At 42.4% G+C, this 139,614-nt stretch overlaps 2 protein-coding genes across 2 annotated transcripts; both read right to left on the bottom strand.

Moving 5' to 3' along the window:
• Positions 1–27,776: 27,776 nt before the first annotated feature.
• On the bottom strand, positions 27,777–33,258 carry msh5 (mutS homolog 5). Its single transcript, XM_055635076.1, has one exon. It carries the CDS (start codon positions 33,051–33,053, stop codon positions 30,633–30,635), a length of 2,421 nt encoding a protein of 806 aa, XP_055491051.1. The 5' UTR covers positions 33,054–33,258; the 3' UTR covers positions 27,777–30,632.
• Positions 33,259–37,381: 4,123 nt separating this feature from the next.
• zmp:0000000760 (collagen alpha-1(XXII) chain) lies at positions 37,382–108,673 on the bottom strand. The gene is made up of 28 exons (XM_055635075.1): positions 107,910–108,673; positions 100,778–100,878; positions 87,320–88,282; positions 85,321–85,444; positions 81,728–82,121; positions 80,414–80,491; positions 79,728–79,823; positions 78,205–78,258; positions 72,606–72,659; positions 72,472–72,525; positions 72,306–72,359; positions 72,171–72,224; positions 69,361–69,414; positions 60,622–60,675; positions 60,464–60,517; positions 55,664–55,708; positions 55,517–55,570; positions 55,364–55,417; positions 55,226–55,279; positions 54,879–54,950; positions 54,737–54,772; positions 53,669–53,713; positions 53,545–53,577; positions 52,007–52,153; positions 49,186–49,362; positions 42,290–42,380; positions 39,025–39,102; positions 37,382–38,222 (listed from the first exon to the last, which is right to left on the bottom strand). The coding sequence occupies exons 2-28, from the start codon at positions 100,851–100,853 to the stop codon at positions 38,080–38,082; spliced, it is 3,192 nt and encodes a 1,063-aa protein (XP_055491050.1). The 5' UTR covers positions 100,854–100,878; positions 107,910–108,673; the 3' UTR covers positions 37,382–38,079.
• Between the last annotated feature and the right edge of the window lie 30,941 nt (positions 108,674–139,614).

The raw sequence follows: 139,614 nt of genomic DNA, 5'->3' as shown, positions 1-139,614 counted from the left end.
TCATAAAACTATATTGAAGAACAAAGCACTGGTAAATATTTATGTATTGGACATTCGCAATATTTAAAACCTGATGAAATAGAAATGATGGGCAATGTGACATTCTAAGATATTAGAAGTTTAAATAACTTGTTTTATTTTTAATGTTAATAGGGATACAATTAATAATTAATTGAATAATCAGTGAGAACATTTATGAAAATTACTTAGCCATTAAATACTTGACATTTGACCTTCATAGGTATACTTATAGATTTTTATTTTCCTGATTAGGTAATTTTCAGTGCCAAAATGCTCATCTACCGTCAAGATAATAATCTAACTTCAATCAGATTTCTGCAAAATTAATAAATTATTGGGATTGTCTGCCTGATCAGCTTATAATTAACTTTTACAGCAATAATTCAAATATTATTAATGCATCAAATTACCCAAAGTTCCCAAATGCTTCCAATCATTAATAGTAATTTACAGATTCAGAACATATATTCATTTGAACACCAAGTAACTTTCCTGTTTGTAACAAAATGGATCATTTATAATGATTTGATTTTTAACAATAATTATAATGTGCAATTTTAATGTATTGCTGAATAAATTATTAGGCATGACTATAACATTACCAGCAAATCATATGTCATAACTTTTTTTAATTCATTACTAATTACAATGATAAATAATTAATTAGTGTGTGAGAGCAAGGCATAATCACATTTCAACCACAGAGCAAGTTTTGGAAATAGTTCAAATGTTCTTTAATGCATTGGCAGGTATTTTTTTAGTAATTACATTTTTAATCTTAACTTCACATTTCAACCACAGAGCAAGTTTTGGAAATAGTTCAAATGTTCTTTAATGCATTGGCAGGTATTCTTTTAGTAATTACATTTTTAAATCTTAACTTCACAGTTAATTAGAAGGCATTTAATCAATCCTCTGTGAATGTTATCATTTTTCAAATCATTCATTTGGATGTCACTAGCATTTATTGTCCATTTTTAATTATCCCTGGGGCAACCTCAATGCTGGATCTGGAGCTTCATACAGGCAATCCCAGTTACGGACAGCACATTTCCTTTCTAGAAAGACATTGATGACCCAAATGTGTCACAATCACTATCACTGCTAAATGGGCATTAAGCCAATGTTAAATGTAAATTGCTCATCTACCACAAACAGTATTCAAACATGTCTACAGACCAATTCTCTGGATGCTAATCCAGTAAGATAACTAATATTCCACCATATGTTAGCACCTATGTTTTCAAAGCATGCCCATCAGAAAATCAGCTTAATGATTTCTAACTTTCACCTTTTTATGAACTTACTTTAGCTACACACAATTACATAGGTAGAAGTCAGTGACAATGAAATGCATTGCAGCATGCAGAGCCTGACAATATCTTACCTTCCAGAGGAACTAACAGTAAATGTTCTACCAACTGCAAACTCTAAGTTGGAGGCATGGAATGATGTGTTAAAGTCTCTCGGCACAATCTTGATTCATTCTCACACTATTCCATGTGGATTTGGCAAACTTCCATTTGCCAACAGTCACACACGCAGCATTAGAGAGGCGTATCTCTAAGGGAGAGATCTTGCATTTGGTATATTTAAGGACTGTTCCTCATTTGCTTTGGTGAATCCAGCAACATAATTATTTTTAAGTGCAGATTGACAATCCCCATGGTAACATCTGTTGCTTAGTCATAAACCAAACATTCCAATAGTTATGTTTTCTGCTTTTCCAGATCATATTGGAACTACCAATTATCATTTCCATTCTACTCTGTCCTGAAACACTTCATGGAATAAAAATATCAGCATTTCTGCATTAAATTTCCAAACAAAACTGCTTGCTGAAAACATTAGAAGCAATATCCTTTCTCCAAAGTTAGTGCCTAATTGAATTTACTTATTGTTTTAGTGATTTTAAATGAAAAACAGAATTAAACATTATTATGTTGAATAGTTGATTTTACATTGAGCCAAACTATTGTAACAGTGACCTCTAGAGGGACTGGATTGCAGATAGCTCTAAATGGGATAATGTGTGCTGGAATGGAAAAGCTCAAGTTATCATGACTTGGTGCAGAATTATCTCAAAATTTATGTCTTTATCTCATTGTCATAATATTAGCTCTCAGTCAATACTAACTTTTACATGAAGGAGTTGATGTCATGAAGGAGTTGATGGTGGCGTAGAGGTGGAGGGGGGAGGGTGGTAGATTTGATTTTCGTTATAGTTGTGTACCAGATGAAAGTGCTCTACATGTTTAGGGAACTTGCCAGAAAATGCCAGACCATGGGGATGCGAAGGAATCTTGAATTTTAGACCTAATGCATCACAAAAACTATTTAATAACCTCCGTATATCGATTTTCTAAAAATACACCATCAAGGCTGAATTCATACCAATTGTGTGACCAACCTTGCATACTGCTCCAAGCATACACACTTATCATTACTTACAAATATTCGTTGTCAAATAGGATTTCCTCATTATGTTCTTACACAACCTCTACATCTTTACACAATTAACAATTCCAACCCTCCCGACCACATCTCAAGTGTTTCCAGGCAGTGAAATATTCAAGTATGGGAGAAACAGTATATTCCAAAATATTCACAACAGACCAATGGATGCAAAGTATGAGCCTAACTGCTCACTGCTTCAAAGGATTCGGGTTGTCCAATCTGAGTCGCCACCACTGGGTCCGTAGCCAAATGTGTCACAGAATCCACTGGAGCTGATATTATAGGCCTCCTCAAATTCTATTTCCTTCTATCCAATAATCTTTTATTCTGATTTGCAAGCTGCGTTGCAAGTAGTCATAAGGTCATAAGTGATCACAATCTCAATCACAATAATACATACCAAGTATGTTTTGCAACATACGAGGAATTTCATTTGCCAAGTCAGTCATATAAATAAAAAGCAATGGAACACACAAAATACATTTTAACATAAACGTCCACCACAGTGACGCCTCCACATTCCTCACTGTGATGGGGCGGGGGCGGGGCCGGAGGGTGGGTGGGGGGTTTGGGGGAGGCCCGATGAGAGTTGCCTCCCCCCCCCCCCCCCCCCCCCCCCCGATCTGCCCTCCCCACTCCCTGCCTTGTGCCCAAAATGCAACCAGAACTTGATGAGCAGCCACATCAGATATTGGTAGAGGGGCAGAAACCTCGTTACTGTTGGCAACATCCCATTGTGATGTCATTGTGGCAGTTGGCAGCCAGCTTGCGAGCCCATTGTTACCTTTGGCAACGTCCCATGTGATGTCATTGTGGCAGTCAGCAGCCAGCTTGAGAGCCCATTGTGATTGTTGCACTGTGACATCATCACTGTTAGAAGGCTGGAAGCTGTCTGTGAGAAAGCAGTTTTGGCTGTTTTTAAACTTTCAACGATTAATAACTTCGGAAATATAGGTGGAAATGCGACGGGAAGATGTTTATTGCCACTAGGGGAAAAATGTGAGTAATATGTGTGAAAATGGGAAGGCTGTGGCCTAGCGTTTGGAAGAAGATAGGAATTAACCAGATTGACACGCACACACACACACACATACATACACAAACAAGACGAAGACTTTTAGTTATATTGAGATGGTTCTCCAACAATTTGCTCTCTAATAAGGGATCGGATGGGGGAATGGCAGAGGCATAATCGAGTGGAAAATCTGGTGGATTCTCTCAGGATTTTCCCATTTCTGCACTTTACTCAGTGCATTTGCTGTCCGATAACCTAAATTGCTATCTCATGTGGCGAAGAAAAATTAATTCAAAGCCAAGCCATTTAAGCTCAAAACTCCTGGGCGTTTGCCCTATAAGACCATCTGAACTCTTTTCCACTTCCAGTAAGTCTTCCACCATTCATTTTACTGGCCCAGTGGATTACAGTAAACGAGAAATAGGATATGCTTGTTGAAGGCAGGCATTGCAGCCATGCACAAGAGCAGTCAATTTACATTAAAAGTGTCTTTGCTTGTGTAAATAAGGTTTAGAATGTTGAATTCCTTTGGTTTAATAAACACCAAAAATAATCTGCTGATCAGCAGAAGCAAGATAACTTAATTTTACTTCGGAGTCACGTGAGTGACTTCGTGAAGAAGCCCGCTCAGGGCGCAGGCGCGGCATTACGCCCAGCAGTGCAACAGCGGCGGCAGCTGGAGTCAGGCTCTCCAGCTGCACTTTAAAACGGACCGTCAGGTAAGTGGACGGTGCGTTGGGACTAACCGGAGGAGAGTTGGCGTTAGTGTTTTGCAGTGCAAAAAATGTCTCAACGCAGGAAGCTCTCTCAAAAAACTGCTCGTGCTCTAACTCCACCAGAGGAGCCAATTCCAGCGGGGCAGCAACCGGCGGTAGCACCGCTCGTTGAGCGGTTTGCAATCCCTGAGACCGAGCCGGACCCAGTCACGCCAGAGCCTGCACGGCGGGCTGGGAAAGCAACCCGGAAAACTAATCGGCCGGTCGACTCCGACTCGTCGGAGGGGGAAATGTCCTCCCCAAAACGGAGGAGAGACAACCGCCTGAGTTGCATTCAGCAGCTCTTGGAGGGGATGGTCTACCGGGAACAGCAGCGCTCTCGGGCAGACAGGACAGGCGCCTCCTCCATAGTGTCGAGTCCGGCACTTCCCTTTGCTACCTCAGATCAAGAACTGGAGGCTAGCATTGGTGACCAGGGCAGGGCTGGTCTGGAAAAGGGGCAGGCGGAAGGAATCGGGAGTGTGCAGGGTGTGCAGGAACAGGAACAGCTGCTGGGTGTTGTGGATCGTTTTGTTGCTACCCCACGGGCTGGAGCACCTTTGGAGCCGAGGATGGCGGCTAGCATAAACCACCTGTCTAACAAGCCTCTACAGGAGAAGGTGCTCGCCCAAGTGCTGGAGGAACACACAGCGCCAGACAACTGCGAGGCTCTTAAGGTCAAGAGCCTCAACAGTCAAATCTGGGGAAATGTGGGGGGCCCAATACGGGCACAAGAGATAAAGCTCCAGCGGATACTTCGGCTCCTCACGTCGGCCATCACAGCCTTTGCTCGTTGCGTGCAGACTACGGAGATGAGTACACACCAGCAGGATGTGCTGGCGTTGATGTGTACAACTCAGTTTGAGTTAAACAACCTCCGGAGGGAAAACATAAGACCTGCCCTCAACCCAAAATTTGCTTGCTTGTGCAAAGCTCCAGCTATGGAGGCAGATTCGTTATTATTTGGAAACGACCTCAACAAACAGCTGAAGGATATGGAAGAGGCATCCAAAACCTTCAGCCTCATGAGGGCAGGCCCAGCGACAAGCAAACCAAGAACAATTCTCATACCCAAGCGGCAGCACACCACTGCATCCACCAGTCGGCGTCTGGAACATGGGACTGGTGAAAGCTTGGGGCCGCATTATCCCCAAAGACCTTTTTTAGGTCAGGGCCCGCCGCGGACCCCCTGGAAAATGCGCCTCCCCCCAACATCGCCAGCACGTCGACAAGGCAAAGCTCTAAGGAAAAATAAATCACAAAGTCGTCAATAACCATGGAGGTAGGTGGATCTGGTTCCTACCAGCATACAGAGAATAAGGGTGCCTTACTAACAGGGGGAAGGTTACACTTGTTTAAAGAAGCATGGGGATTGATCACTAATGATAAATATATACTCAATAGCATTGGAGGATACAAAATTGAATTTATTTCAAAAACACCGCCAGTTCAACACCGGCCCGAAAGGGTATTTTTTCTCTCCAAAAAAGAACAACAGGAGGGACAAGCTGAACTGGTGAGACTTATAAACAAAGGGGTCATAGAGAAAACCAAACATGAGCCCTTGGAATTTGTTTCCAACATATTTACAAAAACTAAAAAAGATGGTGGATGTCGCATCATCATTGACTTAACATCCCTGAATAATTTTGTTAAGTATATACATTTCAAAATGGAAACATTTGTGACTGCTAGACAACTGATTTCCAAAGGATACTATATGGCAAGCATTGATCTCAAAGATGCTTACTATCTGGTACCTATACATAAGGATTATAGCAGATACCTTAAATTTATCTGGATGGGGGAGCTGTGGCAGTATAAAGCACTGCCTAATGGGCTCACTTCAGCCCCAAGATTATTCACTAAAATATTAAAACCAGCCATGGCAACATTAAGGAAACATAATCATATAGTCATGGCATATTTGGACGACATCCTCATAGTTGGGAAAACTATGGAATTGGCTGTAGCAGCAGTATCAGCTACTAAACAGCTCCTAGAAGCACTAGGGTTCGTCTTACATCCAGATAAATCCAAGTTAAATCCATCCACGATAATGGACTACCTGGGTTTCACAATTAACTCAGTCCAAATGACTATTACCCTGCCAAGGGAAAAGATGATTGCATTAGTACAATCATGCAATAACTTAAAGATTAACAAAAAAACAACTATTCGACAAGTGGCAGCAGTAATTGGGAAAATGGTAGCAGCATTTCCGGCTATCCAATTTGGACCTTTGCACTATCAAAATTTACAAAGAGCAAAGGTGAAGGCACTAAAACAACATAAAGGTCATTATGACCGAGTCATGATTTTACCCCCTGAAGCAATATCAGAGCTACAGTGGTGGATACAAAACATTTGGCATAGTTGTAGTCCTATTATTATTACTAATGCTACTTTAGTACTCCAAACAGATGCCAGTGCTAAAGGCTGGGGAGCAACTAACTCCATATCCAGCACAGGTGGTAGATGGACTAACTTAGAATCATCATTACTATCTACACTGGGCATTAATTATTTGGAAATGTTGGGCGCCTTTTATGGTTTAAAAGCATATGTATCCAATATGCATCACTTGCATGTTAGATTACAAATAGACAATACTACGGTGGTGGCTTACATTAACCATATGGGCGGCATAAAATCTTTATCATGCGACAAATTGGTCAATACGATTTGGCAATGGTGTGTCGAAAGACATATTTGGCTTTCAGCTACCTATCTACCAGGTAAGCTAAATACAGTGGCGGACACCAGGTCACGCAAATTCAATGACAACATCGAATGGATGTTAAATCCTAAAGCATTTGCTAAAATTGTAAAGCAATATGGAAAGCCAGATATCGATTTATTTGCATCAAGACTAAATCACCAATTAACTACGTATGTCGCGTGGGAACCAGATCCAGAGGCAGCAGCGGTAGATGCCTTCACGCTGGATTGGGGAAAGTTCTTTTTCTATGCCTTTCCTCCCTTCTGCCTCATCAGTCGGGTACTTCGCAAAATCCAGATGGATTCAGCATCTGGAATTTTGGTGGTGCCCGACTGGCCTACACAGCCATGGTTCCCAGTACTCCATGACATGGTGGTGGAATCACCAATGGTGTTTCCCAGTCATCCAGGGCTATTGACTCACCCAGTGTCAGGCATAAGCCATCCATGCCATCAAGACATGAAACTCCTGGGTTGCAGATTCTAAACCGACCCTATCTGGACCTGGGATTATCGCAACAAACCATCACCACCATGTCAGCATCCCTGAGAACATCTACAAAGAGGCAGTACCTAACCAACATCAAGAAATGGGAGAGGTACTGCCAAGAAACAGGGACTTCTTACGAAACAGCCACAGTAGCCAATGTTCTCGAGTTCCTGGCCTACTTACATCACCATGAGGATATGAACTACAGTGCCATCAACACGGCACGTAGTGCCCTCTCCAACTACCTCAAACCTGCAGGACATCAGCCCATGGGGTCCCATCCGCTGGTGGTCAAACTGATGAGGGGCATATATAACATCAAGCCCCCCAAGCCTAGATATACTCAAATTTGGGACATCAGTGTTGTGCTCACATACCTTCGGGACAGACCACCAGCAAGATCCCTCAGCCTTGAGCAATTAACATTAAAAACGCTCATGCTTATGGCACTAGTATCTGCACAGAGGGTCCAGTCATTACATAAACTTCGACTGGACAGCATGGAAACAACGTCAGACCAGGTAACATTCACTCTACTAGGTCTGATAAAACAAAGCAGGCCAGGAACATCCAACACGCTAGTGGTATTCCGGGCCTACCCGCCAGAGCCACGATTGTGTGTGGTGACCCACCTCAAACAGTACATTGACACAACCCATAATATCCGAGGAAGTGAAAGAGCCTTATGGGTCAGCCACAAAAAACCACATGGCCGGGTAACAAGCCAGACCATTTCAAGATGGTTAAAACAGGTATTGGAAGCTGCTGGAATAGACATTAATGTTTACAAATCTCATTCCACCAGGGCAGCATCCACATCAACGGCAGCAAGGATGGATGTGCCTATTGACCTCATCCTGAACAAAGCAGGATGGTCGAGGGAATCCACATTCCGAACGTTCTATGACAAGCCTTTGGTGAAGCCTGATTTATTTGCAGCAAGAATATTAGAAATTGCAAATATTTAATTTAAAGCCCGGGGGAGCTATTTGTTTTTGTTATTGTTAATAAATACCGTTTTGTTTTGAAAACAGATTCATTGGTTGATTACAATAACACTTCCTTCCTCAAGAGCTTTCGGCAGTGAGTGAGTAAAACTGTTACACGGTTTGAAATCACAGAGCTTTGAAATCTTCACGAAGTCACTCACGTGACTCCGAAGTAAAATAGTAAGATTAAACGAGAACTTACCAGTTTGAAGTTTGATCTGTATTTTATGAGGAGTTACGATGAGGGATTACGTGCCCTCCGCTCCCACCCTCATTACATGGATCAAACTGATAATTGATGTCTCTTTATTCTTTACTATGTTACTTCAAATACGTGTGTCTGTCTGTGATTCCACACCGCTGCTTGGAAGCATGCCGCGCCTGCGCCCTGAGCGGGCTTCTTCACGTAATCCCTCATCGTAACTCCTCATAAAATACAGATCAAACTTCAAACTGGTAAGTTCTCGTTTAATCTTACTATTAAAACATTAAAAAAATGTTACGATACGATAGAACTTTATTTATCCCAGGAAGGAAATTGATCTGCCATCAGTCATGAAACACAAAATACATGAAACATTAAATTAACGAGTGGAAAGGATTGGGGATGTGCAAAGATTGAAGAGGTGGAAGGGGAGTCAGTCTACCCCAGTGATCCCAACCTGGGGCCATGGCAAATTTCAGTGGGGGGCCACAGAAATGTTTTGGGAGTTAGGGGGCCACAGGTTCAATGAAGGGGGACACTTTTTTTCCGCTAATAATGTCGGGGGGGGGGGGGGGGGGGGGGGGGGGGGGGGAGACAGAAAAATTAAAGATCCCAAGGGGGCCATGAACTAAAAAAGGTAGGGAACCACTGGTCTACCCCACGAGGAAGGGGGAGGAGTTGTACAGTTTGATAGCCACAGGGAAGAAGGATTTCCTGTGGCATTCTGTACTGGATCTTGGTGGAACTAGTCTATTGCAGAAGGTACTCCTCAGGTTGACCAGTGTGTCATGGAGGGGGTGAGCTGTATTGTCCAAGATGCTCTGCAGTTTGAGGAGCATCCTCCCCTCCAAGACCACATCCCATGAATCCAACTCCGCCCCCAGGACGGAGCCATCCTTCTTGGTGAGTTTGATAATCTTATTGGCATCCGCGGCCTTTGAAGTTGGCAGCGAAGAAGATGGCACTGGCTATCACTAATTGGTAGAACATCTGCAGTATCTAACTGCAGACATTGAAGGAGCGGATCCTTCTCAAAAAGTACAGTCGGCTCTATCACTTCTTGTACAGGGCTTCAGCGTTCCTGGACCAGTCTAGTTTACTGTCCAGGTACACTCCAAGGTATTTGTACTCCCTAGTAAATTACGCATCCACAATTGGGGAGACAGGGGACAGGGGTGTTCCTCTCCCCCTAGACTCCACCACTAACTCCTTAGTCTTGTCGGTGTTGAGCTGCAGGTGATTCAGCCCACAGCACTCAACAAAGTTACTCCCTCGTGGTACATGCCATAGGTGGCAAGGCCAACATGTAATCATAACCCCTGATTACTCTTGAGAATTTAATGAGTCGCTGGATTGGATTGGGAGATAACATTGAATTGGGAGATTTTTACATATTTTCATGCTTAGATTAAATGTGATTTGAAGATAGATTTGCAGGTGCTCATGTTTCAAATGCCTATTGCCCTCATGTTTTTGATTAGTAAAGATAATGGCTTTCAAAATGTTATTGAAAAAATTCTGGTAAGTTGCTGCAGTTCATTTTGTGAATGGCACAGAATGCAATATGTGATGTATTGGTAGCAATGAATTGGAATACTCAAGTTGGTGGTTGGGTGCCGATTAAACCGTTTGCTGTATCATGTTGTTAAGAAAAATACCTCTGTACTACTGGTGCTGCATTCATTCCGGCTGGAATTGGGAATTCCAAAAAACATAGTGTAGATGGTTTATGCATGCAACCTATAACGTAGCTACCTAAACACCACTAACCACGCCCAGCCATATCAGTATAACTGTGATATCCTCCCCTTGTTCCTCCCTTTTGGTTCCAGTACGCCTGAAGACTAGATGCAGTCAGTGCTGGGACGTGTGTGCCATGTGCTTTAATAAAAGACTCAGTAAAGGTCACAGTGTGTCAGACTTGACTCCTTTACATGGTGTCAGCAAGTAAAACGCACGCCTCCTGTTTATCGGGTTTTATTTGTCCCTAGTGTAACTAGTGTTTAATTCCCCATTCATTATGGCATCCTCATGCCGAAAGCCCTCTCCCCTTGTCTTTGACGCTGACATTGCGGAACGATGGGCTACTTTCGTGATGGACTACAACCACTTCATCAACATCGTGCACCGAAATGACCCAGATGCGGTCAAAGCTTCCCTCCTGCTGAACCTTGCCTGTCCCGACGCCATGAAACGAGCTCAGGCTTTCATCTACAATCCAGCGGTCCTGGATGACAACGACCAGGTCGTCGAGCCGGCGGAATCTGCCAATGACCCGGTATGTCTCTTACGCAAGTTTGCGGAGATTTGTGACTTGCCCTCCAACCGCATATTGGAGAGGGCTAGATTTTTTACACGGAAGCAGCAGCCTGATGAGCCTGTTGAATGTTTTATCGCTGACCTGCGCTACCTTGCTCAGCGGTGCCGTTTCGAGACCATGCGTGACCAGCTCACCAGATATCCTTGTCACCGGCATGCTCGATCAGAAGCTACGTGCTGATCTACTGCAAAGACCAGACCTCACCCTGACTCAGGCAATGCATGCCGTATTGCTGAAGTAGTTGCCCCGCCACATGGGCAGAGGGGATCTGACAACCGAGCTATAAATCTGACTGGCGTTGCTATGCCCCGTGAAAAGAAGCAAGACAACTTTCTCCCTCCGCCGCGGCCCATTCATGCACCTCGGGTCCCGCTTGCCAAGAAATGCCCCAACTGCAATTATGTCCACTCCATGCAGTCCCAGTGCCCAGCATTTGGCAAAGCTTGTAATTTCTGTAGGAAGATGAACCACTTTGCAGCTGCCTGTCGCTTCCGTGGGAACGTTCCCCCACCTCCTAGACAATTCTTAAACAACCTTCAGCAAGTTGATAATGAACTCGATTCCCAGTCTTCTGTTGACACTGCCCCCGACTCTGAGCCCAGCATTTCCATGGGAGATACTAGTGTTTACACTCCTTCATCGCCGATCTCGCCTCCCCGATCCTTCTGTGCTCATTACTGTGAACAACAAGTCCTTCTCCGCGAAGCTCGACACGGGGGCGAAAGTGAATGTTATGTCAACATCCCTATTCAACCAGATAAGAAATAATGAGCTGTTGACTGCTGATCGCTCTGTATTGCGTGCTTATGGGGGAGAGGAGCTAACACCTGTGGGGAGGGCCACCTTCCATTGTGTGCTGCAGAAATCATCCCGTGACCTGTCGTTTTTCTGTGACTGTGGACTGTGTAACTCTATTGAGCAATCAAGCCTGCCAGGATCTCGGTCTAGTGTCTTTCGACCGTACGGTCCACGAAGTGCGGGTGATGCTGAATCCACTCTCCGAGTACCCTGACCTCTTCGACGATAAGTCGGGGAAGCTGCCACTTGTGTACAAGATCGCAACTGACCCCTCGGTAGTGCCTGTGATCCGTGCCCCACACAGGGTGTCGTTTGCCATGAAGGGCAAGGTGGAAGCCATGCTGAAAAACATGGTTGACATGGGAGTGCTGGAAGCCGTCAGCGATCCCACCGAGTGGGTCTCCACCATGGTCGCCACCATGAAGAAGGGTAAGAACGAAATACGGGTGTGCATCAACCCCAAGGATTTGAATCTGGCAATAAAACGTCCCCACTACCCTATGAGGACTGTAGAAGATGTTGCTGCCCAGGTCGGACAGGCCACGGTGTTTTCCGTCCTCGATGCCAGGAGCTCGTTCTGGCAAATATCCCTAGATAAACGCTCCTTGGATTTAACCACTTTCGGCACACCCTTCGGAAGATTCAAATTTTTACGGATGCCGTTCGGCATCAACTCCGCTAGCGAAGTGTTTCAGCGCTCCATGGAGCAACTGTTTGCTGGTCTGCTGTGTGCCATTATTGTGGATGACATTCTTGTTTATGGGAGAGATGCTGCTGAGCATGATCGCCACCTCCGACGGATTCTAGACCGCGCTCGCCAGATCAACTTAAAGCTTAACCCGTCAAAATGCAGGTTCCGGGTAGCTGAGGTACTATATGTTGGCCACATTTTCGCGGCCCACGGGCTGAAACCTGATCCGCAAAAGACAAACGCTATCTCCGAGCTGCCTGCACCGACAGATGTTACCAGCCTGCAGCGTTTCCTGGGCATGGTCAACTATTTGGGCAAGTTTATCCCCGACCTCAGCGAGTTGAGCGCACGCCTGATGCAACTGACGAAAAAAGACATTGCCTGGTCCTGGTTTCCACACCACCAGCAGGCTTTCGATTTCCTCAAAACGAAGCTGATCAGCACACCGACTCTCAAATTCTTCGATCTGCAGCGTCCAATTGTGGTTATGTGCAACGCTTCCCGTTTTGGACTAGGAGCTGCCTGCCTGCAGCTCTATGATGATGGCTCGCTGCAGCCCATTTCCTATGCCTCGCGAACCATGACGGACACTGAGCAGCGCTATGCGCAAATAGAGAAGAAGCTTCTGGCGGTTGTGTTCGCCTGCTCCAAGTTCAAGCACTTCCTTTTCAGTACCAGGTTCACTGTCGAGACGGATCATCAACCCTTGGTGACGATCCTCAACAAGCCTATCCACATCGCTCCAGCCAGACTGCAGCGAATGATGCTGCAGCTCCAGCGGTTCGACTTCCAGATCGTTTACAAGAGGGGCACTGAGATGCATGTGGCTGACGCGCTGTCCAGTATCCCCCGGTCCTCCTGCGACAGACATCCCTACGAACAGGAGGATCTGCAGGTACTCAGTCAACTTTGTTCCTTCTAAGCAGCTGCAGTGCCTGGTTGAGCACACTGCCAACGACCCCGACCTGCAACAGCTTGCAGCTGTCATCCGGCGCGGGTGGCCAAGCAAACGGACTTCGTTGCCTGCTGGTGTCCACCCTTTCTTTCTGGTTCGCGATGAACTGGTGCTCCGGGACGGGATAATCATCAAGGGTCACAAGGTGGTCATCCTTGCCTCCCTGTACGACTCGTACTACACCGCTGCCCACATGGGGCATCCCGGAGCCGATGCCACTGTCTCACATGTAACAATATTGGCCTTTACCCAATTTAAGACATTCATTTTTGTTATAGACACAAAATGCTGGAGTAACTCAGCAGGACAGGCAGCATCTCTGGAGAGACGTCTGAAGAAGGGTCTCGATCTGAAACGTCACTCTTTCCTTCTCTCCAGATATGTTGCCTGTCCCGCTGAGTTACTCCAGTATTTTGTATCCATCTTCTATATAAATCTATCTTAATGTTAATGTTGCTCTGCAAAACTGAAACTGCCAAAACTTGTCCCTCAAAATCATCTGACTGTATTAATACTGTAATTAAGGATGCAGTTTATAACATTCGCCAAGCAGTGTTTCAGTGAAGATTATGATATCAAAGTCAGGTTGCCAATTGTATTCCCAGTTTCTCAAGTCAAGAGTATTTAATTGCCATATGAATTTAATTGTCATACCTGTATTGAACAATGAAATTCTTACTTGTTGAAACTTTACAGCATCTTGACACTCCAAATAAATATACAATAAACAATAGAATAAATTATTGGGTATATTAGGTAACCAGACCATAATAGTACGTCGAATTATGGAGAGCACCCTTATATAAAGTCCATAGTAGTTTGGTGTTGAGATAGGGTTGTGGTTCGGGTTGTGCAGTTTGATTCAGGAGCCTGATGGTTGATGGGAAAATGCTGTTCTTGAACTTGAAGGTAATGGTTGTCAGGCTTCTGTAGCTCCAATGTGACAGCTTGGCCAAGTGGTGTGAGTCTTTGATAGTTTCAGCTGTCTTCTTCAGGAGGCACTGCTGTAGATCTGTTCGATGGAGAAGAGTTAAATTATCTGTATATGGCCCAGATAATTTTCACCATTTTTAGCAATCTCCTTTGTTCTTGGGTGGTTCGAGTTACCAAACCAATCTGTGATGCACTCAGCCAGTATGCTCTCCACTGTACAACGTACAAATTAGTACAAAAACACGTTATCAAGTTGGTTTCTGATCTTTAGTTCCTCTATTACAAACATGCTTAATAATTCCCTGCCATCTATCTCTAAACATTCTTGTAAATCTACTCTAAAGTTCTAAATTCCTCTGCCAAGCTAGTCTAAATCCTTTTCAAAAGTATAAACGTAATATTTGTTCTAGTCGTTACATTCATCCCAGCAAGTGCAGGGTATTCTATCCAATCATAATTTGTGCCATAGAAAGTCTTTGAGATGTTATAAGGAAGTCATTTGCTCACAGATAAAGTAAGGAAGTTATTGGCCAAGTATTCACATACAAGGAATTTGCCTTGGTGCTCCGCCCACAAGTAACAACATGACATACAGTGACAGTTACGAATGACTCAGAAAACACTAAACATTAATAATAATAGGACATTAATGATAAAACACCATTGATCAAGCATGTGAACCAACAAAATACCAGATCAAAGGAGGCTACAGATTTTTGGCTGTTGAGTAGAGCAACTACTCGTGAATAAAAATTGTTTTTATGTCTGGCTGAGGCAGCTTTGACGATCCGGAGTCGCCTTCCGGAGGATGTGATTCAAAGAGTTTGTGGCCAGGGTGAGAGGGGTCAGAGATGATCCATTCCTGGCCCTTGCAGTGTACAGTTCATAAGTGGAGGGAAGGTTGCAGCCAATAACCTTCTCTGCTGATCGGACGATTCGCTGCAGCCTCCAGGTGTTGTGCTTGGTGGCTGAGCCAAACCAGATCATGATGGAGAAGGTGAGAACAGAATCTACGATGGCCGTGTAGAATTGTACCATCATTGTTTAAGAAGGAACTGCAGATGCTGGAAAATCAAAAGTACACAAAAATGCTGGAGAAACTCAGCGGGTGCAGCAGCATCTATGGAGCGAAGGAACTGCTTCAGACCCTGAAGGGTTTCGGCCCGAAACATTGCCTATTTCCTACGCTCCATGGATGCTGCTGCACCCGCTGAGTTTCTCCAGCATTTTTGTGTACCATTGGACTATCATTGCCTGTGGCAGATTGTGCTTCCTCAGCTGCCGCAGGAAGTACATCCTCTGTTGTGTCTTTTTGACTGTGGAGTCGATGGTAGCCACCCACTTAAGGTCCTTGGAGATGATGGTTCCCAGGAACTTAAAATACTCCACAGATGTGACTGTGGTGTTGTTAATAGTGAGTGGGGTGAGGGGAGCGTGCGCTCTCCTAAAGTCTACAATCAATTGCAGTGTCTTAAGAGCATTGAGCTCTAGGTTGTTGCTACGCCACCAGGGCGCCAGCTGTGGCACTTCCTGTATGTAGGCAGATTCCTCCCCATCCTGGATCATTCCAATCAGGGTTGTGTTGTCCGCAAACGTGAGAAGCTTGACAGAGGTGTCTGTGGTGGTGCAGTCGTTGGTGTAGAGAGAGGAGAGGAGAGAGTAGGCAGCCTTGCGGTGCTCCTATGCTGAGCGTTTGCGGGTCCAAGATGTGCTTTCCCAGCCTCACATGCTGCTTCCTGTCTGTCAGGAAGTTGACGATCCACCGACAGAGGGGTTCAGGCAGTCAACTCGGAAAGTTTGGAGTGTAGTAGCTCTGGCACAATGGTGTTGAATGCAGAGCTAAAATCAACAAACAGGATCCTCGCATAGGTCCCCTGGCGGTCTAGGTGCTGTAGGATGAAGAGCAGGCCCAGGTTGACTGCGTAATCCACAGATCTATTGGCCCGATATGCAAACTGCAGAGGGTCCAGCAGGAAGTTTGTGATATTTTTCAGCTTGGCCAGCACAAGCCTTTCAAGTGTCCTCATGACTGTAGTCATTAAGACGTCATCCTTGCCTTTTTTGGTACAGGGACAATAGTGGAGACTTTGAAGCAGCCTCCAACCTGCTCTTGCACTCACAGTATATATGTGGCTGGTCCAATCCAGTTTCTGGTTAAATGGTGAACCCCAATATATTGATATTGGAGGCCTAAGTGATAGTGATACCATTGAATGTCATAGATATGTGGTTAGATTATTTTCATGGGGATGTTCACTGGCTGGAATTTCTCTATCATACGTTACTTATCACATAGCAGTCTATGCCTGAATGTGGCTTAGGCTTTGATGCATTAAACTGTGAACTTCTTTATTTATTGAGGAAATGCAAATGGATTAAATATTGTGCAATCATTAATGAACACCACCTTTTTTGACTTTATGATAAAGGGAAATTAACTTATGAAGTAGGTGAAGATGCTGAAACCTTGGACACTATCCTGCAGAACTCTTGCAGTGGTGTCCTCTCTTGGGATGATTAACAACCAACACAACCATTTGAGCTTGTAACTCCAACCATATCTTCTTGATGCCTTTGATTTGAGTTTTACAAGGGCTTCTTCAAGACAACATTAAGGAGCACCCCTAAAACTGATATCAATAGGTTTCAAGGGGATAACATTTCAATGGTTGGAGTGGCAGCACTAGCTTCTATCACTTTGATTCAGAATAGATGCATTGTCGGATCATTACATGGTTTGGACATTATTCTTTTCCTGAGCTGAAAATACCTGAACAATTCTCCCTACTATTTAATAGATTCTTTTGTTTAGGAATATTCTGGAGCAAATGTCTTCAGTATTACAGCTGGGATGGTGTCTGGTCCCTTTGTCTTTTCCAGTGCTCTCAGCCATTCCTTGATGCCATGAGCAGTGAATTAAATAGGCTAAATACTGCCTTTTGCAATGGTGGATATGCCAGGAGGAAACCAAAACAGATCATCCACACTTCTGTTTAACACAAATATTTCAGCCTGATTTTAAAATTAACAGTAAATAAAATACCGTGGACTTATTTTACTCATAGTGTTTTACAACAATGGCTTGCTTTTGCAAAAACTTTTTTTTTTATAGCAAAGGAAATGGAACCAGCCATAAAGTAAGAAGTGGGGATGTTCACTGATGATTGCACAATATTCAATCCATTTACAATTCCTCAGTAAATAACAATGTCCACAGCTTAATGCAAGAAACCTAAGCAACATTCGGGCATGGAATGATACCTGTATACTTTCTATGTTGCAGGTGATAGACTTCTGACCAACATCGACTATAAACCCACTGACTCCCATGGCTATCTAGACTACACTTCTTCCCACCCTGCTTCCTGTAAGGACTCCATCCCCAACTCCCAATTCCTCCGTCTACGCCGCATCTGCTCCCAGGATGAGGTGTTCCACACCAGTGCATCGGAAATGTCCTCATTCTTCAGGAAACGGGGGTTCGCCTCCTCTATTATAGATGAGGCTCTCACCAGGGTCTCTTCAATACCCCCCAACACTGTTCTCTCCCCATCCGCCCACTCGCAACAAGGGCAGAGTGCCCCTGGTCCTCACCTTCCACCCCACCAGCCGTCACATACACCAAATAGTCCTCTGTCATTTTCGCCACCTCCAACGTGACCCCACCACTCGCCACATCTTCCCATCTCCCCCCCATTGTCTGCTTTCCGTAAAGCTCCCTCCGTAACTTCCTGGTCAATTCTTCCCTTCCCACCCGCACCACCCCCTCCCCGGGCACTTTCCCTTGCAACCACAGGAGATGCTACACTTGTCGCTTTACCTCCCCCCTCGACCCCATTCAAGGACCCAAGCAGTCGTTCCAGGTGCGACAGAGGTTCACCTGCACGTCCTCCAACCTCATCTATTGCATCCGCTGCTCTAGATGTCAGCTGATCTACATCGGTGAGACAAAGAGTAAGCTTGGCGGTCGTTTCGCCGAACACCTCCGCTCGGTTCGCATTACCCAACCTGATCTCCCTATGGCTCAGCACTTCAACTCCGCCTCCCATTCCGAATCCGACCTTTCTGTCCTGGGCCTCCTCCATGGCCAGAGTGAGCACCACCGGAAATTGGAGGAGCAGCACCTCATATTCCGCTTCGACAGTCTGCACCCCAGCGGCTTGAACATTGACTTCTCCAATTTCCGGTAGCCCTTGCTGTCTCCTCCCCTTCTCAGCTCTCCCTCAGCCCGCTGGCTCCTCCTCTTCCTTTCTTCTTCCCGCCCCCCCCACCCTACATCAGTCTGAAGAAGGGTTTTGGCCCGAAACGTTGCCTATTTATTTCGCTCCATAGATGCTGCCTCACCCGCTGAGTTTCTCCAGCACTTTTGTCTACCTTACTTTCCATATAATTTATGTTTTTATGTGTTGGCTGAGTCTGTTTGCCTGTGATGTTACCTGTATTTCACCATTCCTGCCTTGGTAATATTGGCAATTCCATTTTTTAGGCCTGTTGGTCAATTATAGTCATGCATACCAAACCTTGATTCCACTTTATCCAGGCCAGATCTATTCTTATCCCACTGAAGTTGTCCCTCCCACAAATGGATATTTTTACATAAAAGTGATCTACATCTCTTTCCATATTGATTCTAAACCTTATGTTATTTTAATAATTGATTCCTAGATGTTCCCCACTGACATTTGCTACAGTTCACATTTCCCAAAACAAAGTGGACTATTCCTTCGCTCCATAGATGCTGCCTCACCTGCTGAGTTTCTCCAGCATTTTTGTCTACCTTCGATTTTTCCAGCATCTGCAGTTCTTTCGTAAACATTTCCCAGAACAAAAGTCACCAATGCCATTTTGGCTTCAGGTAAGAAATGCACTGATCAAGAAAATTCTAAGTAACATACTTACAAAGCACACAATCATGTCATTGCAATCCCAATTTATATTTGAATACTAAAGTTGTGGCGCCACCTGGTGGTTAGGTCACTTACTGGGCGAACCCTCGGCCTAGGACTGGCAGGGTCACGTGACTGTGTTTGGCGGGAAGAAGTCGTCACGTGGTTTAATTGTGTGCCCTGATACACATACATAGAACTGGGAGAACCCTCCCCAGTGGTTCTCTGTATACCACAATAAAGATCACTTTGTTTCACAACACGTGTCTCGCTATAAAGTAATCATTGTTGTTACTCCTTTGAACATACTTACAATATCCCTGAAGATAGATACATAGATACATAGAAAATAGGTGCAGGAGTAGGCCATTCGGACCTTCGAGCCGGCACCGCCATTCAATATGATCATGGCTGATCATCCAACTCAGTATCCGTACCTGCCTTCTCTCCATACCCACTGATCATAGAAATTAGGTGCAGGAGTAGGCCATTAGGCCCTTCGAGCCTCACCGCCATTCAATATGATCATGGCTGATCCCTTTAGCCACAAGGGCCACATCTTACTCCCTCTTAAATATAGCCAATGAACTGGCCTCAACTACCCTCTGTGGCAGATAGTTTTAGAGATTCACCACTGTGTGAAAAATGTTTTTCTAATCTCGGTCTTAAAGGATTTCCCCCTTATCCTTAAGCTGTGACCCCTTGTCCTGGACTTCCCCAACATCGGGAACTATCTTCCTGCATCTAGCCTGTCCAACCCCTTAAGAATTTTGTACGTTTCTATAAGATCCCCCCTCAATCTCCTAAATTCTAGCGAGTATAAGCCGAGTCTACCCAGTCTTTCTTCATATGAAAGTCCTGACATCCCAGGAATCAGTCTGGTGAACCTTCTCTGTACTGCCTCTATGGCAATAATGTCCTTCCTCAGTTTTGGAGACCATAACTGTACGCAATACTCTAGGTATGGTCTCACCAAGACCCTGTACAACTGCAGTAGAACCTCCCTGCTCCTATACTCAAATCCTTTTGCAATGAAAGTTAACATACCATTCGCTTTCATCACTGCCTGCTGCATCTGCATGCCTACTTTCAATGACTGGTGTACCATGACACCCAGGTCTCGTTGCATCTCCCCTTTTCCTAATCGGCCACCATTTAGATAATAGTCTGCTTTCCTGTTTTTGCCACCAAAGTGGATAACCTCACATTTATCCACATTATAATGCATCTGCCAAACATTTGCCCACTCACCCAGCCTATCCAAGTCACCTTGCAGTCTCCTAGCATCCTCCTCACAGCTAACACTGCCCCCCAGCTTAGTGTCATCCGCAAACTTGGAGATGTTGCCTTCAATTCCCTCATCCAGATCATTAATATATATTGTAAATAGCTGGGGTCCCAGCACTGAGCCTTGCGGTACCCCACTAGTCACTGCCTGCCATTGTGAAAATGACCCGTTTACTCCTACTCTTTGCTTCCTGTTTGCCAGCCAGTTCTCTATCCACATCAATACTGAACCCGCAATACTGTGTGCTTTAAGTTTGTATACTAATCTCTTATGTGGGACCTTGTCGAAAGCCTTCTGAAAGTCCAGATACAACACATCCACTGGTTCTCCCCTATCTACTCTACTAGTTTTTATCCTCGAAAAATTCTATAAGATTCGTCAGACATGATTTACCTTTCGTAAATCCATGCTGACTTTGTCCAATGATTTCACCACTTTCCAAATGTGCTGCTATCCCATCTTTAATAACTGACTCTAGCCGTTTCCCCACTACTGATGTTAGACTAACTGGTCTATAATTCCCATTTTCTCTCTCCCCCCCCCCCCCTTCTTAAAAAGTGGGGTTACGTTAGCTGCCCTCCAATACTCAGGAACTACTCCAGAATCTAAAGAGTTTTTTAAAAATTATCACTAATGCATCCACTATTTCTGGAGCTACTTCCTTAAGTACTCTTGGATGCAGGCTATCTGGCCCTGGGGATTTATTGGCCTTTAATCCATTCAATTTACCCAACACCACTTCCCGACTAACCTGAATTTCACTCAGTTCCTCCATCTTCTTTGACCCGCGGCCCCCTGCTATTTCCGGCAGATTATTTATGTCTTCCTTAGTGAAGACGGAACCAAAGTAGTTATTCAATTGGTCCGCCATATCCTTGTTCTCCATGATCAATTCACCCGTTTCTCACTGCAAAGGACCCACATTTGTTTTAACTAATCTCTTTCTCTTCACATATCTATAAAAACTTTTGCAGTCAGTTTTTATGTTCCCTGCTGGTTTTCTTTCATAATCTATTTTCCCTTTCCTAATTAAGCCCTTTGTCCTCCTCTGCTGGTCTCTGAATTTCTTCCAGTCCTCTGGTATGCTGCTTTTTCTGGCTAATTTGTACGCTTCATCTTTTGCTTTGATACTATCCCTGATTTCCCTTGTTATCCATGAATGCACTACCTTCGCTGATTTATTCTTTTGCCAAACTGGGATGAACAATTTTTGTAGTTCATCCATGCAGTCTCTAAATGCCTTCCATTGCATATCCACCGTCAACCCTTTTAGAATTAATTGCCAGTCAATCTTGGCCAATTCACGTCTCATACCCTCAAAGTTACCTTTCTTTAAGTTCAGAACCCTTCCTCATTACTCAATACCCAGTCTAGAATAGCCCGCTCTCTCGTTGGTTCCTCTACATCTTGGTTTAGAAAACTATCCTGCATACATTCCAAGAAATCCTCTTCCTCAGCACCCCTGCCAATCTGATTCACCCAATCTATATGTAGATTGAAGTCACCCATTATAACTGTTTTACCTTTGTTGCACGCATTTCTAATTTCCTGTTTGATGTCATCCCCAACTTCACTACTACTGTTCGGTGGCCTGTACACAACACCCATTTGCGTTTTCTGCCCCTTTGCGTTTCGCAGCTCTACCCATACCGATTCCACATCCTCCAAGCTAATGTCCTTCCTTTCCATTGCGTTAATCTCCTCTCTAACCAGCAATGCTACCCCACATCCTTTTCCTTTCTGTCTATCCCTCCTGAATATTGAATCTCCCTGGATGTTCAGCTCCCAGCCTTGGTCACCCTGGAGCCATGTCTCCGTGATCCCAACTATATCATAATCATTAATAGCTATCTGCACATTCAACTCATCCACCTTATTACGAATGCTCCTTGCATTGAGACACAAAGCCTTCAGGCTTGTTTTTACAATTATGTTGAAAAGTGGCCCTTTTTGATTTTTGCCCTGGATTTGTCTGCCTGCCACTTTTACTTTTCACCTTGCTACCTATTGCTTCCATCCCCATTTTACACCCCTCTGTCTCTCTGCTCACCGATTTAAGAACCCCACCACCTCTTATAGTCTGTTTATTATTGTTTTCTTCTTTCCCCCCTACATGTTGGGTCTGAGTGCTTTCCTTCTCTGCCTCCTGCCTCACACACTGTCTACTAGCGTTCTCTATTTGAGTCCCTCCCCCCAACCGTTCTAGTTTAAAGTCTCCCAGTAGCCTTTGCAAATCTCCCCGCCAGGATATTGGTCCCCCTCGGGTTCAAGGGCAACCCATCCTTTTTGTACAGGTCGCACCTTCCACAAAAGAGGTCCCAATGATCCACAAAAGAGGTCCCAATGATCCACATAAGAGGACCCAATGATCCACAAAAGAGGTCCCAACGATCCACAAAAGAGGTCCCAACGATCCACTTATTAGCAGCCAGTAGATTAGACCCATTTATACAATCACAGCTCAATTGTTTCTAAATTCTAAAGAGAGATATTTTATCGTTTGTTCAAGGACAAATTCTTCTCTCAGCTTTGAAACGTTCTCCTTAATCAATGTTATCAATCTCCTTCCTTTATTCTCTTTTCTATTTAACCAAATACCATGCATCCAGGTGTATTCCTAATCTTTTTTATCACCATTAAGTGCTTTTGCAAGAAATTGTTATCTCAACTGGTTAATTACAACAAAAAAGTCTACACCTCTTGGTTGAGACAGAAGTTTACTTGAATTTCTTCCAACCTCACCTGATGCATTCGGTGCTACCGATGTGGCCCCTACAATGGCAAGGTGCTTCCGGTTGCTCGCTATTTTAAATTGCTTTCCCATAAATATCTCTGTCATCGGCCTCCTCCACTACCATAGTGCAAATGCAAACTGTAAAAACCAGCACCTCATATTCTGCTTGGGCAGCCTAAAACCAAACAAGATGAACACTAGAATTTCACCTAAACTGTTCCCCCTTCTCACCCGTTTTGTTTCCCCACTACTTTAGTGCATACCTTTCTCCGATTATACCTATCACCCAGTTCATTTTCTCTCCTCCTTCTGTTCAGCCCATTTTCTTTTTATCCCTTACGCTTCACCCACTATATTCCTCCATTCCAGTCTTATGTTTCCCTATTTACTTCTTTATTTTGAACCCTTTTATCTCCATTTCACCTATGGCCTATTACTGTTTGTACCCAAATGCCAATCAGCCTTCCTCACCTGAATCTACCCAACACTTGCCAGTTTTCACTCTACTGCTTCCCCTCGCCTCCTTTTACCACGGTTTTTTTTGGGGGGTTTTTTAAACTCCGCAAAAAAGGATATACCAACCGTGTTTTTATTAAAAATTTATTTTATGCCCCCCGTTACCAGGTCCTGGTAGCCTTTATGTTTTAACTTATTATTGTACCTTATGCTTGTAATAGTTCCATAAATGCAGACCACGTCTTTTGGAAGTGATCTGCTTTGCCTGCTAGGAGGAGTCTCATCTCTTCCAAGTGTAGTGTTTCGAACATGTTTGAAATCCACATTTTTGTTGTTGGTATTGGAGCATTTTTCCAAAATTTAAGTATAAGCTTTTTTCCCATTATTAGCCCATAATTAAGTAAGTTCTTTTGAAACATATTTAATTCTGGGTTACCTTCCGATATTCCAAAAATGATCCATTCTACTTTGGGTAGTAGTTTTGTTTTAAATAATTTTGTAAAGATTTCAAATATTTCATTCCAGAATTTTTGAATTTTTATACAGAAAACAAAAGAGTGTGCTATGTTAGCTTCTTGTGACTGACATTTATCACAAATGGGTGAGACATTGGGGAAAAGTTTATTAATTTTAGTTTTTGAATAATATAGTCTATGTAATGTTTTATATTGGATTAGAGTATGTCGTACGTTGATCGAGCATTTATGCACATATAATAAGTGTTTATCCCAGCTCTCTTTTGAAATTTTTATAGCTAGTTCTTGTTCCCAGTCTCTTCTAATATTATCTGTTGTAGGTATTTCTATATTCAATATAATATTATATAAGTATGATATTAGATTTGCTGATTCAGCCTTTATCTTCATGGCTTCATCTAATAAGTCTGGGGGCATATTATAATAGTCTTTTGTATATTTTTTCAGCTAATCACGATTTGAATATTGATTATTTTTCAAGTTATATTTCAGTTGTAATTGTTGAAATGGTAATAATTTCCCTAATTCATACAAGTCTCCGAGCGTTTTGATTCCCGTTCTTTCCCATTGTGTAAATGATTTATCTATAATTGAGGGTTTAAACGAAGGGTTATTGGCTATTGGCATTAGCAGAGATAGATTTCTTAATTTTAAGTTCTGTTTTATTTGTTTCCAAGTTCTAATTGTACTATGTATCATTGGATTTTTATTATAATTTTTGTTATTCAAATTCGTTGGTGAGAGGAGAGTCGCTCCTGTATTACCAGGAGCGCAGTCCTCTCTCTCCATTATAATCCAATCCAGCTGCTGGGCAGAGTTGTCCAGCAGGTGAATCATATTTTTAATATTTACCGCCCAATTATAGTACATAAAGTTAGGGAGCGCTAGACCACCCATCTCTTTTGGTTTACTAAGGTGTGCTCTTTGTATTCTGTGGGATTTATAATCCCATATAAAATTTGTGATGTCTGAGTCTAATTTTTTGAAAAAAAAATTTGGAAGATATATTGGAATTGATTGAAATAAATATAGGATTTGTGGTAAAAAGATCATTTTTATAGCATTTATTCGACCTATTAAAGAATCGGCAGCGTTTTCCAGAATTTAATTAGATTGTTTAATTTCTTAAGTAAGGGGCTATAATTAGCATTAAACATACCGTGGTAATTTCTAGTGATTTCAATTCCTAAGTTTTTAAATTTTTCTGTAGCTATTTTAAAGGGGAATTTCAAAAGATGTGTTGAGTCTTTCGGTTTTATCGACATAATTTCACTTTTGTTCCAGTTTATTCTGTATCCTGAGAAAGATCCGAAATCCTCGATTAGGTTTAATATGTTTGGTATACTGATTTGGGGTTTTGTGATATACAGTAGTACATCATCTGCATATAAAGATATTTTGTTATTTGAATGTTTTGTATTATAACCATAGATGTCAGGATGTGTTATAATTTTTTCAGCTAAAGGTTCAATTACCAAAGCGAATAATAGCGGTGATAATGAACACCCTTATCTATTGCCCCTTGTTAATTGGAATTTCATAGATAGTATATTATTAGTTACCACGGTGTTGTACGTGGGAAATTGTGTCTTACAAATCTGATTGAAATTTTTGAAATAACTAAAAAGGTTGATGAGGGTCGAAGCTGCAGTCGTTGTCTATATGGACATCATTAAAGCATTTGATGTTTACCATCATAGGTTGCTCTGGAAGATTAGATTGCAAAGGATTCAGGGAGAGCTAGCCGACTGGAAAGAGAAATGGTTTCATGGAAGGAAGCAGATAGTGATGGTGAAAAGTTGATTCTCGGACCGGAGGCCTGTGACCACTGGTATTCCTTGGAGATCGGTGCTTGGGTTATCACTGTTTAGAACATAGAAACATAGAAATTAGGTGCAGGAGTAGGCCATTCGGCCCTTCGAGCCTGCACCGCCATTCAATATGATCATGGCTGATCATCCAACTCAGTATCCCGTACCTGCCTTCTCTCCATACCCCCTGATCCCCTTAGCCACAAGGGCCACATCTAACTCCCTCTTAAATATAGCCAATGAACTGGCCTCAACTACCCTCTGTGGCAGAGAGTTCCAGAGATTCACCACTCTCTGTGTGAAAAAAGTTCTTCTCATCTCGGTTTTAAAGGATTTCCCCCTTATCCTTAAGCTGTGACCCCTTGTCCTGGACTTCCCTAACATCGGGAACAATCTTCCTGCATCTAGCCTGTCCAACCCCTTAAGAATTTTGTAAGTTTCTATAAGATCCCCTCTCAATCTCCTAAATTCTAGAGAGTATAAACCAAGTCTATCCAGTCTTTCTTCATAAGACAGTCCTGACATCCCAGGAATCAGTCTGGTGAACCGTCTCTGCACTCCCTCTATGGCAATAATGTCCTTCCTCAGATTTGGAGACCAAAACTGTACGCAATACTCCAGGTGTGGTCTCACCAAGACCCTGTACAACTGCAGTAGAACCTCCCTGCTCCTATACTCAAATCCTTTTGCAATGAAAGCTAACATACCATTCGCTTTCTTTACTGCCTGCTGCACCTGCATGCCTACCTTCAATGACTGGTGTACCATGACACCCAGGTCTCGCTGCATCTCCCCCTTTCCCAATCGGCCACCATTTAGATAATAAATATGGTTTATGGCTTATATGAATGATCTAACTCAATTTACAAATTTACAGACATCATCGTGGTGGGTCGGATATTAAATACAGCCTGAACACCGGTTTTCAGGGAACCCTCAGTTCCAGAGCCTTTCTAGATTATCTATTTTCCCAGGCCAACAGAGGTAACGTGATAATGAAACGATAATACACCCTTGGCCTGCTAATGGCACATTTTCTGTGTCTCTAAAGCACCATGGAGTGCCAGAAACCTTAAAAAACAAATATAAAATGTAAACAGAATGTAAACGGAATGATGTACTGACTCATCCCCAGCTCCCACCATCTCTCTGGCCATTTAGAACCCTGGCTCCTGACCCCACTCCCGACTGGCAAGAAGCACCAGTGAGTCCCTCTCACCTGCTGCTGTTTCTTCCTGTCGGCTGTGGCTTTATCCGCTCCCTGCTTGACTACCGCCGCATGCTGCTCTCCTTGCTCTGCCCAGTTGTCCTCTTCCCCCCCCCCCCCCCCCCCCCCCCCCACCCTTATCCTCCTTCCACCGCTACAGCTGAGGCTCTAAACGGCTGGTGAGACGGTGGAGGCTGGGGATGGTCATTCCATTCACATTCACTTTAGAATGCCATCTGAAGCCGCTCAGGGAATTTCAAATGAACTCTTGTCCAGATTATAGAAGTATAGAAGTTGGGATGTAATGTTAAAATTGTACAAGGCATTGATGAGGCCAATTCTGGAGTATGGTGTACAATTTTGGTCGCCTAATTATAGGAAGGATGTCAACAAAATAGAGAGAGTACAGATGAGATTTACTAGAATGTTGCCTGGGTTTCAGCAACTATGTTACAGAGAAAGGTTGAACAAGTTAGATCTTTATTCTTTGGAGCGCAGAAGGTTAAGGGGGGACTTGATAGAGATTTATAAAATGATGAGAGGGATAGACAGAGTTGACGTGGATAAGCTTTTCCCACTGAGAGTAGGGAAGATTCAAACAAGAGGACATGACGAGAATGAAGGGACAGAAGCTTAGGGGTAACATGAGGGGGAACTTCTTTACTCAGAGAGTGGTAGCTGTGTGGAATGAGCTTCCAGTGAAGGTGGTGGAGGCAGGTTCGATTTTATCATTTAAAAATAAATTGGATAGTTATATGGACGGGAAAGGAATGAAGGGTTATGGTCTGAGTGCAGGTAGATGGGACTAGGGGAGAATACGTGTTCGGCACGGACTAGAAGGGCCGAGATGGCCTGTTTCCGTGCTGTAATTGTTATATGGTTATATTATATGGTTATATTATAGGGGAGGCTGGACCACCAGTTCACAGAAAATCAGTGTAATGATGAGATGGAAGCCAGGAAGGAGACTGAGACCTCATTTCCTGGTGACAAGACAACACTGTTTCCCTCAATATCAGCAAGACAAAGGAGATTGTGATCGGAAGCGAAGCAGTACATATGGCCTGGTATACACCCCTGGCCTGCTGATCACACCTCATAGAGGGATCTATTCTAAAGTAGAGCTAGTTGAAAGCTTCAAGTTCTGAGGAGTAAATATCATCAGCAACTAGTCCTGGGCCAGCCATATTAAAGCAATGGCCAAGAACACACATCAACAGCTATACTCCATAGAACACTTAGGAAGTTCGGCATGTCATAACGTCATGTGATAGGAGCAGAATTAGGCCATTCGACCCATCAAGTCTATTTCACCATTCAATCATGGCTGATCTATCTCTCTCCTAACCTCATTCTTCTGCCTTCTCCCCACAACCCCTGACACCCATACTAATCAAGAATCTATCTGTCTCTGCCTTGAAAATATCCATTGAATTGCCCTCCACAGCCTTCTGTGGCAAATAAATCCACATATTCACCACCCTCTGACCAAAGAAATTCCTCCTGATCTCCTTCCTAAAGGAACATCCTTTAATTCTGAGGCTATGACCTCTAGTCCTGGACTCTCCCACTAGTGGAAACATCCTCTCCACGTCCACTCTATCCAAGCTTTTCACTATTCAGTAAGTTTCAATGAGGTCCCCCTCATTCTTCTAAACTCCAGCAAGTACAGTCCTAGTGCCGTCAAACGCTTATCATATGTTAACCCACTCATTCCTGGGATCATTCTTGTAAACCTCCTCTGGACCCTCTCCAGAGCCAGCAAATCCTTCCTCAGATATGGTGCCCAAAATTACTCACAATACTCCAAATGCGGCCTGACCAGCACCTTGTAGAGCCTCAGCACTACATCCCTGTTTTTGTGTTCTGGTCCTCTTGAAATAAATGCTAGCATTACGTCTGAACATTCTCACCAACTTCCACAGGTGCGCCATTGAAATAATTTTAAGGGGATGCATCACAACATGGTTTGGGTAAGCTCTATCCAAGGCAACAAGAAATAGCAGAAAACTGTGGATGCAACCCAGACCATCACGCAAACCAACCTCCCTCCCTTTCATTAAATCCATCTACACTTCCAGCTGCCTCGGCAAGACCAGTAGCACAATCAAGGATGAATCTTACACTGGACATTCCTCTTCTCCCCTCTCCCAACAGGCAAGAGGTAAGAAGTGTGCATCATAGATCATACTGGCATTGCAGTATCACATTCACTCAAATGCCGTTGTCTCAGACCTCCAGTGATCGGAGCCTGATCCTAGCTTATGGTCTGTGTGGAGTTTACATGTTCTCTCTGCTACTGTGTACATTTTTAGAGGCCCTTCAGCCCACCGAGTCCAGGTAAATGACTGATCAACCATTCACATTAGTTCTATATTGTCCTATTTTCTCATGGACTAGACACTAAACACACTAGAAGCAAATTACAGAGCATAATTAACCTACAAACCCACACGACTGGAATGGGGGAATAAAACGGAGTACCCAGAGGAAACCCACATGGTCACAGGGAGAATGTACAGAAGTATCCGAGGCCAAGATTCAACCCAGGTCTCTGGTGCAGTTAGCTCCACAGTGCCTCCCATTTTTTGAGTCAATGAGCATGTGAGAGATAATAGTTTACAGGGAAGTAAAATGGTGGAATGGGATTGATCATGTTGCTCTTAGAGTCAGCATTAGTTTGATGGGCCAAATGACCTCCTACATCATGATAAATGTGAAATGTTAGCTGATGTTCAAACTCTAAAACTCATAACTTGAGTTCTTCCAGTCCTGTAGCTGTTGTGATCCAGAGCAGAGGAAACACCACCAACTCCTTGCTTAAAAAGGTTTATTTAAACTTATTGGATTCTGGTTCCTGCAAATACGTTTCATCACCGGCACACCTTTAGAATTCATCAGAGCTATTTTCTGGATTTCTTTTAATGATCACAATTCTCTTTTCTCTGGTGCACTTAAACTCATTTTACTGCACTCCATTTTTGAGCATTCTTCTTGTAAGTGAGAATTTAGGAAAGAGTTCCACTTAGTTTCAAAACATTACCACAGTAAATTCACATATGTTTAAACATTCACCTAAACCAGGCATTTTTAAACTATTGCATTGTCAAATCCAAATCAATAATTAAGACATATCTATAATTAAAAATTACCAATTTTTCCATCCCAACTCACGTGGAGATAACTGCAGCATCGCCAAATGTTTTAATGTTACGATCGACAAATTTACCAGATTGGTCAAACCAAACCAATTGCTCTCAGTGCAATTTTAATACACTAACCTCAAAGCTTGATCAATTGCAAATCCTAGATTTTTATTTTATCCATTAAAAATCGTTGGGAACGGAGATAAAATTCTTGAATAGTAACAGTGTGTTCAATATGTTTTAGGTCATGGCCTGAAGCAGCTCAGCAAAATGCCATATCAAACCTCTGACGCTGTATATGCCAGAACACTCTTGTTCAAAAATTCCTGTAGATTCACATTAGGATCACTGAGGTCCAATTGAAGGAACGTATCTGCCAATGCTTTGTATGTTTCCAACTGGTTTGCTTTTGTAGGACAGTCAAGACGACAAATGGGTTGTCCACTGCGATACAGTTCAGATATCTGTGTCCCTCGCTTCACCACCTCTGGTGGCATCCCAGCCAGTGTAGCTATATTGGCAGCGTAGCTGTCGGTAGAAACACCGTCCTTTAGCTGGTAGAAAAACACCAGCTCCTCCCCATCCTGTATGGTCTCCAGCATTAGGTAACGTATTAGGTTAATAGTAGGGAGTAGTTGTAGCTGAACTAAACTATGAAAATTGGTAGATACAAAGATATGCGGGCACTTCACATCTTGCTGCACCCAATGCCTTAAAACAGCTGCAAGAAGTGATAAGCCATCAACACTGTTGGTTCCTTTTCCAAACTCATCAATTAGTACTAGAGATCTCTCTGTAGCACTGTTAACTGCAGCAGCCACCTGATTTAAGTCTATGATAAATGTGGAGAGCCCCACAGACACTGATTCACGACTTTGGATCCTCGTGTAAATACCATCTATTAATCCAATTTCTGCATCTGTGGCAGGTACATAACTACCTATTAGTGCCATGAATACTATTAGGCCAACCTCCTTGAGATATACACTTTTGCCACTGGAATTTGGACCAGTGAGGATACTTATCTTTCCATGTTCTCCACCAGTACTGATAGGGTTTGAAACAAATGTCCTTGTGCACATTTCCATGAGAGGATGTCTTCCATCTTTAATATTGATTATATTCTTGCTGGTTAACCTTGGCCTTATATAGGTATTTTCTCGGGCCACAACAGCCATGGCAATTAAGCAATCCAAATGAGCTGTATATTCCATCACATCGAAAAGAACTGCAGACTTCTCCAAAACCTTTACCTGCAGCTGGTACATGACAGCTGTCTCAAGGTCCCGGATTTCACAATGCAAGTCTCCCAACATTGTATCAAGCTCTTTGGTTCTGGCACTTCTATAATGAAGCCTACCCTCGGATAGAAACATGAAATCCAGTCCCTCTATTTCAAAATCATCCTTGTCTACCATGCTTGGAAGGCGTGGAATAGTGAGAAGAAATCCTATCAGAGGGATGTAGATAACACAGCATGAAGGAATCCTGCTGTCTAGTAGGGTTAGTTCATTCCTTGCTACTTCAGTTAAGAAATCTGACAGACCCATCAGTTTTCGTTTTTTCTCATCTATAGCTGGGTCCACGTTTGGCCGAACAGTGAATCTGTTCTCCGTATTACTACCTTCAAAATCCACCACTTTTGTTATGAGACTGGCAATATAATGAAGATCATCTGTGAAAGTGTGAGAGATCTTTGCAAAGAGCTCTACAGATCTGGGCAGGGATGTGCAAGTGTCCCCAATGCACACAGCGTTGTACACTGTCTTATAAAGGGCTTGCCAGTCACTCACTTTGGTGTACGATAGTGTCATCCTTTTCAGAATTGATGGGACATTTCTGATGTGTTTCAAGCAGTCCTGAAGCGTCTGCACTATCTCAGTGTTTCTTGCCAGCATGAAAAACTGGATGGCATCCAGCCTCTTGTTCAGCTCCTCCGGGTTTATCGTAGGACGCATGAACCACAGCCTCATCAGCTTTGTCCCCCATTGGGATCTGCAGCGATTCATAACTCCGAACAAGCTGAGTCCTTCTTTCACCCCTGACGCCAGTTTGTACACAGATGGGTGCACCTCTGACTTAAAAATCTGCAACACGCAGTAAGCGTCCTGGTCAATGTGAACGATGTCATTAAGGACAAATTTCTTGATTGCCAGGATGGGGACGCTCACGCTGGGATCTTCTAATTCCACTCCAATCCTCCTCCTCTCTATAAACTTCAGAAGCCCCCCGAGTGCTCGCAACATGGTGGTGCACTCGAATGGGATGATTGCCGCCAGGTACACGATCTTCTCTGCTTCGGTCAGATGAGAGGGGACAAAGGGCAAGTTGGCAGACAGCACCCGCTGCTTGCTGATATTGAGCCCAAAGTCCACGTTGGGGAAGAGAGCTATTTCTGGCTTCCCATCCTCTCCGTTGTTGGCCGTCCCCATTGCTTGGAGGAAGTCCGCCATAATGTGGTCTTGCTTCGCACTTGTTAAGATGCACCGGGGCTGGATTTCTTCCAATACTTTCTTCAGCAACTTGAGATCCTGTGAGTCGGGGGTATCGGACATGATGTAAACGGTACAGTCATTTGCGTTGTAGTAAGCGAGCCCAAGCTGTCCGCTGTGCCACAGGACGCTCGCATACACCTCGGGCTGGGTGGAGGCATCCGCGTCATCCACCGCAGCCGTTGTCGGTGGAGCAGAGTTATTCATTGGGGCATTCGTTTTATAATCCTGCACACGTTAGGCTTCATCCCCGCGGTTTATTTACACCGCCATTTCCGACTTCCAAGGCGGCCGCGAATGTGACCGCGGTTGGCTGCAGTCGCGCGTGGGGGCGATTGGCCCGGAGTCTCGTGCGGTCCCGGTCTCCCGCGCGAGGGAGGTGGCGGTTGGGCACGTGTCGCGCGCGGTCCGGTTCTCCCGCGGTCCGGTTCCCCGCGCGAGGGAGGTGGCGGTTGGGCACGAGTCGCGCGCGGACCGGTTCCCCGCGCGAGGGAGGCGGCGGTTGGGCACGTGTCGCGCGTGGTCCGGTTCTCCCGCGCGAGGGAGGTGGCGGTTGGGCACGTGTCGCGCGCGGTCCGGTTCTCCCTCGCAAGGGAGGAGGTGGCGGCTTCTCCCCATATCCCTTGACTCCACCTGCCCCGAGAGTAACACTCCCTTAAATCCATCCAGTGACTTGGCCTCCACTGCACTCTGTGGCAGGGAATTCCATAAATTCACAACTCTCGGGGTGAAATTTTTTTTTCTCACCTCAGTCTTAAATGACCTCCCCTTTATTCGAAGACTGTGGCCCCTGGTTCTGGACTCGCCCAACATTGGGAACATTTTTCCTGCATCTAGCTTGCCCAGTCCTTTTATAATTTTGTATGTTTCTACAAGATCCCCCTCATCCTTATAAACCCCAGGAGTCCGGGGCAATTAATCAATGGATGAGGAATTGGGACACAGAGAGAATGGCAATTCGTTTGCACGAGTGCCTTTGATGAAGTTGAATTTTAGTTAAAAATATAAGAAGATATTAAATTGGCTTCTGGGCTAGCTTACAGCTTATATTTAGTCTCAAATTAGGCTTGCCTCAGGTTGCGGTGTGTGAGATAATAAATACTATAACATTGTCTCCCAAGTGGCAAGCAGAGAGGAGCTAGATCTCTTTGATGTATTGGATGTAAGATGTCGTAAACCAAGTGTCCTATGTTTATGAGGGACCAAGTGACGAGAGAGGAAGCAGAGGAGCTAGCTAGAGTCATCTCTTTGAAGTACGATGTCGTAAACCAAGTGTCCTATGTTTATGAGGGAGGAGGTGACAAGAGAGGAGAAGCAAGACTGATCTAAGGGATTGTGACAAAATGCCTTTGATGTGATGTCTTTTCCTGTACCTCTGACCATGAATAATGTCTGTGGAATGTGCTAAGGTGACAAAGAAACCGTATAAAATGCGATGTAATTCTGTTGTTCAAAGAAGGTGGATGAGGACGGTGAAGTGTCTGTAATTGCTCACTTGACTGGAGTTCTCCCTCCCTTCCATCGGCCGATAATAGGTAAAGTTTTGAACTGGTCTACCAAACAGTTTGTGTGGTGTCTGTTTATTAAGAAGCAAACCTGTTTAGTTGTTATAAAAGTAACTTTTTCACCTTGGGACTCGGTATACAAGGCAAGGCCATGAATGGCATTTTCAACTCGACTGGGACATGATGAAGGTTCCAAAGACTAACTAACGCAGGGTGATGGCAAGTTCAGTACTTTCAAATTAGAAGCACTCAGTATTTAATAAGATCATGTCTATGAGTCAGAGTATAGAAGTGAGATCGACCGACTGACCGAATGGTGCCAACACAACAACCTGGATCTCAACATCAGTAAGACCAAGGAACTGATTGCGGACTTTAGTAGGGGAAGGATGAGTACCCACAATTCTGTTTATATCAACGGGACAATGGTGGAGAGAGTCAATAACTTCAAATTCCTGGGCGTGCATATAATCAGAAGATCTTTCCTGGACCCAGCACACCAATGCAATTATAAAGAAGGCACATTAGCGACTCTACTTCCTGAGAAGATTACGGGGATTCAGCATGTCGAAGAGGATTCTCCTAAACTACAGGTGCATGGTAGAGAGCATTCTGACTGGTTGCATCGTGGCCTGGTTCGGCAACTTGAATGTCCAGGAGCGAAAAAGACTACAAAAAGTTGTGACCACTGCCCAGTCTATCACTGGCTTGACCTCCCCACCGTCGAAGGGATCTATCGTAGTCGCTGCCTCAAAAAGGCAGCCAAAATCATCAAGGACCTACACCATCCTGGCCACACACTTATCTCACCACTGGCATCAGAAAGAAGGTACAGGAGCCTGAAAACTGTAACGTTCTGGTTCAGGAACAGCTACTTCCCCACAGCCACCAGGCTATTAAACACAACAAATAAGCTATGAGCTTTGAACTGCAGAAAACTATTATTATTTGTTATTTGCACTATATTTGTTATTTATTGAACTTTTTGTTTTTCCCCCCGTTATATACAATGTTTACATATTCACATATTCTGTTGTGCTGTAGCAAGTATGAATTTCATTGTCCCATCCGGGACATAAGACAATAAAACACTCTTGAGTTGACTCAACTCCACATACCTATCTACTTGCAGTAATCTTTCACCTTCCTTGCTTATCAAGTTGCTATTTACCTCAGCCTTAAAATATTCAATTACAGTCCTTCCATCATACTTGGAGAGAGTCCTCGAAAAGCTCACAATCCTCTCATGAGAAAACATTTGTCTCTGTCTTAAATAAATGACCCTTTATTTTTAAACGGTGATCACCTAGTGCCAGATTCTTTCACAAAGAAACATCCTGTTCACATTCACATTGTTCTCTCACAATTGTATATATTTCAATAGCGGCCTCCTTCAATCTTTTAAACTTACAAGACTTGTCTGTCAACCTACCTCATTGACAATTTACCCACTCCAGATATGACTCAAGTAAACCTGCGCTGAACTGCTTTATTTAAAAAGGGACCCTAAACTACATGTACTACTCCAGACGTAGTCTCACCAATCCACTGTATAATTGAAGCATTATTTCCTAACTTTTGAAATTAATTGTTCTCCCAATAAAAAAAAAATGGCTTTCCTAATTACCTCATTAAGCTTACTAATTTCCTAATCAAGCTTTCCTAATTACTTGCCATTTTTCTAACACAACTTTTGTAAAGTCTGAATATTCAAATCTGTCTACATTTCAGAGCTCTGCCTTTGCTTCATTTAGTTCATACCAATTTAATTTTCCTGCAAAAATGTACTCACAGCACTCCATCTGCTAGACCTCTTGTCGGTAAACTCTACTCTTTGCAGCAAATAATTACCACTAGCTGAGTGGAGGTTATGGATGGTGTTTTTGGAGCTGAACTAATCCAGCAGGTGGAGGATACCGTACTTGATTGGTACCATTTTCACCATTCTAAACAATTGTACTATCAACCATAGATGAAAATGCTGCAGTGTGCACCGTCTACAAATGCAGTTACTCCTCAAGGCTATTCCAACAGCATCTCCCCAAACTCACACACTTTACCATAAAGAAAGACAAAGGCAGCATTTGCAAAGGATCACCACGTTTGCAGATTTCCCCTCCCAAGTTCCATAATTCTAAATTGAAAATATATTTCTATTCCTTCATTGTTGCGAAGTCTAAATTTTTGAACTGCCTCTCTAACACTTCTGAGCAAAGCTTGGTCACAAGAACTACAGCAGTAAAAAAGGACGCTCACTATCAGCTTTCCAAAGGCAATTAATTGTGGTTAGGTAATAAATGCTGGCCCTGCTCAGGTTCTGAAAATGACTTTTTAAAAAAATCCACAACTGTTCAAGTAACTTCAAATGTTCTCCCGGATTATTATTTCCAGAACTTTCCCCATCAACTCACCATGATGGTCTATAAATAATTTGTGTATGTATAAATTAAGGCTTTAATCCCAAGAATTTAGCTGTCTAAATATTGTAGATGCTGGAACAAAAGAATGCCTCAATGTGGTTTCTTGAAAGTAGCTGAGAAGCCTTTCAAAACTATTATCCCTGTTATAATGGGACACACACAAATCGGTTGTTATTGCATTAGTGATTGTTACCAATAATGCAATTGGTTGTTACAGCATTTCCAGCAAGTATCCACAGATCGCAAATTGGATTTGTATTTAAGTGAGTTTCACACGGGGTTGACACACATAGGAAAGGTGTTTTGATTGACAACTTAATTAGCTGTGCAACAGACACATAATTGGAAGAAATATTGAGTTAATTATTTCTGACCAACTAGGAAATTGGTAACAGGATTCAATGTTTCAGCTCCTGGACCTGTTGATCTGCAGCACAATTCCATTTAACTGCTATTCAGCAATATATTTCTTGATTCCTTACGAAATAAAATTCCGTTAATCATTGTATTGAAAAATTCAATTGACCCTGCTTCCATAGGTTTTTGTGAAGAGAATTCCAGGTTTTTATGATCTGTATAAAAACATGCTAAGTGCACTGCTAGATATCCTCCCTCTGACATTATGGTCACAACCTGGATTAACTTACCAGTGGAAATAGTTTAACTATCTGTACCATTAAATCCTTTATAATAGAATTAGAAATTGAGATGCCAGCAATTGTCTACTTTGTGAAGAGGGGACACATCATTACAAAGTAGGGTGCTCAACGTGTGCATACACTAAATGCAATTTATCCAATCTTCATGTGAATTTGGAAACACTGTCATATTAGGTCACTCCACAATATTTTTAAGACAACTTTAAAACAGTATCCATCATGGTTGCTATTCAGAATGTTTATTTTGCATCACTCCGAAGTAGAATATTGATGTGAGTTATTTTAAAATTTCCATTGGTTTTCCCTTAATGTATAACTTCTCAATCATTTTGGAAACAGGCACATTCTATTTCTATTTGTTTAAGAAAGAAAAAAATAATCAAGAGAATAGATTACCAGTAAAGAACAAGTGATATAAATTAAAGTTGGTCTTACCATACATAACTTTCTTGTTGGAGTTTTAATATTCTAATGAGATTCTTTTGAATTTAAGTATTTTAGCACATACCCAAAGGATTTATGCAAACTGTTTAAATATATTTATTCAGAAAGGTGCTTCAAATAAGTCATTATTATTTACACATATTCTTCAATAATAGTGTAATTTTTTTAGAAGTGGAATGTGTTGTTGCTCAGGGTTGTCAGCATTTTAGTTGCATACTGTTGGCCTACAGACACCTGGAGTTCCCATATGTCCTGGATATCCTTGTAAACCTTGTTGCCCTGTGTAACCTCGTGGACCTTGTTGCCCTGATTGTCCAGGTATGCTTGATCCAGGCTTTCCATGGTCACCTATGTGAATAGCAACATCAATAACGGTTAGAAAAGGCTAGAAATAATAATATATCTGCAAAGGCTTAGTGACCAGAACATATTCAACTAACATATTTAGTATGATGGTCCGACTCTGCAAATGTTTGTGCACGTAAAGATAAGATTTGTAAATAGCAAATTATTAATTGTGATTGGGGATCAGGCATCCAAGTGCGGGAATTGGGATGAACCTTGGGGGTAGAATAGGATTGTGACGAGCTGATAAGGGGTCAAGCAGCAGATCATTGGGATGAATTTGGACCAGCGATGGGTAGGGATTGACAAGAATTGTGCAAGGAAGAGTTTGGCTGGAATGAAGGTCAGATGAGGAATTAATAGGGGTATCTGGCAATGATTGGACATGAAATTTGAGGGGCGAAAGGCCAGGATGGTAATTGGGGTGAGAATTAGAGATTGCAAATTGAGGATGAAGGGTTTTAGGACAACAAGGGAGAACTGCCCAAAGGTGTTTTATTTATAGGAGACCAGGCTGAGGGAATTGGAGTACATGACCTGGGACCCGCTCAGGTAGGTGCTATTTTAGCTAACTTTAAAGCACGTCTCACATTTTCAGAATGCTTACTTTGATTAAGAATTGAATGACAGTAGCTATATCCAGACCACTTCAATTGTTAGCTTTCAGAGGATTTGCAGACTGCTTACAATTTTCCTTCATGATCGTTTTATTTTTTATTATAACTAAATTATGTTGTGCATAAATGTGGTACAAGGTAGGCCACTGCTGATTTTAATGCACAATATCAAATGTATGAAAAATTACCTCTTGAGCCCTGTGCTCCTATAAAACCCGGGTGTCCAATACCTTGAGAGCCTTTGTCACCAAGGACTCCATGTTCCCCTGAAATGAGAAATGCAGAAAAATGTGAAATGTTAATTAAGAAACCCTTCTCCACAAACAATTATTACTTTGAGATTAACAGACAGCACAAATCTTTCCTACCCTAACACCATCATGAGGTCGATGTCCTGAAATGAAATTGGGAATTTGTCGGCACAAGGACGAAGCAGTGGTCACCTTGAATAAAACCACCATGGACACGCCCTGAGCTGGTGCAAGCATTGGGGAACGTGTGTGAGAGAGTTGTGGCATTTCAGAGAAGGATGGTACTTCCAAGGCTCATAGGTACATAGAAACCTCCATGTATAGTGTGCATTCAGACCCCTTCACTTTTTCTACATTTTGTTCTTACAGCCTTATTCTAAAATGTATTAAATTATTTTGTTTTTATCATCAATCTACACACAATATCCCATAATAAAAAAGTGAAAACAGGCAAAGTAATTAAGTGAAATTTTAAGTGAAAAGTAATTTAAAAAAAATAACTGAAATATCACATTTACACAAGTATTCAGTTACTCAGTACTTTGTTGAGGCACATTTGGCAACGATTACAACCTCAAGTCTTCTTGGGTATGATGCTACAAGTTTGGCACACCTGTATTTGGGTAATTGCTCCCATTCTTCCCTGCAAATCCTCTCAAGCTCCGTCAGGTTGCGTGGGGAGCGTTGATGCACAGCTATTGTCAGGTCCCTCCTGAGATGTTCCTTAGGGTTCAAGTCCGGGCTCTGGCTGGGCCACTCAAGGACATTCACAAGCTTGTTAGAAAGCCACTCCCGCGTTGTCTTGGCTGTGTGCTCAGGATTGTTGTCCTTTGGAAGGTGAACCTCCGCCCCAGTCTGAGGTCCAGGACACTCTGAAGCAGGTTTTCATCGATCTCTCTGTACTTTGCTCCGTTCATCTTTCCCTCGATCCTGACTAGTCTCCCAGTTCCTGCAGCTGAAAAACATCCCCATAGCATGATGCTGCCACCACCATGCTTCACCATAGGTATGGTATTGGCCAGGTGATGAGCGGTGCCTGGTTTCCTCCAAACATTATGCTTGGCATTCAGGCCAGAGTTCAATCTTGTTTTAATCAGTCCAGAAAATCTTGTTTCTCATTCCTTTTGGCAAACTCCAAGCAGGGTGTTATGTGCCTATTAATGAGGAGTGGCTTTCGTCTGACTACCATAAAGGCCTGCTTGGTGAAGAGCTGCAGATATAGTTGTCCTTCTGGAAGGTTCTCCCATCTCCACAGAGGAACTCTGGAGCTCTTTCAGAGTGACCATTGGGTTCTTGGTCACATCCCTGACCAAGATCCTTCTCCCCTGATTGCTCAGTTTGGTCAGGCGGCACTTCTATGAAGAGTCCTGGTGGTTCCAGAGTTCTTCCATTTAAGAATGCCGGAGGTCAATGTGCTCTTCGGGACCTGCAATGCTGCAGAAATTGATTTATACCCTTCCCCAGATATGTGTCTCGATACAATCCTGTCTAGGAGGTCTATGGACAATTCCTTTGTCTTCATGGCTTGGTTTTTGCTCTGATATGCACTGTCAACTGTGGGGCCTCATATAGACAGGTGTGTGCCTTTCCAAATCATGTACAATCAATTTAATTTACCACTGGTGGACTCCAATCAAGTTGTGGAAACATCTCAAGGATAATCAATGGAAACAGGATGACCCTAAGCTCAATTTTGAGTGTCATAGCAAAGGATCTGAATATTTATGTAAATGTGATATTTCAGTTATTTCTTTTTAATTACTTTGCAAAAATTTCAAAACACCTGTTTTCGCTTTTTCGTTCTGGGGTATTGATGATAAAAAACATGAAATTTAAATTTCCATTTTAAAACAAGGCTGTGACGTAACCAAATGTGGAAAAAGTGAAGAGGTCTGAATTCTTTCTGAATGCACTGTATAGAGGCCAGGAAAAGTCTCCAACTTTCTTCTTTGTCTAATTAAGCTTAAATGAAAATTGGGATCATATACAACTATAGATCAATGCAGTGCTAAGAATTAATCCACACAATTGGCAATAGCATCATGCATTCCTCAAATTTTAACTATGCCTTCCAGTTTAGTTTAATGTATTATTACCACGAGTTCCGAGGTACAGTGCAAAGCCTCTTACGGTTAGTCTATATTTAGAAAGAGGACTAGTCTAAGATGAAGGTCTGGAGCAGTAATTCATTATAACAATAAAGTAATAGAAGAGCACTTAGAATAGACTTCATGGTCTTGCAATCTAATGTGACGGGCAGGAAGCGGAAGATTAGAAAGAGTTAAAAGCACACAATATTAATCCAAGCTCAGACTTCCAATCTAGGTTTAGGTTTATTGTTGTCACTGCCGTCACCAGCCCAATTAAGATCCAGTGATTACAATATCTTGATATCTTTGAATGTGATTGGATGCTTTTATTGCTATCAAGTGAGTGGCTCAAAGTTGTTGGGTAGATATTTAATACAGGGTTTATGGAAGGTTTAGAACAGGGGTTGCAACCTTTTACTGCATAGGGGCCAGGACCCATGCCTGTGAGCGGATGGCGGGCTATATCTATCGCCTTAGTTAATAAATGGAGGTAATAATAATACATACTAACTAAATTAGAAATTAGTTTCAATACATATTAATAATACATAAATTAGTAATAATGCATACTAATAATCCATACTAACTAGAATGACACGGTGTTGTTTTTCGCATTAGTTTTCACGTGTTTTTCAAATAGTTTCCTGCAGTTCCCAGATCCCTCACGTGCCTTGGGACTGGCTGAAGTTCCCAGGTCAGCTCGCGTCCCTGAGATTAGCTGCAGTTCCCAGGTCAACTCACCTGTCCCGGGACTGGCTGCAGTTCCCAGGTCGCCTGCGTGCCCTGGGACTGGCTGCAATTGCCAGGTCGCAAAAACTAATTGAAAAAATAAATACGCCTGCGGGCTGGATGATTTCGGGTTACGGGCCAGATTCGGCCCGTGGGCCGTAGGTTGCTGACCCCTGGTTTAGAAGTAGAGGGTAAAGACTTACATGAGTAAAGATATGTAACAGAGTAGCAAATGAACACACATCAAAAGTGATCCAACTAATGAGATTGGTGCAAACTGACATATGAACTCTACTATTATAACATGAAGCTGTCAAAGTGACATCAAAGACTGACAAAATACACAAAGAAACATTGTTTATACTAATTATAACCAAACAGACCCTTCAACCCTTGCAATCCTGGATCACCCAGTTCTCCAGTGAATCCTTCTGGTCCTTGTTCTCCATCCCTTCCATTGATTCCTGGCCTACCCTTAAAAACAGATTTTGATAGTTTAGTCAGAGTAAAAAAAAACTCATGATCAAATTAAATTAGCAAAATCCCTAATGCCAATAAATAAAATAATTTGATGAATGAAGATCAGTTATAACTGGGAGATAACAGCAGGATCAAAGTGTGCAGGAAGATGTTATCAACTGAATTTCAAATTGGCATGGGTTGATCCTCAAAGATCAAATGTTTGGCCTGGACACATTACCTTGCAGGTCATGAGCTATCTTGTTTCCATTATCGTAACCGCAGAATTCTTGTGATTTCTAAGTAAATTTGGTGCCAGCAAAGAATGATGAGTCAATATCTGCAGTGGTCTAGTGATTGATTATACATTTAAGAAACACAATCTGTGTATCCAAAAGAAGATTTCTTTTAGATATTTGATATTTGGGAGTACCCAGGCTCTTCACTAATAATTTCCATTAAGTTTGCTTTTTTGCCAATTACTCGTGTATTTTACTTCGGAGTCACGCGAGTGACTACGTGAAGATGGCCGTCCAGGCGCATGCGCGTCATCTCGTCAAACGCATTGCGCTGTGACCGCGGGAAGGAGGTACGCAACCTCCAATCGGTGAGTGAAAGAAAACCTGAACGTAAGTATTTTTACTTTCACTTTCAGGCTGCTTTTCTCCGGGGAGACTACGTGCAGAGACAGGCAAGTCTTAATTTATGGAGAAAGGTGGGAGGAATAAGGGAAAGCGCACCGCAGTAAGCACTCAAGAAGACAAAATGTCTGAGAGTAGTGGGCGCCCGACTAAAAAGTCGACGGTAGGAAAACCGAATACTTCTAAACCGGGAGAAAAAAGTCCCGTTGAAACTTCCACAGAGAGTAAGGCCAAAAAGAAAACTAATAGGCCTATAGACTCGGACGAGTCCGAGCCAGAGATCATGTCAGACAGAGTTTCTCAACTGGAATTCCTCATGGGTAAAATTATTTATAAAGGCAAACTCCAGAAGGAGTATAAAAAACGCGGGCTTAAAGAGCAACCGCATGGAACACCCAGGAGAGGTTCTGGGAAACGGTGGCCCAGATTTGAGCCAGTAACCAAAATGCCTGATGATGAAGATGAATATGTTGGCTGGCCTAGCACGGAGGCAGCAACAGAAATGCCTGAAAGAAAATACAGACGCAGGTCTACAGGAGACCCAGAATATGGAACAGCACCCAAAAGTGGGCTGCCAGTATACAGCTCAATGGAAGAGCTTGATATACCCCAAAGAGGGGGAAAAAAGCGGAGGCCGATAAGATAGGCATCGCATGAAATACCTGGTGAAGAAATGCCAGGTGAAACCCATTATGAGGAGGAATATCCAGAATTCTCTGACAATGAATCTATTGAGGACCAGAGCCCAACACAAAAAAGGAAAGTACCAGGGCTGGCCCAAAAGTTCTCTAGTCCCAGACACAAGGGACCACCTCTATCAGAGGATATAGCAGAAAGTATAAATTACCTGCTTTCCCATCATTTGGAAGAACCAACAATGGATGATATTGTGAACAAATATGAAGTCCCGCAAAATTGTGCTCTGCTAGCAGTTCCATCTGTTAACAGTGAAGTGTGGAGTTACAAGGGCACAACAGTACGTGCTCAAGAAATGAAGTTACAGCGGGTACTAAGATTAATTGGGTCAAGCATTACGGCATTTGCCAGAGACCTGGAAGAAGGAAATGTGACAAAGTCACAGCAGGATGTGATGGGAATGATGTGGAATGCACATTTTGAAATAAACTGTATTCGTAAAACTGCGATAAGACCTAACATACATCCTAAGTTTGCAGGGCTCTGTAAACCATCTAATATACAATTGCCATACTTACTCTTTGGAGAAGAGCTAGCCAAAAAGCTGAAGGTTCTCAACGAAGAATCAAAAACTATCGGGATGATGAAACCACCGATGTTTGGCAGCACAGCTAGAAGGCAATATCCATATCGAAGGGGAACTGGTGAAGGAACAAGTCGCTCGTACCCGCATACACGATATTGGCGTACGACCTCAGGACGTGGAGGACATGGTATTTCCACAAGGGGCAAGGTACTAAAAGTGACACCAGGAACCCCTGAGGTAGGTGGTTCTGGTTCTGAGAGAAACATGTCAGATGAGTCCTACTCACAAATTGGGGGAAGGTTACAATTCTTCCTAAAAGAATGGCAACTAATAACATCTGATGCATATATACTGTGCAGTATAATGGGGTTTAGAATTGAATTCTACCAAAATGAAAATCCCCCTACTCAACATATTCCAAGACGAATACATTCTTTCTCTAAAGAAGAGATTAGAATCATTCAAGTAGAAATTGACTTATTGAGTAAAAAAGGGGTAATTGAGAAAACAACTTATCAAAACCACCAGTTCATATCTAGTATTTTCTCTAGACCAAAAAAGGATGGTGGCTGTAGACTCATTTTGGACCTTACAAGTCTTAACCCTTTTGTACAATATAAACATTTCAAAATGGAGACATTTACTAATGCTTTGCAATTAATTTCAACAGAATACTATATGGCAAGCATAGATCTCCAAGATGCATATTACTCTGTGGCCGTGCATGTTAAAGATCGTAGATATTTGAAATCTGTCTGGATGAGTCAATTGTGGCAATTCAAAGCATTGCCTCAGCCCCTAGATTGTTTACAAAACTGCTAACACCAATCTTAGCATTGTTAAGAACCCAAGGCCATTTGATAATGGCTTATTTGGATGACATTTTAATTGTGGGAGAAGCCATAACAACAGCATCAGTTTTAAAAGTCAAACTAACATTTCAAAAGTTGGGCTTTGTGATCCACCCAGATAAATCCAGACTGACACCAAACAAAATAATTGATTACTTGGGGTTCACTATTAATTCAGAGCACATGAAAGTGACCTTACCCAAGGACAAAAAGCTGCAGCTTATTGAGGGTTGTAAGGAACTAATTGCAGGCAAACAACCATCAAGAACATCAAGAACAACCAACAACAGTGGCAAGGTTACTTGGCAAACTAATTGCTGCTTTTCCAGCTGTTCAGCTTGGCCCACTGCATTATCAGCAGCTGCAGCGAGCAAAGGTATTGGCTTTGAAAAGACATTCTGGTCATTTTGATAGACCCATGCAACTACCAAACATAGCAATTGAGGATATAAAAAGGTGGATTAAAAATGTTGATTGTTCTTACAGAAAAATTCTGATTGAATCACCAGCTATCATCTTACAAACCGATGCAAGTGCACTAGGTTGGGGAGCTGCTGGTGACATCTCAAGCTGTGGAGGTAGATGGAATGCAGAGGAAGAACCTTTGCTCGAGACACATGGCATTAATTATCTTGAATTATTAAGTGTATTTCATGGCTTGAAAGCCTTTTGCCGCAAGGTACAAAATTTGCATGTACAGGTTCAGATTGACAATACTACGGCAGTGGCATATGTCAATCATATGGGTGGAATCTGTGGTATTATGCAATAATAGTGTAAGGCTGAGCAGAGGGGCACTAGGACCCTGTGTGCCAGAAGCCAGGCTCCAGTAACCGGATGTGACTGGAACCCAGGGTGTGGGCAGTTAGGGAGTTGCCTGGGCTTACACACGAGGCTGTTGTTGTTGCTGCTGTTGTACAGATTAAAGATATACTCTGTTTACGTCGTGGTACGAGCCTTATTATAAGCATAACTCGACAGAATCAAGTCAGAAGCATGTGACAGATTGGCAAACATGATTTGGCACTGGTGCATTAAGAAAGACATTTGGCTTTCTGCAATTTACCTGCCAGGTAAATTCAACATAATTGCAGACACTAGGTCACGAACTTTTAATGACAATACAGAATGGATGTTAAATTGTGACATTTTCCGTAAAATTGTGAAAAGATTTGGAAAACCAGAAATTGACTTGTTTGCATCCAGATTGAACCACCAGTTACCACAATATGTTTTGTGGGAACCAGATCCAGGTGCAACAGGGGTAGATGCGTTTACGTTAAATTGGGGTGGAATGTTCTTATATGCATTTCTTCTTTTTTGTCTGATCAGTAGGTGTCTACAGAAGATCAAACAAGATAATGCTTCAGGATTGTTGGTGGTTCCAGACTGGCCCACACAACCATGGTATCCACTAGTGTTAAAAATGATGACAGAACCTGTAATGCATGTCTCGAGACAAGAAAACCTACTCGTGCACCCTGTAACTGGCGATTTTCATCCTTTACATGATCGTATTGATTTGTTGATTTGCAGATTCTAAAAAGACCATATGTTGGAATAAGACTATCAGATCGCACTATGGATGTAATTGCAGGATCCTGGAGGGATAGTACCCAGAAGCAGAACATCTCTTACATTAAGAAATGGGAGCAGTTTTGTTCAACACAAAATATTTCTTACCACACTGTAGACACTTCAGATGTGGTAGAATTCTTGTCAATATTACATTTTGATGCTAATTTAAGTTATAGTGCGATCAACACGGCAAGGAGTGCTTTGTCGGCATACTTATCGAGACCATCGGAACACCAGGTTCTAAGATCAGACCCGTTGATTTGTAGATATATGAAGGGCATCTTTAATGCTAAACCTCCCAGACCGAGATATACGGAAATCTGGAATGTGAGGGATGTACTAACACTGCTTAGGGATTGGGATCCCATCTCAAATTTGTCTTTAGACAAAATCACCATGAAAGCAGTCATGTTAATGGCTTTAGTCTCAGCCCAAAGAGAACAAACATTACATAAGTTACGGGTAGACAGAATGGGAATGACAACAGAGGAAATTACATTCTATGTCTAGGACCTGCTAAAACAGAGCAGACCAGGAGTCTCGGGGTGTAAATTGTTTTTTTCAGCATATCCTTCAGATCACAAAAAAGTGACAAACACAAACAATTTCAAGATGGCTGAAAAAGGTGCTATTGGATTCAGGAATTGATACTGACAAATTTAAATCTCATTCCACCAGGGCGGCGGCAACATCGGCGGCCAAGGATTTGGACGTTCCAATAGACCATATCCTCGCGGCCGCAGGATGGGCAAATGAAAGGATGTTTCACAAGTATTACCACAAAGAGATTGCAGACCCTGGCGTATTTGGTGGTACTGTTTTGGATTCAGTATTAAATGTCCCTAGTGATTAAAATGGGACACATAATGTTTATCATAAAATAAACCATTAACTGATTAAACAAATGTTATGGTTGCATGTTATTAACTGTTTTTCCCTCAGAGTCGATCAAAATGCAGTGATACGCCGGAATTGAATCTACAGCCTGAAATCACAGAAGCTTTAAAATCTTCACGTAGTCACTCACATGACTCCGAAATAAAATAGTAAGGTTAAACGAGAACTTACCAGTTTGAAGTTTGATCTTTATTTTATGAGGGGTTACGTCGAGGGACTATGTGCCCTCCACTCCCACCCTAATAAAGATCAAAGGTAAGTTAAGTTTTGTATCACGTGGCTTATTATTATGCTTCGGTATATATCATCTGTGATTTCACACCGCTGCTTTGAAGTTTGATGCGCGTGCGCCTGGACAGCCTTCTTCACGTAGTCCCTTGACGTAATTCCTCATAAAATAAAGATCAAACTTTAAACTGGTAAGTTCTCATTTAATCTTACTATTATGAGTGATAATTCCTGTCTTGCCAATCAGTTAAGATTTTTTAATTTAAGAAGCTGGCTAGAAATTTGTGCGTATAAAGCAAACTACTGGAGGAACTCAACAGGTCAGGCAGCATCTGTGAAGGGAAATGAACAGGCGATGTTTCAGATTGGGAGCTTTTTTCTGTCTATTCTCTCCACTGTCTCTGAAACGTAAAACACAATTATTTTCTCACTGTTCCAGTTCAATCAGAGCATCCTGGATATATTTCATCTGGTTTGTTAAGTATTTAGACATGTAAAATTGCTCCTTTTTAATGATAAATTTGAGAAATTTTCCTGATCTGTTCTGTATTTATTTATGCCCACTGTATTCTGTTGTACTGAAGCAAAGCAAGTATTTAATTGTCCTATCTGGGAAACATGACAATAAACTCACTTGAATCTTAAATCTTATTGCACGTTTTCTTGCCTTCTTGCTGCTCCCAAATACATTATTTCTCATTTGTTTTCAGCATCCATTCCTTTCTGTAATTATGCTAATTCTATTAGTTACGATCACTACCACAAAAATGCTTTTCCACTGATACACCTTCCAGCTATCCGACCTCATTTACTAAAACCAAACCCAGAATCGCACCTACTCACAGGGATAAAATAGTTCTCTTGAATGAAATTCATGAATCCTGTGCCATCTGTGCCCTTGAGTTTGTCAGTGATCATGTTAATATTTAGTTTAAGAAAGAACTCTCCTGAATGAAATTCATGAATGCTGTGCCACCTGTGCCCTTGAGTTTGTCAGTGATCATGTTAATATTTAGTTTAAGAAAGAACTGCAGATGCTGGTAAAATCAAAGGTAGACAAAAATGCCGGAGAAACTCAGCAGGTGAGGCAGCATCTAATGAGCGAAGGAATAGGAATATAATATTTTGAGTGATTGAAATCACCCACTTGTGGTGCCCCAATGTTTCAGTACTTTTTAAAATGTAGGCTCCTTCTTGTTCTTGTAGCTCTCTTTGATTGCTTAGAGGTTGGTAATATACTTCGGACAGTGTGATTGCTCTTTTCGTTCATTAGTTCTGTATAATATGTAGGAACTCTTTATTCTTACTTGTTCTTCAAAACTTTGGTGCAGGAAATGCCTATGTATTTGTGCAGCAAAAATCAACATTGTTCTATACACAAACGTGAACTATCTGTAACTCACAGGTTTCCCAGGTTGTCCTTTTTCACCAACTGGTCCAGGAGGTCCTGTGGAAACATCTCCATAAAGAGGGCATGCGCTGATACATTTCCTTCGCACCATACTTGTATATAGCGACATCTGTTCAAGAACAAATCTTTTGCAGACCTCAATCACATGACTGGCGGGTAGAACAGGACCCTAAAATAGATGAAAGCAATTCAAAATTTGCTGTGTGTTACAAAGATTTATAATTGTATTGCAATATAAATCATAATGCTGCTATCATGCCGAGTGGCATGAGTTCAAAATATCAATTTATTTTAAAGTAAAATAGCGGCACAGTGACACGTCGATAGAGTTGCTGCCTCACAAGTGTCAGAGACCCAGGTTCGATCCTAACCTCGAGTGCTGCCTGTACGGAGTTTGGATGTTCTCTCTGCGACTGTGTGGGTTTTCTCCAGGTGCTCCCACCTTCCAAAGATGTGCAAATATGTAGGCTAATTGGCTTCTGTAATTGTCCCCAGTGTTGTAAGGTACAACTAGTGTATGGGTGATCGTTGTTAGTGCATGGGAATTATGACATAATTCAGCTACATGGAATGAGATCGAAGGTATGAAGTTCAGAGTGACCGCGATCTATTGGCAGAGTAGCCTTGGCACACATACGTACTGTGGCTCCATCTTCAGCATGACATAATTCAGGAGACCACTTCTGACGGAAAATCTTGCATATATTGCCTTGGAGATAGAAAAAGTACTCTTTGAACAAACTTAGAGGCTAAGGACAGCAGCCATGTACCTTTCCTGCTCTGCTTTGTCAGGGCCTCAATCAATCAATCAGTTTTATTCGTCACATACACATACAAGTGCAGTGAAATGAATTTGCCAGCAGCGGTACAATAAAAAAGAACACACAATACACTATAAGATTTAACACAAACATTCACCACAGCATTCTTCACTGTGTGGAAGGCACAAAGTACAGTCAGTCCTCCTCCATTGTTCACCTGTGGTCGGGGCCATTAACCTCCGCAGTCGCCGCTACGGGCGGCCGGATGTACAGGCCCTCTCATCGGGACGGTCGAACACACTCCGCGGCTTGGAGGTCCCGAATCGCCGCTTTCCTACTGGAAACCGCGGCTTCAGGATGTTGTAGGCCGCAGGCTGGCGGATGGAGCTCTTCTCTGGCAGTCCCCGCCACAGCCCTTGGATCGTTACCCGCTGGCCTCCGACCGGCAGCCTCTTTGCCTGGACTTCCCGCCGTCCTGGCAAAACTGCGTCGTTAACTTGTTGAACTGGCAGTCCCCAGGGAACCCAGGCTCCGGATGGTAAGTCCACGGCGCGCCCGCGGCTAGAAGCTCCGCAGACCACGGCGTCAGGATGTAACAGTCCGCGGGCCACTGATCAGAGCACTCCCTTCTGGCGACCCCGGCAAGGGCTTGCCCGCTCCGCGATGAAAAGTCCACCCTGCACCCACTGCTGAAACTCCGGGCCCGACTCTGGGAAAGGCCACTCCAGTCCATGCTGTTAGGCCGTGAGGGAGGCAACATGGAAAAGTCACCTCTCCGTTGAGGAGGCGACCCAAAGCTGTTCCCCCCTTACCACCCCCTCACCACCACCCACACGAGAGAAACTAAAACAAACATTTGGACACACTAAAAAAAACACAAAAAGTGGAAATAATGAACACACTGCTGGCAGGGCAGCCATCTCGCAGCGCCCCCACCGAACAGTGTATTTTTGCCTCAAGGTAATTTTGCTCTGGCTCCAACACCTGTCCTATTGTTGCAGCTCATGCAGCACACTAAGGGGAATGAGTCCGAGTGAAGTGGAGAAACAACTTTGGACTTCACTCAAAATTATTGTGTGACCTTACTGCAGCCTCACACGACACCAGGCAATCTCTGAAGCAATATGTAAAGGTAAGTGGCCAAGAGTGTTTAATTATCATATGTAATGAAAAATAACTATGGAGTTTTTAATTGCAGCTGCACAACAGGTTTGCAAACACAGCACTCCATGGATGACACACTGGATGCTGTTCATGAACCTGGAGGTCACAATTTTCAACTCCTATACATTCTTCCCGATGGCAGGAGTGAAAAGAGAGTGTGGGCAGGGTGTGGGTCCTTGATAATGCTAACTTTTTTTGATGCAGCACCTCCTATAGATCCCTTTGATGGTGACGAGCGCAGTGCACGTTATGAACTGGGCAGTGCCTTCCACTTTTTGTAATCTCCTTTGTTCCTGGATGTTTGAGTTGCTGAACCAGGCCATGATGCAACCAGTCAATATGCTCTCTACCACACATCTGTAGAGGTTCAAGAGTAATTGTCGACATACTGACTCTCCTCAATCTTCTAATGAAGTATAGGTATTGATGGGCTTTGAAGATGTACTTTGTGGATGGTCAACAACTTTCCTGGTGGAGAAAAACATGACCCAGTTCCAAGTGGCAAAGCTCAATACGACAATGCACAATGGATGGTGTTGCTTGGTGCACATACCATGTGCTAAACAACAAATGTGCACGTACATCCATCATGCCCAGAAGGTTGAATTTCTTGCAAAATAATGTCTTCATAATTTACTCAGAAGACTTCAAAATTCAAACACATTGTATTTAAGAACATAGTTCTGCGTGATTTAATTTCTAGATAAATACCTTTTTAACCAACGTAATCATTACACCTCAAATTCACTGGATATTTCTCCACCATTTTGATTTAAGCTTGCCATGACAATATTGTTATGTCTAATATTTCTATTCTCACAAAGTCACAAAAGTTGATTTGAGATGTAACATTAATGCACATAGTTTAAGATGTCAAATTTTACTTACTGGAGGTCCAGCAGGTCCAGAAAATCCAGGGAAGCCCGTTTCACCAGCAATACCACGTTCTCCAAGTGAACCCCTACAGCCTGGTTTTCCAGGAGGTCCTCTTTTACCCTTGAGACCCACAAGTCCAGAATCACCTCTACCACCTGGCTAGAAAATGAAATAAAAAGCTTCAAAATAATTATATATTCTAAAAAGTGATGACTTGTACTTAGTAGTCATCTTAAATTGGAAAGCATCCTATGGCGTAAGAGGAACAAAAATAATTGACGGGGAGGATCTAATCCTTGGGCAAGTTGATGGATTTTATGGAAGGAAATGCAGCACCAGAATTCCAGAGCAAGGCACATGGGCAAAGTAAGAAAAATAGCTAATTATGGGGTGAAGAGAACAGGTGGCAACTTCTTCACAAAATAACAATTAAAATGAAAATGTCACTGAGACCAATGGCTACCCTTCATGCAGATCAGTTTTAATCCAATATTTTAAAATAATAACAGTTATAGGACTCAACTTTCAAAAGTGCAAAGTGTAAGAAAAAGATTCTTCATAGTTATTTAAAAAGGGATGTATCATGGTTCAACAATAGCGATAATCTGTCAGCAACTGAAGTATTTTACAATCTCCCAAAATCAATGAATAGCTGCAACACTTGCTCGAGAAAGTATCTGACTACTAAGCAAACCAGTTATGTAGCAAATCAATCATGCATTCTATGATGTGCACTACATAAGTACATCAACATGTACATTGGCAAATATGCACAAATATATAACATAAATTGGAAACACAGTACCTAATAGAAAAGGTACACAAAAATGCTGGAGAAACTCAGCGGGTGCAGCAGCATCTATGGAGCGAAGGAAATAGGCGACGTTTCGGGCCGAAACCCTTCTTCATAGAAAAGCATGTATATGTAATCACAATATCACTTCTACAAACAGAAAAAAATTGTATTTCGTGAATATGAATTTGAGTGCTAATCATTACCAAATACATTTGAATCACAAACTGACTTATTTGCGAAACCCATTGTGAAACATAACATTGTATTGACTGGGAATCACTGGCTGGCTGATTAGTAAGGACTGATGATCAGAGACCAGCTAGAATGGAATGGAAATTCTGCATTCTCTGTGCTACTGGATTGTGTAGGATACAAGGTCTGATATTAGAAAAGGTCACTGCCCCTTGAAGACAAATATGAAAGTCAATCATGTAGAGTCAGTGTTTTTCACGGTCTGTTTATCATTGTATGGCAATACCAGTGATACCATCTGTGAAAATGTACTCTTTCACAGGTGCTCCTTTAATATTACAATGGAAGCTTTGGGTATTGAAATCCAGAAACAAGCATGGCTGGTTTTAATTTATGGAAAAGGTTACCCATCTATGTTCTCCAGAGATACTGCCTGACCAGCTAAGTTATTCCAACAGTTTGTGTCTCTTTTTGTAAACCAGCATCTGTGGTTCCTTGTGTCTCCAAATTTCTTAATAATTTGCCTTCTTTGCTTGGTAATCATATGAATTGCTTTACTTACTTCTCCTTTTGGTCCTTTTCCTCCTTTTCCACCCTTAAACAAAAGATATTGGAAGATGTCAGTACTGTTATAATTACTTCTTAGTACCACTAAATTGTAATTTTATGTAACATTTTTACATTACCTTTAGACCTTCAGAACCCAGTCTTCCATCAGCACCTTTATCCCCCTGAGGTATAATAATTAATTTTCAGTAGTTAGTTTAAAAAAAAAATTGTGACAAATAAATGGCAACTTGCAATTATTCAGATCTTTTAAATAAATATTTACCATGTGTTTAGTGTCCTTTAAGAAATTAACATGGTTTGAAATTCAACTTCATCAGGAAGATGAAAATTATGGTAATGGTTTCTTCTCCCCCACAGCCATCTGGCTATTAAACTCAACTCAAACTAAACTCTGAACATTAATAGCCCGTTATCTGTTTATTTGCACTTTATCTGTTTATTTTTTCATGTGTGTATATACTTATATAATGGTATATGGACACACTGATCTGTTCTGTAGTGATGCCTACCATATTCTGTTGTGCTGAAGCAAAGCAAGAATTTCATTGTCCTATCACATGATATCTTGATGTCACATTATTATCACATGACAATAAACTGGCTTGAATCTTGAATTGCCCTAAATATTTCTCAACCCATCAGTATTATGCAAAAGAAGATCTGGCAGATTGTAAGCCATGGATCAGACTGATAATATCAATACGTTATTCTGCGAGCATTGAATGTTACCACCAGAAGTCTCAAGTATTGGAGGTTATTATAATACTGAGCAAAATGTGAGAAGGGAGAAGAAATAACTTCTATTTATTTAGTACATTATCACATCTTCGGTATTGTCCATCTACTTCCAGTTTCAGTAGATTACTACTAGAATATTTTCACTATTGTTGCATTGCAAAACATCTATACAAGATCCCACAAAAAAATCATAAATAGCAAGAATTTGTTTAATAGGTGCAGGTTGAAGAAAGTGGGCAATCATGATATATGGGAATCTGTTAAAGATTTGCCTGTACAAGAAATCAATTTCAGCTTGACAGATTTTATGACAGGCATCCATTTCATTAGAGTAGATTGGGTTCAAGAATAAAGATAGCACAAGACTCTTCTGTCAATGGTGGCAGATCAAACAATTCTCTCATTGTGCTGAGATGTTATAGTATGTCAAACAAGTTCTACCATACCTTTAATCCACTTGCTCCTGGGTATCCTACATGACCCTATAGGGGGGAAAAATATTAACACAGGTTGTCAAATAATAGAACATGTCAATTATTAAAATACTGATCTGTAGAAAGAACAATTTTTTGAGATTATAAAACTTACTTGGTTTCCAGGATATCCAACAATCCCATGCCATCCAGGTATTCCTGCATTACCTTTATGGCCTTTTGGTCCCTATTGTATAAGATTAAAAGATCATGTAAAATTGACATTTATTGCATGATAGAAGAAACAGAGACTTGACTACAAGGTTTATTGAGTCAGGAAATGTTTCTTTTTAAATATCTTGAATGGGGAAAGCCCTGTGAAATTATTTGGTAGAAATGTTCTCAATGTAGCAGCCAGTGATATGCACTTGTAGGATCATGTGGACAGTCCTGCTATTAAATATAAAGCAGTTCTGAATTAGAATCAGAATATCAAAAAAAGTTATATATTTATTTACTTACACGTTTTCCTATGTGACCTTCATGACCTCGAGGTCCTGGAAGTCCTTTCTCTCCCTTTAAAATAAAGAAAATAATTGCAGACTTTTTGTTTTGTATCATTGATCAAATTATCCCAAAACAAGAGAACAGTCCATTAACCTTGGGTCCAGTAATGCCTTTTTGTCCTTTTGGTCCCTGTTGCCCTTGATATGCCTAAAAATAGTAATTAGAAGAATTAATATAGTTTACTCTTACAAATAAAATTCATATATATATTGAATGTGTTTTACATGCGAATTGAAGAAGTTATACCTCAATGCCTGGGTCCCCATCTCTTCCTGGTTGCCCTGGATTTCCAAGTATCCCCTGTCAGAAAATGGTGGTGTTCGTCATAAATGAAAATGAACATTTCTTTTTGTGGAAGTCTGTGCAAATAGTCGCAAGATCACACCAACTTACCTTATACCCAGAATCTCCCTTTGGCCCATAAACTCCTGGAACGCCCTGCATATAGATTATAATTTTATTAATATTGTTTTTCTCTCAATGGTATTGCATATAAGCTCATGTTGGCATAGTGAAATGTCGAGCTGTAGATCAGAACATAATAGTATTAATGCTATTCATTATAAATGGGTTCAGCTGTTTATTGTAGTTTATTTACTTCAATTTGAAAAGTGTTTCAATATCACAAAATGCCAGAGATATACAAAATTATTAAAATCACAGCTTTTACAGAAGACACAGCTGGAGATTAAGTTTTGTTGTTCTGTTGGAACCTCTTTGGCTGTCCAAATGTCTTTTAACTGTTGTTGTAATTTCTGCCTCAACTACCTCCCTCTGACAGCTCATTTCATATACCCATCACTGTGAAAAAGCTGCCCCTGAAATCCATTAAATATACTTCCCCTTTCACCTTAAACCTAGGTCCTCTGGTTCTTGTTTCCCCATCTCTTGGTAAAATACTCTGTCCATTCACCCAATCTATTCCCCTCAATATCTTATGCACCTCTGTAAAATCACATCTCATCCAACTACGCTCCAAGGATTAAAGTCCTAGCCTTTCCCTGTAGCTCAGGCCCTTGAGTCCTGGCCAGAAAGCTTCTGTTCAAGTTACAATATTCAAAGGGCTATGTTGCTGAAGCAAGCCACATTTGTGATATACAGTCCTCTCCATAATGTTTGGGACAAAGACCCAACATTTATTTGCCTCTGTACTCCACAATTTGAGATTTGTAATAGAAACAAATCACATGTGGTTAAAGTGCACATTGTAAGATTTTAATAAAGACCATTTTTACACATATTGGTTTCACCATGTAGAAATTACAGCAGTGTTTATACATAGTCCCCCCCATTTCAGGGCACTATAATGTTTGGGACACAGCAATGTCATGTAAATGAAAGTAGTCATGTTTAGTATTTTGTTGCATATCCTTTGCATGCAATGACTGCTTGAAGTCTGCGATTCATGGACATCACCAGTTTTTGGGTGTCTTCTCTGGTGATGCTCTGCCAGGCCTGTATTGCAGCCATCTTTAGCTTATGCTTGTTTTGGGGGCTAGTCCCCTTCATTTTTCTCTTCAGCATATAAAAGGCATGCTCAATTGGGTTCAGATCGGGTGATTGACTTGGCCACTGAAGAATTTACCATTTTGTAGCTTTGAAAAATTCCTTTGTTGCTTTAGCAGTATGTTTGGGATCATTGTCTTGCTATAGAATGAACCGCCGGCCAATGAGTCTTGAGGCATTTGTTTGAACTAGAGCAGATAGGATGTGTCTATACACTTCAGAATTCATTATGCTACTACCATCAGCAGTTGTATCATCAATGAAAATAAGTGAGCCAGTACCTCCAGCAGCCATACATGCCCAGGCCATGACACCCCCACCACCGTGTTTCACAGATGAGGTGGGCAGTTCCTTCTCTCCTCCATACTTTGCTCTTGCCATCACTCTGATAGAAACATAGAAACATAGAAATTAGGTGCAGGAGTAGGCCATTCGGCCCTTCGAGCCTGCACCGCCATTCAATATGATCATGGCTGATCATCCAACTCAGTATCCCGTACCTATTCCCTTCTCTCCATACCCCCCTGATCCCCTTAGCCACATCTAACTCCCTCTTAAATATAGCCAATGAACTGGCCTCAACTACCCTCTGTGGCAGAGAGTTCCAGAGATTCACCACTCTCTGCGTGAAAAAAGTTCTTCTCATCTCGGTTTTAAAGGATTTCCCCTTTATCCTTAAGCTGTGACCCCTTGTCCTGGCCTTCCCTAACATCGGGAACAATCTTCCTGCATCTAGCCTGTCCACCCCTTAAGAGTTTTGTAAGTTTCTATAAGATCCCCTCTCAATCTCCTAAATTCTAGAGAGTATAAACCAAGTCTATCCAGTCTTTCTTCATAAGACAGTCCTGACATCCCAGGAATCAGTCTGGTGAACCGTCTCTGCACTCCCTCTATGGCAATAATGTCCTTCCTCAGTTTGGAGACCAAAACTGTGCGCAATACTCCAGGTGTGGCCTCACCAAGACCCTGTACAACTGCAGTAGAACCTCTCTGCTCCTATACTCAAATCCTTTTGCAATGAAAGCTAACATACCATTCGCTTTCTTTACTGCCTGCTGCACCTGCATGCCTACCTTCAATAACTGGTGTACCATGACACCCAGGTCTCGCTGCATCTCCCCCCTTTCCCAATCGGCCACCATTTAGATAATAGTCTGCTTTCCTATTTTTGCCACCAAAATGGATAACCTCACATTTATCCACATTATACTGCATCTGCCAAACATTTGCCCACTCACCCAGCCTATCCAAGTCACCCTGCAGTCTCCTAGCATCTTCCTCACAGCTAACACTGCCCCCCAGCTTAGTGTCATCCGCAAACTTGGAGATATTGCCTTCAATTCCTTCCTCATCCAGATCATTAATATATGGCAATATGGCAATCTTTGTCTCATCTGTCCACAAGACCTTTTTCTAGAACTGTGGTTTTTCTAGAACTGTGGCTCTTTTAAGTACTTCTTGGCAAACTGTAACCTGGCCATCCTATTTTTGCAGCTAACCAGTGGTTTGCATCTTGCAGCGTAGCCTCTGTATTTCTGTTCATGAAGTCTTCTGCAGACAGTGGTCATTGACAAATCCGTACCTGACTCCTGAAGAGTGTTTCTGATTTGTCGGACTGGTGTTTAGGGATTTATCTTTATTACAGAGATAATTCTTCTGTCATCAGCTGTGGAGGTCTTCCTTGGCCTGCCAGTCCCTTTGCAATTAGTAAGCTCATCAGTGCTCTCTTCCTTCTTAATGCTGTTCCAAACAGTTGATTTTGGTAAGCCTTTGGCTGATGTATCTAACAGTTTTATTCTTGTTTCTCTGTCTCATAATGGCTTATTTGACTTTCTTTGGCACAACCTTGGTCCTCATGTTGATAAACGGCAATAACAGTTACCAAAGGTGATGGAAAGACTGGAGGAAAGATTAGGTTCTAGGAGCTCGCTTATACCTGCATTAAGGAGGCAATTAAACACACCTGAGCAATTACAAACTCCTGTGAAACCATGTGTTCCAAACATTACAGTGCCCTGAAATGGAGGGATATGTATAGACACAGCTGTAATTTCTGCATGGTGAAACTAAAATGTATAAAAATGGCCTTTAATAAAATCTGATAATGTGCACTTTAACCACAGGTGATTTTTTTCTACTATAAATCTCAAATTGTGGAGTACAGAGGCAAATAAATAAGTGGTGGGTCTTTGTTCCAAACATTATGGAAGGCACTGTAGCTTAAGAGTATCATGAAGTTATTCAGTCTGCAAGAGGGTAAATAAAAATAAGGACTGGCTCCATCCGTGAAACAAATGATGTAATAATAAATGAAACAGAAAATGTACTTTTGAAAATAACTGGTAAAATAACTTTGGAAACTGGTAGTTGGAAGTTTTGTCAGTCGGCAGGACCTAGGGGATGGGGGCATGTGTGGGTGATTGTGGGGGGGGTGGGGGTGTGGGGGAGAGGGGAGTGGGTGTGGGGGAGGGGGGTTTATGGGGGTAATGGGGGTTGTGAAGGTAGGGGAAGGGTGTATGTGGGAAGGGGGGAAGGGTATGGGGTGGCAGGGGGGGGGGGGAAGTGTGGGGGGAGGGGGTGTGGAGCGGGTGTGTGAGGGCTAACCGGTTCCCGGCCCCACTCACCGGCTCCAGGACCCGGCTCCGGACTCACTCAGTGGTTCCCTGTCACACAGGAGGATTGGTCTCCCAACACAATATTCCACCACTCACCCATAGCCCCAACTGCACAGGCGCAGCTCATTTCCCCTCATCCCCAGCACTCTCTTTCCCTCCTTTTCACCCTCTCTCTTCTTTCCCAATCCCTCTCTCACCTCTCTCTCCCTGTTCTTTCCCATACCCTCAGTCACTCTCCCTCCCTCCATAACTCCTCTCCCCCTATTCCCCTCACTCCCCGCATAAAACATACTGGGAAACATTATAACATACATTTTAGACACGCTAAAAATAACAAAAAAAGTCGAAATGACACACAGGCTGCTGGCGAGGTTGCCATCATGGTGCCACCTGCAAACTGCAACAAACTGCAGATGGCAAATGTTAAAGGTGCAGCAATTTCAAAGAGTGAGATTGGATCTCTGAGATAAAGGGGAAATTTCCACATTCAGGAGCCCTTGGCAAAAAGCAATAGTTACAAATGTTCAGGAAGTTTTGTTGGCCTTCAATTATCATTTTTCTTTGAGGTTAATTGGTCGAATAAAGAGACTGTGCACGCATGGCTTTGTGACCAGTATTGGTGTGAAGGCTATTCTCACCAGCAATAGAAACCAGCCTTAATACATAAAGCTGGTTAGGGAACATGGCATGGAACACACTTTCTATGTCTGGGAACAAACCCAGCCTTAATGGTAACATTAAAAATTCATTTCATAGTCTATGCCCTGACAAGTCCGCAATTGTGATAGAAAAATAATTTTTAATTTTATAACATCCTTTGGATTCAGCACAAAATACAAGTATTGCTATTTTAAAATGCCATATTTGAAATTGGTGAAGTTCTCATTTATGCCTTATTAGGGAGACATGGTACATGAAACTTGATTGTGCAATATCTTCAGAGTTACTTTGAATAGTGCTGCCTCTGACAAATAGGAAAAAATTATACTACAATTGTGCATAATTTTCACCTCAAAAATGTAGACATTTACCAAAACAGTTAAAATAAATTATTATCCATGCCATTACTCACAAGTTCTCCTTTAGTACCTTTCAGACCAGGAAACCCTGGATCACCTCTGAGACCCTGCAAAACACAACTTTGTTAATTTTATTGTAACCATAGAAGTTTAAGTCATTTTCAAACTTACCAGGTTTATTCATTCAAAAGAGAATACAAGCACAACTTACCCTTGGTCCTTCCACACCAGGTCTTCCTTCACTACCAGGAAGTCCTTTATCACCCTGTGAACAGTTGGAATTAAGTGGAAACACATTGAGGAGTTAATATTTTAAAGACTAATAATATTTATCAGTCATAAAAATATGATGTATTTTACTTCAATAAATGAATAGATTGCATAGCAGTCTGAAGCAGGGACTCGACCCGAAACATCGCCTATTTCCTTCGCTGCATAGATGCTGCCTCACCCGCTGAGCTTCTCCAGCATTTTTGTCTACCTTCGATTTTCCAGCATCTGCAGTTCCTTCTTAAACAGATTGTATAGCATGATCCTTTAACATTTATTTCCTCATTGCTTACTCTATCTTCACACCTCACTGAGAATGCAAGTGTTTCTCTATGGGAATGTTTAAGCCTGCCCTAATGGCTGACATCAACTGATGCAATTTGTGTCCACGTCACATAACTTGTCATTGCACATTGATTTGCATCCATACCAGTATCCCATGAATGCCACAGTATTGTGCTTTTCATTCGTCTTCTGAGGCAGCATTGATGGATGAACTTCTCCTGAAAGCTATCAGATGTCCAGGGCTTCTCCCTGACTTCAAGTGATGGTTATGCTGTCTCTTAATAAGCTATTATTACAACCTTATTTCTCATGCAATGCATTTTCCTTGGTAAACTTGAATGGTTTGGCCATGAAGAAGCAACAGGTTTTTACTCTGCCACTTCTTCAACCTTTCCTTCCTGTGATAAAGCAATGGGTGGGTTAAGAGAGTCGAAAGAAGGTTGCTGTGATTTCTCAGGATATTTTACAGAGATAAATCATTAAGAACATGAACTTCCAGTAGTGGCGGCACTGTTAACAGCTGTGGCTTGCCAGCAGTCCGTCTGTCTTTACTTTTTTCTGTTGTTTTTTTTGTCTCGTTTTGGTTAAGTTTTAGTTTGTTGGGTTGTGTTAGAGAGAGGGTGAAACATGTTCTCTGTCTCTTCCTTCGGGGGAATGCGACTTTTTTGTGTCATATCCCCCTTCTCTGCCTCCGTCTGCGCTGAGGCCTAATGGCGGAGCTGGCGTCCTCCAGCCTGCGACTGACCCTGAGGCTCCGGAAGCAGAGCCAGCCAGGACTCACCAAAGAGAGGCTGGCCGTCAGCAGGGCTAAGGCAGCGGTGGCCCGACTTGCTGGTGCGGCGTTCTGGCTTTCGGCGGCGGCCTGGAGCTGATGCAGCGGCCTGGAGCTGATGCAGCGGGGCTCGGAGCTGAGACTGAGGGACCCGGAGCTGGTGCAGCGGCCCGGAGCGGAGACTGCGAGACCCGGAGCTGGGGCGGCGGCCCGGAGCAGAGACTGCGGGACCCGGAGCTGGGGCGGCGGCCTGGAGCTGGGGCGGCTGCCCGGGGCTGATGCTGTGGCGGGCCGTCTCGGAGCGGAGACGGCGTTCTGGCTTTCAGCGGCGGCGACATCACCACGGAGGTCCGCTGGACTGGTGGGCGGCATCTCCCACCAGGATCAATCGCCTCAGCGCAGAGGGAGAACAAGGAGGGAAGAGACGGAGACTAAAGACTTTGCCTCCTTCACAGTGAGGATGTGCTTGGTGAACTCACTGTGGTGGATGTTTAATTTGTGTTTATTGTATGTTTTGTTTTTATTTGTTCTGTGTATGACTGCAGGCAACATAATTTCGTTCAGACCGAAAGGTCTGATTGACAATAAAGGAATCTAATCTAATCTAATCTCATATAGAGAAATTGATGACCTTTTTTTTGGTGATTACATCAATATGTTGGGCACAGACAGATTTTAAGAGATATCCACACCATGAACTGCAAGCAGATGAATCTCTCCACCACCGTGCCGAGTATAAACCAAGTCTATCCAGTCTTTCTTCATAAGACAGTCCTGACATCCCAGGAATCAGTCTGGTGAACCGTCTCTGCACTCCCTCTATGGCAATAATGTCCTTCCTCAGATTTGGAGACCAAAACTGTACGCAATACTCCAGGTGTGGTCTCACCAAGACCCTGTACAACTGCAGTAGAACCTCCCTGCTCCTATACTCAAATCCTTTTGCAATGAAAGCTAACATACCATTCGCTTTCTTTACTGCCTGCTGCACCTGCATGCCTACCTTCAATGACTGGTGTACCATGACACCCAGGTCTTGCTGCATCTCCCCTTTCCCAATCGGCCACCATTTAGATAATAATCTGCTTTCCCGTTTTTGCCACCAAAATGGATAACCTCACATTTATCCACATTAAACTGCATCTGCCAAACATTTGCCCACTCACCCAGCCTATCCAAGTCAACTTGCAGTCTCCTAGCATCCTCCTCACAGCTAACACTGCCCCCCAGCTTAGTGTCATCCGCAAACTTGGAGATATTGCCTTCAATTCCCTCATCCAGATCATTAATATATATTGTAAATAGCTGGGGTCCCAGCACTGAGCCTTGCGGTACCCCACTAGTCACTGCCTGCCATTGTGAAAAGGACCTGTTTACTCCTACTCTTTGCTTCCTGTTTGCCAGCCAGTTCTCTATCCACATCAATACTGAACCCCCAATGCCTTGTGCTTTAAGTTTGTATACTAATCTCTTATGTGGGACCTTGTCGAAAGCCTTCTGGAAGTCCAGATACACCACATCCACTGGTTCTCCCCTATCCACGCTACTAGTTACATCCTCGAAAAATTCTATAAGATTCGTCAGACATGATTTACCTTTCGTAAATCCATGCTGACTTTGTCCAATGATTTCACCACTTTCCAAATGTGCTGCTATCCCATCTTTAATAACGGACTCTAGCAGTTTCCCCACTACCGATGTTAGACTAACTGGTCTGTAATTCCCCATTTTCTCTCTCCTTCCCTTCTTAAAAAGTGGGGTTACGTTTGCTACCCGCCAATCTTCAGAAACTACTCCAGAATCTAAAGAGTTTTGAAAGATTATTACTAATGCATCCACTATTTCTGGAGCTATTTCCTTAAGTACTCTGGGATGCAGCCTATCTGGCCCTGGGGATTTATCGGCCTTTAATCCATTCAATTTACCCAACACCACTTCCCGGCTAACCTGGATTTCACTCAATTCCTCCAACTCCTTTGACCCGCGGTCCCCTGCTATTTCCGACAAATTATTTATGTCTTCCTTAGTGAAGACGGAACCAAAGTAGTTATTCAATTGGTCCGCCATATCCTTGTTCCCCATGATCAACTCACCCGTTTCTGACTGCAAGGGACCTACATTTGTTTTAACTAATCTCTTTCTTTTCACATATCTATAAAAACTTTTGCAGTCAGTTTTTATGTTCCCTGCCAGTTTTCTTTCATAATCTATTTTCCCTTTCCTAATTAAACCCTTTGTCCTCCTCTGCTGGTCTTTGAATTTCTCCCAGTCCTCCGGTATGCTGCTTTTTCTGGCTAATTTGTACGCATCATCCTTCGCTTTGATACTATCCCTGATTTCCCTTGTTATCCATGGATGTACTACCTTTCCTGATTTATTCTTTTGCCAAACTGGTATGAACAATTTTTGTAGTTCATCCATGCAGCCTTTAAATGTCTTCCATTGCATATCCACCGTCAACCCTTTTAGAATTAATTGCCAGTCAATCTTGGCCAATTCACGTCTCATACCCTCAAAGTTACCTTTCTTTAAGTTCAGAACCATTGTTTCTGAATTAACAATGTCACTCTCCATCCTAATGAAGAACTCAACCATATTATGGTCACTCTTGCCCAAGGTGGCAGAAGAAGTGTGGTGCTTTTGCAAATATGCTTGGAGGTGGGAGTATGTGAGTGATTCAGCGGAGGCGGTGTCTTTGAGAGGTTTGTTAAGCATTTATATCATGTCCTGCGACATTATACATCTTTTGTGCTCTTATGGACATGGAGTTTCTCAGGCTGACCTATTTGAGTTGATATTTAATGAAAACCCTCACTCCTTATTGAACCAGAGATGATCTGCTTATTTATTGTAATGGCAGTCAGAGATAACTGGGATGTCACTCTTAGAGGTTAAGAGTCTGTCAGATAGTGAGTCATAGAGCGTGGAAACAGACCCTTCAGCCCAACTTACTGATGCCGACCAACATGCCACATCAACAGTAGTCCCGCCTGCCTCTTTTTGACATAATACTTTAAACCTAACCTATCCATGTACCTTAAGGGCCTGTCCCACGAGCATGTGACCTGCATGCGGCAAGCGCGACCAAACCAGAAGTGGGGGCCGCGCGGAGGTCGAGTGATCCCCGTACAGGGCCGGTCCCACCAGCATGCGCCTGCATGCGGCGAGCGTGACCAAACCGGAAGCGGGGGCCGCAAGGAGGTCGAGTGAGTGACGTGATTTTCGAGCGAAATCCGCAGGAAATTCACGCGTGACGTATGTCGTCAAGACGCTGCGTACTGCATCGAGACACTGCGCACGCCCGTCGAGGCAGTGCGTATCGGCAGGCCGTTGCCGCGCGGAATTTTTGAACAAGGTCGTTTTTTTGGAGCCCCGCGCGATGTCGGGACCAGCTCCGCACAACTCCATACGGCTCCGGCGATCGAAGTGGGACTGGCCCGTGAGGCCGGACGGCTCAAGCGACCACGCTAGGTCGCGCTTGCCGCATGGAATCGCATGCTCGTGGGACAGGCCCTTAAGTTGTGATATTACCTTCTCAACTACCTCCATGTACTTACCACACTTTATGTAAAAAATAGTTACCCCGCGGGTTCCAATTAAATGTTTCTCCCTTCACTTTAGAGTTGCCAACATCCACTTTGGATTAGTGCTCTAGAGACATTTCTGGTGCTTCCCACACCTTTCATGAATAACTGCCCAATGCTTGCTCCCTCTCTTTACCTGCTCCACTCTCCTGCACTCGGCCGCTATATTGAGCGTCTTTAAGGACTAATTATCTGCAATACTGGGAGCTTACATGACACCCTGCCCATCACACAACGTAGACTCCCCACCATCAACTCCATCTATACTTCAAACTGCCTTGGAAAAGCAGCCAGCATAATCAAAGACATGTCCCACATCAGTCATTTTTTTTTTCCCTCCTCTATTTCAAGAGACATACGCTTGAAAGCACCCACCACCAGACTCAGGCCCAGCTTCTTCCTTTGTTATCAGGCTTCTGAACAGTCCTTCCATAAGCTTGGATACTATCCATTTCATCTCTACCTCATTGCAAACATTGGACTTTGTCTCTGGAACTATTCCATGTTCTGTATCATTCCATTTGCTCTAACAATTACACTTTAGTTTGACTTGATTGTATTTATGTATAGTATCTGATTTGATTGGATAGCTTAAAAACTTTTCCCTGTACATTGGTGCATGTGACAACAATAAACCTAAATCTAAATGTAAACCTGTGTCAAAAGATACCAGCTCAATCTTGAATCCCTTATGATGATCAGTTGAGGAAAATCCACGGCTTCACAATAGTGAGAGACATGATACAATTTAGTGAGCTCTGCAGCACTAGAGTCGGTGATTACAATCAGTATTGCTGGCTTGTGTCCATGAACCTTTCAGTAAGTCTTGTATTTCTATGAAAGCAAAACATGAAAATCCAACAATTTCATCCTGGAAATGACTTCCTCAATTATACATTAGGTCAGACTTGGCATAGCATTGGTGAATTCATTGATTGCAAAGGAGGTAAAAGGCCTGATGATTAGAAGAGATGGCTAAGTAATGTTGACAATTTAAATTGTTATTCTTTTGAATGAACTTTATAAAAATTACTTAAATGTTTTCATTAATGACTTCAATTTTCAATGTTTTTAAATGCCTCTGAAAGTTCCAACTTTAAAAATTGAGGCTGCCTTTGCAACATCTGTAATGGATTTAAAGATAGGTGTATTTTAAGAACTGACTGCATCATATGGTCTAACTTTGATTCATTGCTGTGCCAAACACTGCAGTTCATTCAATGGTTGCTATTTCAATATGAGCTGCTCTGCTTTTACATCTAATCTGCCCATTTGATTATGCCAGCAATAACACAAAGTAGCCAGTACACACCAAAAAATGCCCTCCCCACGCATCAAAACTGTGAAGGGTCAATTAGGTCAGGATGAGTGTGGTCGATGGATGGTTGGGGTTAGAGCCAGCATAGTCCCTTTCAACAAGATTTTGCATCCATTTCCTTTGTGCAATGTTTGGAAAATGAGCCTTTCCCTGGTGACAAGAAGAATCCTGGCAAATATATGCAATTTATTTTCAAAACATAAAATAATGCATAATAAAAAGTTTACAAATAATACAAACTATCAATATCTACACAACTCTCAGAAAGCAATTTCAAAATGAATGATTTAACGGCAGAATAGATTGTAATAAACGCCTAATATATCCTAAAATGATTCAAGAATGAGTCCAAAAGAAGTCACAGAATCAGTAACAAACATGAATTGAGCTCAAGAGTAGGACTTCGACCCACCAAGTCTGTTCTGCTGTTTAAGAAGATCACAAATTTTTTTCCCACCGTTCTTGTACTATTAAAAAATTTTGCACCAACATCTCTCGTGCCTTCATCAGCATCTACTTGAAATTGTAAATAACTGAGATGCACAATAAAACTTTGTAGCACCACTTGTCAACTGGAAAACGACTTGTTTTGTACAAAACCTGTATACTGTTCGCCAGCTAATTTTCTACCCTTTAAAATATTACTTTCTAAACCACCAGGTTTTATTCTTAGATACGGTATCTTATCAAATGCTTTCTTGAAATATTAGTAAGCCTTCCAGTTCCTCTTTATTGTCACTTTAAAGAACTCAACAAATTGGTCAAACATAATTTCCCTTTAACAAAGCCAACGTCTTTGCCTGATACCTTTGATTTTTTCCCCCCCAAAGTGTTCAGCGATAACATCGTTAATAATAGATTCTAACAGAAGCAAGAGATGAAGCTGTAGAATAGACCACTCGTGTGTGACACCGTAGCATTTGTATTTTACAATTTCTCAATATTAAAGTGGTTTTACATTTATTGGTAGACCTTTTAAATACTTCCGTTATATAACACGTTGCTGAAGCTGCCTAACGTATAGTTGTATGTAATATGCATTTATAATACATGCACATAACACAATGGCATCATACATTACATGAGCAGACAGGCTAGCTGTTATTTGGCTGTACTGAAGTGTTCATTCATGATTGAACTCTCGACATCTCCTAGAGATTATTGATGGTGTTTACTAACACACATCTGGCTAACAGTCCATCTTCAAACACAATACATTTTCAGCAGGTCAGATATCTCAAACAGACAAGAAGTAGTGGTTTGAAAACTTCCAATCAATTCCTGCCAAGATGAATCAATCTATAGAATCCAAAGCCCATTATTTTCTGCAGTTTATTGGATGTCAACTAATGTTTGCAAACCGACGACAGGAACAAACAGGCAAACTGCAGTTTCAAACCTGGCAACCATGCACTCTGAGTGTCAGCTAACCACACTCCTCTTGTGAGTGATTGTAACAGTCACCGACTCACTGACAACTGCCCGAGTCCACAACAATATTTTATCTAATTACATTTATTAGATGAACATCTCATGTTTTAGAAGTAACCATTCTATTTGCTGGAATACAAACACTTCAAACTTGATTCCAGCCAACAAAAAATACATTTTGGTAGATTTCTTATCTGGCCTCCAATTGGTTTTAAGCACAAAACACCAGCGACCCAAACCATTTTCAGGTTTGGGCTTCTAAAAGTATTTTTCACCGAGAATTGCAAGAGATAAACAAGCATTCTTTTGTAGCTCCAGTTCTTACAGCAGTAAATTGTCCAGATGACAGGCAAGCTCTGTTGGAGAAAACCCATGACAGAGAAGGTAAATGGCCTTTATTCAGCCCCGAACAGTTTTGCAAGGCTGCAAGAGCAGTCCTGGTCCACCGGCCTCAAAGTAAACAGTAATCTCTCAATTTCAAACTGAAAATAATGCTGGTTGGACATTTGCTTACCCGTGAGCACATTCAAAACTGGAGCAGAAAATACAAATTATTTGTTTAGCAGATTTTTCTTCATTTTTTTGTTTTAATTTATAGAACATAGAACAATGCAGGGCGGGAACAAGCCCTTTGGCTCACTATGTCTAAACTTACTATTATGCCAAACTAATTAATATCATCTGCTTGCACATGCTCTGCTTTACATCTGTCTAAATGCCCCTTAAATGTTGCTATCTTATCTGCTTCTACCAGTTTTCCGTTGCCCTTAAGAAAAGGAACACCATTCTCCAGTCTTCTGGGACCTAAATTGTAGCTAAAGAAGGTATAGTAGATGCAAAATAGAGTCATAGTTATATGGTCAGTCATACAGCGTGGAACAGGCCCTAGGGACCAACTTGCCCTTGCCAACTAACATGCTCTATCTACACTATCTTATCCATGTATCTGTCCAAATGTTCATTCGGCCCTATAATCCAGCACCGCCATTTAATATGATCATGACTGATCATCTAAAATCAGTAGCCCGTTCCTGCTTTTTCCCCATATCCATTGATTCCTTTAGCCCCAAGAGCTAAATCAAACTCCCTCTTGAAATTATCTTATTTGTAATCTAAGTATATTAGTCAATTAATAAATATCTGCAGGAAATACTGGATCATTAATTTATATTATAAAATATCGGTTAAAGTAATGGCGTTTGGTAACTAGATGCAAATATAATAATTTATCGGACTTGGTATCAGTTTGTACGTGGTAATTACAGTATTTGTAACAAAAGTTGTTCTTACCTTCACTCCCCGTAATCCCCATATACCTTCGTGACCTGACGTACCTCTGTTCCCCTGCAATTTAGAGAAGATCATATTTATCAAGGTTTTGCTTCAAGATGAAAAGATAGGATTGGTCCACAACTGAAAGTGCTAAATTGGAGCAAGGCTACTTTTGATGACATTCAACACAAACTTACAAAGGTTGTTTGGGAGAGGCTGTTTGTAGCTAAAGGACATCTGGTATGTGGGAGGCTTTTAACAGTGAGATTGTGTCATGTATTACGAGCAAAAAGACAACTAGGGAGCGAATAGGTCCTCTTAAGAATCAGTATAGTCTATGTGTGGAGCCTTGGGAGTGGGCAAGAAGTTAAATAAGTATGTCATCTCTGTATTTGCTGTGGAGAATGTCATGGAATCTAGTGAGTTCAAAGAGAATAGCAATGTCCTGAAATGTATTGATATTACAAAACAGGTGTTGGGTGTTCTTCAAACACATAAAGGTGGATAAGTCCCTTGTACCTAGCACCAAGCAAAGGAAAAATTGTTGGATCTGTTAGGAGAATCTTGTATTTTTGTTAGCCTTGGGGGAGCTACCAGAAAACTGGAGCTAGTGGTGTGCTGTGCGTTTATTTAAGAAGGGATTGCAAGAACAAGCAAGGGATATGTAGTCCGGTGAAAATAACATCAGTGGGTAAGTTACTGGAAGAGATTCCGAAAGACAAAATCTATTTACATTGGAAAGGGAAGTACATATTAGGGATAGTCAGCAGAGCTTTATATGCGGCAAATATTGTCTCATGAATTTAGTTGACAATTTTGAAGAGGTGACAAACATGTTTGAAAAAGGCAGGACAGTAAACATTGTAGCAATTACTTTGGGGAAGAGTCTGGGACTTCTCACAGGAGCTGAGGGGACTGAGGGGTGAATTTAGAGGATTATCAAATCATGAGGAACATATAAGGTGGATGGTCACAGATAGGGGAGTCTAAAATTATAGGCCAAAGGTTAAGATGAGTGGGAAATGATTTAAAGGAGACCTAAGGGGTAACTTTCACATAGGGTAGTGCAGAGTTGGAACAAACTGCCAGAGGCAGAGGCAAAACTTAAAAGACATTTAGACAGGGACATGCAATAAAGGCCATTTACGGCTCAAACATCTGTGTCCAACATCTAATAGTCAAATTATCAAGGACAAAGAGCAGTCAACTCTTCATGGAAAGAAAGCTTTGAGGAACTCAACATTATTTTGTACTTGAAATTAGCTCAATTGACTCCATTCCTAAACAAACTATATGTTCCAGTCTTCTCTACACCTAATCAAACCTCTACACCTGATCATAAAGGACTCAAGACAAGACAAGAGAGACAAGAGACATTGATTGTCACATGCACCAATTGGTACAGTGAAATTTGTGGTCACCATACAGCCATACAATAAAATTAAGAACACAGAGCACGATAGTCTCCAACATAAACATCCCCACACAGCAGTATCAAACTTTCCCACTGTGAGGGAAGGCACCAAAGTTCAGTCATCCTCCTCTGTTGTCCTCTGTTGTTCACTCGTGGTCGGGGCCTCCCGAGCCCACCATAGTCACTGCTACGGGCGGCCCGATGTTCAGGCCCGCTCGCCAGGATGATGGAACTCAGACGTCGGAACGGAAGAACATCCTCAGCGGCTTGGATCTCTGAAACGGCCACTTCTTACCGGAGTCCGCGACTCCCGAAGTCCACAGGCTGCACTGGGCGGAGATTCACCCTGGCGGGACCTCGGCAAAGGGATCCCAGGACTCCGCGATGTTGGTCAGTGCCGCCCGTGCTGGAAGCTCCGCAAACCACAGCTCCGCGATGTTGAAGCAGTAGGCCCAACACTCCGGAGCTTCAAACGGCGATCCAGGTAAGGCATCGCCCGCTCCGCGATGTATCCAGCGCTGCGCCGCCGCTGCTGAAGCTCTGGTCCGGTCCCCAGCAGGAAAGGCTGCGCCAATCCAGTTGGTAGGCCGCGAGGAGGGGGGCAAAGGCGCGACTCGGAGAATAGTCACATCCTCGCCAGGAAGTGACTGGGAAATGGTTTCAGAGGCACAACCCTTTTTTTCAATTTCACAAAAATCTTCAACTTTGTCAAATGAGAGGGAATGTGGAATGTCCTTATCACATTGGCTTCCAACATTAATTCATCTCCATTTTATGATTGCTCCATGGTACCATATACGCTGTGATTGTAGCAAATGAGTCCCAAAAAAAACTGAGGTCCGACTGGGGTCAAGAGGCTACACCATCCACTTAACATATTTATCAACTTTCTTCAGCAAAATGCGTCACCTTCAAACAAACCTATTGCTAGAGTGGAGCTAGGATATAGGAAATTGTTCAACCTACGTCACCTCACTTCAGAACCAAGGTTACCCAAACTTCAGTTAATGAGCGGCAGTATGAAGATGGTCCTTGCATATGTGCTTTGTTTGGAGACTAAGATATTGGGCACTGAAGTACAAAACAGATTAGTTCTTGAACGTAAAACACAGGAATGCATCGTCTTCCAAACTACCCACTCACCCTCCTAGTTAGCCACCTTCTGGCCCACCAATGATAGATTTTGTAGGTTCCACTTTGGCCTCCGTTACATCAGAACTGAAGTGGAAGTAAGTTAGACTCAATCCAGAGCATTGTATAAAATGACGCTAACCTTCCCCAATGACATAACCGAGATCAGAGAGGTCATAATGTGAGAAATGATGGCTCCACATTGACTTTGATGTTCCAGAGAAGGCCATCCAATTACATGCCATGCTACTTTCAGAACATTTAATTCCATGTTAGATCATACCTTTTCACCTTTTAGATCTATTTTCCCTCTTGGTCCAGGTGATCCTGAAATCCCCTGAAACAAAAATAGAATTTCTCTATTTATCCTTCACATACTTTTTGGCGCAAAAACCTTAAACACCTGTTGTGAATTTACCTTAAATCCCATGGCTCCTTGTAATCCTTTGTAGCCTTTAGGGCCATCTAACCCCTAAGAGGAATGAAAATATATTTCAGTGAATATGAAGTAATTCCAGCTTTGGCAATTAATTTGGAAACTAAAAAAAAAAATGCACAATGCAACACTGTTTAAAATGACATACTCTTTGGCCTGGTCTTCCTTGTACTCCCTTGTTCCCTTTAATTCCAGCCATACCCTGATACAAGGAAAAACTAGATAAATGAACGATTTTAAAATGCAATAAATACTCAACATTTAAAGTGACGAAAGACATACCCTTGGTCCAGTGACTCCGACTCTTCCATAAGAACCAGTGTTACCTCTTGCAGCCTGTATCAAAACAACCACAGTTCATGCAGATAAATAAATGTTAGTTGTTTTCTACTTGGTTGCTAAAACACTTTTACAAAATAGAGTAATTTTGCCCCATTTGTATATGCACACACATTACACCTAAAAATGCCCTTTCAACACTGGTCACCAGAGGTTAAATTGTGCCCACATTTGCCCATTCACCCAACTTGGTAAAGTCACGTTGCACTCTCTTCACATCCACCTTATAACTCACCCATTCCCTCCCTCTCTAGCACTGTCACATTTGTAGACTTGGGAGATGTTATATTTAGCTCCTTCATCCAAATCATTGATTTCTATTGCAAATACTGACACCTTGTGGCACTCTCCTACTTTGTCTGGGTGCAGACAGTAGATAGGGTCTCAACCCAAAACGACCCATTCCTTTTCTCCAGAGATGCTATCTGACCCATTGGGTTACTGCAGTTTTTGTGTACATCTATGATTATTCTTAATCTTATCTCCTATCAATCAGGCCAGTATATCATTCCCAATCCCAAATGTTTTAATTTTGCACAATTACCTCTTATGTGACATTAAACGTCTTCTGAAGGTCCAAATATACTACCAACTTCATCTCCCTCATCTACTCCACTTGCTCTCCCGCCAAATCTTCAGTTGATATATATTAAGCATGATTTACCATTCATAAACCCATACAGACTTTGTCCAATCCTATTAATGCTTTTTTAATTGTTCTGTTAATATAATCTTTCATAATAGATTCTAGCATTTCCCCAGAACTAATGTCATACTTACTGCTCTGTAATTTCCTATTTTTTCTCCTCCTCTTTTTAGATAGTGGGGTTACATTTGCTTCCTTCCGATTTGTGAGAAATGTTCCAGCAGCTTAAGAATTTTGGAAGATTACCACCAATGCAACCACTATTTCCACAGCTTCTTCCTTTGGTACTCTGGGATGCAGATTATTAAGCCCCAAGGATTTGACAGCTTGTCTGGCAGTTCTCCGGGCTGGCAGCTTAACAACGAACGACGGCTGAGTGACATCATTGGGATCACCACTGCTGTTATTCCGAAAGACAGACAGACAACTCGCGCTCCATGGATTTCCTGCTGTTACCTCGGGCAGCATCTGAAAAATCCTATCAAGGGTGGATGGATGTGTCCGGACAGCTTCAGAGCCACTTTGAAAATCCGTATTCAGCCATGACAACAGTTGTCTGGGCATCAAGTCAGCAAACTGAGTGTATTTTCCAACAATCACTTTCCACTGAGCACTCGGTCCTGGTGGGTCTTGTCTATCCTGCAGCGAGTGCTGAAATATTGGTTGTCAGATACCACTGTCTGACAGGGTCTGAAACCCTTGAGATGGACCTGGCCACCTCTTCCATGCAGCAAAGAAAGCCTCAACGTCCACATTAAACTTTGTTTTAGGCTGTATTCCAAACTTCCCTTAATATTTCATGCTGGCCCTCCCATCATATTGAAAATCGCGGGCATACACTTTGTTCTTTGTCTGAGGCTGCCCTCTCTCACCTAACTCCCCTGATATAAAGTGCCCATGCAGGGCTTCATCTGGGGAACTAGCACCAGCACCACTCTTACCTGGTTCATTGGCTGCAACCCAATTGTGCCCAATGATTCACTATGTGCATATCCCACCATTGAGCAACCCTCTACATTACACAAAGTGATGGGATTTGAATTATTGGGCACGGCTGTCAGACTGAGTGACCGGCAACAACCTTCTTTACTGTTTTACACATGAATAAATGAATTAGGGCAAGAAAACGGACATTTGGCCCCTCGAGCATGCCCTGCCACTCAATAATGGCCAAACTGATGGTAACCTCAACTCTTCTGTTCCTTCCAGAGCCTGAACATTCTTCTTGTAATGTGGTGACCAAAACTTTGCATAATGTTCATAAGTCATAGTAGAATTTGGCCCATCAGGTCTACGCCATCATTCAATCAGGGCTGATATATCTTTCCCTCTCAACCCCATTTTCCTGCCTTCTCCCCGTAACATTTAACACTCTTACTAATCAAGTAACTGTCAAAATACCCAAAGTCTTGGCCTCCACAGTCATCTATGGCAATTAATTCCAGATTCACCATCCTCCAGCTAAAGAAATTTGTTCTCATCTCCTTTCTAAAGGTACATAGTTTAATTCTGGGACTGTGCCCCCTCTGGCCCTAGACTCTCCCACTAGTGGAAACATGCTCTCGACTCTATCCAGGCCTTTCACTGTTCAGTAAGTTTCATTGAGATCCCCCCTCATTCTTCTAAACTCCAGCGAGTGCAGGCTCAGAGGCATCACACGCTCATCATACCCAATCTGTCCCGGGGTCCTTCTCATAAACCTCCTCTGGACCCTTTCCCACGCCAGCACGTCCCACAGACCCTAAACTGCTCAGAATACTCCAAAAACGGTATGACCAGCACTTTATTAGCCTCAGCAATACACTTGTGTCTTCTTGAAATGAATGCTAACAATGCATTTGCCTTACTTACTACCAATTCAACCTGCAAATTAATCTTTTGGAAATCCTGCACCAGCATTCTCCATCCCTTTGTAACTCTGATTTCCGAAAACTATCCACATTTAGAAAATAGTCTATGCCTTTATTCCTACTTCCAAATTACACTTCTTATGCCACTTCTTAGCCCACTCTCCCAACCTGTCCAAGTCCTTCTGCAGACTCCCTGGTTCCTCTACACTATCTGCCCGTCCACCTATCTTCATATCATCTGTAAACCAGGCCGCAAAGTCATCAATTCCCTCATCCAAATCATTGATGTACAACGCTGGCTAGTCTTTCAGAATCCTGCGGCGTAGTCCATCTGGTCCAGGTGACTTATCCACCTTCAGACCTTTCAACTTCCCAAGCACCTTTTCCTTAGTAATAGCAACTCCACTAATTTCTGCCCTCTGACTCTCTTGAATTTCTAGCATGTTGCTGGTGTCTTGTGCTGTGAAGACTGGTGCTAAACCTCATTTAATCTGTCCAACATTTCTTTGTTCCATGTTCCAGCATCATTTTCCAGCAGGCCAATGGGCACTCTTGCCTCTCTTTTACTTTTTATATATCTCAAGAAACTTCTGGTATTCCCTTTGATATTGTTGGCTAGTTTATCTTCATATGTTAACTTCTCCCCCTATTGCCTTTTAAGTTGCCTTCTTGGTTTTTAAAAGCTTCCCAATCTGCTAGCTTCCTCAAGAGTCAAGAGAGAGTCAATTTAATTGTCATTTGGACCCCTGGAGGTCCAAACGAAATGCCGTTTCTGCAGCCATACATTACACACAAATAGACCCCAGACACAACATAATTACATTTTACATAAACATCCATCACATAGCTGTGATGGAAGGCCAAATAAACTTATCTCTCCACTGCACTCTCTCCCCCCCCCCGATGTCAGAGTCTAAGTCATAGCCCCCGGCTGGCGATGGCGATTGTCCCGCGGCCATTAAAGCCACGCCGGGTGGTGCGAGGTTGCACACCGGGTCTTGATGTTGGAGCCCCCGGTGTGCGCTCGCAGAGTCCGCGGCCATTCCAGCCGCGCGGGGCGGTGATGTAAGGCCCCGCTCCAGGAGCTCTTCGACCCCGCAACTCGGGCAGGAGAATTCGCCGTTGCAGGAGCCCCGAAAAGCGGTCTTTCTCCAGGGAGCCGCGGGCTCCCGACGCCGCCGTCCACAGACCTGCCGTTGGAGCCTCCGACTCTCCGGTAGCAGCAGCAGCAGCAGCAGCAGCGCTCCTCCACCGCTCCACCCGCTCCGGACTCGGCCAGCTCCGCGACGGCAACGGTGAGTCGGCCCCGGCTTCTTCCCGTTGGAGGCCGCTCCTCGTTGTGGCCTCAACGACACCTGAGACCCGACGAGAAAAGGTCGGGTCTCCAGTGCAGGGAGAGATTCAAAAGTTTCCCCCCCCCCCCCCCCCCCCCCCCCACCCCCACACACACACCCCAACATAAAATAACAAAAACTACACAAAAACATAGACAAAAAATAATAAAAACGCGGACAGGCTGCAGAGGCCGCTGCTGGCCAGAGCCGCGCCGCCTACCGGAAAGTGTCCTGCTAATGTTTGCAATAATACACCCCATCTCTTTTACTTTTATGCTGTCCTTCACTTCCTTTGTCAGCCACGGTCACCTCATTGTCATAATCTTTCTTCGTCTTTGGGATAAAAAGAGCCTGTGTCTTCCGAATAACTCCCAGAAACTCCTGCCATTGCTGCTTCACCGTCATTCCTGCCAGGGTTCCTTTCCACTCAACTTTAGCCAGCACCTCCCTCATGCCTCTGTAGTTGCCTTTACTCAACAGTAATTCCGACACATCTCATTTCATCTTCTTCTTCTCAAACTGCAGGCTGGATTTTATCGTATTATGGCCACTACCTCCTACTTCAACTTCCCAAGCGCCTTCTCCTTAGTAGACAATAGACAATAGGTGCAGGAGTAGGTCATTCGGCCCTTCGAGCCAGCACCGCCATTCAATGTGATCATGGCTGATCATCCCCAATCAGTACCCCGTTCCTGCCTTCTCCCCATATCCCCTGACTCCGCTATTTTTAAGAGCCCTGTCTAGCTCTCTCTTGAAAGCATCCAGAGAACCTGCCTCCACCGCCCTCTGAGGCAGAGAATTCCACAGACTCACCACTCTCTGTGATAAAAAGTGTTTCCTCGTCTCCGTTCTAAATGGCGTACTCCTTATTCTTAAACTGTGGCCCCTGGTTCTGGACTCCCCCAACATCGGGAACATGTTTCCTGCCTCTAGCGTGTCAAAGCCCTTAACAATCTTATATGTTTCAATGAGATCCCATCTCATCCTTCTAAACTCCAGAGTGTATAAGCCCAGCTGCTCCATTCGCTCAGCATATGACAGTCCCGCCATCCCGGGAATTAACCTTGTATAGCAATAGTATAGTTGTATAGTTGCTAGTAATAGCAACTTCACTAATTTCCGCCCTCTGACATTACATTACATTAAGCTTCCTAATCAAATCCGTTCCTTTACATTAAACTTCCTAATCAAATCTGCTTCATTACACAACGCCAAATCCTGAATTGCCTTTTCCCAAGGAGGCTTGACCACAAGCTGCTCTAAGAATCTGTCTCAAATATTCCACTTTGGCTTCCTCAAAGTTCCATTCAGCTACAACATAATTTCCTACATTTAATCCCCCAAAGTGCAAGATCTCACACTTGTTGGGATTAAACTCCATCCACACTTCTCCGCCCATATTTCCAACTGGTCTATATTCCGTTGTATCCTTTGACAAATCTGCCTCACTATTCCCAACTCTGCCAATCAATTATATATATATATGCATATCACAAACACAGAAGCCCCACAATTGCTATCTGTGGTCACAGACCTCCAGTCAGAATATCAGCGATCCACACTACCTTCTGCCTTCTATGCCAAATACAGTTTTGAGTCCAATCTAAGTAGTCACCAAGGATCCCATGTGCATTAATCTTTTGGATCAGCCTACCATGAGGAACCTTGTTGCAACCAAGGATGCAATAAAGTCATCTATATATTAATATTACCTGAGTCCCTGGTCTTCCAGACTCTCCAGCTGTGCCCTTTTCCCCTTTCTCTTCCTAATGTGGAGTTCAGAAAATACAAAACATGATTGTAATAATACAAACACCTTGATGTTAGATGGCTTCTAAACAGGATCAAACTTTTGTTGCACAGCCTAGCAGGCCTTCATGCCAGTGTAGTTGGAACGTGATATTATTAGATAACAATGGTGAACATGACTGGGTGTGTTCTGGGTTAATCCAGTTAATGAGTGGTTTGTAATCATTATTGATTCACTACTGGGTACCTGCTGATCTACTCCTGAGCAAACTGGCATCAGTGGCACTACCTTTAAAATATCACTCTCCACTAAGCCACATAGAAACATAGAAAATAGGTGCAGGAGTAGGCCATTCGGCCCTTCGAACCTGCCCCACCATTCAATATGATCATGGCTGATCATGGCACATCACTGCTGGAGGTGTATATGCTGCTGTTCTTCTCTGCTGAGTTAGTTAGAAGGGAGAAAACATGCTTGCTACTTTACTGTTATCATCTGCACATAAGTGCATAGAGTCTTTTACCCAAAATTCACAATTCAAGAACCAGATGACATGAATTCAAGGTTAGAGTGGAAAGATTTAATGGGAACTTGAGGGGCAACATTTCATACAGAGAGTGGTGGGTATATGAAATGAGCTGCCAGAGGAGGTAGTTGAGTCAGGTACTGTAACAAGATGTTTGGATAGGTACATGGAATAGAAAGAATTAGAAGGATATGAGCCGTTTTGCATAGATGGGGCTTCCTGTTCCGAAGGGCCTATTTCCATGCTGTATCTTGGTGTATGAGGCAGAGCAGAGATGGCATGTCTTCCGTATCAGTATTGCCAGGAATGTACATATAGCAGGTACAAGCATCTTGTGATTTAGAGTGGCTCAGTGGTGTGACTATCTCACAGCTTCAGAAACCTGGTTTCTGGTGCTGACCTCTGGTGCCTTCTGAGTGGATGTTGCATGGTCTCCCTGTCATGACATGGGTTTTCCCGAATGCTCCAGTTTCTTTGCAAATATTTGGGATCTGGCTGGTTTAACAGGCAACGTGGACTACCTAAGAATGGAGAATTAATATGCTCTCTGTAAAAACAAGGCATTGATCGTGGGGAATCTTTCCTGACAAACCACCAGGAGTTGTATTTTCAAGGAGGGATAGCCTTTGGAATTGTTTTGTGATCCAGGGGACAATACGAAGAGTCACCTGTCTGGGTGCTATCCAGGAGGAAACCTCATAGTCCCTGCAAATTGTGTGCTTTTTCACCTTTTGGTTTTTGAGTATGGTAGAGGATATCATGTTACCTCTTCAATACAAAACAATTATTTCATTAATGCACCCTACTGGGAAATAGGGAACAGATATTTTGTAAACCATGAATTTCACAAATGTATTTTTGCCATTTGCTTTCAAAATGTCAATTCCGATTCACACAAATTACAAAAGCACAATACAATTTTGAAGCAAAAATCTGTAATGATGATTAAGAACATTTACCTGTGTACCTGTGCTACCCAGGTATTCTAGTTGTCCATAAGAACATTTGCAAAACGGTAGATTCTCAGTCAAACTGTTCTCTGCTCTCCGGCCACACTGAAACATTTTAATTGGTTATTTATGTGCTAAAATTAAGAATAAGCAAAAGTACTATGCAAAACACTAAAGGGAAGAGTAAACTAAGAATATTTCAAATTGTAATTACGAGAGACAATTGTCACAGATAATTCTGATAACCATGACATCTTATAGGAGCACTGTGGTAATCCATATTTTTTGTGCTATCTGTTCGCATGTGCTCTCCCCATCTTCCAATTAGGTTCTGGACTCAGTACCAAGTCTGAGCATTTCCAGCAACCCTCTCAATCTCATCAAAAAAATATTTATTCATAGTTTTATAATCCTTTTCTATACTGTGTAAGATATAGTACTCTATGAAATCACCATGTTCTACCAGGACTTCGATGCTACACGTCCAAAGTTGACCTAAATGTCACTGCCAAATATACTCGTTCAACTGAACCTTGCATTTTAAACACCTATTTCCATAAACACAATAACAAATTAATCTTAAATGTGAAATTATTTTATTATTGAAGCATTATGTTTGTATAAAAATATTAGGTTATGATTTTAAGTTTGAATATGAAACATTCAAGGTGGTTTAAAATACGGCGCACACTTACCACATGTGGCAACTCACAGCATCCTTCAAAATGAACTCTGCTTGGATCACTGTGCAGTTCCAGTTGTTGCAGGTCAAGCTGTTAGACAAAAGGACCAAGATAAATACAAGACAATTTTCCATCATGATTTGCTCCAGCTTTCTATATGGTGAGAGCAAATATTTTGGAGTAGTATAAGGACACAATAAGTTAATATGAAGATCTTTTTCCCATCTGGAGTTCATACTTTATGTAGATGTGTTGTTAAAAAATTCGAAACTTATTTGTGATAAGGCCCAACCATTCACTCCATTGGATGTAAAAGACGAACAGGGTGCTACACGAGGTCCTGATTAATATTCCCCAATCAATATTTCTAAAGCAGATATTTTACATTATTATTAATACAGTGTACTGCAACTTGCCAACTGCAAATTAGCTGCCCCATTTCTTATACTACAACATCGACTATCCTTCAAAAGCACACTTTCGATATGCACTGTGATAACCTGAAAGGGGTTTGAAAGGTTCTATATAAATGTAGTATATGTACTGTATAAATGTTAGATCAGTATAATGATAATTCGCAGAGGAAATTCTGTTCTCACTTGACAATGTGATATAATGCAACTACAACACAAGGCCAACCAGGAATTTAATCTAATTATGATTTTTAAATTCAAGGATGCAAGCACAAGATTAATTAAAAGAAAAAAGTTATACTCTGTAATATTTATGATGTTTGTATTAAACCAGCAGTTAATATAAACAGAGCGTGGTTGTGAAACTCAGCAGATCTGGTAGTATCTGTGGACATTGAAACAGACCTCCGTTTGAAGTCAATGACTCTTTTAATCAAATTGGGAAAAATGAGAAAATGTGCATGTTTAATCTTACAGAGATAGAAGACAGACGGAGAAGGCAAAGTGAACATGTGTGATTGTGTGAACACACAAATTGATGACAACGTGGCAAGGGTTTTGTTTCTGGAAACAGATAAGTGGAGATAGACACAAAAAGCTGGAATAACTCAGTGGGACAGGCAGCATCTCTCGACAGAAGGAATGGGTGACTTTTCAGGCTGAGATCTTTCTTCTGGGTATTGAAAAATGGTATTGAACTCAATTCCTGGAAGAGATATTCTGAAGAAAGGTCATTGACCTGAAATGTTAACTCTTTTTCCACAGATTCTACCCAACTTGCTGAATGTTTCAGGCATTCTCTCTTTCTATTTCCTATATGTGACATCTGCAGTGGGGTGTTTTTTTAAAGTTTTTTTTAAAAAGGTTAAGCTACATTCAAAATTATTTCTCCGTTGAGTTTTGTTCAACTTACAGAAACCATTGCGTCGTTCAGCAGACATCTTGCTATCGATGTGTAACTATTTCCATCAATTGTTTCTTGCTTGCTGATCAGAACAGTGTTGACTTGCTTGCAGTCAATCAGCAAATTGATCTCTTTTCCACTAACACTAAGTGCTAACTTGTGCCATGAACCATCAAAAAGCATATCCACATCAGCAAATGTTTGAAACATGACAGTGTTAGGTGTAGTTCTGTAGAAAAAGTCCAAAGATCTTGAGATACCAGAAAGACGAATGCCAATTTGCTCTCTTCCATCAATGTCACTGACCTCCCATAAATTCCATACATTTTGTGCAGTGTCTCCCAACATCTTGAATGTAGCAATGATTGAATATTCAGGAGGAATTCCACCTGGATACACAGCTCTAAAATAAACATTTCTGATAGTTAAGCGAGTATCAAAACAATAACATTGCGACAAAGTGGACATATTCAATGGACATTTATGCAAACATAATTATATAATACATCTTAGGATACACCCATGATTTATTAAATATATTATGCCCAAGAAATAATTAAGTATTTAGCAAGGACCAGTCACAAGAGTTAAGGTATTGCAAGACATCTCTAAACTGACATTCTTGAACAGCAAGCAGATATTATTGTAACTACAGATTTTCAGCTGGGTGTATCTTCTCATTCCATCTCACCCATAGTGCAATTTGAACAGATGAACCAATTGATAATGCATTCATTCCCTGTAGAACACGATCTCACTTCCAAAGCACCACCACCACCACCCCTATCTTTAGGGAGGGAGTTAGATGTGGCCCTTGTGACTAAAGGGATCAGAGGGTATGGAGAGAAGGCAGGTATGGGATACTGAGTTGGATGATCAGCCATGATCATATTGAATGGCGGTGCAGGCTCGAAGGGCCGAATGGCCTACTCCTGCACCTAATTTCTATGTTTCTATGTTTCTATCCCCCCTAATGAAGGGCATTGCCTTTATAATCACTTGCTGCAGTTGCATGGTAACTTTCAACATTTTTATGCAAGGACATCCAAACACTTCCGTGCTGCGGCATTCATTTAAAATCTATCTCATCAAGCTACATGTCAATAACATTATTTCTCGTTATTCTAAACACCAACGGGTTTCAGCCCAGTTTACTTAACCTTGCCTTATAAGACAACCCCATCATCCAGGAATCTATGAAGTGGATCTCGTTTGAAATGCCTTCAAAGTAAGTGTATCCCACATTACAGTAAATCCCAAAATGTACACATTCTTCAGATGTGATCTCGCCAGTGCCTTGAAAACTGTGGCAAGACTTCATTTCATATTCGTTCATTCCTCCCATTACGCTTCATCTGCTGAATTACTGCCCATTTATAACTCACTGGCTATCAGTGTCTTCCCCACAACTTGCTTTCTTACTTATCCATGTATAATCAGAAAATAGCACTACAGTAAAACATTATTCATTTATTTAGGTCATTAACATTGAAGTTGTAAGCAACGATGCCTTGGTCTGTGTGGTACTCCACCAATTACAGCCTCCCAGCATGAAAATGACTCATTCATCCCAACTCTTATCTGTTAAATGCTGTGAACATATTGCTGCCAAGGCTCTTGTGCACTAAGATGTGGCACTTCATCAATTTTAATTCCAATACATTACATATACTAGTGCCTCTTTGTATACCCATTTGTTACATCCTCAAAATCTACTAAATTTTTTTTTATTTTTGGAAACCATGCAAAGTTTTATGTAAATATCCCACTACTACTTCCTTAATAATAAATCTGATCATTTTCCCACTGGACAAATGTCAAATTAACTTTAGCTTTCTGTCTCTCCATCTCCTTTTTTGAGGAGTGGGGAGACAGTATATTTGTAGTTTGTGTTTTAATCCACTGGGACTTTATAAGAGGTTAAACTGACAGGTTGCCAAGACTAGTCATAACACCCTGTTTTTTGCACAAAACTATTAGTCTTTCCCATTTCCCAGTTCTCTGGCACTTCTCCTGCACCGAGAGGACCAGCGGATGATGGCAACCCTCCTGCAGTCTGCACTGCCAAGTCACTCGTTAACCTCGGATGAATCCGATTAGGACCAGTGAGCACATTTAGGCAGAGCCAGCTTTTTCTCATGCGTATTAATTTGTATCCCTCTAACATTCCTCTGTACTAAAATGTTGCTCACATCCTCTTTCTTGGTAATGTCCAATGCAAACTACTCGTATAGTATCTGAGAAATGCCTGCTGCTTCTATACATTAATAACCTTCTTTAGATCCATCCAACTGCCCCCCATCTCACCTTTTAATACCTGCTTACCATTTACATGCCTCTAGAAGACCATTCTATAATCTTTGTCATTTGCTTCTCTTGCTCCATTTTGCCTGTTTTCTTTTTCATACCTCTCAGATTAATATTAGGTTTACATCTCAGTCTGATGAAGGGTCTCGACCTGAAACATCACCTATTCCTATTCTCCAGAGATGCTGTAGTTGAGTTACTCCAGCATTTTGTGCCTATCCAGCATAATACTCCAGCATTTTGTATCTACCTTTAGCATATTTCTCATGTCAATTCTCATGTTATTCAATTAATGTGCCTCGTACATCAACTTTATGTATTTTGTTGAATTATTCAGCTCTTTTATCAACCTGATAGCTCTGGCTTTGGTTCTTGTACATAGAAACATAGAAAATAGGTGCAGGAGTAGGCCATTCGGCCCTTCGAGCCTGCACCGCCATTCAATATGATCATCCAACTCAGTATCCTGTACCTGCCTTCTCTCCATACCCCCCTGATCCCTTTAGCCACAAGGGCCACATCTAACTCCTTCTTAAATACAGCCAATGAACTGGCCTCAACTACCTTCTGTGGCAGAGAATTCCACAGATTCACCACTCTCTGCGTAAAAAATGTTTTTCTCATCTCGGTCCTAAAAGACTTCTCCCTTATCCTTAAACTGTGACCCCTTGTTCTAGAATCCTTAAGCTGTGACCGCTTTTTCTGGACCTTTCTCTCCAACCTATTTTTTATTTCTATTTTATCCTAGCTGATATCTGCTTGTCCCATTGAAGTTAATTTTCTCCAAATAAAATGTTCTACTTTAGATTTTCCCCTGACATTCATTATTAATCTAAACTTTATTCTTCCTTTAACCCTCTCTCATTTTGTTTTCCTTATCTGGTGGCATGTAGAATACCCACAGTAGCATGATAACTTTCTTTTCCACTTTTTAATTCTGATCAAATGCATCGGACTTCTTAAGGACATCCAGCATGATCATTTATTTCTCAACAAAACTACTACACCCGTTCTTTTTTTTACTTTCCATATTGCTTCTAAACACCTTATACCCAGGAATATTAAGTATTCGGTCTCGCCTTGAGCCATATTTCATTATTGATTCAACACTGCATTATATACATAGAAAACGATTTGAACTTCTGCTCATCAACACACTACACCACATGTTGTGAACTTAGAAAGTTACTTTACTTTGCTCTCCTATGAGAAGATTCAGACTCTCAACACACGTTATCCATTAAATGTCATTGGATATGATTAGAACAAAGGACATAGAAACATTAATTCCATACCCCGTTTCCTTTCTCAGATACACTGACGGGGTAAGACGGAAAGCTGAGCTGAGGGGATGTGATCCTTCCACCTCTGTAACATCTCCTGATGATGGTACTTGGAATTCCTTGAGAAGATCAATTCCTGGATAATAAATAAACAACACCATTCTTGACCAAAAAAAGTTTGTGACTGGCAAGACCTTTCCTCAACATTCTTTTTTAGTATTTTGGGTATTTTATAATAATAATAGTAATTATATTAGTCAAGAAACTTTTAATAACAACACTGATAATTTGTCAGTATATAATTTAGTTTACAGGCTTGCTAATAACTCTCAGCTCAATATATATGACAGATATATGTTGTATCACAACAGTTTGAGGTGTGGGGCTCTTAAGATGCCAATGTTTGGTTGCATCTTGAACATGCTGAAGATGGCATAAATTGCAATGAAATAACTTGGTGGAAAATTGGGAGTGAAAGTCAAGACCACGGAGCAGAAAAAAAGGCAAAGCACTGGAGTAACTCATATAACCATATATAACCATATAACAATTACAGCACGGAAACAGGCCATCTCGACCCTTCTAGTCCGTGCCGAACACGTATTCTCCCCTAGTCCCATATACCTGCGCTCAGACCATAACCTTCCATTCCTTTCCCGTCCATATAACTATCCAATTAATTTTTAAATGATAAAAACGAACCTGCCTCCACCACCTTCACTGGAAGCTCATTCCCCACAGCCACCACTCTCTGAGTAAAGAAGTTCCCCCTCATGTTACCCCTAAACTTCTGTCCCTTAATTCTCAAGTCATGTCCCTTTGTTTGAATCTTCCCTACTCTCAGTGGGAAAAGCTTATCCACGTCAACTCTGTCTATCCCTCTCATCATTTTAAAGACCTCTATCAAGTCGCCCCTTAACCTTCAGCACTCCAAAGAATAAAGCCCTAACTTGTTCAACCTTTCTCTGTAACTTAGTTGCTGAAACCCAGGCAACAGTCTAGTAAATCTCCTCTGTCCTCTCTCTATTTTGTTGACAACTCAGCAGCTCAGGTAGCATCTCTGAAGACCATGAATTGGTGATGTCTCAACCCAAAAGGTTACCTATTCATGTTCTCCAGATTTGCTGTCTGACCCGCTGAGTTTATGTCTTTTTTTGTAAACCAGCATCTGCAGTTCCTTGCTTCCACTGAGGAGGCAACAAAGGGGAAAGGAACTTGGATTCAAATTCACTGGGAATTGCAACAAGAAACAGACTCTAGACAGAAGAAAGTAGCATGGACTCAATATTTCCAAAACATTCAACAGAAATAAGGAGAAACAAGGAACAGGGGAACAGGCAAATCATTTCAAACCTCATAAGGAACTGTTTTCTTTATTCCTTGGAGAGTATGAGACAGAGAGGTGATCTTATAGAGTTGTACAAAATCACGAGGGGGGGTATAGATAGGATGGATGCACAGTTTTTTCCCCAATGCTTGGGGAAGCAAGAACTTGAGGAAATAGGTTTAAAGTGTGAGGGGATATTTTAATTTGAACCCAATGGGCAACTATTTCACACACAGAGTGGTGTTTATGGTATGAACTGCCAGAGGAAGTGGTTGGGCCAAGTACAATAATTTAACTTAAGGGACTTTTGGACAGTAATATGGGGATAGGAAAGGTTTAGAAGGATATGTGTCAAATGCGGGCAAATAGTACTAGGGTAAACGGGCAACTTGGTCAGCATGGACAATTTGGGCCAAAAGTATGCTGCAAGATTCATGACTCTCTACCCACTACCAGACTATTGGCCAATGCAATCCCATATCTTCTCTAGCACAAATAATTTTGCTGTATTTTTGCCCAGCCATCCACATTTTAAGGGGTTATTTGAAAATCTTTGCCATAGGTAATTATGAAATCACTAGTACGTATTTCTTATTAATGAACGGTAAGATAGCTGTATAAATATAACAATATATTTAATGCTGAATATTTATCAGGTTTCAATTGACTAGTGCTCTGTCATACCTGCAGATTTTACGATTTCTTGAATTGGTGGTTCTTCTAGAGGTTTACTTAAACTTCCTTCATTTTGCCATGAGGTGGCAGTGGTTAGAGACCAGGTAGCTGCAGTTATTAAAACCGATGGAGGTGTATTCACTACATTTTCTGGGGTAGCTTCTGTTGATCTTATCACTGAAATCTCTCGAGGTTCCAGTGTGTTGCTTTGCTGTGATACGCTGGTGGTGTCCTGCACAGAAGCTGCTCTCCGATCTTGAGTGAGAAGATATCTTTCAGATGCATTCTCATGTGAAATCCTGTCCGAAGAGCCAGGTGTGATGGCAAATTCAAAATAAGCAGATGGGATCTTTGTGGGCAGAGAAACATTTGGCAAAGGTCCCACTGCTGCGCCAAGACTATTTGGAGTGTTAGTGGAGGTAGCATTTTCCACTGAGGTAGACTGGGATGACACTTCACTATGTGTGAATGTTGGTGGCTCAGTTGGGGTAGATGCAGATAACACTTCACTCTGTGTGGCCATGGATAGATTGGTTGAGGTAGATTTGGAGAATATTCCACCATCTGCTCGAGTAGAAGATTTGACTGTTGAACTGTGCCATTTTGGCATTTCACTCTTGATAGGAGTAGGAGATGAAACTGTCAAGTGAGCATGCAGGTTTTTGCCAGTGAGATGTGTGGTGGGTGATGCTATTGGAGTAGCGAGTGACAACATTTCCTCATCAAACCGAGTATCCATTGAATCCGTCGAAGCAGGTTGCAATGATATTTGGCTTTCAGTTGAACCAAGAGATGGCTGTGTTGTGGGGATTGTTACAATTTCATTTGTTGTAACAGTAATACCTGGAGCTCTGGAAACAGATTGTAATACAATTTCACTATCCCCCAACAACAAAGACGGGTTCCCAGAGGTAGAAAACAATACCTCAGTATGGTCTGCAGAATCTTCATCAGTTAATGATTCACCATGTCCTACGAATAAAGCAAGTTCTTACACTTAAGCACAATTCAAAGTAGTGACAATATTCTTATTATATTAAATATTATTTAAATCTTATTTAAATGAGGCATTGTTTTGGGCAATTTTTCAAATAAAGGTAAAAAAAAATTAAAAGATGCATATTTCAAATAAACTAAAGTATCCTCGAGATCCAAGGGACTGCAGACACTGGAATTTTGAGCAATTGGAGGAATTCAGCAGGTCAGTCTAAGAAGAGTCCTGACCCAAAATGTTGTCTGTCCACTTCCTTCCACAGATGCTGCCTGACTTGCTGAGTCCCTCCAATAGTTGTTTTTTTTTTGCTAAAAAGAGACCCCGGAGGATAAAGCTTGATAAATCAAGCAATGCCAGTAAATATATAAATCAGCTTCAATCCATACTTTAAAACTATACATTAAAGTAGGTAGGTAAATAATATTTAAGGTGTTTCTCTATTGAGGTTAATCAAAAAAAATATTGTTGTACATTTTTAGGTTACATTAATATTTAAAACAAGAAATTATTGACCCCAAAGATTGCTAGAGACAGAGCACTGTGATATAGTCACTAATATGGTATTCATAAGTGAAACTGAGGAGTTAATAATCCTCTCATGACACATTGGATTCATTACTTGGATTATAGTCAGCTGATTACTGCAAATAACATTTGCAGACAAATACTCTATATCACATTTTTTTAAATTAAATGACTTTCTTTGAAATTGTCCAGTGACATCAAATGCTAATAGTTCTACTGATATCTTTTTTTTTTCTTTTAAAAAAAAAATATATTTTTATTAGAAGCAAGTACATAATAAGAACATTTCATGTATATCAGTCATACATTGCTAATGTTATCAATTATTTAATGGCTGCTTCTATTTTTTTTTATAGATAAAAAATAATAAAGAGAGAAAAAAAAGCATGATAAAGAAGAACGGAATAATTTACTAATAATACAACATTAGAGATAGGTTCGAAAATTATTAAGTATAAATTTTCATCTAATCCCGAGTTCGAGCTTCAGTCACTCATATTTCTACTGATATCTCACGAAGATTAGCACAAGAAACATAAACTCTACTGTATCTTTGTACCAACTGACATATTCATCTTAGTGCAAAAGAGACGAGTGGAAGTTTAAGTGGATGTCTCCAGGTCTTGACAGGATATTCCCTAGGACATTGAGGGAAGTTAGTGTAGAAATAGCCGGGGCTATGACAGAAATATTTCAAATGTCATTAGAAACGGGAATAGTCCCCGAGGATTGGCGTACTGCGCATGTTGTTCCATTGTTTAAAAAGGGTTCTAAGAGTAAACCTAGCAATTATAGGCCTGTTAGTTTGACTTCAGTGGTGGGCAAATTAATGGAAAAGATACTTAGAGATAATATATATAAGCATCTAGATAAACAGGGTCTGATTAGGAACAGTCAACATGGATTTGTGCCTGGAAGGTCATGTTTGACTAATCTTCTTGAATTTTTTGAAGAGGTTACTAGGGAAATTGACGAGGGTAAAGCAGTGGATGTTGTCTATATGGACTTTAGTAAGGCCTTTGACAAGGTTCCTCATGGAAGGTTGGTTAAGAAGGTTCAAACTGTTGGGTATAAATGCAGGAATAGCAAGATGGATTCAACAGTGGCTGAATGGGAGAAGCCAGAGGGTAATGGTGGATGGCTGTTTATCGGGTTGGAGGCAGGTGACTAGTGGGGTGCCTCAGGGATCTGTGTTGGGTCCTTTGTTGTTTGTCATGTACATCAATGATCTGGATGAAGGTGTGGTAAATTGGATTAGTAAGTATGCAGTTGATACCAAGATAGGGGGTGTTGTGGATAATGAAGAGGATTTCCAAAGTCTACAGAGTGATTTAGGCCATTTGGAAAAATGGGCTGAAAGATGGCAGATGGAGTTTAATGCTGATAAATGTGAGGTGCTACACCTTGGCAGGACAAATCAAAATAGAACGTACATGGTAGGGAATTGAAGAATACAGTTGAACAGAGGGATCTGGGTATAACCGTGCACAGTTCCTTGAAGGTGGAATCTCGTATAGATAGGGTGGTAAAGAAAGCTTTTGGTATGCTAGCCTTTATAAATCAGAGCATTGAGTATAGAAGCTGGGATGTAATGTTAAAATTGTACAAGGCATTGGTGAGACCAAATCTGGAGTATGGTGTACAAATTTTGGTCGCCCAATTATAGGAAGGATGTCAACAAAATAGAGAGAGTACAGAGGAGATTTACTAGAATGTTGCCTGGGTTTCAGCAACTAAGTTACAGAGATAGGTTGAATAAGTTAGGGCTTTATTCTCTGGAGCGCAGAAGGTTAAGGGGGGACTTGATAGAGGTCTTTAAAATGATGAGAGGGATAGACAGAGTTGATGTGGACAAGCTTTTCCCTTTGAGAATAGGGAAGATTCAAACAAGAGGACATGACTTCAGAATTAAGGGACAGACATTTAGGGGTAATATGAGGGGGAACTTCTTTACTCAGAGAGTGGTAGCGGTGTGGAATGAGCTTCCAGTGGAAGTGGTGGAGGCAGGTTCATTGGTATCATTTAAAAATAAATTGGATAGGCATATGGATGAGAAGGGAATGGAGGGTTATGGTATGAGTGCAGGCAGGTGGGACTAAGGGGGAAAAAAATTTGTTCGGCACGGACTTGTAGGGCCGAGATGGCCTGTTTCCGTGCTGTAATTGTTATATGGTTATATGGTTATAAGTTGTTCGCGAGTTCTGTATTCTATCCAATGTTCTTTTAAAGTGAAAAAAAACAAAATTTTAAAAAGGCTGATGATTTATTATTGATGAATTCTTTTATAGCCCAAGATAAGTTTATATTCAGCTGCTTCAAACAATTTCAAACAAATAATTGGCACAAGATATACTGTGAGGCACGATTATGACCATATGAATTCACTGCGAACATTGTTTACTTCATTTAATGTGGATAAATACAATTAAAGGTCAAACTAAACCAGCTGTTTGAGGGTTTTAACCCGTAACGTCACCTATTCAAAGATGCTGCCGGTCCCAGCATTTTGTGTAACCTAGCTGTATAATGGATAAGTGACTTGATACCAGTCCTTTTTGTATCTACACAAAAGTTCAATTTTAGACAATCCTTTGTCTAACCTAATCAAATTATTTAACTAATTAAAATGAAGTAGCTGTAGAGGAGCCCAAAGATCTTCCTCACTAAAGGGAAATTCGACTGCCATGCAGTAATATTCCCCTTTTGGTAACAATAAGTGGCAAAACCATTATTTATAGCACATCATCTGTGCTGTTATTTAATTTTGTTAATAGATTATAAAGGAGATTTACTTTGTACATCGGAATAAAGCAGAGGCCACTCTTGATATTAAATAATAACTTTTGATTAATTTTATTCTACTCCGAAGAAAGCCTTCAATTTAAAATATTAAATCTGTTCCTCCTTCCACAGAGGCCCCTACTAAAAAGGGCACAATGCTGGATCTCTTACTAGGGAACATACTAGGGCAAGATTGGTTTTCAATCTAGAACATTGGATTAATAAAAGTATCTTTTCACTCGCACAATTTTTCAAACAGCCCCAAATGAGATGTTAAAGACATCTAATTTAAAAAAATTTGAGCTTAAGTAATGATTATGCCACTCAACCACTGAGATACTTGTGACATGGTGCTTAGTAGGTTTCTATTCCGTAAAAGGAATAATCAGAATAGTCACCTTTACTGTTTTGCTATCTCATATCTATTTAACTTCAAATAGTCACTTGACCCTTGAGGCCGGAAAGTAATTTGTTCACCGTAATATGGCCTGTATAGTGTATGTGATGAATTTCACAAGTATTTCTGGACTTTAGGAATCGCTATCCTCATTAAAAGTCTTTTAAACTGCATCTTGAACTCAAACTACAAGCATAGAATTGTGAGCAAAAATATCTGGCAATGCTCAGCAGAAAACACCAAGGCATAAAACAGATTTGCGGATCCCTGCTAAATGTCTAGCGTACTTGTTAGATAACCACCATCTTTCAACTCATTATTGTATCCAATAACCCAGAGAAGTTTTACTAGCTCGGAGTTCAAATGGAAATACCATAATTATATCTCTTCCTCCATTTAAAAAGCATTCCTGGCCTTTTCAACATGACTAATATTGTCTCCATTATATAGAAATGTACAAAATTTAATTCATCTGACTGGATAGTTTGCAGCTTAAATCCAGTAAAGGAGTGAGATTTAAAAACCCAAGGGTATAATTTTGACATGTGTAGTCGGTAGCATCAGATTAGTCACCTCTTGGGTATCTGCTCTTATGTCCATTTCTTTTGACTTTATCAGAAACACAAATTGGGAAAAATGTCCATATCGCCCATTTTTAACCCACTGGTTCTTAATCTCATGACATTAAGTTCTTTGTTCTTACATTAGATAAACAATGAGATAGATATGTGTCATTTATAAGTCAAGTACTCGTTTTCTTTTTAAATAAAGCAAGGAAACTGGAAAACGATGTGTGTTTGGTCACTTGGCAATTAAAAATATACAAGACCTAAAATTTGACCCCAATTGGCCTCCATTCCATAAACATTTGTTTTAATGGGCCATGGAGAATGGAGCCGCAAACATACTTGGTGAAGTCGTTATTTTTCAATATTTCTTGATTTACAAGATTTGTGTGTCATTGACAAGACATCATTTAGTGTCCTTGAGAAGGCGATGGTGAGTTGCCTCTTTGGACTACTGCAGTCTCTCTATTCTTTACTCAGTTTTTGGGAGGTTCACGAGAAAAGATTACAACAATATATATCCAGGATCACTCTTGAGGAAAATTTGTAAGCTCTGGTTGAGTACAGATGAGGATGCACTCTTCTATTCTGGAGATTTGTCCATTTATTTTATGATGCAATGTCAAGGTCAGTTATGTTGTAGAGGGAAGGCAGTAGGACCATAACAGGGTCAGTTGATTGGGAAGATAATGTTTGTTGAAAATAACTGATACTGGAAATAATACTCTTCTCGTACATCATTACCTTAATACGTTGTAGCTGTTTCACAACAGTTCTTGATTGCAATGGCAATAATTAAATACTCTAGAAATTAACCATATAACCATATAACAATTACAGCACGGAAACAGGCCATCTCGGCCCTACAAGTCCATGCCGAACAAATTTTTTTTTTCCCCGATAGTCCCACCTGCCTGCACTCATACCATAACCCTCCATTCCCTTCTCATCCATATGCCTATCCAATTTATTTTTAAATGATACCAATGAACCTGCCTCCACCACTTCCACTGGAAGCTCATTCCACACCGCTACCACTCTCTGCGTAAAGAAGTTCCCCCTCATGTTACCCCTAAACTTCTGTCCCTTAATTCTGAAGTCATGTCCTCTTGTTTGAATCTTCCCTCTTCTCAAAGGGAAACGCTTGTCCACATCAACTCTGTCTATCCCTCTCATCATTTTAAAGACCTCTCTCAAGTCCCCCCTTAACCTTCTACGCTCCAGAAAATAAATTATTTAAATTTATTTAATATTATTATTATAATAAATATTATTTAATATTAAAAATTATTAAAAATTATTTAATTTTCATGGTCAACTCGTATATGTATTGAACTTGTGTGTATATATGGTTATACATTTAAAACAAAAGTGGTAAAAAGAAACAAAATTCCCAATTTGAGTATGCTTGTGGTGCTGTTCTGTTGTTTATAGCTGCTATGGTTTCAAATTAAGTTGGCACTACTTTCTCACGGAAACTGTAGCCACCTCTAAACTATTTTACACTCTTTATAAAAGTGATTAGTAAAGAGGGAGAAGATTGAACTTTATTACCTTCCATCACAGTGTGGGGAGCCGCTGTGGTGGATGTTTATGTTAACCTTTATTTTATGTGGGTCTTGTTGCTTTTCACTTAATATGGCAACTCAAATTTCACTGTACCTTAATTGGTACATGTGACAATAAACTGACCTTGAAACCCTGAACCTTAAGTTGCATTTGTTTTCCAATAAAATTTGGCGTCTAAGCATTTTTGTTGTAGTTACTGAATAATTGGAAGAGCAATGGTTTTCTCCACTCGGAAAGCACCCCGATTACAACAGGAGCATTCACTTAAAACTCAATCATGCAGACCAGCTTTGAATTAAGTTTCAGTAAAATGTGATGGGGTAAAAGCAAAGGTAGAAATGGGTAAAAGCAATGGGTAGGATGTAATTTTACTATCTGCGGTAATTTCGCAAGTGCCGATTGAAATTAATGTGTTTAGTAGATTGAAATGATTTTGTATTTAGAATTCAGTGACATTAGTCTTAGAATTGAAAAGCCACAAGACAAGCAGTCTACTATTCCAAGATCTGTTACATTTAAGATATATTGTTTTAAGCAATTACATCCCAAGTTATTTGAAGAATCCTTGTCAGTATGAAGCTATTTTATTCTGCAATGTAAAAACATAGTTTAAATGCTTGCATGCAAAGTTTTTCTTAGCGTCTACATTTACAACTGCTCTGTGGGCCTGTGTGTATCCATGTAGAACATCCTTGTGCAGAGCAGACATGTCCACACATGCAGGAGCCAAGCAATGAAATGTGGCTGGATCCTAAAATACTTTTGGATCATTCACAGCACTACAAATGTGCCCATTGGAAGTAAACCGATAATTGAGGTATCATCGATAGAGTATACCTGTCAGTATACATTTATTCTGAATAGAGTGAGAAAGATTTATTGCCTGTCTATGGAAGCACATGTATAGATAATTCATATTTTATAATAGATCTGAAACAGATCTGTAGCATTAAAGCCAAGTAAGTTCTTAAATTACTTTGGCACCATAGTGGTCTATGGGTATGAGTAAGAAATGGGAAATGTTTAATCGTAATTTCGGAAAGGCTTGGCTAAGGAAGAGTTTAATTTGGTTACAAGCAGTGCTTCAGAGAAGAGATAATTGCTGTAATTTACTACTGCTGTTTCAATATCCATCTTATCAATTCCTGGTGGTTCAAGATTTATTTAATTTGACGAGGAAATGTAAGAATATTTTATGTAATGGACAAGCTATTTTTTTCTTTGAAATAGTGGCCCCAGTTTTGGCTTGGTTAGGTCGGGCTGCTATTGGAAAATTCAGAGATGTGTTTTCCTTCGGCTCTGCCAATCTTAACAGCAGATCCAGATCAACATTCTTTTGTGTCAGTTTCCTGGCCACAGTAAGGCTAGATTGAGAGGCCAGATCACAGCGGGGGAGTGGAGGAAAGAAAGGAGCTTCCAGAAGCAGGAATGGGTGAGATAGTTGTAAAGGTGGGAGATTTTGTTGAGAACGGGAAGGGAAAGAGGAAGGGGAAGTGGGCAGTGAGGAGGAGGGAAGTTCGAAAGGTTCTTCAGCTGCAAATAAGATTAGGGGGCACTAGAAAGGGGGTGGGGACAGGGGGGGGGGGTGGTAAAACATGGAGGAGTTTAGAAGGGTTGTTGGGGAATAGTGAAGATCATAGTGATGGGAGGGATGGATACACTGGGTGTAGCAAGTAAGAACACAGCTTGTTAATTCCTGGATTCAAAATCCTTGCATCTCTTTAGACAAAGCTCAGGAATCTACCTTGCCAGGGCTCCATGTAAAACAGTGGCCAATTTTGAGAAACATGCCCTCATTGCAATATTTAAATAACCAAACCTTCTAGTACTTGAGCGAGTACTGCTCAAACAAGGCTAGGCCATTGCCATCAAGAAGGTGTCTAATCAGCTCCCCCCTGACTTGGCATGACCATTCCAGAGACCCAGCATTAACATTCCAGGGATCAACATTGATCAGAACATTAACTGGGCCAGCCACAAAATATTTTGGTGACTAAAGGGCTGTGACATGTTAATAACCTGATTTCCCTAAAACCTGCCCATCATATTTAAAGCAGATATCAAGAGAATACTCTGGTAGGCCGGAAGCTGCAGCTTCCCAAGACCTAAGCATTGGCACATTCTGTGTCAATCTAGCAGTTCACTTATTCCGTTTATTAACCTTACCACTTGCTTTTTCCACTACCACGCCATGCCCACAGTGCGTTGCTTCTGAAAATACACTGGTTCGGCACCGAGGTTTTTCTGACAGCTTCCCAAAATTGCAATCTTCATATGGGTGAGCAGTAAATGCATGGGAATCTTACACCTTGCAAATTCTTCTCAAGAGTGATTCTGATTGGATATATATACTGTTGTAATGGCCCTACTGCCTTGCACCTGCAACATAACCAACCTTGGCATTGCATCATAAAATAAATGGACAAGTTTCCAGGAGAGTACTTCCTCAACTGTATTTTTGTTGGGTGTAATTCCTGCTGAATCTGACAATGCAAATGGATCAACAATCATTTTCTGATTGCACTGGGTTGGTTCTCTTCCATTCACCAATCTTGTTTCCATCTATAAACTCAATTAAATCTATAAACTATGACAATAAACTAAACTCCAAATCTAAACATTGTACGTGGAGTAGCATTCACAAGATGAATACTTTGTTCCACACACTATTTCCTTTAAAAACCACTCTGTGGAAAGGTGAAAAGACACATTGAGTTGATGCAAGGCAGCTTGCGTTTTTGGCTCTATGCTGCTAAGGTGGTTTTATTAGAGGAGCCAGGACTGAAGGTAAAGCCAATTTAATTTTGCCAAGCTACACCAGCTGATCCGGGCTAGCTGAAGAGCAATTGTTGCTTTTCCCAGCTTGGAGTTGCCATTATTTACATGCTCTGTACATCGGAATAAAGCAGAGGCCACTCTTGATATTAAATAATAACTTTTGATTCATTTTATTCTACTCTGAAGAAAGTCTTCAATTTAAAATATTAAATCTGTTCCTCCTTCCACAGAGGCCCCTACTAAAAAGGGCACAATGCTGGATCTCTTACTAGGGAACATACTAGGGTAAGTGAATGAAAAATAGGCGACCGCCATTTTATTAGTTTTTAAATAGTCATGGAAAAAAGTAGTTAGGGTCTACATGTTGAGACTGTACATTAGGGCAAGGATAATTTCAAAAGTATTAGATAGGAACATTCAGAGCTTGATTGTCACACTCGTCTCCCTGCTCCCTTCAGGTAGAAGGTACAGGAGCCTGAAGACTGCAACAACCAGGTTCAGGAATAGCTACTTCCCCACAGCCATCAGGCTATTAAACCTGGCTCGGACAAAACTCTGATTATTAATAGCCAATTATCTGTTATTTGCACTTAATCAGTTTATTTATTCATGTGTGTATATATTTATATTACGGTATATGGACACACTGATCTGTTTTGTAGTAAATGCCTACTATGTTCTGTGTGCTGAAACAAAGCAAGAATGTCATTGTCCTATCAGGGACACATGACAATAAACTTACTTGAACTTGAGATACTGCTCACAAGTAAAGGGATGTCTGGCAAGCGGGAGGGGTCTCCTTCTTCTTGCGTATGGCGTGCACAGCCTAAAATTGTAGGTTAACTTGTTCTATTTGATCTTGTTTATGCACGTCAGGTTGATTGCATTAGTCGAAACAGGGTGGACCATTTGAAGGTTGTAATCTCCCACCCCAGTGGGAGGGGTTTAAACGTGAGATTGGGAGCGCTTGGGGGCAGCATGTTCCTGCTAGGATGAAGGACAAGGCTGGCGTGTGTAGGAAGCCCTTGTTGATGAGGGATATTTAGGCTCTGGTTAGAAAAAAAGAGGCAAAGAGCAAAGAGGCCGAGGGGTAATGGTACAGGGATCCCTGGAAGTGGCAACAGGGTGGTGGAGAAGACATTTGCCACATTTTCCCTCAGCAGTCAGGGTATTGAGCCCAGGAGTTGGGATATTATGTTACAGATGTACAAGATGTTGGTGAGATCACATTTCTTGTATTGTGCCAAGTTTAGGTTGCCCTGCTATTGGAAGCATGTCATTAAGCTGGAAAAGGTGCAATAATGAATCACCAAGATGATACCAGGACATGGGGACTTGATTTATGAGAAAAAACTGGGTAGGCTGGGACATTTTCCTTGCAGCATAGGAAGCTAAGGGGTGATCTTCTAGAGTTACACAAAATCATGAGAGGCACAGATAAGGTGAATGATCACACGTTTTCCCCCAGGATAGAGGGATTTAGAACTAGAGAGCAGAGGTTAAAGGTGAGAGGGGAAAGATTTAAGAGCCATTAGGGGCAATTTCTTCATGCAGAGGGTGATGCGTATATGGAATGACTTGACAGGGGAAGCTGAGGAGGTGGGTGCAATGGGTACAATTAAGGCATTTAGATGGGTACATAGATAGGAAATGTTTAGAAGGATATGAGCCAAGTGCAAATAGGATTAGCTCAGGCATAAAACCTGGGCAGCATGGATGGGTTGGGCCAAAGGGCCTGTTTTCAGCTGTATGAATCTGTACTGTCCGACCTGCTGAGTATTTGTTTAATTTTCAGTTTTCCAAAATCTGCAACCTTTAAAAAAACTTCATATTTCCTAACATTGTTATATTATCACTTTAATTTGAAGACTTTATGGCCTCAATCTTGGCAGGTGAGTAGAAATGTCTAAATGGAGCTTCAGGGCTAGAATGTCTTACAAAGGAAATGTGAATGTTGAGTTCACAAAACAGGAGCAGTTGAAGTACTTTATTAAATAAAACTTATGTTTTATTTCCAAAGTATATATTAAATCAACATACATACTGTATTAGCTCCATTCTCAGCAAACCCCCTCATTTAACTTTAGCCAACTGTAAATAAGCTGATCCCCTTATGTTGTAAAGGACAGGCTTCCCCCCAGTGGCCTGGCCAATATTTACTCCTCAAATGATACTACTGAAACAAATTAAATGCAAATGCTGCAAACTGTAAGCAGAAAATGCTGGAAATACCCAGCAGGTCGATGAGAATTTACAAGGATATAAATAAAGTTGTTGCTTTGGGTCAATGGGCTAATGTCAGAAGGGAAACAGATTATCTTCTGGTCATTATTGCATTGCTGGTTGTTGGAAAACACTCTATGCAAATTGTCAGTCATGTTTTCTACAATACAACATTAACCTTACTTCAAAGCTGTTGAATCCGTCAGGCTGAGGCATCCTGAAAATGTAAAAGCCCCTATATATTTGCCGTTTTTCCTTTGTTCCACACTTAATTTGCTGCTGGCAGCATGAAATCAGATCTAACTCAAGACTCTGCTACATGGGAGACATCGTTCACAATTTATCAATTTTATTCATGCGTTCAACAGATTCAAATCAATCAGGCTTTGAAAAGAATTCAGAAAGGGAGCACTTAACTGAAAAAGATGACACCATTTAAAAAACAAGCATGCAAGATGCATTTAAGTATTCTGTTGGAATTCTGCCCTCCACAGAGGGCAGTGGAGGCCAAGTCACTGGATGGATTTAAGAGAGAGTTAGATAGAACTCTAGGGGCTAGTGGAATCATGGGATATGGGGAGAAGGCATGCACGGGTTATTGATAGGGGACGATCAGCCATGATCACAATGAATGGCGGTGCTGGCTCGAAGGGCCGAATGGCCGCCTCCTGCACCTATTTTCTATGTTTCTCAGCAGATCATTTCCTCTATTCATCACTTCCGGGTAATGTGATCAAGCTATATTTCATTCAGGGTTTAACCAAATGATATTACAAACCTTTGGCCTGGAACCAGTTTAAAAGGTCAAATTAAAATACTATTTATTAATATTCACTGTTACTTCCACATTTTGAACAACAGAATAATTGATTTAATTTTTCCAACACACCAATACTCATGTCAACTAGTGTTCGTAGTACCAAAAATGTGTCCTGGACCAACCACATAGAAGCTACTGCAAAGAAAACACACCCACGCACACCCCTCTTCTTCAGAAGTATAAGGAAGTGCATCATGTCTCCAAAGACTGGTATCAACCTCTCCAGCCTCTTATTGGCTTGCATCGCAGCTTGGTTTGGCAACAGCTCTACCCAACACCACAAGAAACTGCAGAAAATTGTCGATGTTGCCTAGTCCATCACACAAACCAACCATTCCCCTATCAATTCCACCTACACCTCACGCTGCAAGGGGAAACAACAAAAATAATCAAGGACCATCCCTTTTCTCTCCTCTCCCACCAGGCAAAAGATACAAAAGCTTGAAAGCTGTGCTTCCATGCTTTCGGGAGCATGCTTCCTGAAACAGCTTCTTCCCTACTGTATCAGTCTACTAAATGGTCCTCTCATACGACAAGGGTGTGGCCCTGATCTCCCTATCTACCTCATTGCAGCCCTTGCATTTTTTTTGTTATCTGCACTTTCTCTGTAGCTCTAATGCTATAACACTGTAACACAATATTCTGCACGGTGGTATTTTTCTCCTTGCACTATCTCTTGTAGTTGTGAATGGCTTGATTGTACTCGTACAGTATGATATGACTGGATAGCCCACAAACAGAGCTTTTCACTCTATCTTGGTATATGTGACAATAATAAACCTATACTTAATAGTAATAGTTAATATATACTAACCTTCAATTAAAGTCATCCCTTTACATCTTGAGATAAGGAGAATGATGAGCAGAATACTTGAATACAAGACTTTCATTGTTGGTTTTATTGGACGTGTGCATCTGAAGGAGTAAATAACAAACTAACATATTAAATAGTCTTTATTGTGCACAGACATTTAACAAATGGAATCATTAAATATTTAGTCTGTTAGTTACTTGAAGTAACAAATTTATCCAAACAGAGTGAATGAAAATTTTAGGAAATATGCTTCAACATGATGTGTGTTTCAGTAAGATCCATGGCAAGTCAATAGCAGAAACCATTTGTATTATCTACATACTTTTCATGTTTACTTTTACATACTCCATTCTCTCCATACTGCTTCTCCTTTGCTCAATGTTTAGCTTAGGAATTATGTGATAAATTGGGAAGTAACCACACATGTACAACTCCACAATAGAGCTTTAATGAATGGGCATATTTCTAAAGTCGTCAGGAATAATTTGCATGTGACCCAAGTGAGATGTTAACAAAAATAACTCATAATTGCATATTCAAATTCTATGTAGTACATCATTAATTGCTAGAAGTTTTCAATTCCCATTTGAAAGGACACGAGCTGAACAGCTACCATTAAATAAGCAGCGATCCAATCCAAGGATATAGAGGCACAAGAGGCGGATAATTTCCAAAGTGTGCCCTTGCTAGAATATTGCCTATGCTATTTCCAAAAGTGTTTTTAATGTTTTTTTCTATCTGTCCCTTCCAATTTTTATTTTTCAAAATATTTCCTTGTTCATATCGAATCTCAGACCTGCACTTTTCCTAATAACGTTACAGTCTTATTATCTTTACCCTAACACAGGTTTGCATTATGATGATTTAATATAAAGTCTGGAAGGTTTATATAGCAACTGGAAGGAGGGGGAGGGTGGGGAATGTTGGCCCATGTGCACAGTTCTGTTGAGCAAATTATATTTGAATAATCTGATATGATTTATTTGATGGCGGCCACGGCAACAGACTATCTGTCGCTTCCTTCTTTATTGTTTGATAGTACGTGTTAAATGAATGTTTTGGTGTTCTTTAGCTTGTTTTATGTGGGGTTGGGGGAAAATTATTTTAATCTCTTACCTCGACGGAGATGCGATTTTTTAACGTATCGTATCTCCGTCCGCACTGCGGCCTAACATCGAGGAGTTGCCAGCCTTTGTTGGAGACTGACTCCGGGAGCAACCGCGGGAGCCCGCGGACTTTAACATGGAGCTTGTGGTCTCTAGTTAGTGACCCACTTCGGGAGCTCCAGGAGCCGCAGGAGCTTCGACCGTCGGCTACGGGAGCTTCGATCACCCCGATGGATGGTTTGACTGCCCCGACCGCCGGAGAATAAAGAGGAAGAAGATTAGACTTTATTGCCTTCCATCACAGTGAGGAATGTGGGGAATCCGCTGTGGTGGATGTTAACTTATATGTAGTCGTGTGGCTTGTTGCTTTGTTTCAGTATGGCTGTATGGTAATTCAAATTTCACTTTACCTTAATTGGTACATGTGACAATAAACTGACCTTGAATCCTTGATGAGAGAACAGGGGGGGGGGGGGGGGGGGGGGGGGGGGGGGGGGGGGGGGGGGGGGGGGGGGGGGGGGGGGGGGGGGGAAACGGGGAGGGGTTGGGGGGGGGGGGGGGGGGTAGATGAACTCAATTTAGTTGATGCTGCCTATCTGATCCTGCTAAATTTAAGATGAAAAACGTCCACGAGTAAAAATGGTCGTGAATTAGGTCTTGAAAGTGGGACAGGCCCTTTATAAGACCTAAAAAAAAAAAGGTCACGGTAACCTACGACCTCCTACGACCTTCCACGACTATGTCTACGACCTCCTACGGCTATATTGAAGACCTCCCATGGCTTTGTAGAAGACCTCCTTCAACTATGTTGAAGACTGGCTTCGACCATGTACATTTTACTGCTGTTTGCAGTTACCCTTTTGCTTCAGCAGCCTTTTAAGAAAGGCAGAAGGGGAAGAGCAAGGGTGAAGGGGAAGCACAAGAAGAGTTCTCATTGGGTGAATGGAGATGATGTGATGGACTGTCCCAGTACACCAGATGACTGGAAGAGAGTGGCGCTGGGCTTTGACTAAAGATGGAACTTTAAGCACACATGTGGGGCAGTGGATGGCAAGCTTGCCATTCTTGTCCCTGTCCCTGTACCCCTCATTTTCCTTTTTGTACAGGATGGACATTCTGCTGGAACCATTCCTCAAGATCTCCCTCCTGCTGCCTGGTGAAGGTGTAGGGCATAACCTTCCTCCAGCCCTCCCTCACCACCAATGGGGCATCTGCCTCTCATACTGTGTCAGACACAGGAGAAAGGGCTGCTTTGCTGCCTTCAAATGGGGCAGTGAAGGATGGGGTGGTGGTGAGGACATATACTACCACCCTGGTCTCCTCCTCCAGGGGTCTCTCATGCAAGGGTACCTCCTCCTGCGACATCACCTCCTGCGACATCACCCCCTGCGTGACATCACCCCCTGCGACATCACCCCCTGCGACATCACCCCCTGACATCACCCCCGTGACATCACCTCCTGCACTATCACCCCTGCGACACCCCCTGCGACATCACCCCCTGTGACATCTCCCCCTGTGACATCACCCCTGTGACATCACCCCCTGTGACATCACCCCCTGCGACATCATCACCCCCTGTGACATCACCCCCTGCGACATCACCCCCTGCGACATCACCCCCTGTGACATCACCCCCTGTGACATCACCCCCTGTGACATCACCCCCTGTGACATCACCCCCTGCGACATCACCCCCCGTGACATCACCCCCTGCGACATCACCCCCTGCGACATCACCCCCTGTGACCCCCTGTGGCATCACCTCCTGCCACTCCTCCTCTTGGGTGGGCAACACCTGCACGGCTGTTTTTTTTAGGGTTGTGCCCTCCCCCTGTGCTGCTGCCTTTTTGGTGCCATCTCTAAAACACAAGTCTCCTCTCCAAAAAACTCTCCAGCTATGAATGAACATGCCTTGGGAGTGACAGAGGTGACGTTCTGCTGTTTAAATAACCTTTTTTTTTCAACTGACCTTTTTTTCACCCCGGAGCTATTACCCTCCACTGCCTCCGATCACCTACAACTACTAGCATCACGACCTACTATAACCTACCTACGAGTAAATAGTAATGATTTTTTGCATGCCAACCTTTCTTTTGCTCGTGGACAATTTTTATCAGGCTAGACAAAACGGCGCAACCTACTTGATGCCACGAGTACACGGAGACCACTCACGAGCATGAGGAACACCTCCTACGACTTCCTACGACCTTGTGGCGATCATGCTCCGAGTATGAGTCAAGAACAAACTCGGCAGAGGTTGTGAATTAGGTTGTGAAAGTGGGACAGGGGTTTAACATTGGTCTTTACAGCCATAAGATAAAATACAGCAGCAGTCTGCAGAATGATAGCAATATCTGCCCAGTCATGGATGCAAACAAATGGCATGATTACAAAACCAGCTACAAGGTAGAAAACATACATAGAAACATAGAAAATAGGTGCAGGAGGAGGCCATTCGGCCCTTCGAGCCAGCACCGCCATTCATTGCGATCATGGCTGATCGTCCCCAATCAGTTGTGCTGAATAATTGAGTGTCCTAAACTTTTCCAAACAAGGCCATCGCGTAACTTTTTGTTCCTATATATCTTCACGACTTAATCATAAAAAGATTCTATCAGAGCAATTAGTCTCAAATCCTTCTTTAGCAGAAAAATAATCACAGCTGCAAAATGTTGTGTGTAAAAAGAATACCCTCAGAGAAGATGAAAAGATGAAAAACAGTTAAGATGCAATCGCCATATAAAAACACTTTAATCTTTTCCCTAAATTGGATTAGATTTTGAGGACTTTTTCTTTTCAACTACAGATGCGCTTGATCCACAGGAAGAAAATTAATTCTAATGCCCATGCTATTTAATCCCACAGTTTGACAGTTTTGATTGGAGATTTCCTTTTCAAAATGCTCTTTTTTGTAGAGATTCGAAATGCTGATCAAATCTTTTTTACGTGGACCTATTCTAATTTAGTGGGTCAATGGGAGGCATTGAAAATGAAACTATTTAGGCTGTCGTTTAAGTACATTCACATGAGAGACTAAGGATGGGAAAATAAAGCTCGAGCTTGCCTGGATGCCTGAAAAGATAGAGACTAGAATAAACCAGAATTTGTCAGGCCATTAACACAAGTGATAAGTGAATTAATTATAGAAAGGTTTAGAGGAAAATTGCAACATTAAATAAGAAAAGGAAAGAGAAGGCTTGAAAAATTCTTTGAATCAAACATCCAAAAATCCAAAAATAGTTAATGGACAATAAACATGAACCAGGTAGCAAGAGGAGAGGTGGGGCCGTTCCGAGACCAAACAGGAATTTTACTCAAAGTCAAAGGACATGCTGAGGTTAGAACAAATACTTTATTTCAGTCTTCACCGAGGAATGGAATCTCAGCAATGGTGTCAAGACAGCGACCTTTCCCAGCAATGTCATTGACTTCAGGAAGTGTGGTGGAATACACAGTCCCGTCTTCAGCAACTGTACGGAAGTGGAGATGGTCAAGTTTCAAGCTCCCAGGGGTAAATATCACCAACTATTTATCCTGGTCCGACCACACTGATGATGGAAATTCTGCATGTTTCCAATGAGTCTTATCAATTTCTACAGATGCACCATAGAAAGCATTCTATCTGGATGCATCAAAGCTGGGCATGGCAACTGCTGTGCTCAAGACTGCATGAAATTACAGAGAATTATCCATCATGCAAACCAACTTTAAAAGTGGATAAACCATCCGGTCGAGTGGAATGGATCCTAAGCTGCTTTCGGAAACGGAAGAAAATTGTGGCGGCTTCTTAAACAATTAGACAGGTACAGGTTTAGTGGTTGCGATAGTCCCTGCCTCAACCACTCGTTCCATACACCCACCACCCTTTGCATGAAAAAGTTAACCCTCAGATTCCTATAAAACCTAACCCCCTTCACCTTAAACCTATGCCCTCCGGCTCTCGTTTCTAATGGCAAGAGACTCTGTGCATCCACCCCATCTATTCCTCTCATCATTTTATACACCAGTAACTGCAGTTCCTTCCTACACATGCCCAAAGATTCTTGGGTGGTGCACGAGGGCTAGAAGATTATTTTAAAAAAGTATTCATGTATAATCTATTAACAATAGTCTAGTCGGTAGGACCTCTGGAGAATCAATATTCAGAGACAAAATGAGAAGTCCAGTGTGGATTGATTAGGGAAGCCAAACGTGCATTTGTTCAACACAAATCGTGTCCACCTCATTTTTGATGAAGTAGCAACGAGAAATGTGGTTGATGTGGAACATGCACACTTACAAAAGGCATTCCATAAGGTATTCCATAGTAAGCTGGTCAGCAAGACTGAAATCCAAGGAGTAAAATGACTGACAGTGTGGACAGAAAATTGGCTGAGTGACAATAAGCAGACAGGCAGCAGCAGTGAAAAGTTGGTTATCAGACGAGAGGGAAGTATACAGTGGAGGTTCGCAGGGGGTGATGCCAGACTATTGATTTTTGTAATTTATAATAACAATTTGGATTTGAGTGTATGGGCAGAAAGGCAGTAGAAAGAATGTGAGGAACCAATATAAATTAGTGATCACAATTCTAAAAGGTAATACCTGAACATTCAGATTTGGAGGTATGGAGATCGTCAAGTGGCCTGTATATGTCAGTGTCATCCTCCTAAGTTTCACAGTCTAGGTAGCACAGCTAAATTTGCCATTCCAGCCCAGAATCAAAATCAGGTTAGACCATTCAGTAATCGTGCTAAAACCACACAGGTACTGTCAAATTTGCACATAACAATTCCTGGGACTAGATGCTGTTAATAACAAAGCACAGACCAAAATAGAACCCTGTATCCAAAATGTATTCAACATCTATTTGGTCCAAGATGCTGTGCTAAGATTTTTTAAATGCCATGAGATATTTTAATCTCTTGAGAGTGACCATGACTCAGGCCTGGCTGAAGTTGACTGCCTACTCAAAACACTTAAGGGTGCAAAACGTTTCAAAATCTTAATCAACTGGTAAGATGTTGAATAGCAGATAGATGGCTGTAATAGATGTGTGCTGCACTTTCCCCATGCATACTCAGCACCATGCTACAAGTTGTATCTCCTCTGGTGTCCAGTAACACAGAAATAAGGGCACTATGCACACACTGTATGATTATGTAGCGGAAGACAAGACAATGAGCTATAAACACAAGAGTCTTTTCAGAAGATAGCTCACAAATAATTGTTACATTTAAAGATCCCTGCCAAAAGGCAAATTCAAATCTTACACGTCACAATTCTTCCAGTTCGGCATTTCACTTAAAAAAAAATCCTGCTACCATAGCAGAGTAAAATGTCACACTTCAAAATCCTCATCTCTTGGACACATTCCACATGCAGAAGGCATTTGCCTATCACTCCCATGTAGTTTTGCAGCTTAATCAACATCTACATATTTTTACTCAAAATTCTATTTGATTTAGCAAAATTCAAATAGAATTTTGAATGTTAAATGTTCTGTTCTAATATGAAAAAAGGCTAATGCAATTATATTAGCACTAATATCAATTGAAAGGATTTCATAATTAAAATGATATCTGTTACTAATATCACTTTTAACTCTGAAAGAGAAAATTACTCCATATTTTTTATTTTAATTAATTTTTATTTTTATTTAATTCTTTATTTCGAACAGAATAAAAGAACAATCTTGTCCCACTTGTCTGCTTGATTTGCCTCGAGCTCTATTTTAGCTTGTTACATCGGAATTTTAATACAATATATTTTATACAAATCATACATTTTCCATATAGTGCAGGAAGCTAGACAAAAATATTTAATATATTAAATGTATTGCATATCTGTTATCCTTCTAAGATTTACATAATGTAATTTTTTTTTACGGCGCACTATTTTGCACCAGGTCAGATAATGACTATGCAATGTTAAAGTAAATGTATCCACAAAGCTCTAAAGCATTGACATTAACTATATTTTATGGAAAGAAATGTTTTGCTCATATTCAAAATATCTGTTGTAAATAAAAATAAACAACTTACATATTCCTTGACTCCAACCACAGTTTTCTGAATGAACTGGGATTCCTGGATATGCAGCGTGTAGTTTTTTTTTGGGTGAAGCGTATACTGAAAGGGCTTGAGTGGAACGTTCAATCTTGACTATGAAGACTCTTAGTCCCAACGTAAGCACAGCCCCTATTTGGTCTTCTTATGTAACTTAAGCAAATAATGCATTAATGATTGACATGGATGGACCTTTCTAATTATCCAAAGAGTGCACACTCTGTCACAAGTGATGGTGTTTCTGGTTTTGTTATGGTCATGTAAAGATTTACAGAATGGTGGATTAGATGATGCTGTTAAATATTTTAATGTTGAACGCCAGATATATTCTAAAAATATTTGTTCATGTAAAAGTAAATCTTAATTTCAGATTTTTCATTCCATAAAAATAGAATTGAATACATCAACACATATTCGTAATGGAATCAAAATAATAATATTAGTACGTACATAGGACAACATTCCTTAAGAATTCAAATCTAATTTATTTATTGTAATGTTTAGGCATGCTAAGATAGCCTATACTTGCTGTATTCACATCTCAATGACGTTTAAGATGTTGTCCACCCAACCATTATTAATAACCATCAAACCCGGATTGTTTAACCATCAGAAGGCTATTTGATCATTGACTTATTTGCTCTTTCTAGCATCCTCGGTTCAGTGCATTTTTATTTTGTGTTCTGCAATTGTCCACTAGGGTGTTGAGAACATCTTGATCCCAACATACCCAAAATGAACATACACATACGAGATGTGCAGTGAAATGAAAGTGGCGATGCTCGCGGACTTTTGTCAAAAGACAAACAAAACAAAACAACCCAAACAAGTTGTAACACACATATTCTTTCATAACATACACGTTCTGTAGAGTTAGTCCCTGGTGAGAAAGGCGTTTACAGTCCGAATTGCCTCTGAAAATCACTGCATGGCAACGGAGGCGTTTGCCTGACCGTATGGAACAGTCCGTTGCAGGGGTGGAAGGGGTCTCTCATGATTTTGAACTGACAACTCATATCACTGTCTCTTCATTACACATTTTCCTTAGTGTGAATGAAAATATATAATAGTTCAATGTTATAACAACATTTTAGAATTAATGTACATTTACAAATTAAACTTATTATTGGTCATTCATTGAGAAGAAAGGCAGGTTTACCAGAATGCTGTCTGCATTCCAGGATTTCAGCAATGAGGAGAAGTTGAATAGACTTGGATTATTTTCTCTGGAATATCGGCAGTTGAGGGGAAGCTTGATAAAAGTATATCAAATTATGAGAGCCTTAGATGATAGGCTAGACAGTCAGAACCTTTTGCACCGGAAAAACATCAGTTTAAGCAGAAGCCATCAGGCTATTAAACCTGGCTCGGACAAAACTCTGATCATTAATAACCCATTATCTGTTATTTGCACTTTATCAGTCCATTTATTCATGTGTTTATATTTATATAATGGTATATGGACACACTGATCTGTTTTGTAGTAAATGCCTATGTTCTGTGTGCTGAAGCAAAGCAAGAATTTAATTGTCCTATCTGGGACACATGACAATAAACTCGCTTGAACTTGAACTTGAGATTGAGAGTACCAGTCTCTGCACATAATTATCTTGTTGAGCTGGTGACTGATATATATCGATACATATATGAATTAAACATTATGCATTTAAATAGTATCATATGACATAAAAGGCATTCAGCCCATCAAATATATGATGGGTTTTGGAAGATTACCATCAGTTGTTTGCCATTTATGAGCCTGATTAATTCACTGGATGCCACACAGGGAACATGCAAATTCTGCACATTCAACATCCAAGAGGTCAGACACGAACCTGGATCATTGGAGCTGCGAGGCAGTAGCTTTACTAGCTGCACCACTGAATGGCACTCGTCCTGTAGAGGTACAACTAATGAAGATGGCCCAGCATAATCAAGGATTCCTTATGCAACATCATACACAAAATTGCATTTGTGCAAATCCAAATCATCTACATTGAATGGTGATCACACAATCTTTGGCATCAGGTTGTCCATTTTGCATGGCTCATTAGCAATATGCAATAATACTCAGCATTGGCTTCGCTAAATGCGTACATTCTAATACATCTGTCCATCAATAATTGAAGGACCAGCGATAATGGTTCACAAAGTCGCAATATCTCCTCCACACTTGCATTGTATTCACAGTATTCAACAAATGCCCTTAAATTTATTACAGAGTCTGCAATATTTTATCCAAATGCTAATTCTAGCTGTCAAACATTTACCATTATACCATAAATATGGTGGTGGTGCACTCATGGTGTTTACCAAGTCTAACCAATGCATCAAATATCTTGTGTCCTCGTTTGGCAGACACCGGAAACATTTTTTAATCAAATTGTATGAATTAACGTTTAATCTTAACGAGAACAAAATGGACATCTTCCCTTCTGCATATCACATTTAACAAAAAGGTGCTCCACGCTTTTAATATATTCAATCTATGACTCAACTGGACTCTCATAGAATCTGAAGTATCAATTATGGTCAAATATAGACACAAAATGCTGGAGTCAGTGGGTCAGGCAACATCTCTGGAGAAAATAGATAGGCGATGTTTTGGGTCTTCAGACTGATTGTGAGGGAAACGTGAAAAAAAACTGGTATCAAGAAGGGGTCATAAAAATCACGTCCGACAACAGATTACCTCAGGCGGGGTGGGTCTCTGATAGGCAGATTGCTGGACAAAGTCTAGAGGTAGAAACAGCTGCAAGTCTGGGAGGGATACATAGTGGTGAACTGTGAAGTTAGCAAAAGGACTTTTGATTGGTCATAGGGTCATAAGGAATAGGAGTAGAATTAGGCCATTTGGCCCACTAAGTCTACTCCGCCATTCAATCAAGGCAGATCTATCTCTCCGTCCAAACCCCATTTTCCTGCCTTCTCCCCATAGCCTCTGACACCTGTACTAATCAAGAATCTATCTATCGCTGGCTTAAAAATATTACTGACTTGGCCTCTACAGCCTTCTGTGGCAAAGAATTCCACAGATTAACCACCTTTGACACTGATGACACTGTGGTGGTGGGTGCATCTCAGACAACGATGAGAAGGTCTACCAGGAGGAGGTCAAATGATCTAGCACTCTGGTGACAGGATAACAGTCTCCTCTTTACATCAAAAAATTGAATGAATTAACTGATCATGGACTTTAGGAGAACACATCATCCGAGGACGTACACTCCTTCTGGATAAATGGGGATCCTGTGGATAGGGTCCACTGTTTTAAATATCTAGTCCACATCTCCGAGGATATCACATGGGCATCACACGCCTCATCTGAATATCGTGAGTAAGGCAAGGGCAGCGCCTTTACCACCTCAGGCGATTGCGGAAATTCCGAGTGTGTCCGAGGATCCTCCAGTGCTTCTACGCAGCGGCGGTGGAAAGCATCTTGTCCGGGAACATTACCATCTGGTGGGGGAATTGCTCTGCCAAGGAAAAGAACTGCTCTGCAGAGAGTAGTGCGTTCGGCCGAACGCACTATGGGAACAGATTACTCAGCCCCCCTGCAGGTCTCCTATACAACAGGAGGTGCAACTCCAGAGGTAAAAACAGGGGAGACCCCTTCCACCCCTGCAACGGACTGTTCCAGCTGCTGAAGTCAGCAAAAGGCCGTTGGGTTGGTCATAAGGAATAGGAGAGGTTGAATTAGGCCATTTCTTCCCAGAGGCAATTCTACTGTAAACGTCTATCTCAGGCAGATCTAACTCTAAAACGTTTTTTCCTTCCATTATTTATTATGTAAAAGAATATGTGTGTTATGATTGTGGTTATAATTTGTTTGGTTGTTTTGTTGTTGGTTTTTTGCACAAAAGTCCGCTGAGCATTGCCACTTTCATTTCACTGCACATTCGTGTGGTATGTGACAATAAAATTGATTGACTTGACTTTTGGGGAAGAAACTGGTGCAAGGTTAGCAGGGTTCAAGGGAAAAGAGTGGGGGGTGAAGTAGAGAGGACGGGAAAGTTGGTACAATGTCAGTTAAAAAACACAGTAAATGGGATGGGGGGGGAAGGGGGAGAGCATTAATCTATGCTATTGTACTTTCACACAAATTCAATGGGCAGGATATTGATCTGACTTACACCATTCGGCTAATGTGATTCAACTTGGAAATGGCTCTCGGTATGAAAAGGAAAACAAAACTGTTGGAAAGGAGAAATTGTGCTAGAAAATAAAACTTTCTGCACTGAAAGATGACCTCTAGGTGGCAGATGAAGTCTTAACGTAACACATCTCAAACATTAACTGGGAATAGTGACATTGATCAGTAATTTAGAGCTGTGTGTCTACTATTTCCTAATATTTGAAGGAATTTCTTCACAGGAATTGAAAAGAAAAACATCAAACAATGGTTGCTTGAGCATACCTGGAAATAGTTGATCAGGAAAATTAAGCACCTTTCCTTCGTATCAGTGTTGTGTGGTGTCTGGAGTAGCAAGAAAAGGAGAGAGTTTTTTAAAATTTCAAGTCAATAGGGAACAACATTTGTAGAAAACTTTAAATGAAGTGTTTTTCCCCAAAATATGGTGAATTTCTCCTTTGCTGTTTATCAGGATATTCCCAAAGTTGTGTATTTGTGTTAAGCTTGCATTAATTTGCAAGTCCACTAAATCAAGTTATTAAATATACTCGCCACTAGAGGGCATGATGGCACCAAATGAAAATGCCATCAGCATCCGGCAGTATTCTGACAGGCACAATATTTCAAATTAAATGCTTTCTTCTATGATGATATTGAGGAGTGTCAAATATCTAATTTTATTTAAATAACTTACTGAAGTTCCCATAAAGTTAGCTAGTGCAAATATCATCAGCATTGCTGATAACTCTGATAGCTGCACATCATAGGCACACATTTGCTGCAACTGTGTTACTGCCGTTCATTATGATGCAGGTTTTGTTGGTCCCAATTATTCAACCTCAATCAAGTATCAAACTTTGCTGGCCCACTGATTACCTTGCTAGGGACGAGGTCCAAATTCAGTGCCTCAGAGATTTATGCAAGTATTCTTCAAGGGTATTTCCCTTGGTGGAGAAATTCCAGATCTCTGGGGCATTAGCTCACAGCTTTCCCCATGCAAGAGAGAAATTAGGTTGATGTTTTTTCTCTCAGAGGCTAATGAACATTTGGACTTCTGTACCCCACCCAGAGAGCAGTTAAGTCATTTCATGTTGAACATTGCAACTGACAGATGTTTGGTTCACAGCGGAATCCAGGATTATGGAAAAGGTGCAAGAAAAATGGGTAGAAGCCACGATCAGAACAACCATGATCTTTTGAAGAGCAGAGCAAACTCGAGGGCCAAATGGCCTACTCCTGGTTATATTTCTTGTTCTACCAGCAGCATTCATTTGTATAATCAAATGTTTCACAAACAGGGAACTCAATTTACCTGTTGTTAAACAAGCAACCAACAAAATTATGTGAGTTGTGCCTCGGTGTATCAAAAAGGCCTCATTGTTCTGATATAGCACACAGCACTTTTACATCTTCTGCTGTCCTTTTCCTCGCTCCCATTATTCACCCTTCTTTAATAGTTGAAGCTGCAATGATGCTACTATTGCAAAAGTCAACAGAAACCTGACAATCTGTATCTGGAATGAGTTGCCAGACAAAGCTACAGAAGCAGATACAATTATGACTTTTAAAGACATTTTGATGTTTGGATGGGAAGGATTTGGAAAGAGTGCAGAGAAGATTTGACGATGTTACCTGAGCTACAGGGGAAGGTTGGGCAGGCTAGCGCGAATAAGTAAAAGATTCAGGAAGACTTGCATAGACCTCTTGGCGGGGCAACATACTCAGGAAAAGAGGAAGATTACAAGTTTGAGATTACTCTTGAACTGGGCTCTACAATTATTCATGAAGAATACACACTGGGCATGACCAAAGATTTTGACTTTATTGAATCCAGAGTTGTAATCTCTTGCCCATCTTGGATCAACACAAGCAACTCGTTCAAAACAGTTAAATCTACACGTTTGTATATGTCGTCAAACTAGTTTCATTCTTTTCTTTTAAAGTTGCAAGGTACTGGAGTATATATAAATAGGTGTGACATCACTGCATCATGTATTTGATTGTGTGTACGTTGGCTTGCAAAAATTACTAAAATGCAAAGAAATGCAAATAAACTAGATGCACCATTTACAGTTCCCCATATTTCCTGTGTATTACTCTACATTATTCCAGGAAAGACAAGGAACCCACAGGGACATATATATTACAAAAATAAATAAATCGGAAGGTAATGTGAAAGGGTTCCAAAAATCACAGCCTTAACATTAACTCAGTATTGCATGGTGTCTTCTCTATATGCTTCTGGGGAGAAGGGGTGGTTGAAGAAGTGGGGTTGTTAATTGTACACATGCTGTGATCAATATAGGGTGCAGAGCGATTCACACCACAAACGTGCATTGGCAGTTACTTTGGAACACACTTACAACAAATGTATCACTGAAAAATTGGTAATTTTAAGACTGGCTAGACCAAATAGGACCTGTTGGGCCCCGTTCCCCCAACGCATTATTCCACCACTCACCCATAGCTCCCAATTGTACAGGCACGGCTCATTTCCCCTCATCCCCCAGCATTCTCTCCACCTCCTCTTCACCCTTCCTCTTTATAAATGTTAAAAATGTAACTTTCCACTTAAAAAAATCCAATTCCACTTACCCAGCCCCTGCCAGTTACAATGTCACAAATGACAGGACTCCCAGTGTCCTGTCATTTGTAACATTGTAATGGGCAGGGGCAGGACAAGTGGAATTGGATTTTTTTTTTACACAGTGAAAAGTTAAATTTTTAAAGTTTAAAATGTGAACAACTTGTAAAATATACCATCAATCTGAACGCAACTTGATACACACCACAGGATACAACAAGGTGGTCCAAAAATTGGAGCGCTATTGTGTACTGTTTTGGTGTAATTTCAGGATTACATGGGCACACACGTGCACAGGCGCGGTTGATGGGTTCCCGTTGTGACACCAGAGATCCCCATCGTGACGCGAGTCACGGCAACCCTCCCCAAGTGCACCTCGCCATCCCTCTACCTCCCCTATCTTCCTCCATTCCCCCTCAAGCCCAGCACTTCCTCACCCTCCTCTTCACCCTCCCTCTCCTTTCCCCTCTCCTGCCCTCCCCCACTCATCTCTCCCTCCCCTTTTCCCTACCCTCAGTGACTCCCTCCCTCCATAACCCCTCTCCCCTCCATCAGTTTTTGAAAACTGAGTGTTTTTCATGTAACTGAGATCCCATTGTGATGTCACTGTGGGGTGGAACATTGCTGCCGAGCAGTTTCTTAAACGGAGTTTAAAAAAATGTAAATGAGATCCCATTGTGATGTCATACGCTGCTAACTGCTCGTGCAGATTTTTGTCAAAGTGGTTTTTGTAAAATTTTAAATGTGGATAACGTAAAATATACCATCAATCTGAACAAAACTGGATACACCCCAGTACAATGGTAAGTAAGGTGGGCCAAAATTTGTAGCGCTAGCATGTACTGTTTCGGCATAATATCAGGATCACACATCCTCACAGACAGATAAACAAACAAACAAGAGGAGAGACGGAGAGACGGAGAACAGTCACTGCACTGGAAAGCTTGACCACTGTTGGCAATATATATATATATATATATATATATATATATATATATATATATATATATATATATTTATTTCATGTCCTTACAAACCCCCCCCCCCCCCCCCCCCCCCCCCCCCCCCAAAACCAGCTGTGTGAAATTGTTGAGGCATTCCGTTGGACAAAATTTCAGCGTTATCTCACAAAATTTGACACCAAGCCACAAGGTCTTACAACAGCTGGTGATTACATTTGTCAAAGAGGTACGTTGTGAAGGCAATTGAGCGCAGGAGGTACAGAGAAGCACTTATGCATCCATGCGAAAATTCCAGAGCTGTGATGGAACGGTGACATCGAGTAGGCAACAGGAAGCTGCAAATGAATCCATGCTGAAATCTCAGGAGTTTAATTTAGTTTAGTTTAAAAAGCAATTTTCACACAGAGAGTGGTGAATTTCTGGAATTCTCTGCCACAGAAGGTAGTTGAGGCCAGTTCATTGGCTATATTTAAGAGGGAGTTAGATGTGGCCCTTGTGGCTAAAGGGATCAGGGGGTATGGAGAGAAGGCAGGAACAGGATACCGAGTTGGATGATCAGCCATGATCATATTGAATGGCGGTGCAGGCTCGAAGGGCGAATGGCCTACTCCTGCACCTATTTTTTATGTTTCTATGTTTCTATGATACAGTGTGGATACAGGCTCTTCAGTCCACCGTGTGCATGCTGACCAGCGATCACCCCGGTACACTAGCACTATCCTACACATTTGGAATAATTCAGAATTTTTACCGAAGCCAATTAACCTACAAACCGGCATGTCTTTGCAGTGTGGATGGAAACCAGGAGCACCTGGAGAAAACACACACAGTCACAGGGAGAACGTACCAACTCCATACAGACAGCATCCATAGTCAGGATTGGTCCCTGGTCTTTGGCGCTGTGAGGCAGTAACTCTACCGCAGCCACCGTGCCGCCCCATGTTCATTCAGCGACTGTTGAATCCATCTTGCTACTCCTGCATTTACACCCAACAGTTGAACCTTCTTAACCAACCTTCCATGAGGAACCTTGTCAAAGGCCTTACTAAAGTCCATATAGACAACATCCACTGCCTTACCCTCGTCAATTTCCCTAGTAACCTCTTCAAAAAATTCAAGAAGTTTAGTCAAACATGACCTTCCAGGCACAAAATGACAGTAGGATCTTGATCACCCTGGCAACTGGGCCAAGGAAAGGCCAATGGAGTTCACTGTAGGGAAATGCAAGGTTTTGCATTTTGAGAATTCCAACCAGGGCAGGATCTTCATAGTGAATGGTAGGACCCTGCGAAGTGTTCTACAGTAAAGAGATATATGTAGCAGGACAAGTAGATAGTTCCCTTAAAGTGGTGTCACCGATGGAGTGATAAAAAGGGATTTGGTACATTGGCCTTCATCAGTCAAGGTATTGATTATAGAAGTTGGGATGTTATGTTACAGTTGTACAAGACATTGGTGAGGTCACTTTGAAGCACTGTGTGGCCCTTGTGGCTAAAGGGATCAGGGGGTATGGAGAGAAGGCAGGAACAGGATACCGAGTTGGATGATCAGCCATGATCATATTGATGTTTTGGTCATCCTGCGATTGGAAGGATGTCAATAAGGTGAAAGACGCAGAGAAGATTTGAGGATGTTACCTGGACTCGAGGGTCAGAGCATAGGGAAGCAGGTTGGGCAGGCTAGGATTTTATTACTTGGAATGCAGGAAGATGAGACATGATCTTATCGAGGTGTATAAGATCATGAAAGGTATAGATAGAGTAAATGCATCGAGTCTTTTACCTGGATTAGAGGAATTAGAACCAGAGGACATAGTTTAAGGTGAGGGGGTAAGGAATTACTTTATTTTTTACACAAAGGGCGGTAGGTATATGGAACAAACTGCCAGAGAAGGTAGTTGAGGCAGGTATTATGACAATGTTTAAAAAATAAAAAAAATGCAGACAGGTACCTGGATAAGATAGTGTAGATGGGGCATGTTAGTAGGCATGGGCAAGTTGGGCTGTAGGCCCTGTTCCCATGCTGTATGACTCTTAAGGGCCTGTCCCACTTACATGCGATTGCGTGCGTTTGGCACGACCAACCGGAAGCGGAGGTCGCGCTAAGTTTGCGCGTGACGCATTTACGCATAAAAAGGGGGGTTGCTGGCTGCTATTCCATGATCATCATGGAAGAGATACAGACTGCATTGCTACAACAGCAACAGAGACTTCTGTTAGCAGCAGCCCTCATGCTTACAAATCAGCTGGGCAGGAGGCAGGCCAACTGAATTTGGGCGTCGCACGGCGTCGGGCGGTGACGTCATCACGCAACGCCACACTGGGCGGTGACGTCATCACGGAGTGCCACGCGCTAGGCGTACACCGTCAAGACGCTGCATACGAGGTCAAGACGCCATATACGTCCACAATGTGCCTGCGTGCCTACGCGGGCCAACAGGCCATTGGCGCACAAAGACTTCGGTCACTGCAGGAATTTCGGAGCCCCACGCGATGTCGGGACCAGCCCCGCACAACTCCATACCCCTCCGCGCTCCTAAGTGGTACCGGCCCCTCGCGGCCCGCACACCCCAAGCGACTACGAGGTCGCGTAGTTTGCCAGCCAAGGTCGCGCAAGTGGGACAGGCCCAATGAATGACTCTATGAGCACAGGATGCTGAGGAGTGATATTATAGAGGTGTATAAAATAATGAGGGGAATAGATAGAGTGAATGCAGAGAGCCTTTTAGTGCAGGGGAATTAAAAAAAACAGAAGGCATAGGTTTAAGGTGAGAGGGGCAAATTTAATAGGAACCCACAGGGTAGCTTTTTCACTGGGAGCTGGGAATGTGGAATGAGCTGCCAGAGGATGTAGTCGAGGCAGATACTATAATAGCATTTAAAATACAATTGGACAAGTGCATAGATAAGAAAGGTTTAGAGGCTAATGGACCAAACACAGGTAAATGGGACTAGCTTAGATGGGGCATATTGGTTGGCATGGATAAGTTGTGCCAAAGGACCTGTTTTTACGCTGTCAGAATTTATGACTATTTGCTTTAACTTATTCCTTCAGCCTCCTTTCAAAATCCACTTTCTGCCCACTGGCTTCCATATTGTTCCTGCAAGCCATGTGGGAAACCAACTTCAAATACTCAAGAAGGATCTTGACCTGAAACGTCACTTATTCCTTTTCTCCAGAGAGACTGCCTGACCCGCTGATGAACTCGGTTCACTAAATATTGGGAACCCTTCACTTTTGGAATCGCTCTCTGGACAATGTCAACCCAAGCTCCAAGTTTACAAATTGTGCTTATAAGGAAAGATTGCTTCAAAATGTTATAAATACCTAGAGAGCGTCTGTAACACAAAAGTCAACCCAGCAGAGTTGCCAAAACATGAATCAGATGTGGCGTAAGTGTCTCAGGCAGGTTGCAATTTTCCATTTTCTAATATATCAGCACACTGCACTACCAAGCAATTGTCATGCTTATGGTGATCAAATTAATTGGTATAACATGCACTGGCAGGAAATGAAGACTTAGCTCATCTGCGTTCACCTGCCAAGATTGGATCAATACACTGGTTTCCTGCATGTGCAGTTTTGACAGCCGAGGGAATACGATTAAGACATTGAATAAGGAATGCATACATTAAGAAAGAATCAGCCTTAACTCCTCCAAGCAAAATACTATCGTTTGTAAGCAGAGATGATGTCATTTGAAATACATTGGTTTCACGTTGCGCAAATTGTATATTTTATTTCCTGCTTTATTTAGAGAAGCACAGATTCTGGACCAGGTTTCAAAGAAGCCGTATCATCTTTGCAGATAGTGAAAACAAAAATAGGGCTAATTTGTGGATATCATTTATGATTGCTATATTTTGCCTGCTTAATGCTGACTTCATGGTACAAGTATTTGTCTCACTATCAGTAGATTAAGGTGTGTTGTCTGTAGGTTGTGGCTGTACAACCAGCATAAATAACCACAGCTGATGGCAAAAGGGATGAATGGGTTTTTTTTAGCTCTGCACATTAGTATGTCCAGAGCTCCACTCATTTGTTCCATTATAATGCTGGGATTATAAAGAACCTGAACCAGGATGTTGGCTCAATTAGCAGGTATTTTATGTGTGCTATTCACAAAATTTGATCTAAATCCAGTGTTGATTACATTAGGTATTCCTGGTGAAATGATGCTCACCATGATATTGGACAGGGCATTTCCACCTACAACTGATGTTAATGGGAAAGACACTTTGCTGGCATTTGGTGTGGCTTTGACAATGTCACCATTCCGGCATGGCACATTCATTGTCCCACTGCAAGGGTCCTGACCCAGAAAGTCACTTATCCATGTTCTCCAGAGATGCTGCCTGACCCGCTGAGTTACTTCAGCGCTGAATAAATGGGGCTGGGGTATGGAATTGAGGTAAAATAGTACAAGTAATTGAGAGGGAAGCTACAGACCCCAACTGTGGGAGTGGCACTGTCTATCTTGAGTGATCTCTCTCCAACTTACATTTTGTTTGGAGGTCGTCCTACCCGGAAACAGCCAGGAACTTTGCAACAAGATCTCAGGTCCTTCATTGCACATGGACGATGGCTGTTGAAGACTTGGCAACAGACCAACTTGTCTGTTCTTTACCAAGTCAGCATCCTGCAATATCTGCAAGAAACATGCACAGCAGAACACATATTCAATCCGCAATTGCCCAGGTAGGGATGATGTGATCAATGTAGCCTCCACCATAATGTACACACCATCGTTAAATTGCAGACATGTGCTCTTATGCACAAGACATTCTTAATATAAACCACTGCAGTCATGAGTAGAAATACCGCAGGAATTGTGTCCAGAGCACGTCAGTCATGAAATAGTCAGCTCCTCCATTTATATTCATTCATCAGGGGGTTTTGACCTCTTTTAGCTCCTTGCTTTAATTCAAATAGTATATATGATTACTGCCAGCTACTTGAACTCACCCATGAGAGTTTGGTGTAGTGTCTTATCTGAGTTAGCCAAAATTCCAGATTATTTACTCACTTTCTGAAGTTTCAGATGAACCAGTTAAATAAACTTAGATGAAAGTTATTGGAAGTGCAACCTCTGCCAATATTAACAAGTCTTAAAAATCATTCCCGAGCAACAAAATGATCTGCTCGGAAACTTCCAAATCAGGACTTCTATTTGGTTGTTGTAGGATACCTTTGCTCAAATGGTATAATCCTGATACATCATTGCAGCCAGACGCTGCGGATGAGTTGTGAACTACTGCCTTTAATAAATGACTAGACTAAGTGGGACCCATTGGGTCCCATGTTCACATGGGAGGGCTGGTCCCCCAATGCAATATTCCACCTGTCTATCAATTCCAATATTGGTGGCCAGTGGAAGGGGGGTGGGGGCTTTTTGGAGCACTAGTATGGATGTTGTGGGCCAAAGGGACTGGTTTCCAGAGGGCTAGTATGGACATTGTGGGCCGAATGGATTCTTGGGCTGGCAGCTCAGTCACTCAGGCCTGGTAAGCTGGCAGCTCAGTCACTGGTGGGCTGGTCAAGGGCTGGTGGGCTGGCAGCTCAGTCACTCAGGGCTGGTGGGCTGGCAGCTCAGGGCTGGTGGGCTGGCAGCTCAGAAACTGCCAGAAATTCTGCACAAAACAGGTGAGAGACTCTGTGAGACAGAAGGGGATGATCAGCCATGATCACATTGAAAGGCGGTGCTGTCTCGAAGGGCAAAAATGGCCTACTCCTGCACCTATTGTCTATAAAGGATAGAGGGTGGAGATCTTTTTCTACAGATCACAGCAATGAAGGAGGAAAATCTATCCTGGCCTGGATCTCACAGGGAGCCAATGAAGGGAGGGGGAAAAATACTGGGGTGAGATATAATACTTACTGGGGAAATACTTACAGATGTGCTGAAGAGACTCCTCCTGGGCTAGTACATGCCTGATGGGCCGAAGGGACATAAAAGGAAACAAAAAGAGTGAAATCAAGTTCAAGTGAGTTTATCGTCATGTGTCCCTGATAGGACAATGAAATTCTTGCTTTGCTTCAGCACACAGAACATAGTAGGCATTTACTACAAAACAGATTAGTGTGTCCATATACCATAATACAAATATATACACACATGAATAAATAAACTGATAAAGTGCAAATAACAGATAATGGGTTATTAATAATCAGAGTTTTGTCTGAGCCAGGTTTAATAACCTGATGGCTGTGGGGAAGTAGCTATTCCTGAACCTGGTTGTTGCAGTCTTCAGGCTCCTGTACCTTCTACCTGAAGGTAGCAGGGAGATGAGTGTGTGGCCAGGATGGTGTGGATCTTTGATGATACTGCCAGCCTTTTTGAGGCAGCGACTGCGATAAATCCCCTCGATGGAAGGAAGGTCAGAGCCGATGATGGACTGGGCAGTGTTCACTACTTTTTGTAGTCTTTTCCTCTCCAGGGCGCTCAAGTTGCCGAACCAAGCCACGATGCAACCGGTCAGCATGCTCGCTACTGTGCACCTGTAGAAGTTAAAGAGAGACCTCCTCGACAAACCGACTCTCCGTAATCTTCTCAGGAAGTAGAGGCGCTGATGAGCTTTCTTGATAATTGCATTAGCGTTCTCGGACCAGGAAAGATCTTCAGAGATGTGCACGCACAGGAATTTGAAGCTCTTGACCCTTTCAACCATCGACCCGTTGATATAAACGGGGCTGTGGGTCCCCCTCCTACTCCTTCCAAAGTCCACAATCAGTTTCTTGGTTTTGCTGGTGTTGAGGGCCAGGTTATTGCGCTGGCACCATATGGACAGTTGCTCGATCTCTCTTCTGTACTCCGACTCATCACCATCAGTGATACGTCCCACAACAGTGGTGTCGTCAGCGAACTTGAAGATGGAGTTCACACTGTGTCTGGCTACGCAGTCATGAGTATAGAGTGAGCACTGTAGTGCTGGCGGCGCTGCCTTGCAGCTGCGGCTCATCTGCAGTCAGTTTGTCTTTTAATAATAATAATAATACATTTTATTTATGGGCGTCTTTCAAGAGTCTCAAGGCCACGTTACAAAATTTAGCAAATAGAGTAAAAACATGTAAGCAGAATGAAATAAATAGTAAAGACATCATCAGTACACAAATTAAAGACAGAATTCAATCCAAAGACAAAAATAAAAAACACAAGATGAAGAGAGAGCAGCGGCAGCTAAAGCGCGCTAGCGTACACTCTCCCTTCCGGCTGCCATCTTGGACACAGAATAAAATAATCATTTACACACAAAAAAATCCATCCCCCCCACACTGGTTACCACTGTGGGGGGAAGGCTGCTGGCCCTGACGGCATCCCCGGGCGCGTGCTCAGTGCCTGTGCTGCGCAGCTGACAGACGTCTGGACTGACATCTTCAACCTGTCACTTGCCCAAGCAGTTGTCCCCACTTGCCTTAAAGCCACCTCCATCGTGCCAGTGCCAAAACACTCCACTGCGGCAAGCCTCAACGACTTCCGCCCAGTTGCACTTACCCCCATCATCACCAAGTGCTTCGAGAGGCTGGTCCTGGCACACCTCAAAAGCTGCCTACCCCACACACTGGATCCCTATCAGTTTGCCTACCGCAAGAACAGGAGTACGGAGGATGCCATCTCAACGGCACTTCACTCCGCCCTCTCCCACCTTGACAACAGAGACACTTATGTAAGAATGCTGTTCATCGATTACAGCTCAGCATTCAACACCATTATTCCATCAAAACTGATCACCAAACTCGGTAACCTGGGCATCGACCCCTCCCTCTGCAACTGGATACTGGACTTTCTAACCAACAGACCCCAGTCTGTGAGGTTAGACAAGCACACCTCTTCAACCCTCACCCTGAACACCGGCGTTCCTCAGGGCTGTGTGCTGAGCCCCCTCCTCTACTCCCTCTTCACCTATGACTGCACACCTGTACATGGTACTAACACCATCATCAAGTATGCAGATGATACAACGGTGATTGGCCTCATCAGCAACAACGATGAGCTGGCCTACAGGGAGGAGGTCCAGCACTTAGCAGCATGGTGCGCTGACAACAACCTGGCCCTTAACTCCAAGAAGACCAAGGAGCTCATTGTAGACTTCAGGAAGTCCAGAGGTGGCACGCACACCCCCATCCACATTAACGGGACTGAGGTGGAACGTGTTTCTAGCTTCAGGTTCCTGGGAGTCAACATCTCCGATGACCTCTCTTGGAGCCACAATACCTCTACTCTGATCAAGAAGGCTCATCAGCATCTCTTCTTCCTGAGGAGACTGAAGAAGGTCCATCTGTCTCCTCAGATCCTGGTGAACTTCTACCGCTGCACCATCGAGAGCATCCTTACCAACTGCATCACAGTATGGTATGGCAACTGCTCTGTCTCCGACCGGAAGGCACTGCAGAGGGTGGTGAAAATTGCCCAACGCATCACCGGTTCCACGCTCCCCTCCATTGAGTCTGTCCAAAGCAAGCGCTGTCTGCGGAGGGTGCTCAGCATCGCCAAGGACTGCTCTCACCCCAACCATGGACTGTTTACCCTCCTACCATCCGGGAGGCGCTACAGGTCTCTCCGTTGCCGAACCAGCAGGTCGAGGAACAGCTTCTTTCCGGCGGCTGTCACTCTACTAAACAACGTACCTCGGTGACTGCCAATCACCCCCCCCCCGGACACTTATTATTTATTTTTATTCAAATCGTTTGCTATGTCGCTCTTCAAGGGAGATGCTAAATGCATTTCGTTGTCTCTGTACTGTACACTGACAATGACAATTAAAATTGAATCTGAATCTGAATCTGATGTCCAGTCCCCATCCCCAGTTCTCCCATAGTCAGGCCTATTGAGGCCTCCACAGTTGCCTCTACGGAGGCCCGATGTTCCTGGCCGTTCTCGCCGGGTGGTGTTGATCCGGCGTCGGGAGAGTCCTCACAGCGGCTGGGACGGCTGGAACGGCCGCTTCCGTGGCATTCCGAAGCCGACAGGCTGGCCGCTCCACAGTCCCGCAGCTCGACGGTGTTGATCACGGCGGTCTCAGCATACCGGCGCTCCAGCGTGACGACCCAGCACGGCGACCCAGGCAAGGCATCGCCCGCTCCTCGATAGCGCTCCAGCGCTGTGCCGCCACCGAAGCTGAAGGTGCTGGGCGGTCCCAGCCAGGAAAACGCCGTTCCACTCCCGCTGGTAGGCCGCAAGGACGGGTCGACGGTGCAGCCCGGGGAAAAAGCTGCCTCACCGACCAGGTAGGGACCTAGAAAATAGTTTCCCCCTTCCCCCCCCCCCACATAAAAAAGTCAAATTCCCCAACAAACACAGGACAAAATTCACTAAAAACTAATTTAAAAAAAAGTGAATTGAACGGACAGCTGCTGGTTAGCAGTCATTCCCCAGGATGGCTCCTCCTCCTCTCCATGTCAGTCTGCGCTGAGGCCTATTGCGGAGCTGGCAGCCTCCAACTGGGACCGACCTCGAGGCTCCGGAGGCAGAGCCAGCCAGGACTTATCAACGCGAGGCTGGCCGACTTCGGGGCTGTGGTTGCGTTGCGGTGGCGGCGGCGACCCGACTTTGGAGCCTCAGAGGCTCGGCCGTGGGCCAGTGGACGACATCGTCGGGAGCTCGCAGGCCACAGGTTGGTGACCAGTTTTTCCGGAGCTCCCGCAACAACAGCTTCGTCCGCTGGACTGGAGGGCGGCAGCTTTGACCGCCAAGGGCCACGGAGTTTGAACCGGCCCGTTCGCGGAGCTCGGATTCAGCCGCGGGACTGACTACTTACCATCACCCGGCGGGATCATAACAGCGGAGACCTGGGTCGCCTCAGTGCTGAGGGAGAGCAAGGACTTTGGGACTTTTTGTGTGTGTTTTTGTTATTTATTCTATGTTATGACTGCAGGCTAAACCATTTTGTTGCAATGTTGAAAAGTGCAATAACAATAAAATTGAATAAACAGATAAAATAAACAGTACAGCAGGGGGCTTAGCACGCAGCCTTGAGGTGCTCCCGTGCCGATTGTTATCGAGGCTGACACATTTCCACCACTACAAACAGACTGTGGTCTGTGAATGAGGAAGTCGAGGATCCAATTGCAGAGGGATGCCTCAGTGAAAGGCACTTTTCCTGGCCTGGAACAGGCCTTTTGGGCCAAAATGCTCCTCATGGGCTAATACGGGCATTTGGGGCAAAAGGGACTGGTTTCTGAGCTAATATGGGCCTTGTAGATCAAAATGATTGGTTTCACGTAGGCCAAAGGTGGGCTGGCAGTTCACACACTCACGCCGATGGGCTGGCAGTTGACTGACTCACGGCTGTTGGGCTGGCAGTTGGTTGACCCATGGCTGGTGGGATGGCAGTTCACTCACGGCTATTCCTTGAAATTCCATTTCAAGCAGAGTGCAGGCCACCAAATTCATTTCAAGCCATTTCAAGCAGAGTGCAGGCCATCAAATTCAAATGCAATTTCATACCATTTGGGCTTTATACTCCTGCCCCCCCTGGAAGGGGCTTTACCTTCATCATGGCGATTGACAGGCGAGAGGACCAATCAGGTGATCTCAAGAATTTTTAAACATTCCAAACGTTTTTATTTTTCAGCGATGGGAAAAATCCTCAGGGCAGCTTCAGCAGAGGAGGACTGTGAGTAAGATGGGCAAAAATCATAGCGATATATGGTAGCGTTTTTTTCTAAAATCAATATACAGCGCAGACAGGAAGTGGTCAAGATGAGACTTTTAGTTATATAGATGTTATGTTCATAACTCTACTTTTGCATATTTGCCAATGTTGCAGTAACACAAAATAAACAACAAACACAACAACCGTCGCTATACTAATACAAAGCTTTATTGTTTCATATATCAGGATTATACCATGTGAGCCAAGGTATTCTATACACTACAACAACCGAACAGAAGTCCTGATTTGGAAGTTTACAAGTGGCTCATTCCGTTGCTTGGGAATGATTTTTAAGACTTGTTAATATTGGCAGAGGTTGCACTTCCAATAACTTTCATCCAAGTTTATTTAACTAGTTCATCTGAAACTTCAGAAAGCGAGTAAATAATCTGGAATTTTGGCTAACTCAGATAAGACACTACACCAAACTCTCATGTGTGAATTCAAGTGGCTGGCAGTAATCATATGAACTATTTCAATTAAAACAAGGAGCAAAAAGAGGTCAAAACCCCCTGATGAAGTAATCCTCTCATGCACTTAATGCACCGGGAGTCACTTCACAAATATGCCACTGCCATAGTTTCAGAACAAAAAATACACTACATTATACAAAGCCAAGAATCCCAGTAGAAAGATAAGAATCATAACATTTGTTTAAAGTGTACATTTCCCAATTTGGATTTTTTTTTAATTTATAGAACAATCTTCAATGATTTTGCAGTTCTGCAGAAATTAATATCTCAAGACATCTAATAGTAATTCTAAAGGTATCAGCTGGTATTTCTTTCAGGAATGTGTTAAGAATTAGATGGAACATTGAACAATATAACACAGAAACGAGCCCAAAATGTCTGCGCCGAACATGATGGCAGTTAAACTAATCTTCTTTACCTACACATGATCCATATCCTTCCATTTGCCTGTATATAGATGGGGCTGTCCAAAAGCATATTAAATATATCATACTGGGTCTGTAGCTCTGGCTTATCTAGTAAACAGGCCAGAAAGAAGAAACTACCTTTCAGGGTCCCTACCTGGTCGGAGAGGCAGCTTTTCTCCGGGCTGCAGCCTAGACCCGTCCTCCCGGCCTACCAGCGGGCCTGGAGCGGCGTTTCCTGTCGGGAACCACCCAGAACCTCGGTGGCGGCGGCACAGCGCTGGAGCGCTATCGTGGAGCAGGCGATGCCTTGCCCGGGTCGCTGCGCTGGAGCTCCAGTGAGCAGAGACTGCCGGGTAAAACATCGCGGAGCTGCGGGACTGTGGAGCGGCCAGCTGCGGGCGGCGGCGCCGAACTTTACATCAGGAGCCTGGGATCTCGTGACGAGATCGCCAGTTGTGGAGCTCCAACCGGTGCGGCCTTGTCGGCTTCGGAAGCCGCGTCCTCCAGTACGGAGGCGGCCATTCCAGGGTTCCCAGGCCGCTGGGAGGACTCTCCCGACGCTGGAGCACCACCACCCGGCGAGAACGGCCAGGAACATCGGGCCTCCATAGCGGCAACTGTGGAGGCTTCAATAGGCCCGATTATGGGTGAACTGGGGTTGGGGACTGGACTTTGTGCCTTCCCTCATGGTGCGAGCCATTGTGGGGGGATGTTCTTTGTGTTTAAGACTCTCATTGGTGTTATGTCTGTATTATTTCTTTGTGTGCTGCAAAATGGCAAAAAGCATTTCACTTCACTACAGCTCGGTGTATGTGAATGTTAGTAACAAAATACCTTTGACAATGAAGCTTTAACTGAGAATGGAAGTCTCCCATGCTAACAATCTACACAAAAATCACCTGATATTACAAGAGACACAAATTTTCTCTGCACTTATTCTCGTTGGAGGTTGTCAGTGGCACAAGTGTTGCTTGTACTTACCTGCCCAAGCCTGAATGTTGTCTGGGTTATGCTGCATACAAGAAGAGACTGCTTAATTACATGAGAAATTACACACAAGACAAACACTGTCAACATCAGCAAGCACCTCCACTTCTGATTTTATGATGGAGGGGGAATGTGGAGAGTTTGTCGTTGACACAGCTACAGGCTGTCCTTAAGACACTGACCTGATGAATTCTTGCAACAATGTCCTGACACCACTGCTTTTGGCCGAATCATGGATGTTCAGTTTGCAGGAGAGAGAGAGAGAGAGAGATAGAACACCTTGATGAGTTGTCCCACACAAGGACTTCTCCCTCAATGGCATCAAAGCCAAGGTACTAATTGTTGAGTTACAAAAAGGTAAGTCAGGATAATATGCCAGTTTTCATTAATGGGCTGTCCCACTTGGGCGACCCAATTGGCAAGTTTAGAAGAGTTTTGGAGAGTTTGAAAAAAATGTCATGTTGAAGACCTCCTTCGACTATGTTGAAGACCTCCTTCGACCTCGTTGAAGACCAGCTTCGACTAGCTACGACCAACTTCGGGAAAATTGGACACCGAACAGTGGAGAGTGAAGACGACCTCCTTCGATCTCCTTTGACCTCCCTTCGACGATGATGAAGACTACCTACGACTACCTTTGACTACCCTTGATTACTTACGACTAACATGCCGACCTACTACGACTAACCCCACGAGTAAAAAAAGTATCGACTTTTTCCATGGCAACTTTTTTTACTCGTGGACATTTTTCAGCGTGTTGAAAACTACGCGGCGACCTAGCTGAGGCCTCGAGTACACGGGGACTGCTCTCGAGCATGAAGGAGAGTTACGGAGACCTCCTATAACCTTGTGTCGAACATGCTGCGAGTATGAGTCGAGGGCAAACTCGCCAGAACTCGTGGATTAGGTCGCCCAAGTGGGACAGCCCCTGTAGTAGGTCAGCAGTGGAGAGAGTTCACAGCTTCAAATTTCTGGATATTGCCATCTTGGATGATGTGTCCTGGGCCTAGCCCATAAATGTAACCATAAGGAAAGCACACTATCACCTATACTTTCTTAGAAGTTTAAAGAGATTTGCCATGTCATCGAATATTCCAACAAATTTCTACAGAAATTATTTATTATTGTTCAAGATCGAGCCAACTATGGTGGTGTCATGTACAAATTTGTAAATAGTGTTGGGGCAAAAGTTGGCCATACAGTTATGAGTGCATTGGGAATGCAGCAATGGGAATTTGGCTGCACAGTCGTGTATAGAAAGTAGAATAAGGGGATTTCAGTTTAATGTTCTAAAATTTCCTTTGAAATTTGACTGGACCAAGGCTGAAAAAGGTTTGGAACTTGTTGGTCCTAACAAAACTCAGATATACAATTGGCATGGAGTTAAGTGCTAAACAACAGTGCTGCCATGGTTAACATATGAAAACAATGACAATTTTAAGGAACAGAACAGCCTATGGAACCAAAACCCATTTCGGACCGAAACGTTGCCTAGCTCCTTCGCTCCATAGATGCTGCTGCACCCGCTGAGTTTCTCCAGCATTTTTGTGTACCTTCGATTTTCCAGCATCTGCAGTTCCTTCTTAAACAAAAGCCTACGGAACCATGATTGATAAACCATACATACGCCATATATGAAAATTGATATGATCAAGCTATCACATCACCCCGACAACAAAGTTGGAGAGCAGAAGAGCAAACCAAGGAACTAAAGGTGCTGAAGGATAAATCCTTAAAGCAGTAATACATGACAGTTCTCAGGGAGATTGAGATTGACAATCCATTTCACTTCCACCTCCACTGACGTGAAACATATTTTAACGGCACTGATATTTTTTGTCACTACATCAAGACACAAATGTTTGCATTTCTTAAAGTCTGATTTTTGTTATTATGGCTACTTTTTTTTAAAGTATGTTTTGCATTTGACAGCATGGTCTGCTTGCAATCATTTAGATAGATTAGATGAGATTCCTTTATTTGTCATTCAGACCTTTCGGTCTGCACAAAATTTTGTTGCCTGCAGTCATACCATATAACATATAACCATATAACAATTACAGCACGGAAACAGGCCATCTCGACCCTTCTAGTCCGTGCCGATCACGTATTCTCCCCTAGTCCCATACACCTGCGTTCAGACCATAACCCTCCATTCCTTTCCCGTCCATATAACTATCCAATTTATTTTTAAATTATAAAAATGAACCTGCCTCCACCACCTTCACTGGAAGCTCATTCCACACAGCCACCACTCTCCGAGTAAAGAAGTTCCCCCTCATGTTACCCCTAAACTTCTGTCCCTTAATTCTCGTCATGTCCCCTTGTTTGAATCTTCCCTACTCTCAGTGGGAAAAGCTTATCCACGTCATTATATAATATAATAATAAATAACAAAACACACAATAAACACAAATTAACATCCACCACAGTGAGTTCACCAGGCACCTCCTCACTGTAATGGAGGCAAAAGTCTTAAAGTCACTGTCTCTTCCCTCCTTATTCTCCCTCTGCGCTGAGGTGATCCAGGCCTCTGATGTTGTTACCCCACCGGGCGATGGTAATTCAGTCCCACAGCTCAACCGAGCTCCGCGAACGGGCCGGTTCAAGCTCCGCGGCCCGGGGTGGTCGAAGCTGCCGAAGATGTCGCCCTCCAGTCCAGCGGACGCAGTGGGAGCTCCGTAAAAACAGGTCACCAACCTGTGACCTGCGAGCTCCCGACGATGTCGTCCACTGGCCCGCGGCCGAGCCCCGGATTCAGGTCGCCGCCGCCGGAACGCCGCCTCAGCCCCGAGTCGTGCCGCCGCCACCGGAACGCCGCCACAGCTCCGAATTCGGCCAGACTCGTGTTGGTGAGTCCTGGCTGGCTCTGCTTCCGGAGCCTCGAGGTCGGTCGCAGTTGGAGGCCGCCAGTTCCGCCATTAGGCCTCAGCGCAGATGTAGGCAGAGAGGGGGGGGGGAATACGACAGAAAGAGTCGCATTCCCCCGAAGGAAGAGACAAAAAAACATGTTTCATCCCCACCCCCCCCCCCCACACATAACACAACCTATTAAACTAAAATTTAACTAAATCAAGACCAAAAAAATCTGTCATTTCCAAAATTCTTCAGTCCAGGGGACTCAACACAAGTGTGGGCCTTTTTATTCAGAAAGTAAATTAAATATCAATAGCTTTACAAATGAAATTAAACTATTATTAAATCATTGCAAATCTGTCATTCCATCCAAATCATACCTCCCACATCCCCCATCCCCACTATCAATCCCACACTCAGCTTTGGTTTGTTTCTTTCTCCACTCAATTCTATGAATGCCCAAGATAATGTCATCTTGAAACACCTCCAAGTTAAACTACCGAAAATGTTGAACTTCCAGAGGCATGCGGTACACATCCTCTCCCAGGCTAATCTCCACAGCATTGAGACTGGTTACGTTCAGCCACATCTTTTGTACGCCCGACAGCTGACATGCTGCCCCTAGCTCTGTCACTGAAAGAGATAGCCAGACGGATAAAGGAAAAAAGCCAAAGCTCAAAACCTCCTTGAAAGAATGCAAAGCTCACTCTGATTCCTGGGCATCCCTGGCACAAGACCGCTCAATGTGGAGAAGGAGCATTTGTGATGGTTTTGAGGATCTCAAGTCCAAGCATCGGGAGCATGCAGAGGGCCTGCTTGGGTCAGAAAAGTGCATGATCTCATGCATGAAGTCAAGCGCCAACTGCTCTGTGTAGAAGAGCCTGTGGTTCCCACATTGGCCTCATTAGTTACCTCAGGGCACACAAAACTGGAGTGGGAGCAAGTCATCTTCAATTTCAAGTGACTAATGCCCCTGTCCCACTTAGGAAACCTGAATGGAAACCTCTGTAGACTTTGCGCCCCACTCAAGGTTTCCGTGCAGTTCCCGGAGGTTTTTGTCAGTCTCCCTAATGGTCGAACGTGTTTTCCGCTTCTTCTATGTTCCGGCGATTATTTCAAAAAATTCAAAACCGGCCGCGACTAAAATTAGGTTGCCATTTTAAAAATCGGTAATTTTTTAGTCGAAGTCGGTTGCGATGCTAGTTGAAGGTGGTTGCCGGAGGTTGCAGGTGGTTGCCGGAGGTTGCAGGTGGTGGAAGGTCTTGAAATAATCGGCGAAAAAATAGAAGAAGCGGAAACCACTTTCGACCATTAGGGAGACTTCCGGGAACCGCACGGAAACCTTGGATGGGGCGCAAAGTCTCCAGAGGTTTCCGTTTAGGTTTCCTAAGTGGGACGGGGCTTAAGATGACAACTAGTTGTCTAATATGGTGGAGACTTGTTACTGTCAATAGACTATATAATAAAAGGCACATTTTTTCTAACAATCTGGCAAGTTTATATTTAGGTTGACTGAAGAGGTTAGAACCAGTAAATATCTATTATTAAAATTAAATGTCATCCCAGCAGTCCGCTGGCAGGCGCAGGTCCAGAAGCAGCTTACTGTAGATGCTTACTTTGCAAATCAACGAGGCTTCTCTTTATAGAAACAAACTGGGAGTCCTCCCTGGCGGCAGCCTGCAAATGATATTTGGAGCCACTTTACAAGAGCAGTTGGAAGAACCTTCCTATCTGTAACCATGACAAATACATACTTTCTACAGCATGTCAATTCCCAATAGTACATCAGCACTATGTACAGGACCCTGCCTATTTCCCAATGTACACCTGCACAATGTACAGGACCCTCCCCCGCCAGCTAGGGACTTGACACTATTGTCCAAGTTTGGGAATAAGCCAAGAGGGGGAATCAAGAATATATTGCCAACCTATAGTTGTCTTTCCTTCACCCTTCTCCTTAACTCTTCAACTCTTCTCCCTGCTAGAATTTCTCAACACCTGACCATTTTCTGGGGTCTAGGCAATAGGTGTTGTGGAGTGTGCCAATACAGTGGTAGAATTGCTGCCTGACAGTGCCGGAGACTCAGGTTTGATCCCGACTAATGGTGCTGTCTGCACGGAGTTTCCACATTCTAACTGTGACCACATGGGATTTCTCGGTGCTCCGATTTCCCCCCACATCCACAGTAGTACAGATTTGCAGGTTAATTGGCTTCGGTAAAATTGTAAATTGTCCCGAGTGTGTAGGATAGTGTTAGTGTACGGGGTGATCATGGGTCGGCACAGACTCAGTGGGCCAAATGGCCTGTTTCCACGCTGTATCTCTAAAGTCTAAAGATGCTCTGCAAACAGTGAATGAGCTGAGATCCTCTCCCAACCTCCAGCAGTGTCAGTCTAGAGACGGGTTGATAAGGAGAGAGTTGATTATCCCTACAACAATTCTTTCTAAGCTTGAGGAAAAATACTGGTCTTCTGCTTGACAGCCCATGTGCTATCTTGTGATGAATCTATCACTGCCAATTTCATGCAATTATTTGGAGGACAAGCCAAAGACATGATGTAGCTACTGGATCAACTATACATGCAAAGCAGTATGGTCTTAGTGCTTCCAACCTATACTGCCAATGCAGCAGTGTCTAGCTGGCTGTTGACTGGTTTAGTTAATTACTAGATGCCGTTTATGTCTGTCGGAGAGGTTTGCCAAATTCTATAAGAGAACAGTTGTGCTTTAGTCAGCTATTTTGGGGTGTTAAAAGTTCACCCTCACTTAGAAGGATATTGAGCTGACTAGCAGTATCTCCCAAGCCTGGTGCTTGCTGCCACTTTAGGAAGTCTGGGTTGGCTGGAAAGAACAATCTGAAGAAGAGTCCCAACCCAAAATATCACCTGTCCATGTTCTCCAGAGATGCTGACCCACTGAATTGCTCCAGCACTTTGTGTCCAGTAAAACCACAATTGAACCAGCATATGCAGTTCCTAGTTTCTACAATCTTACACCTGGTGCAACAATGCCTTAAGGTATTTAGAAGGAACTGCAGATGCTGGAAAATCGAAAGTCTGAAGAAGGGTTTTGACCCGAAACGTTGCCTATTTCCTTCGCTCCATAGATAGAAACATAGAAAATAAGTGCAGGAGTAGGCCATTCGGCCCTTCGAGCCTGCACCCCCATTCAATATGATCATGGCTGATCATCCAACTCAGTATCCTGTACCTGCCTTCTCGCCATACCCCCTGATCCCTTTAGCAACAAGGGCCACATCTAACTCCCTCTTAAATATAGCAATGAACTGGCCTCAACTACTTTCTGTGGCAGAGAATTCCAGAGATTCACCACTCTCTGTGTGAGATGCTGCCACACCCGCTGAGTTTCTCATGCCTTAATGTGTAATGGGATTCTGACCAGAATATGGGTCGTAACATTTGAAACCAGCTTATTAAAATGTCCCACACAGTAAAAATCTGCTATAATTAGAGATTGAAAACTTGATTCTAAAATGGCATAAGATGACAAGCGTGCAACAAAGCTCACTAGGGGTTATGGCTAACATGAACAACTTTCAGTGGACTCTGTGGCATCAGGGTTGCAGCCAGGTTCAGCAGTCACCACACCAATACTCACACTAGGGTGAACTCACGTGATATGTTTTCTTTTCAGTAACAAGAATGTCCAGAACCACATGGGGGCGCTATCCCTCATCATCTGGTGATCTCAGGCTTGCCCCTGCCATTCAGTGCTGTTCTGAGAGGAGGAGTTGTGGCAATCTCAGGCTTATCCTCGCGGCTCAGCTTTGGGGCTTGAAGAAGCACCACTGGTGGTCTTTGGCTTATCCTGGCAGCTCAGTCTTTGCCTCTGTGTGCGGGTGCAGTCCCTCATTGTCTGTGGGCAGGAGGAGCAACTAACATCTCAGTCGTGGCCTCAGTAGAGTCACAGGCCATCTAAGACTTCTTTCCAGCAGCTCAGCCTTGACCACACAGTGGCACTAATGGTCTGAGGCTTGTCCCAGTGGTTCAAGGGGAACACAGCTAACAAGCAGGCAGCTCTCTCCCTCTGGCTGGGATGCCTGGGATTAGGCTGACGAGGTTCAGGTGTTCAATCATGCAATGTCAACTAATTGGAGCCAGGACTGATGCTGGGGACTGGCCTCTCCTGGTCAGCTGGTGATAGGGATCAGAGTGGCATCTGAGGGAGGGGCCAGTCACAACATCTATTCTATCTGTTTGAGAATGTGTAAAGTGTGAGTGTTCCAGATGTGGGGCGATGTGTACCACTCTGTACACTCAAAGACAAGCCACACCCTGGCCACTCCCTCCTCTCTCCTCTCCCATCCGGCAAAAGGTGTAGCAGTGTGAACACACACACTTCCAGATTCAGGGACAGTTTCCTCCCAGCTGATATCAGGCAACTGAACCATCCCACCACAACTAGAGAGGAATCCTGAACCTGAATGTTGCCTGGGATTCGACAACTAAGTTACAGAGATAGGTTGAATAAGTTAGGTCTTTATTCTCTGGAGCGCAGAAGGTTAAGGGGGGACTTGATAGAGGTCTTTAAAATGATGAGAGGGATAGACAGAGTTGATGTGGACAAGCTATTCCCATTGAGAATAGGGAAGATTCAAACAAGAGGACATGACTTCAGAATTAAGGGACAGAAGTTTAGGGGTAACATGAGGGGGAACTTCTTTACTCAGAGAGTGGTGGCGGTGTGGAATGAGCTTCCAGTGGAAGTGGTGGAGGCAGGTTCATTGGTATTATTTAAAAATAAATTGGATAGGCATATGGATGAGAAGGGAATGGAGGGTTATGGTATGAGTGCAGGCAGGTGGGACTAAGGGAAAAAAGTTGTTCGGCACGAACTTGTAGGGCCGAGATGGCCTGTTTCCGTGCTGTAATTGTTATATGGTTATATGGTTACTATCTACCTCATTGGAGACCCTCAGACTATCTATGATCAGACTTTACTGGCTTTATCTTGCACTAAATGTTACACATGTTATAGCCTTTATTATGTATCTGTACACTGTGGATGGCTCAATTGTAATCATGTCTTGTCTTTCCACTGACTGGTTAGCACGCAACAAAAGCTTTTCACTGCACCTCGGTACACGTGACAATAAACTAAACTAAACAGTGTATGGTCTGTATATGAATGTTTTGAAACAAATGAAATGTGAGATACTGTAGGTTGCTGCCTTTCATTTACACAACTGATTTATTGAGAAAAACCAAGGTTTATTGTTAGGCATATACAAGAACGTGCTTGTTACATGTTGATGACAGCAGGACTACATTGTTTTTGTCCTGTGAGATTGTGCTGTTGGCCAATGTTTTATGAATGTAGAAAGATGCTGACTGTTGAAATGTAGGGCACCAAAGAATTATTGTCACAGAAACACAAGGGGCTGCGGATGCTGGAATTTGGGCAATGAAATTCTGCTGGAGCGATTGTCTACATTTCAGGTTGAGGCCCTATGTCAATTTATAAAATAAATTTCTTCTTCCAATTCCAAAGAAAGGTTTCATATCTTATCTTTTATATCTGGACTTTAGTTGAAAGAAGTTGCTTCAGACAATTTAAGTGTGTGGACATCCTTTGTAAGCATAGGCCAGTGCAAATTTGCATGAATCATGTGTTGCATGGCATGAATGAGAGTTTTTCTCACAAGACATTAAAACTGCATTTCAGGTGGATGTCCACTAAAATCCACAGCTTGCTGGATTTTATTGCAAGAATCATTAAGGTTTAATCTTGATTTTCCATTAAATGACAATAAGGCCACAGGTTTTGAACCCCACGATATATGAAGGATATTAAGCCATAATACTGGAAACAACATGATATGGTCCCGCAGGATTCCTGAAATATATTAATTTTGATTCTGGCAATTTCAAACTTTCCGTGATTTGTTTTTTCATCCCTCTACAGATCTTTGTTTTTTCATCCATCTACAGATCGGCCTCATGATATCACTACACTTTTCCAATTGTTATGCCTTTTGCAAGCCTGTTTTAATCTCTGCTCCATAGTGATGCACTTTAAGTTAATATGCAATAATCCCTCTATCCTACAAAGAGGTTCATTGAAACCTATCACTTTTCCAACCACATCTGTCCTAAAATCTTATGTGGCTCAGTGTCAAGTGTTGTCTGATAATCACTCTATTAAAATAGTTTGGGAAGTATGGCATATGTTCATACATTCAATGCGAAAATTAGGATTGGTTTTATGAAGTGAGAGAAAGTTACAAACAGACTTGATAGGAATGTTGAACATTTGGTAGAGATAGGACATGTTTGAAACAGACATTTCCAGTAGAACGGTATAGTACAGGGACAGGCCCTTCAGCCCGCAATGTCTGTGCTGAACATGATGCCATGACCAACTGTTCCCTGCATATCCATGTGCCTATCCAGTGTTATATTTACCTCCAATTTCTTCCCACACTCCAAAATCTTACAGATTTGTAGGTTAATTGGGTTGGTACGATTGTAAATTGTCCCTATTGTGTGTAGGATAATGCTAGTGTACGGGGATCGCTGGTCGGCGCGGATTCGGTGGGTCGAAGGGCTCGTTTCAGAACTGCATCTCTAAATTTACAGATTCCACTGTACTTATTCACTTTCCAAATCGGTGACCACTACCTAGTCAGACTGGGGCAGAAGAGCCTGGGGCCTGTTGATCATACAAACTATGGGAAATATGGGCAGCTTACAACCCAGCTTCAAAAAACTCTTGCAACCCTTCTTTCTCCCTCCTCTACCCACGTCGTTACTAATATCAACTAATATCAACTAATAATAGGTCCTGTTGAGTCTCATTGTCTGTAATTCATTTTCACCTAACCCACAGCTAACAATGGCCTATTCCCTTTATAGTCGTAACTTTTTTTGCATATCTTTCATTCATTTGTTCAATATATCTCTCTCTATCACCATCTATATCTCTCAATGGTAACAAAAAGCTGGAGTAACTCAGCGGGTGAGGCAGCATCTATGGAGTGAAGGAATGGGTGATGTTTCAGGTCGAGACACTTCTTCAGACTGATGTGGGGGTGGGGGTGGGGAGGCGGGAAGGAGAAAGGAAGATGCGGAGACGGTAGGCTGTGGGAGAGCTGGGAAGGGGAGAGGAAGGAGGGAGAGAGCAAGAACTACCTGAAATTAGAGAAGTCAATAGACAATAGGTGCAGGAGTAGACCATTCGGCCCTTCGAGCCAGCACCGCCATTCAATGTCATCATGGTTGATCATCCACAATCAGTACCCCGTTCCTGCCTTCTCCCCATATCCCCTGACTCTGCTATCTTTAAGAGCCCTATAAAGCTATCTCTTGAAAGTATCCAGAGAACCGGCCTCCACTGCCCTCTGAGGCAGAGAATTCCACAGACTCACAACTCTCTGTGTAAAAAAGTGTTTCCACATCTCCGTTCTAAATGCCTTACCCCTTATTCTTAAATTGCGGCCCCTGGTTCTGTACTCCCCCAACATCGGGAACATGTTCCTGCTTCTGGCATGTCCAAACCCTTAATAATCTTATTTGTTTCAATAAGATTCCCTCTCATCCTTCTCAATTCCGGAGTATACAAGCCCAGCCGCTCCATTCTATCAACATAATTCCCACCATCCCAGGAATTAACCTTGTAAACCTACGCTGAACTCCCTCCATAGCAAGGGTGTCCTTTCTCAAATTTAGAGACCAAAACTGCACACAATACTACAGGTGTGGTCTCACTAGAGCCAAGTACAACTGCAGAAGGACCTCTTTGCTCCTATGCTCAACTCTTATTGTTATAAAGGCCAATATGCCATTCGCTTTCTTTCATTGACTGATGAACAAGGACCCCCAGATCCCATTGTACTTCCCCTTTTCCCAACTTGACACCATTTAAATAATAATCTGCCTTCCTGTTTTTGCAGCCAAAGTGGATAACCTCACATTTATCCACATTAAACTGCATCTGCCATGCATCTGCCCACTCACCCAAACTGTCCAAGTCACCCTGAATTCTCATACCATCCTCCTCACAGTTCACACTGCCACCCAGCTTTGTGTCATCTGCAAATTTGCTAATGTTACTTTGAATCCCTTCAACTAAATCATTAATATATATTGTAAATAGCTGCGGTCCCAGCACCGATCTCCCGGTGGCTCAGCACTTCAACTCTCCCTCCCATTCCAAATCCGACCTTTCTGTCCTGGGCCTCCTCCATGGCCAGAGTGAGTCCCACTGCAAATTGGAGGAGCAGCACCTCAGATTTTGCTTGGGCAGTTTACCCCCAGTGGTATGAACATTGACAGTAGAACAAAGTGGACTATGAAGCCATGAAGGAGGAGCAGGCTAAAGTTGACTGGATAGATATCCTAGCAGGGATGACAGTGAAACAACAATGGCAGGTATTTCTGGGAATAATACAGAAGATGCAGCATCAGTTCATTCCAAACAGGAGAAGAGATTCCAAGGGGAGTAAGGGGCGATCGTGGCTGACAAGGGAAGTCAGGGACATTATAAAAATAAAAGAGAAGAAGTACAACATAGCAAAGATGAGCTGGAAGCAAGAGGATTGGGTAATGTTTAAAGAGCAACAGAAACAGAAACATAGAAATTAGGTGCAGGAGTAGGCCATTCGGCCC

This window comes from Leucoraja erinacea, chromosome 5 (genome assembly GCF_028641065.1).
Source record: "Leucoraja erinacea ecotype New England chromosome 5, Leri_hhj_1, whole genome shotgun sequence".
In the NCBI taxonomy this organism is placed as follows: domain Eukaryota; kingdom Metazoa; phylum Chordata; class Chondrichthyes; order Rajiformes; family Rajidae; genus Leucoraja; species Leucoraja erinaceus.
This window is presented reverse-complemented; position numbering and strand designations above follow the sequence as displayed.

What these genes read in the sequence shown, in the direction of transcription:
- msh5 (XM_055635076.1), bottom strand. Translation starts at nt 33,053, where the DNA reads ATGAATAACTCTGCTCCACCGACAACGGCTGCGGTGGATGACGCGGAT.
- zmp:0000000760 (XM_055635075.1), bottom strand. Translation starts at nt 100,853, where the DNA reads ATGAAAGTCTTGTATTCAAGTATTCTGCTCATCATTCTCCTTATCTCA. An exon ending in ATGGGGACCCAGGCATTGAG is followed by an intron (nt 55,418 to 55,516) that starts GTATAACTTCTT and finishes TACTATTTTTAG; the next exon opens with GCATATCAAGGGCAACAGGG. An exon ending in CAGGAGCAAGTGGATTAAAG is followed by an intron (nt 53,714 to 54,736) that starts GTATGGTAGAAC and finishes ATTATACCTCAG; the next exon opens with GGGGATAAAGGTGCTGATGG.